The following is a 129,400-nucleotide window of genomic DNA, read 5'->3' as shown; positions in this document are numbered from 1 at the left end:
ACTACAGAAAGAGATTGTCTTGCTGTGATCTGGGCCATGTGCAAATTCGACAGTATCTCTATGAAAGGCCATTCAGTTTGATGCTTGACAGGTCTTAAGGATCCAACAGGATCTCACCAGGTGCACTACATCTTCAAGAGCATAACATTACCATAGTGTATCAAGATGCCGACTGTCTCTCAAGAAACCCTGTGCAGGACCATCAAGACTTTGATGAAGATAGTGACTGTCTCACTGCACTCCAGGATCTCTGTGCTGAGCAGAAGAAGGTCGCCAAGATATCTCAAATTATGCTTGCCTTAAATCAGTCAAAGGATGTGAAAGGACAATTTAAGGTAGTTAATGGATTACTTTGCAAGAAAAACTTTGATCCATTTGGAAAGAGGTGGCTACCAGTGATTCCTAAACACATCCACTTAGATGTTCTACTGGAATTCCATGACACACCTGAGGCCGGACATTTAGGATTTATTAAGACATGATAGGATCGACAAGAGATTTTTCTGGCCAGGTTTATTTAGGAGTGTCTGTCACTATGTGTCACACTGTCGAGAGTGCCAGAGGAGAAAGGCGGCTCCTCAGAAACCACCTGCCCGACTCATACCAATTCCACCAGATGAAATGCCTTCCCACCGTATTGGGATTGACGTCTTCGGACGATTTCCAAAGTCTGCTAGTGGCAATAGATGGATTATTGTTTGCACTGATTATCTGACAAACTATGGTGCCCCAACATCGTTAATTACAGATCGAGGGAAAGTTTTTCAATCGAATCTTGTGACAGAGATAAACCGTCAGTGCAACATTACTCATCACATGACGACTGCCTACCATTCGCAAATTTAAGGGCTTACTGAACATCTTAATGAGACCTTGGCCGGCATGCTATCAATGTTTGTCAATGTTGAGCAGAGCAACTGGGATGAGGTGTTACCTTTCGTGACGTTTGCCTACAACACCGCCAAACAAGACACCACAGGATTTACGCTATTTTTCCTGGTGCATGGGTGTGAGGTGACTACGGCGATGGAAACTTTGTTTCCGTTACATCCTGATGACGTGGACCACGACTACATTGGCCAGGTGTTAACCAGAGCTGAGGGAGCCCGGCAGTTAGCTTGACTTCCCACACTGCTGTCTCAAGAAAATGATCACCGAAGGTATGACGCGATCCGCCGCCCTGTTGTCTACCTCGTCTGGATCTTCACTCCTGTTCGAAAGGTTGGTGTCTCTGAGAAGCTCCTCAGGCACTACTTTGGACCTTATAAGGTTGTAAAACAGTTGTCTGATGTTGCTTATGAAGTTGAAGATTTCGACCCTGACACAAGACGATGAAAGATCAGTCCTGCAACCCAGGGTAAATTCGAAGCTCCAGAGACAGGCAACAAGCAGAAAGGTGATGAAGAGTGTAGTGGCAAAACAAGTTCTAAGATCAATGCCAGGACGAGAATCAGTCATCAGGAGTCAGAGTATGTAGGGCGGATGACTCGTTTTTGGACTAGGTGGACATAACACGGAGACACTGTTCCCTTAAGGAGGGAGCAATGTCGCAGAAGAAGCTGAGTAGGCGCATGGCGTACTGGTTTTGATAATAAGCTGTTGCATGGAGGATCATGAGTTCAAAACTCACCTGGACTGTACAATTTTAATTTCTATATTCGGTTGGAGTACATTCTAAAAGTATCCACAAATGTCAAGAATCATTGTACTGGAATATTCTGTAGCCATATATACAGAAGGGAAAGCAGAAAGGTGGAAGGAGTATATAGAGGGTCTATACAAGGGCAATGCACTTGAGGACAATATTATGGAAATGGGAGAGGATGTAGATGAAGATGAAATGGGAGATACAATAGTACGTGAAGAGTTTGACAGAGCACTGAAAGACCTGAGTCGAAACAAGGCCCCGGAGCAGACAACATTCTATTAGGACTTCTGGCGGCCTTGGGAGAGCTAGTCCTGACAAAACTGTACCATCTGGTGAGCAAGATTTATGAAACAGGCGAAATACCCTCAGACTTCAAGAAGAATATAATAGTTCCAGTCCCAAAGAAAGCAGGTGTTGACAGATGTGAAAATTACCGAACTATCAGTTTAATACGTCACTGCTGCAAAATACTAGCGGGAATTCTTTACAGGCGAACGGAAAAACTAGTAGAAGCCGACCTCGGGGAAGATCAGTTCAGATTCCATGGAAATGTTGGAACACGTGAGGCAGTACTGACCCTACGACTTATCTTAGATAGATTAAGGAAGGGCAAACCTACGACTCTAGCATCTGTAGACTTAGAGAAAGCTTTTGACAATGTTGACTGGAATACTCTCTTTCAAATTCTGAAAGTGGCAGGGGTAAAATACAGGCAGCAAAACGCTATTTATAATTTGTACAGAAACCTGATGGCAGTTACAAGAGTCGAGGGACATGAAATGGAAGCAGTGGTTGGGAAGGGAGTGAGACAGAGTTGTAGTCTCTCTCTGATGTTATTCAATCTGTGTATTGAGCAAGCAGTGAAGGAAACAAAAAAAAAGAATCGGAGTAGGTATTAAAATCCATGGAGAAGAAATAAGAACTTTGAGGTTCGCCAATGGCATCGTAGTTCTTTCAGAGACAGCAAAGGACTTGGAAGAGCAGTTGAACGGAATGGACAGTGTCTTGAAACGAGGATATAAGATGAACATCAACAAAAGCAAAACGAGGATAATGGAATGTAGTCGAGTTAAGTCAGGTGATGCTGAGGGAATTAGATTAGGAAATGAGACACTTAAAGTAGTAAAGGAGTTTTGCTATTTGGGGAGCTAAATAACTGATTATGGTCGAAGTAGAGATGATATAAAATGTAGACTGGCAATGACAAGGAAAGCGTTTCTGAAGAAGAGAAATTTGTTAACATCGAGTATAGATTTAAGTGTCAGGAAGTCGTTTCTGAAAGTATTTGTATGTAGTGTAGCCATGTGTGGAAGTGAAACATGGACGATAACTAGTTTGGACAAGAAGAGAATAGAAACTTTTGAAATGTGGTGCTACAGAAGAATGCTGAAGATTAGATGGGTAGATCACACAACTAATGAGGAAGTATTGAATAGGATTGGGGAGAAGAGAGGTTTGTGGCACAACTTGACTAGAAGAAGGTATCGGTTGGTAGGACATGTTCTGAGGCATCAAGAGATCACCAATTTAGTATTGGAGGGCAGTGTGGAGGGTAAAAATTGTAGAGGGAGACCAAGAGATGAATACAATAAGCAGATTCAGAAGGATGTATGTTGCGGCAGGTACTGGGAGATGAAGAAGCTTGCACAGGATAGATAAATCATATCAAAAAGCTAAAAAAAGTGACTGGTTGCAGAATTGCTACGTGCACCAAGTGTACAAAATGTGTCTCTAGCGTATGTTCACAAATATGTGTAACCGAAGATAAATCATTTTGCCTCTAGCATATGTTCACAAATATGTGTAACCGAAGATCAAATCGTTCGTAATGAACAACTGCGTTTCAGCAAACAATAAGCATAACAGTGGAAACAGACTACAAAGTAGCATGGAGAGCTGCATCAAACCAGTCTCAGGACTGAAGACCACAACAACAATACATACGGTATGTGTTCTGGCTGGAGGCAGTTCACTTTACGCTCTTGTATGTGCAGGTGCTGAATAAACCTTCATTTAGTGAAGTTAGTGTTCGTCATTCATCTAATTATACCTTCTTTTACGTGACAATATAACAACCACAGGCAGCAACAACTGTTTACACAAAGTTAACATATGCCTATTTACATCATCAGGTCATGCAGTGATGAAGGAAATATAGCTGAAATAAGCTTACATACCAAATTAAAATAACGAGATGCATTCTGTTTTCCAATTCTCTACATAATGTCCTACTATGACATAATATATGCTGCAGGTCGCCCAATAAAGTAAGTTTGAAGAAACATTGAAAAATTGTGGTCGCACTAGTGACACCAAAATGCAAGTGTTAATATTGGTAGAAGTCGAAAGATGTACTGACTACGAGAAGGCGGCTAGTAGCCTCGTCCAAAGGGAGTTGAACATACGCTTCCAACAAATGAGTCTTGCAAAAGTAGTGGCTGCGCCTGACAACTTTGCAAACAACTCGTCAGGGCGGGGCAAAGGATAGGTATCTATCACAAAATGTGTATTAATTGTGACAGTGAACTCGCCACAGAGACAAAGCTTACCCGATGGCTTCTTAATTATGAGTTGGGTTGCAGCCCATTCACTGGAACAAATAGGCGAAATAACATCAAATGCTCTAATTTGGCCTTGACAGTCATGCAGTACGACAGGAACCTGTCACACCCAAACAAAACAAAGGCAGGCAGACCCTTTCGTGGTAATATGGACCTGAAAACCGTTTAGCACATTCTAGCCCTGGGAAAACATATATGAAAACTTAGAGCAGAAGGACTCCAGTTGCTGATATGGAGCTTGATCTGACACTAAATTTACCTCACTGGCAGTGGAGAAACCAAAAGCATTAAAAACGTCTAACCCGAACAGGTTTGTGGTATGGGAATGATCCACAGCAAGGAAAGAGAGAGGGCAACAATAGAGTTGTAAGATACAGGAGTGGAGACCTGAACTAGGACTGGAATCAGCTATTTATTGTAGCTAACCAACAGCATGAAACCTGTGTGAGGGGATGGGAGCCCAAATCCAAGTACATTTGTTTATTGACTAAACTTACTGCAGCTCCTGTGTCCACTTGCATTTTAAGCAGTTTATTAAACACATTCAAGTCTATAAGCAATTTGTTTGGGGAAACATTCATTGTATAGATACAGTTTATGTCCATCAGTGCTATTGCGTCTGCCACATTTGAAGAGCAATGTGGCCTTTCTTCTGACACTTCTTGCAAATGGCCAACACTTGAGGCATGCAATATGCAAGTGTTGGACAAAATAGTACAAGGAAGACGGAAGGGCGGCTCGTGACTGCTGCTGTGACAAAGCTTGTTTCTGCTGTGGCCGTAACTGATGCTGTAACTGAAGCTGCCCCATGCGATACTGAGTTGAAGGTTGTACTGCTGCACAGACTGCCCCATCATCCTGAACACTTACAGCATGCAGAACAGGCATTGACTGAGCAACTTCTGATACCTGCCCTCATGCAGCAGCCTTATCGTCTGCCTTATGGTCTGTGGCCCGTGACAATTCACTGCAGCCCGTGACATGTCAAAGGGCTGTGCAATATTGAGCACATCCATAAGAGTTGGATTCTCACACTGACGTGCTTTTTTGTGGTCTTCCCTATCCGAGGCGAGACGAATAATAACATCACGCATCATGTGACCAGCGTAGGGTTTATGATGGGTACTAGTGACGAATTTACGACGATGGCTCAATCCTTGAAATTCTGAAGTCCAGGCTTTGTAAGATTTGTTTGGGCCTTTCCAACAATAGTAAAATTCTACACACGGTATAATGACATGCACTCTGTCACAGTAATAGGTTAGGAGAAGCTTGCACATTTCATCAAATGATAAACTGACCAGTTCTTGCAAAGGTGCAAGTTTGCACAACAATTGATACATGTGCAGCTAAAGCCAGCAAAAAAAGAATGCCCTACACATGTTTGCATCGCCAACATGAAAAACATGGAAATGTTTGCGTAACTATGTCTCGTAGAAGTCCCAATCTTCAGCCTATTCATCGTGTCAGAAAGAGCAATGGCTGCACTGACAGGAGAGTAACCTGCTGCGAACACACTGATGCCACTTTGTTGAAAGTCATGGCAGGAGCCTGTTGTTGTTCCGCAAAAGCTTGCTGCTGGGCAATTGGATGTTGTTGTATTTCTTCCATCGAGATGCTCTTTGGGTGATTTAGCACTGACACTAACACAAGGAGAAAACGTAACACTAGTCACCATGTTTGGTATAGCAAAAACAAACACAGTGTATGGAACATAATACTTTATAGAGCAACAAGTAAGGTAAGCACTGAACACATTGACTAGACAATAGTAATACATTGTAAAGAATAGGCTGAGCACTTGTTTGCAATCACTTAAGTAATGCTGCTTTTTTTGGCAGCTCACCAGAGTGCGCCAGGGAGCTGACCTAGTTGGCCTCTATAAGCAGGCCTGTGAACTGTATGGATGCGCGCCCTCTGAAATCATTAGTGAAAGCACACAACACATATTATCAGAAATTGGTAGATCAGACAGTAAAATCAATATTTTTTTTTTATTTTTAAAAGAGAGACACGGAAGTAAGACTTAAGAGATGACATTATGCCTGCTAAACAGATTTGTACCTTTATAAAAGTATTTCATGTGTAATGTGTTTTTACCAACATTATTTCTGTAAGTAAGTAAAGAAACTGTTGCAAGAAGGTTGGAAGTGATAATACCAAAACAACATTGGCAGGCACCAGGTTTTGGTCAATAAGCTTGAGATACATGAAGACTGATCAGTTTACTGGAGTCTGGAGTGAGTTGTCAGCCTTAGGGCTCTAATTGATTTTGGTTGCTGTAAGGCAAGTTTGTTATGAGAATAACAACCAATGTCAAGTTATTGAAAGTTAGAAGTCCTGAGTGAGGCATCCAGGTTAAAAGTCAGTTCAAGAGTGATGTATTTAAGCATCATACCATACAATGAAGTGAATTCTTGAAGACCGAATGCCTCTTGTTCAGGGTGACCAAGTAACTGGACCTGAAATTGATTACAAAGAGCATTTAGTCTAGAGGAGAGTTAACTTTGAAAATGAAGAAAGAAGATAGAGGGCAAAAAGCCATTAATACTGCTGTGAGTTGTGGTGTTAGCAGTGTGGTATAGTTGTTATAATCTTTAATCACAATAATTGCGTGGATATTCAACACTCTCTCTTAGAAACAATAGTTGATCACATGATTACAACTCAGTCTCTCGTATTCGACTGTTGTGCCGTGACATGCGGCCGGCGCCGTTCGTAGCTAGGTGGCCTCCCACGCTCAGCCGATTTGCGGAGCGCCTCTATCGCCATTTGAGCGTACTGTCATGGCGGCACTGTTAAATGTCGTGGCACTATCACAACACTTTTCCCCCCTTGAAAAAAAAAAAAAAACACTCACTTCCTTGGAGTCATGGACAGCGTGGAGACATCCATGGCCTCTTGTGAGGCTCCGAGGAGATCCCGCGGAGAGACACGAGAGTATGGTCGAAAATGTCCAGGACGGAAGCTCGTGTGTGGAACGTGCCTCCTGGATGAGACGATGGGTAAAAACTCTGGAGCAGCATCCATAGGTGTCATGGACCTGGGAGTGTGCTCCAGCGAGATGGGTCCCGGAGAAGGCGGCGTCGCGACTGGGGCCGATTCCGGCATACTCGGAAGCGGCAGCGACGTCGGCTGCATCAACACAGATGGTAGATTGGCAGCAGCAACAGGGCTGGCTTCTCGGGCTGGCGGAGGCGAAGGATGGGGCGGTGGCACCGGCATGGCCACCACTCGTGGGTGCATCTGGTCATAATGGCGAACAACCGTGCCGTCGCCCGTACGGATTTCACAAAGCCGGCGGCCGCGAAGAGCCTTGACCACCCCTGGAATCCATTTAGGGCAAGATCCATACCCTCGTGCCCATACGTGGGCACCCACAGATTATTTTCCTGCACTAGGGGACACAGCACAAGACCTGACAGGATGAAGCAGGTGCAGTAGAGTGCGCGGTTGGCAGCCGTGCAAGAGTTCAGCAGGGCTGCAATCACCCAGAGGCGTGAAGTGATAAGAACTCAGAAATTGCAGCAGAGCGTCATCTGTGGAAAAATCACTAAGGAATTTTTTCATCTGGCATTTGAAAGTGCGGACAAGGCGCTCGACCTCCCCATTCGATTGCGGATGGAAGGGAGGTGCTGTAACATGATGAATCCCTTGTCCAGTACAAAAATCACGGAAGGCCTGCGAAGAGAACGGAGGGCCATTGTCCGTGACGATCATGGATGGAAGACCTTCTAGCGCAAAGATTTTGGACAAAGCCAGCATCGTTGCCACAGTGGTGGGTGACGGACATCTAACAACAAATGGAAACTTCGAGAAGGCGTCAATCAACAGTAGCCAATAAGTAGCGAGGAAGGGGCCAGCAAAGTCGGCGTGCACCCGTTCCCATGGCTGAGCTGGATCAGGCCACAGAGAGGGCATTGTACGAGGTGCCGCCAGTTGTTGAGCACACTGGCCACATGCAGCAACCATATGGGCGATGTCCGAATCAATACCGGGCCAATAAACGTGCCTGCGGGCCAGGGACTTAGTCCAAGAAATACCCCAATGGCCTTCGTGCAACAGTTTAAGAACATCTTTGCGAAGAGAGGCTGGCACCACGCCCCGTGGAGATGCGCCATCCGTGGCCAGAAGAACAACACCATCACGAACAGACAGACGAAGGCGCAAGGAATGGTAGTTGCGAAGGGGATCCGATGCCCGGCCCTTGGTCCTGTCCGGCCAACCCCGTTGAACAAAACCGATCACCCGACGCAGGACCGGGTCCCGCGCAGTAGCCGACACGACCTGCGAACCTGTAAGTGGAAAGCCCTCGACCGCATGACGTTCTTCCTCATCAATGTGGAAACAGAGGAGTTCGTCACAATCGAAAACAGGATTGGGGCCCATCGGCAATCGCGACAATGTGTCAGCGTTGGCGTGCTGGGTCGTGGGGCGATAGTGAATCTCATAATGAAAACGAGACAAGTATAAGGCCCAACATTGCAGGCGGTGAGCCGCCTTATCTGGAAGAGACGCCGATGGGCTGAACAGGGAGACCAGCGGTTTGTGGTCGGTGATGAGGTGAAACTTAGAACAATACAAAAAAACGCTGAATTTTTTTAGAGCATAAATGATGGCGAGCGCCTCCTTTTCGATTTGAGAGTAACGCCGTTGCGCCTCATTGAGGCTTCTTGGAAGCATAGGCGATGGGTCGTTCCAACCCATCCTCATACCGATGGGCGAGAACAGCCCCTAGGCCATACTGTGACGCGTCAGTCGCCAGAACCAAGCGCTGACCCGGACGGAATGTGGCAAGACAAGGCGCCAACTGCAAATGAGCCTTCAGGTGGACAAAAGCCTGCTCACACCCGTCGGACCAACAGAAGGGGATGTTTTTGCGTAACAGCTGATGCAGAGGATAAGCTACCGCTGCTGCAGATGGAATGAATTTGTGATAATAAGCAATCTTGCCTAGAAACGCCTGAAGTTCTTTGACTGTAGACGGCCGGGGTAGAGTGTTAATGGTTGCAACGTGCTGACGTAGAGGACGTATACCCTCAAGGGACAAGTGGAAACCAAGATACTCAATGGAGGGTTGGAAGAACTGTGACTTGTCCAGATTGCACCTCAACCCAGCCAAATGCAAAACCCGAAACAGTGAACGCAAATTACGAAGGTGCTCCTCAGTGTAGGCCCCCGTGACAACAATGTCATCCAGATAGTTTATGCAGCCGGGAACAGAAGCCGTGAGCTGTTCCAAAAACTGCTGAAAAGTAGCCGGTGCGCTAGCGACGCCAAATGGTAACCGCTGGTACTGATACAACCCACAAGGAGTGTTGATAATGAGAAATTCCTTAGAAGTATCGTCCAACAGCAACTGATGGTACGCCTCCGATAAGTCAAGTTTGGAAAAGAACTGGCCCCCAGAGAGCTTGGTAAACAACTCCTCAGGACGGGGAACAGGATAAGTGTCAATGAGGCTCTGAGCGTTGACAGTGGCTTTAAAGTCACCACACGATCGCAGACTCCCGTTTGGTTTAGAAACCACCACGATCGGCGATGCCCATTCGCTGGAGGTAATCGGAATGAGAATCCCTGAAGCTATTAACCTGTCTAGCTCAGCCTTGACAAGTGCACGCAACACCACCAGAATAGGGCGTGCCCGGAAAAAGTTAGGGCGAGCCGTAGGTTCAAGAGTAATGTGGGCTTCAAAATCCTTGGCACAACCCAGACCAGCAGAGAACACAGACGAAAATTCAGAACATAATCTATCCAGCTGTTGATACGGAATATCCTCAGATATGAGGTGCTCATCATCATCAATGGAGAACCCGAACAACTGGAAAGCATCATAACCGAACAGGTTTTCAGTGCCCGCATGATCCACCACATAAAACGTGAGGGGCCGAACAACAGACTTGTAGGCAGTGGAAGCATCAAACTGGCCCATGATAGGAATTTTCTGTTTATTATAAGTCCTCAGATTTCGCGTAACTGGAGACAAAGGATGGGAGCTCAACGCCAAATACGTGCAAGAATTAATGAGAGTTACTGCAGAGCCAGTGTCCACTTGCATGCGGATGTCTTTATCCAGAACACGAACAGTAACAAACAACATATTTGTTTGAGAAAGCACACAGTGAACATCCATGTCCGACGCCTCGTCCTCGTCGACAGGAACTTTAGGGGACTGACACACAGAAGCAATGTGGCCTTTTTTCCTACATGAATTACACGTGGCCCAACGTTTTGGACACGCTGCCCTGTCGTGCTGTACGAAACAACGGGGGCAAGAAGGAAGTGCGGAACGAACCGGCTTCTGTGGTTGCTGGTTTCGCTGCGAGCATTGCGGCCCAACGCAACATTGTTGATGCGAGTGAACCGCCGCCACATCGTCGTTCTCCTGTGAAACAGGCAAATTGCCCGTGTCGAGAGTTGACTGTACAGCGCCTACATCACGCCACAAGTCTATTTGTGCACCAGCAGCATGAGACACTTCAAAGGATTGAGCGATGCTTAGAACTTCCGACAACAACGGGTTTGGCAGTTGTAGGGCATGTTGCTGAACTTCTTTATCAGGAGCAAGCCGTAGAATAGCATCCCTAACCATTGAATCCGCATAAGACTCGTGATGTGTGTCCGTGACAAACTGACATTTCCTACTCAGACCGTGTAGTTCCGCCGCCCAAGCCCGGTAAGATTGATGGGGCTGTTTACGACACCGGTAAAACGCCATGCGGGCGGCAACGACGTGGGTGTTTTTTCGATAATAGTCAGACAATAAGTCACACATTTCTTGGAAGGACAGGGAGGCAGGTTCCCACAGAGGGGCTAACTGAGATAGCAGCTGATAGACTCAAGGGGAAACCCAAGGAAGGAATAATGACTTACACATAGGAGCATTGACAACGCCGAAAGCCAAGAAGTGTTGCCGCAAACGCTTCTCATAATCCTCCCAGTCTTCAGTAGCCTTGTCGTAAGGAGGGAATGGAGGCGGAGAAGAGGAAGACAGACGATGAGTAAGCGACGTCGACAACGCCTGAATCGCTGCCGTCAGCTGTGTTTGTTGAGCCTGAATAGTAGCCGTCAGCTGTGTTTGTTGTTCAGTGAGCGCTTGCATAAGCTGTTCCATGTCTGCCCCGACACGGACACGCAAATCCACAACGCAGTGAAAATATCCCAACCTCGTCGCCAAAAAGTGTTATAACCTTTAATCACAATAGTTGCGTGGATATTCAACACTCTCACTTAGAAACAATAGTTGATCACATGATTACAACTCAGTCTCTCGTATTCGACTGCCATGCCGTGACATGCGGCCGGCGCCGTTCGTAGCTAGGTGACGCTCCCGCGCTCAGCCGATTTGCGGAGTGCCTCTATCGCCGTTTGCGCGTACTGTCGTGGCGGCACTGTTAAATGTCGCGGCACTATCACAACCATAGTGGTTAGCATTGCTGACTGGCATGCTATAGGTAGCCAGTTCAAACCCAGCCACCAGCAGTTATTCGTTATTTAGTATTTACTGTTTCTGGAATGTTCTCGTCATTGTCATATGTTTGAAGTGTGTGTGTATTCTGGTATACTCAATGTTTATGTGACTAGTGCCATTCTTGAATACTCAAAGTTCGTGTAAATAGCAGCACTCTCCATCCTGGAGTTCAGTTCTGTTCTGGCTGTATCTTGGTGTCTGTAATAAACATACTTTCAGTGTTAAGTGTCAAACTTCATTGACAACTCTGCTCTTGGAGTTGGACTTGATTGTCATTTTGACATGACAATGTTAAAGATAATTCAAATTTTCTTGATTAGTAAGACCACGAATAAACTGTTGAGATTAGTGACTGAAAACTGGAAAGCTATTGTGTAATTGCTCCAGCATGCTATGTAAGCCAGCAAAGAAGAAGAATTTTGAAGAATGGGAACAAATTAACATTAATAAATATGCTGAGTTTGAAATCAAATGATCACATAGACAACTACTCAGCAACAGCAAATATACTGACAAAATTAATATACTGAGCAAGTCTTAAGAAAGAAAGATGGGCTACTATTAGTTAATGAAGAATTAACACCATCAATTGAAGATTATTAATATTTATTTGGATCAAAACTATAAGAATAGGTGGTTCAGAAACAGTATAGAGTCAAAGAAGATGATGTACAACCAGAAATTACCACGAAACACTATCTTAGTAAAAGGTCTGGTGCAATTAGACAAGAGGGCAAGAAGAAATGAAGAGAGGGACAAATGCTCTCCCACTTTTATTAGTGCAATTTTGCAGTTTCCTCGTGACATCAGGCCATAACAGCTATTGCCTCTCTACCAGTGACAGAGGGGTGCAGCATTTACAATAGAGGCTGGGCAAGTGCATCAAATGAACCAATGGCAGAGCTGGACAGTTACTGGTGCCTGCACAGCTGACTGGTACAGTGAAGGTGTGCAGATCAGTGGGCACAAGCTGCTGTACGCATATAGAGATGACTGCATGATCTGTCAATCAGTATTAATTTATTTGGTTGGGGATCTGTGATAATAATGGAACTGATTTTAGTGTGATATTGTATAAACATGGCAATGTCAGGTGACAATGAACCATTTAACTGAATCTTTGCTAGGCACCGTGAGGATGGATCATTTAACTTGATTTTGGAAGCAATACCAAGATTTAAACAGTAGAGTGTTTCGATTATGATGTAAGTCAAATGAAAAATACACAATATGGACAAATGGACATGTTAGAACAATGACTTCATGAGAGCTCTACTTTTCACAGCCAACCGGACTGTACTGATTTGCAGTTTTGGGCATGTTTCTATCTTGTCTGAGGCTGCCAAAACTGACAAAACATAACAGACAAAACTGGTTCTGTGTCACCTCTGTGGTGTATTCTTGCACAAAGAACTGTTCAAACGGCACAAAGGGCTCCCTTACAAAAGAAACTGCTATCTTGGAGAAAATTATCAACTTCTGAATTAGTTGCAACTATGAACAGCAAAAATTATGGGTAATACTACTATACTGGGTCATCATTACTGCCTGTTTGGTATCTTGTTTGCCTTAGAAACACACATGAAATCATTAATCATTGTCAAAATCATTGCTAGCCTCAGAGATTTGTTAACCTCTAATTAACCTAATTCTGATTTGACCCCAGGAGTGTGTGACATCACAAGGCTATTGGACTGAAATTCAAATAGAACATGATAGTATATGTGGATATGAGGATGAGATAGCTATTGCTTCTCAGACTTGGGAAGAACATTTTGGAACAAGTATTAATCAGGTTACAAAACAAAGGGATCATGCCCAAACTTGCAAAATTCCAATTTGGTCATAAGGAAGTTAAATTCACAGGCATGTAATGAGCACTAAGGAAATTAGGCCCAATCCTAAGAAATTAGGAGCCATAAGGAAATGTTTAGTTCCTTCAAACAAAAAATAAGTGAAGGCATTCTTAAGAATAGTTGGTTTATATAGAAAGTTTATACGAGGATCAGTTCTGAACACGACATCCCTTTTACACATCATTAAAGTAAAAATCAAATGGCAATAGATGGATTGATGTAGCAAAGAGATTGAAACAGCTAAAAGTTGCTTATAGGAGGCAGCACAATTACATAATCCAGATCTCAATCTACCTTTCTCATTACCTTCTGCTGCTACAGATTAGTCTCATATGTATTTTGTAGAAACCGAGGTAGTGCTAGAAAGTAAAGGTGATGTTAAACATCATCCAATGATGACAAAACTAAGGGATTATGGCAAAAGAAACTTTACGGTTGTATGGGCATTCAAAAAATTTAAATATTTCTTAGCAGGACAAACTATTGTGGTATACGCTGACCACAAGGAATTGACATTCTCGGAAAAAAGTAAAATTAAACAATGGAAAATCCAGGATGGTATGTAACAATGTTATAAAAAGGATAGTCATACTCACAATATAGGGGAGATACTGAGTCGCACATAGGCACAACAAAAATAGAACCTTTGGCCAACTACGTCTTCGTTGAAAATAGAAGACACACAAACACACACACACACACACACACACACACACACACACACACACACACACACACACACATGACCACATCTCTGGCTACTGAAGCCAAATTGTGAGCAGCAGCACATAATGGGATAGGCGACGAGATGGTGAGGGTAAGGAGGAGTTTGGGGCAGGGAGGGGGAGGGACTCCTTGACAGCTGTCACCCATACCATACCAAGAAATCCCTTTCATACAGCCTAGTCATACATGGCCATCACATCTGTAGTGACAGGTGGTCCCTCTTGAAATACACCAAGGGTATCACTGAGGCCTTTATATACCATAAGTACCCTCTCAACCTTGTATAAAAACAGATCTCTTGTGCCTTATCTCTCCAGTCACTCACCACCTTCCAAAATCCCACTGTCCGGCCACAGAGTCCCCTTGTGGCTCAGCACCATCCAGAAAAGGTGCAACTGAATCACATTCTTCACCAAGGTTTTGAAACGTCATGTCCTGCCCTGAAATGATGAATGTCCTACCCACTATTCTCCCCCTCCCCCTCCCCTTACCGCCACTGTGGTATTCTATTGCCCCCTAAACATATGCAATATCCTTGTCCATCCCAACACAAACCCTGCTCCCGAACCTTTGCCTCATGGCTCACATCCCTGTAATAGACCTCCATGCAATACCTGTCCCACACATCTTCCGACCACCATGAACTCCAGTCCGGTCACAAGTATCACCTACCCCACCAAAGGCACAGCTACCTGTGAGACCAATCATGTGATGTACAAGCTAAGTTGCAACTACTATGCTTCATTTTATGTGGGCATGACAACCAACAAACTGTCTGTCTGCAGAAATGGCCAGCAACTAACTGTGACCAGGAAACAGCTTGACCACCTCATTGCTGAGCACACTGCTCAACACAATGTTCTTCATTTCAATGATTGCTTGACAATCTGTGCCATCTGCATCCTCCAACCAACACCAGCTTTTCTCAATTGCACCAGTGGGAACACTCCATGTAATATACCGTATGTTCCTGTAACCCTCCTGGTCTCAACTTCCATTGGTAATTGTCCTTATCCATCTAGCCCCGTCCCTGTTGCCATTTCAGAACTACACAGCCCTCTATCACACCGATGCACCCATAGTCTTTTTACTTCCCTCCTTTTCCATTACTCCTCCCCCACCTGCCTGGTCTAACCTCCCAACTGCACCTGGCTGCCCTACCCTCACTCCACCTTTTCACTCTAAATTCCCTCAAGCAGCACTTTACTGTCCCCCACATGTACCCTGCATTCTTCCCCCTCCGTAGCCCAACCTCCTCCTCCTTACCCTTACCCTTACCCTTACCCCACCACTTGGTTGCTACTCCCATCATGCACTGTTCCTCGCCGCCTCACTTCAGTAGCCAGAGACTGAGGTCATATGTGAGTCAGTTGCATTTATTTGTGTGTGTGTGTGTGTGTGTGTGTGTGTGTGTGTGTGTGTGTGCGCGTGTGTGTGTTTGTTTTGTCTGAAGAAGGCCTAGCTGGCCGAAATCTCACTTTCTTAGTCTTTTTGTTGTGCCTATCTGCACCTCAGCATCTCCGCTGTATGACGAGTAGCAACTATCCTTTTTTTAAATATTGTTGGCAAAAGTAACTTTACAGTACGGTAATTCAGTGGACAGCATTTTAGATTCCAAATGGACACTCAAAAGGTTGGAAAACAAGTATTATATGCTCTTTTGATACGATCATTAGGATTAAAGGGACATGAAAAGATTTACAAGTGAGGAAAGTCGAATATTTTATTTCTAAAGGCACTGAAGAAAAAGAGGTGAAGTAAATTTATGTAAATCTTGGGACCATAACATTGTGGGACAACTATTTCGGACATATTATTAAAAAATCTGGAGTTGATTCCAACTAAGGAGTTCAAAAGTTGAAACTTTACAAACGAGTGCTACTTAAATATGTATATTCAGGAAATGACTAATGGTTAATATGTGTACCACAAGAATTTTTTGAGACCGAGGTGTGTTTTATTCATAATGAATATTAGCATCTTTGTGCTAGAAATGTTGGATGCATAATTTTAGCATACATATTTCTTTTTAAATTTGCACCAACAGATTAAGCAAGTTATTAGGACATGAATTGTTTGTCAAAAGTTGAAAGTATCTACTTCAAAATGAGTACACATTTATACTAATTTTTCCCAGAGGGATGGTGGGATATAGTGATTGTGGATGTGTATGGTCCATTGTCTAGTGTGTGGAGAGAAATGCATATTTATTAGTTGTTGTTGAATGTTGGTCAAAACTTGTGAAGCTACAGGACATGAGAAAAGACAATTCATGAATACTGAGGTTGACTCCTCATCTGTCATCAAGTGGGAGGTTATTTCGAGGCATGCTCGGCAGTGAAAGACCTTCCTGGGGAGAGGGGTGATCAAAAGGCCTCACCACTCACCAGTATGTGTGATGGACAATTTTCTGGCACTATCTGTGTCTGATAAAGAGCCTGAGCCAGATGCAGTCACTTGCCCTTTTTGAGCGGAACACTCTCGACCTACAAGATTTGTGCAGTCACAGAGGGTGGGATTACTGGATTACTGGTAGCTCAAATGTGAGGTGCATAATTGGGCCCTACAGAACATAACTGTCAAGGAGGGGAAGAAGCCCAGTGTGTACTTTGTAAGCATACTAGCGAGTCATTCCGGATGTGAAATGGATACTTCCGGATACCATGAAGAGCACATGGTGCAGGCAACTGCATATGTTATCTCAAGAAAGTAGTAATTACATGTGTCTTTTGGATAGAACGAGATTCTCTCTGGGTTTGGGAAGCTACCTGAATTTTAAAGACTGCCATCCTCGCTTTCGAGATGAAAGCAGAGCACACCATCTGTAGAATTGTCGATAGGACCAGTCACGGTCCTTCAGTTCAGAGCCTAGTGAAGGGACTGAATCAGCAGCTCAGACAGTTCTGCGACCACATAGGTTGCAAATTTCTCAACTTGCAAGTGGGCTTTAGGGTTACACTTAATACATCAGAGGTACATTACACACAGGAAGTAGCTACACATGTAGCAGGGGCAGTGTGGAATAGACTGAGCAGTCTCTTAGGTTAGACGATTTTGGGAAATTACAGAAAGAGCTTCAGTCTGAAAGTGTGCAGGGCAACAGAGAGTGAGGTGAGTCCTAGCAACAATTGGTATTATAGTTGTAAAGTGTGTTGGGAAGGAACCAGAGCTCCATATGCTAATAGAAAACCCTAAAGCTCAAATCACTATAGGTACTGAAAACTGGCTTCATTTCGAAATAAGTGAAGCCAAAATTATTACACTGGACCTAACTATGTTCAGAAAGGATAGGTGAAATATATTAGTGGCAGAATGTATATAGCTCTTAGAAGTAGTGTATCTCATAGTGAAATTGAAGTAGATATTTCCTGTGAGCAATATAAGTGGCTTAGATAGTCTTCATGTGGTAAAGCAACTTATATCACTTAATAAAGGCAAGGCCTCTGATCCAGATTGTATATCAATTATTTTTCTTTCAGAGATTATATTTGACAACCTGAGTAAATTAATAATTGGTTCCTTTTACCAACCCTCTGACTCAGATTATACAGTTGTTGAAAGTTTCCTACAAAACCTGAGTCTCATATGAAATTGGTATCCCACTCATATAATAGTTAGTTATGACTTCAATCTACCCTCGATATGTGGGTGAAAATACATGTTTATAAGACTGGTGGCACGCATAAAATATCATCTGGAATTGTACTGAATGCTTTCTCTGAAAATTATTTTGAACAATTAGTTCAGGAGTCTACTTAAAGTGTAAATGGTCATGAAGATATACTTGACCTCTTAGAAACAAATAATCCTTAACAAATAGAGTGCATCATGAATGGATACAGAGATTAGTGACCACAAGGTTGCTGTAGCAAGACTGAATACCATAACATCCAAATCCACCAAAAATTTGCTTGACACGTTTCTAAGTTACAGACTCCATTTCTTCCAATCTATCTATGTAAGTGTAGACCCAAGATGGCTTAAATTCAAAGAAATAATGTCGATATCAGTTGAGTGATATATACCAAATAAATTAATAATAGATGGTTCTGGTCCACCATAATAAACAAGACAGATCAGAACACTGTTGCAGAACACAACAAAGAAAGCACGCCAATTTAAAAGAACAAAAAACTACGAGATTTGCAATGTTTTACTTAAGCTCAAAATTTAGTGCAGATTTCAATGCAAAATGCTTTTACTGGTCTATACAATGAAATTCTGTGTCACAATCTGGCAGAAAAACCAGAGATAATCTGGTCATATGTATTGAATTTGTATTTGTATTTCTTTATTCATCCTGTAAGTCGTCATTAAGAGTAAACTTTGTTCAAACGATGTAGGATCATGTTTGATATACTTCACACAAGTTTATGCATACTGTGATTCAGAAAACAACAGTAGATAAATGGTGAATAATGGTAACATAATTATAAATACAATAAGATGATTGAAAGAACAGTCTGGTGAAGAATAACTGTGTGATCAATTACATTATATTTTCTTGGTGCTCCAAAAACTCAGAAACAGAACAGAAGCAGTGGTCAAGCAAGTACTGTTTTAATTTCACTTTAAATTTAGGTAAATTTTGTATCTTTCAGAAAGTTATATAACATAATGCCAGTACAATACACTTCTCTCGCACAAATGTTTGTACTTACAGAATTGACATGCGGGTAATGCTTCTGTCTAGTATCACAAGTGAGGAAATCACAATTATGCTTGAAGATATTTTCTTCTCTTAATATGCTTACTTTTATTAAGATTAGTATTTCATAGATATAAAAAAAGTACACCAGTGGCAAGAAAGAACCAATTCCTTCGCTGTGTGACAGCAATGTCAATGTTACTGATGAAAATGTCACTAAAGCTGAGTTACTATACACAGTTTTTCGAAATTCCTTCCCCAAAGAAGATGAAGTAAATCTTCTGAAACTGGAGCAACATAAGTGACTTAGAAAGTCTTCATGTGGTAAAACAACTTATATCACTTAATAAAGGCAAGGCCTCTGATCCAGATTGTATATCAATTATTTTTCTTTCAGAGTATGCTGATACAATAGGTTCATACATTGCAGTCATAAACCACCACTTGGTCAACAAAAGATTCATACCTAAAAGCTGGAAAGTTGCACAGATCACACCAACACTAAAGAAAGGAAATAGGAGTCACATGCTGAATTACATATCGCCGACATCAATTTTCAGTTGGATTTTGGAACATACACTGTGTTCAGACATTATCCATTACCTTGAAGAAAACAATCTATCGACAAACAGGCAGCACAGGTTGAGAAAATATTGTTGTGAAACAACTAGCTCTTTATTCACTCTAAGTAATGAATACTATTGACAGGGGACCTCAAAATGATTCCTTTTTTTTTCCTCCAGAAAATCTCATTGTGTGGGTTCCTGTAGTCATGTCCTAGTTCATGAACCACGGGCAACGTATGAGTGCCCAAGTAAGTGGTCCCGACAGTTGGGATACCAGTTACTTTGGAATAAGGCTAGGCATCTCGGACATATTCTGAGTCGTGGTCACCTTTGTGCTCATACGGCAAAGACTGCAAAAGCCACTGGTTAGTCCATCAGCCATTAGGGGTAAAACTCAATGGGACTCGGGGCAAGTAAGGCTAGCAATCTGCTTCCCTGGTAGTTTAAACCTGATGCTAGCAACAATCAGAGCAAAATGCCTCGGACCTTTGGAGGTGACGGAGTCTCACCTCTAACTGACAAAGCAGGGACTCCTAAGATACGACTTGGCAAACAAATGGTAATGAGATGGGGAGCTATTAATATCAATGGGGCTACTCTGGGAAGAAGGTAGAGCTGGCAGAGGCCACAAGTAAGATGGGGCTGGACATTTTAGATGTTAGTGACATTCAGGTAAGGGGTGAGAAAGAAGAGAAAGTCGGAGAATACAAGGTCTACCTGACCGGAGTCAAAGCAGGAATAGCACAATGGGGTGTAGGGCTTTACATCAGGAAAGAAATGGAACCCAGCGTAGTTGCAATAAGGTATGTAAACGAACAACTGATGTGGATAGATTTGACAGTGTTTAGCAAGAAAATTAGGATTGTGTCAGTATATTCGCATTGTGAAGGGACAGATCAAGATAAGATGGATAGTTTGTATGACGCACTCAGTGATGTAGTTGTTAGAGTAAAGGACAAGGACAGTGTTCTGCTCATCACTGATTTTAATGCCAGGATTGGAAATCGAACAGAAGGGTATGAAAAGGTTATCGGTAAATTTGGAGAGGATATGGAGGCCAACAGGAACGTTAAACAACTCTTGGATTTCTGTGACAGTATGGGCTTAGTAACCACAAACTTCTTTTTTAAACATAAGAACATTCACCGGTATACTTGGGAAGGCAGGGGAACCAGATCTGTCATTGACTATATAATAACAGATCAGGAACTCAGGAAGGCTGCGAGGGACACACGTGTATTCAGAGGATTCTTTGAAGAGACTGATCATTATTTAATCTGCAGTGAAATTGGGATTCAGAGGCGGAAAGTGCAGGAGGTCAGGTCCACATGTAGGAGGATTAGAGTGGAGAAACTTCAGGATAAGGACATCAGGCACAAGTACGTAACAGCGATCTCAGAAAGGTACCAGTTAGTTGAATGTAGTCAATTACAGTCATTGGAAAAGGAATGGACAAAGTACAGGGACACAGAACTAGAAGTGGCTAAAGAATGTCTTGGAACAGTAGTGTGTAAAAGTAGGATGAAGCAAACAGCCTGGTGGAATGACACAGCCTGTAAAAGGAAAAAGAAGGCATATCAAAAATGGCTACATACTAGAACTCAGGTAGACGGAGACAGTTACATTGAAGAAAGAAACAAAGCCAAACAGATAATTGCAGCATCCAAAAAGAAATCTTGCGAAGACTTTAGAAACAGGTTGGAGACTATGGGGTCAAGCTGCTGGAAAACCATTCTAGAGTGTAATTAGCAATCTTCGAAAGTGAGGTAAGAAGGAAATGACAAGTATTTTGGACAGGTCAGTAAAACTGCTGGTGAATCCTGTGGATGCCTTGGACAGATGGAGGGAATATTTTGAAGAGTTGCTCAATGTAGGTGAAAATACTATCAGTAATGTTTCAGATTTCGAGGTAGAATGGGATAGGAATGATGATGGAAATAGGATCACATCTGAGGAAGTGGAGAAAATGGTCAACAGATTGCAGTGCAATAAAGCAGCTGGGGTGGATGAAATTAAGTCGGAACACATCAAATACAGTGGAATGCCAGGTCTTAAATGGCTACACAGGATAATTGAAATGGCCTGGGAGTTGAGACAGGTTCCATCAGACTGGACAAAAGCAGTAATCACACCAATCTTTAAACATGGAAACAGGAAAGATTGTAACAACTACAGAGGTATCTCTTTAATCAGCATTGTGGGTAAAATCTTCTCAGGTATTGTTGAAAGAAAAGTGCAAGTATTAGTTGAGGACCAATTGGATGAAAATCAGTGTGGGTTTAGGCCTCTTAGAGGTTGTCAGGACCAGATCTTTAGCTTACGGCAAATAATGGAGAAGTGTTATGAGTGGAACAGGGAATTGTATCTATGCTTTATAGATCTAGAAAATGTGTATGACCGGGTTCCTAGGAGGAAGTTATTGTCTGTTCTGCGACATTATGGAATAGGAGGCAAACTTTTGCAAGCAATTAAAGGGCTTTACATGGATAGTCAGGCAGCAGTTACAGTTGACAGTAAATTGAGTTCATGGTTCAGAGTAGTTTCAGGGGTAAGACAAGGCTGCAACCTGTCACCACTGTTGTTCATATTATTTTATGGATCATATGTTGAAAACAATAGACTGGCTGGGTTAGATTAAGATATGTGAACACAAAATAAGCAGTCTTGCATATGCGGATGACTTAGTTGTGATGGCAGATTCGATTGAAAGTTTGCAAAGTAATATTTCGGAGCTAGATCAGAAATGTAAGGACTATGGTATGAAGATTAGCATCTCCAAAACGAAAGTAATGTCAGTGGGAAATAAATATAAATGGATTGAGTGCCAAATAGGAGGAACAAAGTTAGAACAGGTGGACGGTTTCAAGTACTTAGGATGCATATTCTCACAGGATGGCAACATAGTGAAAGAACTGGAAGCGAGGTGTAGCAAAGCTAATGCAGTGGCGCTCAGCTACGATCTACTCTCTTCTGCAAGAAGGAAGTCAGTACCAAGACGAAGTTATCTGTGCACCATTCAATCTTTTGACCAACTTTGTTGTATGGGAGCGAAAGCTGGGTGGATTCAGGTTACCTTATCAACAAGGTTGAGGTTACGGATATGAAAGTAGCTAGGATGATTGCAGGTTCTAGTAGATGGGAACAATGGCAGGAGGGTGTCCACAGTGAGGAAATCAAAGCAAAACTGGGACTGAACTCTATAGATGTAGCAGTCAGGGCGAACAGGCTTAGGTGGTGGGGTCATGTTACACGCATGGGAGAAGCAAGGTTACTCAAGAGACTCATGGGTTCAGCAGTAGAGGGTAGGAGGAGTCGGGGCAGACCAAGGAGAAGGTACCTGGATTAGGTTAAGAATGATTTTGAAGTAATAGATTTAACATCAGAAGAGACACCAATGTTAGCACTGAATAGGGGATCATGGAGGAATTTTATAAGGGGGCTATGCTCCAGACTGAACGCTGAAAGGCATAATCAGTCTTAAATATGATGATGATGATGATGATGATGATTTCAGAAAGCTTTTGACATCGTTCCTTGCAAAGTGACTTCTAATCAAATTGCATGCCTATGGAGTGGTGTATCAATTGTGTGACTGAATTTGTGATTTCCTGTCAGAAAGACCACAGTTCATTGTGACTGATGGGAAGACATTGAGTAAAATGGAAGTTATATCTGCTGATCTCTGTGTCATTTCTGATCTGTGTAAACAATTTAGTAGACAATCTGGGTAGGCCTTTTAGATTGTTTACAAATGATGCTGTCATTTACAGTCTCGTAACATCATCAGAAGATCAAAACCAATTGCAAAACGATTCAGACTTGATATCTGTAAAGTGCAAAAAGTGGCAACTGATCTGTTCAATGAAAAGTATGAAAAAATGTTCAAGAGTCATGAAAGGAATCAGCTAAATTCTGGTTACATGATAAATCACATCATGAATAACTGTATCAACATTGATAATGCTGTGGCTAGAAAGTGAATCAAAGGCTGTGTTTTATTGGCAGAAAGCTTAGAACATGCAATAGATCTACTAAAAACATTGTCTACTCTACAGTTGTCCTTCCTCTTCTGGAGTATTGCCGCACTATATGAAATTCGCATCAAGTAGGATTGATGAGGGACACTGAAAAAGTTCAAAGAAGTTTAATTCGTTTTGTATTATCACGAAATAGGGGAGATCCTGTAACAGATATGATAAGTGAGTTGGGGTGGCAGTCATTAAAACGAAGGTGTTCTTTGTTGCAGCAGGATTTTTTCACAGAATTTCATCATCAACTCTCTCCTCGGAATGCAAAAATATTTTTTGCCACCTATCTACAGAGAAACGGTCATCATAATAAAATAGAAAAGTCAAAGCTCAACATTGAAATATTTAAGTGTCTGTTTTTCCTGTGCTCTGTTTGAGAATGGAATGTTAGGGAAGTAGCTTGAATGTGATTTGGTGATCCATCTGCCAGGTCCTTAATTGAGAACTGCAGGTTAGTCATGTACAGGTATCATGAGAGTGTTGGTCAGAATTTTCAGGACTTATTGTGGCAGTGGACCTTGAAGGTGGGTAGAATGTGTGTCAGAAGTGGAGATGGTTTTGAATGAATTACCACATTCAGCAAAAGTGTTTTCACCAATAGAAATAATGAGCAGTCAGATAAAGGGAGAGCTAGTATTAAAGTGGGTAAAGACTTGGAATCTAGAACAGGTAGTTTAGAAGGCCACTCATGATGAAAATATATTAGACCTAATGGAAACAAATAGCTCTGATATCTTTGATGATGTCAATAGCTAAAGTGGTATCAGTGACCCTGAAGCAGTTGTAGTTCCTTCCCTGGGGTCCCTAATAATCCTCTTGGACCATTTTCATGCAAATACTTTCCTTAATTTCAGAAGAACTTTAAATGCTAGGGAAGCATAACATGGCTGTTTTCATGGCTATATGTATAATAAATGTCCATGGTGGTTACAAATCTCAGTTGGTAACACTTACAACCTTACTTGATACAATACAAACTTACTTGAGACTAAATGCATAGCGGCCAGATCAGACTACATAACACTCACGGCACTCCGCTTCTTTTTTGTTACCCACTGCGATTCTAGCATGCCAAGCGGCCAGAAAGTTATACTGTTGACTTCAGCGAGAGCTTGTGAGAGTGGTAGTGAATCATAATTGTTTATATTGGTCTGTACAATGGTTTTTACAAATGGAGCATCTGTAGTGCAATAAATTGCAGTAACAAGAGGAAGGAGACACCACATTTGTCTTTTTTCAGGTTTACTAACAATCCTAGGAGGTGTGAATTACTACATTATAGAACAGTTTATTTAAGAATTTCTTGTAACCTACAGATATTTAGTAGAAAATGTTACATTTTGAAAGAACAAAAAAATTGCTAGTAAGCAGCAGAAGACCTGACCTTTTCTAGAAAGTCATCATGTTTCTGCTCAAAAAGTGAAGTTTTCTTCATTACACCTCCCGTCAAATCAGTGAATATGGGAAATGTGTAAGGAATGCAAAACCTGCATTATTTATCAAAGCAGATAAGGTACCACAACTGTAGCTTCAGGAAAAACCACACACACGTGATAATAAAAGAACAAAAGCAATAAAGCTGGTTCCAATTACAGAAGAAACCAGTTCCATAACTGTTGCTGCATTTGAGCCACAAATGGCAAGAATCTTCAACACATTCACTTTTGAAACAAAAGTAATTATATTTACAAAAATATTTATGTACTGGAAGTTGAGTGTGTTGAGAGATGAGACTGTGCAAAACATCAGGTTCCCTACAAAATAGTTACACATCAAGGATAGGGTCTGTCATAATAAGAACAGACAATAAAATAAATATATTCTTCTCATATGTGAAATGTATGTTTATATACTCTTGTTTTCTGTAGAATAAACTGCAATTATACACATGTTCAAAAGTATTTCTCCATGATTAAGCTGTAGCTTATGTCACTGAATCATAGTGTTTCAGTTGTTTTTACGTGTATTTCATGATCATTCATGTCTCTTGATAATTTACTAATGCTTGGAATGCAAAAATGTAATAACTATTTCCCTTAGAAAAATAATTAAAAACAAAATTGAATCTTACAGTTGCTTTCTCATTGCTTGAGCTTTCTCCTCTTCCCTCTTGTCACCTTGCAGCAACAATCACTATCCCTTCCTTCCTGCACGTCATGGACAGGGGTTATATGCTCAGACTGCAGCAGCCATAAACCATTATTGCATAGCTTATTATGAAGCATTATTGTCAGTATTACCAGTTTCTGTTCACCTGTAGACAGAGCGTGATGCATTTGTGATTCACTGATTTTCTTGCAAGACCAACTGATCTTGCAGACATACTGAAATCAGGCTTTTTGCAGATGATGCAGCTATGTATAATGAAGTACGATCTGAGAGAAACTACATACATATTCAGTAAGATCTTGATAAGATTCCAACGTGGTGCAGATATTGGCAACACGCTCCAAATATTCAGAAATATAAAAATTTGCACATCACAAAACAAAAAATGAAGTATCCTAAGACTGTTATATCAATGGTAAAGACAGCTACTCAAACTGGTGGCACTAATGTGCACTTTGTGCACCTGTTTTAGTGTCATGATCAGCCTCATCTCAATGCTGCTGTTAGGTGCGTTAACATGGGGCTGGAGAAGGCACTGACGTCGGAGGTCATGGCTCACGTTGCAATGGTGCCATTTGAGTCTATCAATACATCAGGTTTCATTAGGCATGGCCTGCACCTCAACAGGTATGGGAAGGGGAGGTGACAGTGTACTGGACGGTGGTGGGATGACTCATGGAAAAATTCCTGTAGTAGTTGGTGTTAGAGCTGAACCTGTTTTAGACTGAAGTCAGCTGACAGGTATACCTGCTTAAAGGAAATCCCTCTGAAAAACGAATCATTTTCAGAGCTCAGGTATCCAAGTTGAAAAGGAATTAGCATATTTCATCAAAATATAAGATGTATTAGAGATAAAGTTACTGAACTGCTTATAGATGTTTACTCTGACATTATTGGTATATTGGAGCACCACTAAATAATTTGACAGTTCAGAGGCTTCCTTTACCAGGCTACAGATCAGCTGGCTGTGTTTCAAGGAGTTCTCTGCAGAGTGGGGGAGTGGCCACGTACACATGATCTAATGCAGACTGTGTTCTTCCCAACCAGGGTGCAGGGGAACAGTAGCACAGCTATAGACATTTTTATTCATTCTTCATTACTAGATGGGCATTCTGTTAGTAAAAGGGTGAATGCACAAATTGTAACACTAAAAGGCTTCTGTACTCAAACAAATGTTATATATATAATTACAAACAATGTAGGGAAGCTAATCCAATGGCAATAGAAAGTTTTTTAAGCTTTGTTAAGGAACAAGAGTGGCAGGATGTTTATGGTGCCAATAACATAGACGACAAACATAATGAAACTTCCTGGCAGATTAAAACTGTGTGCCCGACTGAGACTCGAACTCGGGACCTTTGCCTTTCGCGGGCAAGTGCTCTACCAACTGAGCTACCAAAGCATGACTCTCACCCGGTACTCACAGCTTAACTTCTGCCAGTACCTCGCCACTTCTCGTGGCTCTGGCTTGCGTAGAGTAGGCTAATAACTTCATTCACTCAAAATACACACTCAAACACAGAGATACATAAGCAATAACACTATGGCCTGAAAAGCTGACAACACAATAATGTGCCACAGTCTGTCTTTCTTGCAGGCCTCAATGCGGACCAATACAAGTACTTCTGCTCACAGTGGCCCGTTCTCCAAATTTGTGACTGAAAACAAGTCACACGTCACCCTGCCAACTGACATTGTAAGTTTCAATGACTTATACAGAAAGTTGAGACAGCCTCTGACTGGCAGCATGCAGCTACAGCGCAAATATATTATTGCCTATCTTTAACTTTTAATGAAGATATTTTACAAAATAATTGCCAGTTTATTTAACGTGAAATAGGGAAACAATGTAAATGACAATATATTGCTAAGGTACATGTAAAGTTCCCTCAATCACTCAAGTCAAGGTCAAGAACAATATCATTGTGCAGTAGTTATGTCTGGGATGCATCAGTTAGTACTCTGCCTTCATAGTGACCATTCAAGGTCTGCATAAAAAATACCTGACCTTTCATTTTCCCGCTCAAAATAGAGACGATAGCATGGCGCCACTGTACACAGTAAAGGAAGAGACCGTTACGCACATGCGTAAACTTTGTCCTCGCCTTCCAGCGGGTTAGTCACTGCCTGTCGGTCACTGAGTGAGGTGCCATGCAGTGTGTTTGTCAGATTACTGATTTTCTCAAGATGACTAAACTTGTTGAGCAAAGATACTGCATCAAATTTTGTCAAAAGCTAGGTGATTCTCAAAGTGAAACAATTCGTAAGATTCAGCACGTGTTTGGAGCAAATACGATGGGTGTAACACAAATTAAGGAGTGGTTCAACTGAATCAAAACTGTCCGCACATCAGCGAAGAGTGACCAGCATTCAGGCAGGCCCCAGACTCCTCAGAATACAGCTGTTGTTGAGAGGGTGCAAAATTTGGTGATAGCAGATTGTCGTTTGACTATGCAGGAGATTGCCCAAGAGGTTGGAGGGAGTCAAGATTCTGCACACGTAATTTTGCATGATGATTTGAACATGTACTGAGTGGCTGTGAAATTTGTGCCCATGTTGTTGTCGCCAGAACAAAAAGACCTCCGTTCTGACGTTGCACAGGACCTTCCGGACACCACGAACATTGATCCTGGGTTTCTGAACATCGTGATAACTGGAGATGAGTCATGGCTGTATGGGTACAACACAGAAACAAAAAGACAGTCAATGCAATGGAAGCATTCCGAGTCTCCAAGACCGAACAAAGTGCGACAGGCACAAAGCAAAATTAAGGTGATGCTGACTGTCTTCTTTGATGTCTGTCAAATTGTGCATCATGAATACGCACCGGAAGGACAAACAGTGACAAAGGAGTACTATCAAGACGTTCTCTGGCGACTCCGTGGCGCAATTCGGCGCAAAAGACCAGACATGTGGACGGTGAAAAACTGACAACTGCATCACGACAATGCCCCCACACATTCATCGCACTTGATCCAAAAATTCTTAGCCAAACATGGAATTACAGCCATTCACCAACCTCCCTACTCTCCAGACATGGCTCCTTGCGACTTCTGGTTGTTTTCAAAATTGAAGATGCCACTAAAAGGATCCCGTTTTGAGAGCAGAGAAGAGATAATGTGGAACACGATGACGGAGCTAAACACCATTCCAAAAGAAGACTTCCAGAGGCGTTTCTGGCAGTGGAAGGATTGGTGAGCTAAGTGTGTGAAAGCACAAGGGGCCTACTTTGAAGGGGATTAGGATCCCAACCCCGGCAGGTATTCGAAATATTTTTTTCTGGCCGAAGGTCAGAGATACTTTATAGACAGACCTCGTATTAATGGTCAGTGATGTAGAATGTGCATGTATTGTTACCGTAGTCACTAAATGTTGCAAAAAGAAAAGCAAGAGAAAGTGATGATGGGATGTTGTTATGACGATCTGTAATTATATAAGAACTGTGTTAACATGAAAAACTTTATCATACTATTGATAATACACCTGAAACACACGAAATGCTTACATGTTAAGCAAGTAGGTACATAAAGACATAGTGGGAAATGGAAGCTACTCCAAACAAACAGCTGCCCCCCCCCCCCTCTCAGCCTATCCCATTCATACCAGGATGAATGGATATTTGTGCCAGATGATTCTTCCAGCTGTGGTGCATACTGGGTGCAGTGTTGTAGAAACAGAGTGAGTGTCCTGGGACTGTTCTTTCTGTGGTGGCATCACATTATCAGATGCTGCATCTGCTGAAGTACATAGGAGGGGATTGGTTCCATCTGACAACAGTGCAGGTCCGTCAGTTGCAGCATGCTGCAACGTAACTAGAACAGATATGCTGACTATGTGCTCAGTAGAAACCTTTGTGGGTTTATTGTTAGTTAAGACTGTCATTATGTGGGTACTACAGTCTAAAACTATGAACGGGCCAATATAAGATGGTTGTAAAGAGGGCTTGATGGAGATGCACACGAGTTCATGTAGCCAGGTCTTCTGGCGGTTCCATATCGATGGACACTGAGAATGGACAGAATTTGGAAATGCTGTTTCTGATATGCTGTACCAGGAAGGGAGGACCTGAAGGAAGATAGCTTCATTGCTGACTGAAAGAGTCTAATGGAAGCCTGATGGACTCGCCTTATACAAATTCTGCTACTGATTAACCAAGGTCCAATTAGAATATTGCATATAAAGCAAGGCAGGAAGAATGTTCAGCCAAGAAGAGTTGCAACTCATTATGGTAGACCTGAAGGTCTGATGGCAACCTTGTACCATGCCATTTCTAGAGGGGTGATAGCTGGTGGTATAACGATGTATAAAAACACATAAATCTGCCTATTCACGAAACAAGATTGACTCAATTTGACAGCCCTGTTCCATCGCCATGTCCATAGGACACCAAAATCGTGCTATCAATGAGGTTAGAAATATTTGTGTAACAGTTTCTGCCAAGATGCGTCTACCCATCAGGCGAATCTATGAACTGCAGTGAATACGTATTTGAAACTTTGACAGGGGGTCCTGCGTTTCATTTCTTGGTAAGCTCCTGTAGCCCAGGGTCAGTTCAGTTGTGTGAAGTTGCTGGCCATGGATACTGCACTTATTCACCAGTAATCAGGCACAACATTATCAGCACGCCACGAGTGACAAATGTCAGTAATAAACTGGATGATGAATTCTAGGCATAATTGACATGGTGAAAAAAGTCGCCAGGGTGTTGAATGCCAAAGACTGGGAAAAACTGTGAAATGGTATGCATCTATATCTGTTCTAAAATGCTTAATGGCTTCATAGATCATGAAACGTTTCCTGTCATAGGCATCCCATATTGTCTATCCCTCTATCAGTTTATGGGAGAAGAACTGTAGTGACTGCCAGAACCTTTCAGTATCTGTTATAGGGCTGCTCCACTCATGGTCTGGTTGGTGTTGATAACAACAGCTACTAAACATAACTGTGCCTAGCAATTATGGAGTGCCTGACTGTGGTTGGTTGACGAACTGTAAAAATAACACTTCACCAGCAATTATTTTTATAGCTTTTTATTTGTTGTTGTTGTGGTCCTCAGTCCTGAGACTGGTTTGATGCAGCTCTCCATGCTACTCTATCCTGTGCAAGCTTCTTCATCTCCCAGTAACTACTGCAACCTATATCCTTCTGAATCTGCTTAGTCTATTCATCTCTTGGTCTCCCTCTACGATTTTTACCCTCCACACTGCCTTCTGAAATATGCTCACTATTTTTATTTACTTAAATTTGGCATATTTCATGACAGTACCTTTTCTGTGAAATGTTTACAAGATGATATTTGTCTTGGCTTCAGTCGTCTAGTGGAAGTATGATTCCACAATGCAGTTTCGTCGGCTGCAGAAATGACCTGGTTCAATGTGTTTGCCTCATTTTTGGTGCTTCAAATACCATTTCTTCAAATGTGGTTTCTTCTTAAAGTTTATATAAAAAAGGTAGTAACATAATTCATTTTTCCTGTTCACGAGCAAATTATTGTGACGGCGACCAGAACATTGTTCTACCATCAACACACACCAAGAGTTCACTGCCGACTGACTACAGTCAAAGACGACTCCAGTGCCGAAGACATTTTACACAACACACAACCTTCCACTTGTAACCAGTCTCTCTGATATTCTTCATCACATCTACTAATAGTAATCAATATGCTGTCACTCTCAAAAATATAAGTAAGTTAACATAAATTAAGGCAAATTACAATTTAAAAAATTCTGACAAAAATATAAGAAAACATTTACAATTTGGTATCGACAATTCCAGTAGAAAATAACACATCTCCCAGATCCATTACACCTCCAATACTAAATTGGTGATCCCTTGATGCCTCAGAACATGTCCTACCAACCGATCCCTTCTTCTGGTCAAGTTGTGCCACAAATTTCTCTTCTCCCCAATCCTATTCAATACCTCCTCATTAGTTATGTGATCTATTCATCTAATATTCAGAATTCTTCTGTAGCACCACATTTCAAAAGTTTCTATTCTCTTCTTGTCCAAACTAGTTATCATCCATGTTTCACTTCCATACATGGCTACACTACATACAAACAGTTTCAGAAACGACTTCCTGACCCTTAAATCTACACTCGATGTTAACAAATTTCTCTTCTTCAGAAACGCTTTCCTTGCCATTGCCAGTCTGCGTTTTATATCCTCTCTACTTCGACCATTATCAGTTATTTTGTTCCCCAAATAGCAAAACTCATTTACTACTTTAAGTGTCTCATTTCCTAATCTAATTAGACTACATTCCATGATCCTCATTTTGCTTTTGTTTATGTTCATCTGATATCCTCCTTTCATGACACTATCCATCCCGTTCAATTGCTCTTCCAAGTCCTTTGCTGTCTCTGACAGAATTACAATGTCATCAGCGAACTGAAAATTTTTGTTTCTTCTCCATGGATTTTAATGCCTACTCCGATTATTTCTTTTCTTTCCTTTACTGCTTGCTCAATATACAGATTGAATAACATCAGGGAGAGGCTACAACCCTGTCTCACTCCCTTCCCATCCACTGCCTCCCTTTCATGTCCCTTGACTCTTATAACTGCCATCTGGTTTCTGTACAAATTGTAAATAGCCTTTCGCTCCTTGTATTTTACCCCTGCCACCTTCAGAATTTGAAAGAGTATTCCAGTCAATATTGTCAAAAGCTTTCTCTAAGTCTACAAATGCTAGAAACGTAGGTTTGCCTTACCTTAATCTAGTTTCTAAGATAAGTCATAAGGTCAGTATTGCCTTTTTAATTTTTTTATTTAGGCTACCAGTTTCGACTCCTCAATAGTGTCATCCTCAGGTCCTGTAGCATTAACAATGTAAAGCATTCAGTTGTACATGTATATAATTGGAAACCATTATATTTCGGGCATGCAGCCGCACAAATAAAATTTCCTCCAGTGATGTTTCGGCCACATATTGTCCGTCCATCCTCAGAGTGAGTTATAAGACTGATGACAAGATGCCAAGCACGGCCTTATATGCTCCACCGCGGCGGTACTGCACATGCGGGTCACAGATGCTGGTTGGAGGCAAAGAAATACGCTTACACATGTGCCGCCTGTGGCGAAAGTGTACAGACGTTCGATTAACTTATCGATGTATGATTGGCGATGGTGACACCATGCCGACTTCTCTGCAGTTTAATTACCCCAAGAGCCGGATTCCATGCCTTGTCCAAGTTAAAACCATTATCTCTACTTATTAAATTATTAGCTAATCTGATCTCTATAGCTTTCTTGAAGACAGATTCCCAAAAGGAAGAGGTGGATGTTAAAATCTTCACATCACTGTAATTCATAGAATGCTCTGTATCAATACAATGTTCGGCCACAGCTGAATTGTCTGGCTGTAATAAGTGCATGTATCTTCGATGCTCCACACATCTCTCATGAACAGTGCATGTTGTAAATCGTCCTTCACAGAGTCGAGTAAAGCTGCAATCTTCATGGGCGGGGGGGTGGGGGGGGGGTGGAAGATCACCTTAACACAGTGTTTCTCACAAATACGGCCTATCTTCGAGGAAAGAGCACCCACATAGGGCAAAAACGCACTAGATCTGAAGGAATTACTATCTTCTGCCCCATCACATACCAGCATACTTGGTTTTGCATTGAATGCTCTACGAATTTGTTGTGGAGAAAATCCATTTGATTTAAAAATGCTCTTGATGCATGTGAGCTCTTCTTGCAAATTGTCTTTACTGGATATACAGTGTGCGCTATGCCCTAAAGTCTTAAGCACACCTATGGTCTGTGAAGGGTGATGGCAGCTACTGGCATGGAGATATAGATTTATGTGTGTTGGTTTCTGATATATGGCATGTCCTAATGTGCCATCAACTTTACGGCGAACGACAACATCTAAAAAGGGGAGGTAGCCGTCTTTTTCTATTTCCATATTAAATTTGATGCTAGCATGGATGGAATTCAAATGCTCAAAAAATAAATGTAATTCATCCATCTCATGCGGCCATACTACAAATGTGTCTTCCACGTATCTCCAGAAGACCGTTGGTTTAAAACATGCTGAGTCCAGTGCCTTGTCCTCGAAGTCTTCCATGAAAAAATTAGGTACCAGAGGGGAGAGGGGGCTCCCCATAGCAACACCATCAATCTGCTCACAAAATTCATCATTAAACTGAAAATAAGCTGATAAAAGCACATGCTCAAATAAGGCCGTAATGTTCTTATCAAAATGTTGGCTGATAAGAGTCCTTTAAAGGTACCTTGGTGTATAATGATATCATGTCAAAACTAACAAGCACATCCGTACTATTTAGCCTGACATTGCTAAGTCTCTGAATAAAATCCACAGAATTACGAATGTGGTGACTACATTTTCCTAGCTATTGTTTTAATAATTGGCAGAAAAATACATTGGTGAACCAATAGTGCTCATTATAAGTCTCATAGGCAAGTCCTCTAGACGCTCATCCTTACCCATCTTGTGAACTTTAGGAAGACCATAAAATCTCGGTGGACTGCACCTTGTATTTTTAAACTTCAAACGACTTCCTTCGGTACTGATGAAGGCAGCAGTCCTTTTTGTCACCTTGTTCGTAGGATCTTTGTTAATCTTCCAGTATGTACCAGAACTAAGTAGATCACATATCTATTCCTTGTAGTCTTCCTGAGGCAAAAGGACAGTAGCACTACCTTTATCAGCATGCAGGACGACTGTGTCAGTATCCTCACGCAGCTTTCATATTGCACATCTTTCTTCCATGGAAACATTACTTCTTTGTGGGCGATGCTTCATAATTGCTCAGCAGGTTTCTCATCTGATTTATTCAGCAGAATCCTCCGATAGTGGTCAGACAGCTTCTTCAATGGCACTGATGAAAGATGATATCGCCAAAGTCTTTGGAGTAGGGGCAAAATTTAGCCCTTTACTTAAGACAGACAATGTAGCTTCCACCAGATACTTACCCATCAAATTTATGACAGGACGTCGAATAACAGAGTCCACCTGAGAAGGCTGGTCCAACTGGCTATACCAAGTACAAGAGTCTCTTACATAACTTGGCGAACAAAATGAACATAACAACAAGAAAATTACTGGTAGATGTACTTAACAGTTTCTTGAGTGAAACAGTTGGAAATATAAAGATAGACCACATGCCCAAAAAGTCAAGATGACTTAGTGGAAGTTACAAATAGAGGAACAGTTTTTTTAGGTGATTCGTCCTTGCAAATTATGATAAAATTAACAAGAATGGCGCAGTGAGCAAAATGTTGCTTTGCCATGTACTATTAATAAAAGGACTTTGTGAAAAAGCAATACGTATAAACAGAAAGGTATGGCAATACTAAGTAATTACTAGTACTTGCAAATTCCAAAGACTGAAATACCAACATAAGGGTATGGGATTTAGTGTAAGCTATGTTCTCATTTTGAAATGAGCTCTAAAACACTGTAAAATTATATATTGTAATCTGTTTGTGTAAGTAGATATAAGTAATGCAAAGAAGGGCTTATTGTCTACTTGTAATGAGTTAAGTGCAAAGTCACTTGTAAAACAGTTAAACATATTTTTACAACATTGTAGGAAAAGACAGATTGCTAATTACCATAAAGTAGACAAGTCAAGTTGCAGACAGGCACAATTAAAAGACATTTACGTAAAGCTTTCGACTTTACATTGTTGAATTCCTACATGGAGTTTCCATTGTTTGATTTGTTAAACATATTTTTAGTTGTTTACATTACCGAATTGTCATGGCAATCTTTGCTAAGTGGTGGGATATGAAAGGTAACATCCCTATGGGAAAAGTGATGTGTCATTCCCTCCATCTCTGTAACTGGCAAAGGACAGTCATGACCTCGAATAAGCATTTTTGTTACTTCACTAAGTAAGTGTTTGTTTTGGGCCGCATATTGTGCAGGAAAATTTGTTTCTTTTATGCATGTCATGAGAATGGAAGTGGACGCAATGAACCTGCATGGCACAGATGATGGGCATCTGGATTTCCTGTGCATGGAGAACCTGGTCAACAGGAAAGTTATACCACGAGACAGGCATTTCATCTCAGGGATTTGCTGTGGACCACAGAACCTCGCCATGCATGATGTCACTTGTCCAGGGAGGCTCATAAAAGACAGACAGAGCTAAATTACAGAGGCATATATGTATTAAGAGCATGTCAACATTTGCTACAGTAAAACCTAACACTGACTTAGGTAAAATACGTGTGACATAAAGAAGCGGCACATTAACTTATTTTTTAGCGGCTAATGTTTGAGGTTTGCTGTTTCAAGATAGAGCAACATGGTCCAGTCAAACAGTTAATAGAGATAAGAAAAGGCAACCACAAAAACTGATGGCCTATGTACTCCACCTCCGTACATACCTGAACAACGGTAGGCATGTTATGTTCTTTGGAATGTATAAATTTTTTTATGTGGAACCATAGACTAAGCAAAATTGTCATTAAAAGCTAATAAAATAATCAGTTAAGTTAAACATGTAAATTATTTTTTTATTTTTAAATTTCTTTGTCAACTGTGAGTTAAGTAATGACTCCTGTGACCAGGCAGCTCTAGCTCAAACAGTTCCATCAAATCAGACTAAAAGATCAAAAATTGGTTTCTGTGCTCCCATGAGAAGAATCTCAGGTTTAGAATATTAAGGATACAACCAACTTCCTTCCTCACTTCTCCTCTAATACCACCTGCATCACTGCTGCCACCTACACATTAACATCAGATGGCAACGGATGTGCTGCAATTGAGCCCTACCTCTCCTGCTGTCCAGCCAGTTTGAAGCCCACAAATTCATTCCTCGCGCACATGACCGACTATCTTTTTCCACAATTAGGTTTCTTTTGAGAGGAAGATATACTATAAAGTCGGTGGTGGCACCCACATAAGCTCATCCGTTTGTTGAATAACTGGAAGAAACCTACCCAGCAACCTTAGATCTTAAACCTCTTGCCTCCTTCAAATTCTATTTCCTCCCAATATTCAATAAACTATTAACATATGTGGGTGTATATGGCTATGCCACAGCAAAAAAGTTTTTGTCTCTTCTCGGAACAGTTCTAAAAAACAGACAGGATGACTTTAGTGTAATATTTCCTTTTCCATGTGTTATCCACACAATCCAGAAAAATGGAATGCTGCATTAAATTTGTGTCAGTCCTGTACTGGACTTTGATGCTGTCAGTGATTCACTGATGATATCTTCATTATCTGTACCTCAAGATAGTCTACCCATTTATCCACAAACTTTACAACTTTCCACTTATCCATTTCACCCAGTGCATTTCTGTTTAGCATGCCACTTTCTTGGACATTGACTTCCATCTCTCCCACGGTTCCATACAAACCTCTGTCCATTAAAAGCACACTAACCATTAATGTCAATACCTATCATCCCTTCCCCACTAAAGGCTTCTCCCATGAAACCTAGCTGCCAGTGTACAGTGCTCCTGCAGTACGGAGCAATTCCTTCACCAGCATGCTGAAGATATTACTGAGGCTTTCACAGGCTGGTGTTACTCTGCAAATCCAATCCACAAACATATCTCCATAGTCATATTCCCAGGTATCCAAGAGCCCGCCACAAACTATCTGCAGAGGTGCACCAATCATTACCCAAAATGACCCAGGACTGGACCATATTATTAACATTCTCTGTCACATTTCTATCTTTCACTGTGTCCTGAATTGAGATATATCTTTTTCACCTCTCCAAATAGGTGTCCACTCTTTAACACCAACTGACATGGTTCTTATCATCGTGGAAGATCCAAGTGCAAGAGTTGCCCATTGCACCCACTTAACACATCCTAGTACAGTCCCGTTACATTCATGTCCTATCTTTTCGGAGGCATGAGCACATCTGAATGCTGTTGTGTCATACACCAACTCCACAGTCAGTTCTGCACAGTCTTTCATATGGTCCCGAGCACCCAATGTGGGCATGTCCCACCAAATGAGTTATCACTGCTGAACTGTAAGTGTTTAAATCTCTGGGCACAGCATTCAACCTGACTTCAATTTCAATGACTGTGCCATCTGCATCACCCCCCCCCCCCTTTTCCCCAATTTCCTCACAACTGTCAGCTTCTCTGAATTGCACAGATGACATTGGTTTCATAACTCCTCATTGACCCCCTCCCTACCAGCTGTCCATTGTGCCTCTCTGCAGTCTCCCCTCCCTCTGTTCTAGCTATCTCCAATCATCAACATCCCATTTCATTGCAACTTTTCTTCAAAGCAGCCAGATGAGCTAGCAGTGCTACACCTGTAGCCAGCGAATCCCCTGCTGCATCTTCTTCCCAGCTGTCACCCTCCCTACCTTCCCTGTTCCTGAACCCATTAATAAGGACTTGTCTCAATGGTTACATTAACACAGAAACTATCACACTGAAACCTTAATTGAAATTAATAACAACTTATGAGAGTATTATTTAACACTGAGTCAACTGTGCAAATATTGATTTTATTAATCCCAGAATGAGTTTTTGTATCATCTCATTAGGAGATGCTTTATGGCGGTGTTCTTTTTTCAAGAATGTGCAGAGTTCAGCACAACAGACATTTTCTCCGAATTTTATGAGAGAACAAACAACACCTGCATGATTTTCCTATGTAACATAATGTTTAAACATTTAGGATCTGCAGTCATGGGAAAATTATTTAAAGTTTATATATTACAGAGAATACATGCAAATTTAACATTTCATGCACAATCATACAATGCTGGCTTTCACAGTCAATATTTATACCCTGGGTGACATTGAGTATATGGGCATTAGGTTGCGGTCTAAGGCTAGCATTTTGTCCTCTAATACGTTAGACATTCTCAGAGACTGTAAAAATGTAAAAACTTCCTGGCGGATTAAAACTGTGTGCTGGACTGAGACTCAAACTCAGGACCTTTGCCTTTCGCGGGCAAGGGTCACAGTTTTAATCTACCAGGAAGTTTCATATCAGGGCGCACCCCGCTGCAGAGTGAAAATCTCATTCTGTAAAAATGTAGTTTATTCATTTTCAATTATAAACTTGTTTAAACAGACAAAATTGCCAAATTGTTTATTAGTAACCATGCAATAGTTGATCTGAAATGTCATCCGATTACTGTCAATGATCCCAAGCATCTCACTTCATATGTTAGGGCATCTGTACAGCAGAAGAGTTGGTGGTCTTTGCTTTAGTCTGAGATGACAGAAGTCACGGGATATCGATATACACATATACAGATGGCAGAAGTATCACGTACACAAGGTATAAAATGGCAGTGCATTGGCAAAGCTGTCATTTGTACTCAGATGATTCTTGTGAAAGGTAATGGCTGCATGATGGGAATTAACAGACTTTGAATACGGAATAGCAGTTGGAGCTAGCTGCACAAGACATTTCATTTCGGCAATCATTAGGGAATTCAATATTCTGAGATCCATAGTGTCAAGAGCATGCCAAGAATATTAAATTTCAGGCATTACCTCTCACCACGGACAACACAGGACTGATGGCCTTCACTTAATGACATAGCAGTGACATGTGCAGACAGTTGTCAGTGCTAACAGACAACCAACACTGCATGAATAACTGCAGGAATCAATATGGGACATACGACATATGTAATGTAGACAGTTTGTCAAAATTTGGTGTTTAATGGGCTACGGCAGCATACAACCGATGAGTGCCTTTGCTAACAGCATGACATTGCCTGCAGCACACGTATATCGGTTTGACCCTAGACAACTGGAAAATCATGGCTTGGTCAGATGAATCCCAATTTCGATCGATAAGAGCTGATGGCAGGGTTCGAGTGTGGCCCAGAGCCCACGAAGTGTGGACTCGAGTTGTCAAGAAACCACTGTGCAAACTGGTGATGGCCCCATAATGATGTTAATGGTGTGTTTAAGTAAAATGGACTGAGTCCTGCTTATGTTTGGCTACTTGGAGAGCATTTACAGCCATCCATGGACTTTACATTCCCATGATGGAATCCTTACGGTTGACACTGTACCATGTCACTGGACCACAACTTTTCACGATTGGTTTGAAGAATATTCTGAAACATTTGAGCAAATGATTTGGTCACCCAGATTGCCCAACACGAATCCTATGAACATTGACGGTACAGAATCGAGAGGTCAGTTCGCGCACAAAATCCTGCACCGGCAACACCTTTGCAGTTATGAATGACTATAGAGGCAGCATGCCTCAAAATTTATGTAGGTGACTTTCAACGACTTGTTGACTTCGTGCGACATCAAGTTGCTGCACTACATTAGGCAAAAGGAGATATTAGGAAGTATTGCATGACTTTTGTCACCTGAGTGTATATTGCACTAAGGCTAAAAACTTGTCTTGTTTCAGTCTTCCTTCTTTTGTTAAAGGTGTTTTTGAATTTCTATGGCCTCTCTGTACAAGCTATGATAGTCACGATTGTACCTCCACAAAACTGTAATATCAGACTAGTATTTGATGGTTACCTGGCTCTGACGGATGATCTGCTACTGGCATTGTACCTGTGTTGCCCAGGACACAACTGCTTGTTTCTTTAATGCAGGTGTTGATGCCTGTTGGATTGTTCCTACGTAGAGTTGACCATGTGTGCAAAAGATTTGTATATTCCTGCCAGAGCCAGCAATGGGTGTAAGACATTTGCATTATTCAAATAGTCACACATCTTTTGTGTCAGTTTAGATGCTGCATCTTCTTAGCACTTGATTGACGTGATCTATGATAAGAACTTCTTAAGAAATGTGGAAACTTTCCCCTTAGCTAATCCTTCTTTCTAGTGACCACAGCACGGGGATGTAGTGCCCTACTTATCTCTTTCTTCTGAACATATTTCTTACATGATCCAGTTCACCCTTCAAATACTGTAGCTCACAGATTCTTGTAACATAGTACACTTCTCTCTCTCCTTTCGACTGGGATTTTTGCGACACTATTTATCCACGTGAGCGTGGTTTCTGCGTACTTTGTCCCTTACGTTCAATTACTTTTTCTGAGTGCCTTACGTCAAAAACTAGAAGTAGTTCTTCATTCTCCTTTTCCATTATGAACTTTGCATTAGCAGTAATATCACTCAGAACCTTAAAAAAATTCTGAGAGGCCATTTTCTCTGGGAGGTCATAACTAAAGTGACATCGGCTTACTGAAACCGACAGGAGGGTTTTATTATCGGTTGTACAAAGAACTACTATTTTTGAAGTTTTCCATGCGGAAATTCACCATCAGTTTATATTTGGCACAGATTTTGCAAAACTACATTCAGAGAAATCATTGAAATCATTGATACAGCATCAAAACTGACCATAATGTGACAACTCAACTGTTGTTTGGTTACCAGCAGTTCAGCAGTTTTGGCTGATGAAACAAGTTTACATTTGAAAATTAACTAATGATGTCTTTATATGCTTTGAGGATGTCTACTACATTAAGGGATCAAATATCAGGCACAGACACATTTCTCACACCAAACACTAATGTCAAACAGTATATTTCATGCTTAATATTACAAGCTAATCACGACCAAGTTACTACTCACTTCTTCTGCTATTATCTGTGCAACTGTTATTGTGCGAGTACATTTTTCAATTCTCTGTATGTTTTAAAAATCAGACGCTTTTGTGGTTGTTGTTGGTAGTGGTGGGTGGGGGGGGGGGGGGGGTGGTGGTGGTGGTGGTGGTGGTGGTGGTGGTGGTGGTGGTGGTCAAACTTCAGCATTCCTGCTGCAATGTTTTTATTATTACATACTGATGATGTATCTGAACATATAAAAATATTTATTTCACCAAAAGGACACATGTCAAAGTATAACAACATACAGTCATCTGAAATAATAGAATTGCAAGTTTGTAATCTGGTATGCTGTAGCACAGCGAAGACTGCAGAAAATATTCAAGTACATCAAAAACTGGTCACACACCAGAATATATTTTTATATTCTCAACATTTCAGTCAGTTTTTGAAGCTGATGTTGCAGGTGGTGGATCCTTATAGTGTCTGTACTCTGGCTTCAGCTCCCACATATTCTTGTGTGGATTTTTCATATTGTAATTACACACTTCTTTCAATATATCCTTGAGGTACACCTAAAAAATTGTTTACATTAGTGAGACATATGTTCTCCTTTTACTTTTTTAACATATTCTGAAACAGTGTGGTAAGAGCACAGATTGTAGAAAACAAATAACTTTCAAGCACTAACAAAATATGATATATTCACACCATCACAATATGTTTGAAACATCAATTAGGTTTCTAATATAATAGTGGCCTGCTTATGAGCTGCAAACCATATGTTTATTTTCATAAATAATATTCAAATCACTCAATACTATCACAATACACATCACAGTTAATGTATATTAAGAGGACATTGTATGTGAATTCGTTGAAATTTGACATTTTCTGCTTTTTACTCCATAATGTATTTTGTACTTTATTGAACATTTTGGTATATAATTCATTAAAATCAGGCAATTGTGAGACCTTCAAATAATATCTTGTATGTTGACGTGTGACTGTCAAATTTCGAGGCTACGCATATACTGCTACAGTTAAGCAGTCATATCTTGGAAACTACACAGTCTAGAAGGCTGTGAATTGTTTTGTTTTGTGCCTACTGCTACATCTCAGAAGTTGGCATCATGAATAAACAAATCAGTCATTTGTTTCTGATACTAGTTTTTGTTGAAAGTAGTGTGATTTTTTAGTAAGCTAACTTCTATTGCTTTTTATATACAAAATTTTTTTTAGGTTATTTATGTTTAAATATATCTAAAAACAAAGATGATGTGACTTACCAAACAAAAGCGCTGGCAGGTCGACAGACACATAAACAAACACAAACATACACACAAAAATCAAGCTTTCACAACAAACCGTTGCTTCATTAGGAAAGAGGGAAGGAGAGGCAAAGACGAAAGGATGTGGGTTTTAAGGAAGAGGGTAAGGAGTCATTCCAGTCCCGGGAGCAGAAAGACATACCTTAGGGGGGAAAAAAGGACAGGTATACACTCGCACGCACGCGCACGCGCACGCGCACGCGCACGCGCACGCGCACGCGCACGCGCACGCGCACGCGCACGCGCACGCGCACGCGCACGCGCACGCACGCGCACGCGCACGCGCACGCGCACGCGCACGCGCACGCGCACGCGCACGCGCACGCGCACGCGCACGCGCACGCGCACACACACACACCCATCCGCACATACACAGACACAAGCAGACATTTGTAAAGGCAAAGAGTTTGGGCAGAGATGTCAGTCGAGGTGGAAGTACAGAGGCAAAGATGACGTAGAAAGACAGATGAGGTATGAGCGGCGCCAACTTGAAATTAGTGGAGGTTGAGGCCTGGCGGATAACAAGAAGAGAGGATATACTGAAGGGCAACTTCCCATCTCCAGAGTTCTGACAGGCTGGTGTTGGTGGGAAGTATCCAGATGACCCGGACGGTGTAACACTGTGCCAAGATGTGCTGGCAGTGCACCAAGGCATGTTTAGCCACAGGCTGATCCTCATTACCAACAAACACTGTCTGCCTGTGTCCATTCATGCGAATGGACAGTAGATTTTCCGAAATTTTCCTGAATTTCTCCACTCTTTAACGTGTTTTGGCGGCAAGACAAGCACCTAACCTTTATGCACATCGTTGTCTACCAACCCAAGTTCACCACAGGATCAACATAGCCCAGCTTTAACTAACACTTTTTCACATTTTTCACACCAGATCTCCAGTTGCTTTCTAATTTACCTTCATCTCTCCCCATATAATTTTATTTTCATTTTCATTTCAGCCTCATGTTACACTTTCCACCTTCTAATACCATGTCACTCTCACAACACCCCCACAACAACCCCATTAAGTTTTATTTACATTCCCTCCACAAACATGCCTTCGCCCTAGCCAAATTATGCTCCCATATTTTATTTTCTCAGGCTTGTTTGACATTTGGCATTACCCACAAAGGCCTCACACTTGAAGTTCCCATCTCTGGCTGCAACCCTTCTTTCCATCAGTCCCTATACCAGTTCCAAACTGAACAATCCATTGCTCTCACCCACCTAATCCTTCACCTACACATCAACTCAGCCAATGAACACACCTGTCAACTCCTATCCTTAATAAAAGTCCTCAATCTTTCCTCTCCCACATCCACACCGACTGTTCAGAGCATCCTCCTACAGGCCAACCGCAAATTAGAACAGCATGCCACTCTCCACCTCAAAAAACTATAAATTCTCCTAGTTTCCCACCTCCGGAAAGGCAACTCACTCACCCTTCAGAACCTAACCTCCTCTCATTGCACACAAACCCAGTCTCTCCCATCTACTCAATCTCCCACTTCCAGCTCCACTCCCTCCAAAACCTCAAAATTCCAATCAACACAATCTGGAACCACAACACCCTAATTCAGTAGTTAACCTTTCCTCCAAACCTCTCTCCCAATCCGAAACCTCTGTCCTATCCAAAGGCCTCACCTTCAGCCCCACTCCCAGATTCAACCAAACAGCCCTCGTCAAAGATTTACTGTCCTACACTCGTACTCTCTACTGGAAATATCACTTTTCCGTGAAGAAAAATGATCCTAATCCTACTCCTAATGATCCAACTCCCCATGACACTATCCAAATTGAACCTAGCCTGGAACAGTTCCGTCCTCCGTCACAGCAGCACCCACCTCCTCTTCCTCACAATCACCCTCTCCAAACCTTCCAGGAATTTCTGACTTCCAGCCTTGCCTCTCAATCCTTCTTAAAAAACCTTAATCCTACTTCCAACATCACCACTGCTGAAGCCCAAACTATCCGTGATCTGAAGGCTGTCATTCTTCCGGCAGACAAGGGTTCCACGACCGTGGTACTTGATCGTCGGGAGTATGTGGCTGAGGGACTGCGCCACATACAAAGTTTGCCAAGGTAATCCCATTCCTAATGTCCAAGGGGAGCTTCAAGGAATCCTCAGAACCTTAGGCCCCCTACAAAACCTTTCACCTGGCTCCATCAACCTCCTGACCCCACCGACACCCTGCACTCCTACCTTCTACCTTCTTCCTAAAATTCACAAACCCAATCATCCCGGCCACCCCATTGTAGCTGGTTACCAAGCCCCCACAGAATGTATCTCTGCCTACATAGATCAACACCTTCAACCCATTACATGCAGTCCCCCATTCTTCACCAAAGACACCAACCACTTTCTCGAACGCCTGGAATCCTTACCCAATCTGTTACCCCCAGAAACCATCCTTGTAACCATTGATGCCACTTCCTTATACACAAATATTCCGCATGTCCAGGGCCTCGCTGGGATAGAGCACTTACTTTCATGCTGATCACCTGCCACCCTACCTAAAACCTCTTTCCTCATTACCTTAGCCAGCTTCATCCTGACCCACAACTACTTCACTTTTGAAGGCCAGACATACCAACAATTAAAGGGAACAGCTATGGGTACCAGGATGGCCCCCTCGTACGCCAACCTATTCATGGGTTGCTTAGAGGAAGCCTTCTTGGTTACCCAGGCCTGCCAACCCAAAGTTTGGTACAGATTTATTCATGAGATCTTCATGATCTGGACTCACAGTGAAGAAGAACTCCAGAATTTCCACTCCAACCTCAACTCCTTTGGTTCCATCAGATTCACCTGGTCCTACTCCAAATCCCATGCCACTTTCCTTGGCGTTGACCTCCATCTGTCCAATGGCCAGCTTCACACGTCCGTCCACATCAAACCAACCAACAAGCAACAGTACCTGCATTATGACAGCTGCCACCCATTCCACATCACACGGTCCCTTCCCTACAGCCTAGGTCTTCGTGGCAAACGAATCTGCTCCAGTCCGGAACAGTCCGGAATCCCTGAACCACTACACCAACAACCTGAAAACAGCTTTCGCATCCAAATAACCAGAGCCACTTCCTCATCCCCTCAAACCCAGAACCTCCCACAGAAGAACCACAAAAGTGCCCCACTTGTGACAGGATACTTTCCGGGTCTGGATCAGACACTGAATGTGGCTCTTCAGCAGGGATACAACATCCTCAAATCCTGCCCTGAAATGAGATCCATCCTTCATGAAATCCTCCCCACTCCACCAAGAGTGCTTTTCCGCCGTCCACCTGACCTTCGTAACCTCTTAGTTCATCCCTATGAAATCTCCAAACCACCTTCCCTACTCTCTGGCTCCTACCTTTTAACCGCCCCTGGTGTAACCCCTGTCCCATGCACCCTCCCACCACCACCTACTCCAGTCCTGTAACCCTGAAGGTGTACACGATCAAAGGCAGAGCCACATGTGAAAGCACTCACGTGATTTACCAACTAACCTGCCTACACTGTGAAACTTTCTATGTGGGTATGACCAGCAACAAACTGTCCACTCGCATGAATGGACACAGGCAGACAGTGTTTGTTGTTAATGAGGATCACCCTATGGCTAAACATGCCCCGGTGCACGGCCAGCACATCTTGGCACAGTGTTACACCGTCCGGGTCATCTGGATACTTCCCAATAACACCAACCTGTCAGAAATCCGGAGATGGGAACTTGCCCTTCAGTATATCCTCTCTTCTTGTTATCCGCCAGGCCTCAACCTCCACTAATTTCAAGTTGGCGCCGCTCATACCTCACCTGTCTTTCAACATTATCTTTGCCTCTGTACTTCCGCCTCGACTGACATCTCTGCCCAAACTATTTGCCTTTGCAAATGTCTGCTTGTGTCTGTGTATGTGCGGATGGATATTTGTGTGTGTGTGTGTGTGTGTGTGTGTGTGTGTGTGTGTGTGTGTGTGTGTGTGCGCGCACGCGCGAGTGTATACCTATCCTTTTTTCCCCCTAAGGTATGTCTTTCCGCTCCCAAGATTGGAATGACTCCTTACCCTCTCCCTTAAAATCCACATCCTTTTGTCTTTCCCTCTCCTTCTCTCTTTCCTGATGAAGCAACGGTTTATTGTGAAAGCTTGATTTTTTGTGTGTATGTTTGTGTGTCTATCGACCTGCCAGCGCTTTTGTTTGGTAAGTCACATCATCTTTGTTTTTATATATATTTTTCCCACGTGGAATGTTTCCCTCTATTATATTTATATATAAATAAAAGCTTAAAAGTAACTTCAAGAAACACAAATTTGTGGGTAACAGATATGTGAGGCCTGCATTTTCTTCTAAAGTATTTGAAAACAGCGATGAAAAGCCATGTCATGCTTTGTGTCCACCTCAACCAAACACTTGGTGTAAATATAGGCAAGCTGAATTTTTTGGCACTGTGCATGAATTTACACACAAACATTCTCTTCCTTTGGCAGTAATGGAGGCACTCAAACCTATTTACATGGGAAGACCCAGAATGTGAATGAGTCCTGCAATAATGTTGTATGGTGCCATGTGACTAAAAATGTATTTGTTGGCCTTATGATTCTAATGTTAGCAGTGTCTGATGCTGTAGTAACTATTAATAGTGAAAGACTTAAGGTTCTGGAGAAGTTAGGAGTATGATTTGGACAGAACACAGCTAAAGGACTACGGGAAGTGGATCAGCTTCATGTACGTGAAGCAGAGTTGGATGCTCAGCAAATGACAAAAGAAGCAAGAAAGAAAAGGTGGAGGGTAAGGAGTTTTGACACTGAAGAAGACACAGACTATGGGCCAGGGCAATTCTAGTGAATTAAAGATGCAGAAATGTAAGTCTGTATAAGAATTTGTAACAAAGTTTTAAACCGCAATATCTCTGAACAACATTTCTTGCAATAAAAGACCTGTTTTCTAAAAAAGTACTGATGGTAGAGAAATGGAATTTCCACAGCATGCCCAGTGTGAGATTCAACACATATTGAACTAGAATAATTAAAATATCCTGAGTTGTTTTGTTTTTATGTTCATTTATCTACAAAATTCTGTCAAAAAATTCAATGTTTGAGAAAAGAAAAAAGATAACATGCACTCCTGACAGGTGGATGTCCCGTCATTTCAACCAGCTCAGGCTGTACACAGCAGGGTCTGTTCCAGAAGGCCCACCACCTCCCCTTCCCCTGCCGCCGCTTACGCCCATTCCCGTGTCACAGACGGTCCGGTTGGCACCAAAGTGGGGGTCAATGGCTGTTAGATCCCTGTCTAGGGTTTCTTGTCTCCTCAACTACTTCATCTGTCGCCGCAGCCACCGCCGCCTCCGTTGCTGGGTCCAACACCCCCACCCCTGGCACCTCCGGCTCCAACCAGTGACTTCACCAAAGAAGTCATTATTGAGACCCCGTCCCCAGTATTGTCCCACAGCCACTCACAAGATGGGGGACAGTGCACCAACCCACTCCTTCATTACTTCCGCCTCTACTCGCAGGTGACTACCCGCCACCTGCTGCAGCAGCCATTGTCGCTGGGCGATGGAATGGATATCAGCACTGTCATTGGTGTTTTCCACGACTCATAATCTAGGTGTCTTGTGAGATCATTGCTTTTTTTTTTCTCTCATGGTGCCAATGCTTTTTCAGTACCAGTGTTTTTCTTCTGTACCACACTTTTTTCTGTACCATGCACTTTCTCTGTATCACCTATTTTTCTGTGCCTAATGTCTTTATGTATGTATGTGGTTTTCCCACCCCCTAGAAGGGAGGAGCAATGTACGTCCACTCATGAAGTGCTTGATTTCAGACATTGAGAGTGCATATAGTTCACAGCACTGCCTTATAAAGGTGCACTCTTGCGAGCTGCCAAAGGAGCAGCATTATTTAAGTGATTGCAAAAGAGTGCTTGGCCTATTCTGTAACCTGTATTACTGTTGTACTGTCAATATGTTAAATGCTACACACAACATGGGCATCGTACGTGTTGCTCTATAAAGTACTATGTTTCATAAAGTGTGTTTGTTCTTGATATAAAAGTTATGGTCTCAGTCATTCTACATACTCTGTTCATCAAAGTAGGGCCCCAGCCAGCAAAACTGAACTGCAAACGTGTTTCCTTCACCACAACACACAGTGTCAAAGTAGCAACTGTGAGCCACACACTGCCAACGTGCGACCTTTGTACAGCTTATCGGGTATGTGCTAGGGCAGCCATCATGACACATCAGTCTATGTGGCAAGTAATAGAGGGGACAGTATGTGCAGATGGTACCTAGAACTGTTTCAGGTCTTCCTCTCCCACTGCAACATCAGACACCACACTTCCAAGTTCCTCATTAATGTGTGGCAAGAAACACCTGTATTAGAGCACCTGAGACCACAGCTGAGGCCTTCTTTAATAATTTACTCAAATTAAATATACCTTCTCTACTCAGCATTCAAAAATTTGTACACTAGATCCTCGGTAGCTTTCCATACCACAAAAATATTGCCAGAATTGGAAACCTGCTAACAGATTACAACTGTTGGCAAGATCAGGGCTCAAACCCAAAGTCGTACATTTTGCAATACGCAGGGAAACTTCTGTGAAGTTTGGAGAGCAGGTAGGAGGTGTTTGTGGAACAGAGGCTGCAAGGATGGGTCACGAGTCGTGCTCGGATGACCAAGTCCCAGTCTGGCACATAGTTTTAATCTGGTAGCAAGTTTAAAATCAGCACACACTCCACTGCAATGTGAAAGATTCTATTATGACACACAATTTATAATTAATACTTACAATAGGCTGCCTCGTTATTTTCACTAGGTCCTTTATATTATAATACTGGTGTTTTTCAAAAGCTGCAAAAAGCATTTCAAGAACTGCATCTTTATCATCTCGAGCCTTCTTCCCTTCAGATTTCTTCTTTTCTTCATATTCAATCTATAAAATGAACAAATTGCAAGAAAAATGATTAGAATACAAAAATGCATTGCTGAAATTTATCTATCACTGTGTGACAAAGTCAAGCAGAAAGTTCTTAATAAATTTACTTATATTCTTGTAGTAAAATGCAAGAAATTTGCTGTCCCACACACTAGTTACTATATAAATTAGTACAGCACATTTTTAAACCAGCTGCTATAATGAGCTGCCTTTTTCTTGACTTCTTCCCAAGAGCATCAAATTAGAATTCTTCACATTCAATAAAATATGACAAATTAAGGCTTAATATACTCAATAACACCAACAATCACACAATTTCTGGAACAGGTGATTTTTATGGTACTACTTGCAAACCCTGGTCCACATTCGTCCTCAAGAGTCTGTGGGAAGCAGTGTACTCTGTATGTTAGGTCACAGGTGAAGCTTTCAAAATATTATCTATGTCAAGGTACGTCCTTATATCTTTCGCGAAAGGACAAAACATCTGTTCTAGCAGTTGACCGCATTACAGTATACCAAATTTCTGGAGGTTGTCTTACTATATATGACACACTATATCTGAAATCCACTTGTCTCCAATACATAAATGTACGGTTTTTGTTTGTAATCCTGTAACTGAGGATGTGCTGATAGCTTTTCTTTCATTTCTTTTTCTGCTAACATGTTTCTTCATTTGCTTTTTTTCTGAACTCTCTTCAGACAACTTGAATAATTATTTTTACGTCAGTACCTACCCCTTCTGATACTCATTCATGATTGCTTTACCTGGTTATTCTAAGCAGTGTTTTGCACACACCTCTTTATTATTTCAGATCCCCCAGCTCCTAACCACCCACCACTTGTTCCTCATAGCCAAATGGCATTTCCTGCTCCACCATGGGTTTATGGGACTGGCTGTCTGCTAGGTTTAACAGGTAGTTTTGGGATAGGCACATCAGCAGCTCTGTGAACGATGGTAGTTACGAGTTCTACCAAGTATCTGATGCTGGACTGATGTTATACTACAACCATTTTGCTGGAAAAGATAACACAGTGGATCCTCTTCAAAAAAGAAGAATCAAAAACATTGTTTATTTGCAGTCAGTGGACAAAATGCTGGATTTTGAAGCACCAGATCTCAGACCACAGTCATTGCACAGCATATCACAGAATGATACAAAATGGTAAACTGAGGTGACAAAACTAAAGATACAAACTTCAGATTATGTTTACTGAGCAATTCCCTCACCGTCATCACCAGCCAATAACAAAACCAATAAAATATAACAACTTTGTGCACTTTCTGCATAATGGCCAACTAATCTACAATCCATTTCACATAAATTTGCCTCATGAAGAGGAGGGCCAAAGCAGAAGTGCAATACAACAGTGCCAGCAAGCAGAATTTGATGGAGAGCTGCCTACAGTTTATGAAACAAGCTCAGACACACACTTGCATTAGAATGACTGATGCTTCAGAGATGTAAAGTTTTGTATGAGGGTTGGAACTTAAATAGTGGCAGCTATTTATTCACAACCAATACAAAAGAGTTACATATTTGCACCTGTTACTGTCCTTCAAAGTAGTCAGCAGCATTGTGTAGAACCCATTGCCAGTGACGTGGAAGCCATACTATACCATTAGCAGAGCCTGTTCTGTTGATGATGCGAATGGAGCGGTCTAAAGTTATGGTGATTCTTGTGTACAACTGTGATGGTGTTAGCCTAACGAATTATGTTCCTCCACAGCAGACCATCAATGCACAGTATTACTGTTCGTTTTTGGAGCATCACCTGCGACCAGCTTTGCAAAAGAAGCGGTTACACTTTCTGCTCAACCCACCAATCATTCTGCACGACAATGTGTGGGCACATACAGTACAAGCTGTGGCTGCTGTGTTCGGTTGATGGGACTGGGAAGTACTGTACCATCCACCATACTCCCCGGATTTAACTCCTTGTGTCTTTGATTTGATTCCATAGATGAAGGAATGAACCACTTCATGGCATTCAATTCAGAACAGTTCCAGAGATTCAACAGACAGTAGACCACTCCATTCGCAGCATCAACAGAACAGGCTTTGCTAACGGTATACTATGCCTTCCACATCGCTGGCAACGGGTTCTACACAATCCTGGTGACTACTTTGAAGGACAGTAACAGGTGCAAACATGTAACTCTTTTGTATTGGTTGTGAATAAATAATTGCCACTATTTAATTATTCTGTATAAGCCTATCATGATTTAGAAGACAAATGGCATAACTGCAAAATCCTTTAACAGAGTCTCTTAATGTGAACTAAGTAGTACATTATCAAAGAATTTCAGTCTACAGAATAAGTAACTGATTAGTGAGGTTAAAACGGATCGAACTGCGAGGTTAGTGGTCACTTCTTCTTTAAATAATCAACATCTAAATGATTACATGAGGGGAGTAAAGGGTGGTCAACCCATCTGAACTTTCCCAGTTTCACATGAGATGTAGACCCTGGCAAGAGCAAAAGTAAAGAAGCAAAGATACAACTATGAAAAAAGAAGTCATAAAATACATTCCAGTGGGGGAGGCTCATGGGCTAGTATTGCAGCTGGAGCTATCGTCTGCAACCAGGTCACTGTAGAAGAATGATAGAATTTGTGTCACAAAATGGTAAACAGAAGTGATAAAACCAAAGCAACAAACTTCAAATGAGGGTATATAATCATATTCTCAAATAAAACAAAAATAGATCTGCCGCTAAACAGTGGTATAAATTAGTCCATATGTTTCAATGCACACCATGAGATCAGTAAGAAATATCTAAAACAGAGATTAAACAGAATATTTAGTGCCTTCAATTAAAGTCCCAGAAGCCTCATAAATAAAAAGGATGAACTTTAATATCCAACCAGGAAAATGGAAAGGCAGATGAAATTTCAGCAGACTTGTGCATATGAGTAGCTCATATGGAAATCACTGGGACATGACAGATTCATCTCGGTGGATACTAGCTAATGTCACACTACTGTAGAACCAATCAGGGAAAAGGAGGAGTAACTTTATATGCAAAAAAATACAGAGTTGATTAATCATCTCAGTTTTGTCACAGTCATATTCAAGTCCCACTTTAACATATATTCTGATTTCAGTACTGTTTGGTCGCTGTTTCTCTCTTTTACTTTTTTGCTTCACTTCTGATGTGATTTGCCCCTTTATTCACCTCCACTAAGCTATTTTAGGATTCTAAGGTTCTGAAATGTATCATCTTTAAACACAAATGAAATAATTATATGGAGATTGGTGTGGTGTACTTATGTCATGCTTCACTATGATACGGGTCTTCAACACGTTTCTCAATTTGCAATAATTCACAGTTACTTACTTACAGAGCACATCTCATAATCCTACACTGCAGCTTAAACTTACATGTGAGATTGCATGTCACTCTATTAGATCAATTATGTGAAAAATCACAGCCAGAAAATAAATAAATCAATCAAGTTTGGCAAAGTTTACTAACATTGTGTTTATGATCTGACACTGGTTTGAAGTTATGAACGATTCTCTCCAACTGCTGTACTTGTCTTGTGGGAAGAGCCGCTTTACGTATTGATTCCAACTTCATTTTCATATAGCAATTGTCCGCTGAAAGAATAAAAGATATTCTTAGTCTCCTTTGATTATCATCCCACTAACAGTTCAGCACACTTTTGAAGGTTGTTAATAAAACTGTTACCATAGGGTCGGCATTCCAGTTTTTGAACTACACGGCCCTCTAAACTCAATTTTTCAGTCTCTGGGACTACAGAATCAGAATTTGATGCTGAAACACAAGAGAAAGAATGTATCAGTTACATTGAAAAGATATTCTTTCTTAAAAATAGCAATAGGAAGAATAGTTACAAGAAATAAACAGTAAAATAAAGAAAATACAGGGGAAATAAGGAAAGCAAATATGGTAAATTTGCTACTATATGAAAATGTTAGAATACACTGAGATTTTATAATACTGCCCCCACCCCCCTTCTTTGCTCAGTGATGGGCTAACAACCAAGGAAATGGCACGAGCATATCGCACACAAACAGCACATGTAATAAGCATTTTTGGACATTCATCTCTTCGTAACATTTAGGCCTGCAAAAAACCATTGGAAAAATTTCTGTCTTAAGTAAGAAACAAATCACTGGTTTTTCTTTTAATGGTATGTATTTCACCACATCATGTGCTATCTTCAGTAAAGTTTTGGTGGCAGAACAATTGGTGGAGGATCCTACAAATACAACTTAAATCTACTTCTACACGAACAGAAGATATAATCTGACACAAACTCATGTTAGCATACACACAATGATAAAGACTGTGACAAACATTACATTGTTGACCAGTGAAATATACTGTATCTGTTATTAACACTGCATCAAAAACTGAGTTTACAACTCTATGAGAGGAATTCATAAAGCTTTAATCACCACTTCACAAAAATAAAGTTAGGTGATTATTTTTTGCTTAATAATAAATAGTTGATATTCTTGATAGATATGGAGTCTCACCTTTATCTTCAATAATAATGTAGCTTGAAGCAAAGAATTAAAAAGCTACAAATTTTAATTCACTGTTTGAGCCTACATTACTATTGTAGATAAACTTTTTGTCTGTTTGCAGTTACATGATGATGGATTTGGAGTTCCCAATAGCACAGTCATCAGCACACTTACTGGATGTCAGCAGGCAAATATTTTGGGAGGGGCAATTTATGTCCCCACAGGCTACGTTTCGCGTAAAGCATTAAAATCCAACTATCAACTGCAAAAATTAACTTTATGATACATTAAACAACGAGACTTAAAATTGATGAATAAAAATGCTAAACTGCTCAATCAAGCTATTCACTCGAGGGGCTGTTGACCTCCTCTCGCCAAAAGTTGAGAGATAGCACTTGACATTTCTCAAAATTTTGAAATGTGTTACACTGGTGTCAGCATTGGCAAGGATGGTGGACACAGCTGCAGCCAAAATGAGTGTTTCCCTTATGTCACATGTAAAACACATCTAGTTAAAATATATTGTACCAAAAATGGTACACTACAAACTTAGGGTAGCGGAAGACCTTCCCACTGGAGGGGGAAACAGTGTGTTACCACACATGAGAGATTGATTTGACTGATCAACTTGTTGTTCAGCACCTTCAACCATGTATTTTCATACTGATGCATGACTCTTCTGTCAATGAGATTATGACGTGCAGGATGGCACACCAAACTGGAACATCTTTGTCACTTTGTCAGATGTATCATTTCTTCGCATTCTTATGTATCCTGGTATGCAACAGAAGGCCACCTCTTTGTCTCAGTTTTTGATCCACCGTAAGGCACTGTCAATGGTCTGAATCATTTCTGCTACTGGATATACTTGTTGTGCCAGCTGTAGGGCACTGAGTGAGTCATAGTAGATGAGAAACTTTTTGTTACCATGATTTCGTACCTGCTCCAGTGCCTGCATGACTCCATATACCTCTGCATCATTATTTGTTAATTGCTCTGGAAGGCATACCCCAAAAACCGTATTGTGAAAAACTGCCGAACAACCAAATGCACTCCCTTGCTTAGATCCATCAATTTATATAAAACTATAAACCTTGGTGTGTTCTTAAAACTAAAGAAAACAAATTTTTAAAGCAGTAATCTGGAGTACATGATTTCTTGTGCTCTGTCAAGGTTAAAATCACTCTGAGCATCTGAAGACATGATGGCAGCAGTTCGTTCCATCCCTGGCTGCTAATTCTCAGGTCTGATACATCCAGATTACTGAGACAGTCTTCAGTGTGTATCCCAAATGCCTTGGTCACATATGGCCAAGTCCTCAAAATCTGCTGAAAGTTTAGTCGGTCCACCACACAAAATTACTGAGGTAATACTAACATTTTCAGGGCCCTTACAGCTATAAGGAGGTGCTGCCATGTTCAGAGGTGGTCCACCAGCTTCTGCACACAGACTCTGAACTGGGCTGGTCCAACACCTCCTGATGTGGTCTAATACCCTTATAGTAGACAGAGTCTAACATCTTGACCTACATATATTTAGAGCCATAAACCATGGCACCTAATTTAGTCACAAGAGAGGACTCACAGAATATTGTGAATATGTTTCCTGATCCTGCTTCACTTTGCTAGCTATAGCATGCGAGAGTCATGAAATAAAATCTGGGGCTACAGACAGGGATTTGGGTGATATTCTGAATGTCTTGTCCAAAAATTACTTTGACCAGATATTTGAAAAATTAACTTGCGAGAGTGATGTCTAAGACCTCCTAGCAACAAACAGATCTGAACTTCTCAAATAAAACAGAGAGGAGGGCAAAGTGATCAAAAGGCTGTGATAGCATCAATGACTATCGATGCTGTAAGAAATCTTAAGGAAAGTAGGAAAATATTTTTACTGTGTTAGACTGACAGGACACAAACTGCAGAGTATCTGAGTAGTCAATATCAAATATTCAGTTCTGAGAATGAATTGATGAAATTCAAAAGTGTCATTCAATATGACATAGAGAAGTACATTCCCAGCTAGGTTTTGAGGGGTGGAAAAGACCCACTGTGGTTTAATGGCCATATTACAAAGTTGCTATGGAAGCAAAGAGAGATTCATCATGGATTTAAGGTGAGCTTCATCACAGATTTTACTCTTTGAAGGGTGGGCTTAACTGCAACCTACCACGTACACACAGGGTTCATTTTAATTGAAGACAGTGGAATATCTCAAAAACCACACATTGGATCAAAAAAGTTATAATTCCAATTTGTTTATGCCAGAGAGGGACATCCAATGTGGAGGGGGTGGGAGGGGGGGAGGGGAGGGAAGGGAAGTGGAGGGGTGAGGGAACTTTGAAATCTTCAAATGAACCTTTTTTTTTAATTGCAGATTATGACTGTATGGCACATTTACATACGTTTTGTCTGATGCACTTTCTTCATTTCACTGCACATGGCGCTGTAATTGGAGGAACAGAAATGGGTACACAGTCGTAATTTACCACATGATACGCAGCAGCCCTTGAATAACCACTGATACATGGGACCCCATCTTTATGTTGCAAGGGTAGGACAGGCCAGAATTTCATAACTTCTTATTGAAAACACCATTTGCAACTTTTTATCCCTCCAACATATTGAACAGTGGACTACTTGATGGGCCACCATGGCTGTGCAGTGAACTATAACGTATCATACCAGACAGTACACAGTGACCAGAGCTCACATATCGTGCAGATGTACAACAGATAGTGGTTCAAAACATTACAATACTTGTGCAGTGTTTATTGCCTGCATTATTGCCTGCACATCTACCTATCATTTGGAGAAAAGACATGCAAGTGGACAATCAATGCTGCAACCACAGAAGAAAAAATTCAAATGATCATAATCCACGGAGAATATAGGAGAAATGTTGAGGCTGCTGTTGACTTGTATGCTGAGTGTTTCCCAGAGAAAGCTCACTCTTGTTTGTCATTTTACAAGGTTGTGAACGCCTTTATGTTTGTTGGCAGCATACAGCCTGACGAAAGGAAACAAAGCAAACGTGTTACAGGAGATCTACTAGCAACATACCACAACCACAGATAAGCACTCAGCAATTACATTGTGATTCCAGTATGCCTTTAGGTAGTATTGTCACAACACCGCATAATTATAAGTATCATCTATATTAAGTGTGACTGCATTAAGAACTTTGTTGTGCCGGTTTCCATAACTGGATAGCGTTTTGTGAATGGGCATGTCAACAAATGTAAACAAACCCCACATTCTTTGGCAACATACTATTTTCCAATGAGTCAAAATTCACAAAAAATGGCAGCATTAACCAGCAAAAGCATGCATTATTGGAGTATAGACCATCCTTGCTAGTTATGGCAAGCCAACCATTAGTGTCCTTGGTTGGTTAATGTATGGTGTGGCATCATGGGGAACAAACTCAATGGTCCATGTTTTATTTATCATTGAAAAGATGAACAGTTTTGGAACAGAATCTACTGGTACTACTGCAGGCTGTTGCCCTGGATGTTCAACAATGTATGTGGTTTCAGCATGACGGTTGCCCAATGCGTTATGCAGTTGACGCATGGGAGATATTAGGCCATTTTTACACTGGTCAGTGAATTGGCAGAGATGGCCCTATTAATTGGCCTGTTTGGTCAGCAGATTTCTTTCTGCGGGGATATTTAAAAAATAAGGTGTTTCAGTAAGTGCCAACAAGCAATAAAGATGTGGTCAATCACATCAGAAATGCCTTTGCTCACATTCCTGCAGATATTCTTCTGTCCTGTGTATGGTCATTTGAAAAGCGGACCACTAATGTATTAAAGTTGGCGGCACTGTGTTTGAACACTTACTCTAATAGGAAAAGAGAGTAGCATCCGCCTCGAGACATAACCACAGTGTTTGTCAAGTAGTCCCAAGATTGATACGGAAGAGGAATACAATGTTGCAGATGGGGTTTCCAGTTAGAAGTTATGAAATAATGACACGTCCTACCCTCTCAGCATGAAGGTGGAGCCCCACATGCCATTGCATATTCAACAACCATTGAGTAGCACATTGTAAATTATGAATGTTTAGCCATTTCTATTCCTCTGATTACAGCACCATCTGTGGCAAATTAAAGAAAATGCTACAGACAAAACATATGTAGATTTTGCCATAAAATTTTAATCTGCAATAAAAAATGGGGGTTACCATTGAAGATTTCAAAGTTACCCTCCTCCTAATGTCACCAAAGCATGGGGTGGAGTGGGGGATTGAGTGAGGTATCACTAGATATCCCCCTCTGAGACAAACAAATTGGAATTATAACTTTTTTTGATCTGATGTGCAGTTTTTGATTTATTTCAATGTCTTCAGTTGAAACAAGCAGGCTACATTAATGCTTTGAAAGGGGAGTGGTGGCTGTGGCTAACCACATATTTTTCTCAGCTAACAATCTAATTGCTGATTTAAGTTCCATTAGACAGAAGAAGAATCACAGTTCAGTAATTTTATTGCATATTTATGACACAAACTGATATTTCATACATTGTTGATGTTGTTCATGGAAATGTTGTGCACTTCTCTCTATAGCTCTCCTTTATACAGCTATCTGCGGTACATAATTGTTTATATTTATGTGCTGACCTTCCACAAATCTACAAGTAATAGTACATTTTATTTGAATAGACTTTTCTACATTTCGTAACGGATGTCTGTGTGATTAGTGGCACTAACCACCGTCCTTCTCCATCCAGTATATTTTCTTCTCCATCCAGTATGTCTCACCCGAGATGAACAACAGAGGAAGAATGTTACCAAATATTATTTGATGAAATTCCTTCTGGTGACAACAGTGTTGACAGTGATTTAAGTAATGTTAATAATCCGGCATTCACTACAAATAGTGCAACTTCTAGTCTTGTTTACAGTTGTATGTTGAACAGTATGATTCTAAGGATAAAATGATGAGACAAATGAAAATGACATGGTACCTCTCCCTGTTCCATCAAAAGTCAAGATAAACTGGATTCAAGAAACAAGTGTCAACCACGTGCCATTATTTACTGGACAAGGTGGTGCAGTTGCAGAAATAAAGAACAAACCAAACCTAAAGCCAGATGACTTATTGTGCAAGTTTTTCGATGAAATGCTTATAAAGCATATAGTGTTTCAAACCAATTTGTACGCAACACAGACATTCAAATGTTTTGTCGCCACCAACGAACACAAAATAAAAATTTTTATAGGAATACATCTATCTACAGAGATTACTGGAACACTGATCCAGACCTTGACGAAACTTATACATAAAGCTAAAGCCAATAAAAAGATTTAGTTGGTTACTGACAAGGGAAACTCCCCCCCCCCTCGCCCCCCCCCCCCCCAGATTTATTGGTAAGATAGTCCAGTGGATAGCTCGTCAAAAACTGAACACAGATCAAGCATGAAAACAGGAAGAGAGTATACTGAACTGTGAAAAAAAAAGAAAGAAAGAAAAACCAGCAAAATAGAAAGAGTAAGTGGTCTAAGCTAAGAACTGCAGTAAGTGATGGCAAGCAGCCCCAACGTCATGGTGAAGTGGTCACAGTGTTGGATTGTCAGCTGGGCGAGCTGGGTTCAAAACTCCCTCATGCCATTTATTTATTTATTTATTTATGCATTTATTTTACCTGGCAAGATTAGGGCCTTCAGGCCCCCTCTTACACCTAACCAGGCATACTCAGATTGAACGAGTTACAGTTTCTACATAACATTAAGGACATATAGCCTATTATGCAGTATTGATGTTAAAGAAAAAAATAGATATAACAGTAGTACAATGATAATTACAACAATAAAAAATAATTATAACAATCAATAATAATAATAATAATAACAATAATGACTATGTATATGAAAGTAAACATACTTTTCTTTTATGAATGTCAGTCCCATTGTTAGTTGGGAATTTTCTCGTTATGTTCTTGCAGCTTGTGAGTTATTCTCATCGAGCAGAGACATAAGACGATAGAATGGGGTGAAAGAGATATATAAGAGGTAGATAGGTTAGAGGAAGAGAAATAGAACGGTAAAATTCGAAGCTGTGATGGAGAGGAGAAAGAAAAAGATGGGAGGGGCACAAGAATGGTGGCTATACCATCCCTAATATGTAAGTTTTGAGTTCCCTCTTGAATGTTGAGTAGTTCTGGATAAGACGCACATCACAGGGGAGCGCGTTCCATAGTCGTATGGCTGAGATGGAGAATGTCACGCAGAAGATTTCGTGTTATGTAAAGGTACAGCCAAGATGATAGACGTATCCGATCTGGTATTGCGATTGTGAAGTGATGATAGATGTTTAATGTGAGAAGATAAGTATTGGGGGCACCAGTGGCTAAGAAATCGATGAAGTAAGCACATTGTGTGGAGATCGCATGCCATATGTGGGCGTATCCAACCTAGCTGGGAGTATGAAGGACTGATATGATCATACAACCGAATATTGCACACGTATCTAACGCAAGCATTCATCACTAGCTCGAGGCATCTAGAATTTTCACTATTTGTGCCGTGTTGAACTACATCGCAGTAGTAAAGATTAGGAAAGACTAGTGTTTGGACTAATTTTTGTTTAACATGGGTTGGAAATATTTTTCTAAATTTTTGAATTGCATGTAGGGAGGAGAGCGATTTCCGGCAAGCTGTGACTGTTTGTTCTTCCCAGTTTAGGTGCTCATCCAAGATTATTCCAAGGTCTTTTACTGTTTTTTGGTATGGTAGTTGGGTACCATTGAGGAGTATTTTAGGGACTGTTTCGCGAGAGTACCGGCTGATTAACTTTGGATGAGATATAAGTATGACCTGGGATTTCTTGGGGTTTAGTTTCAGACCTAGGTTCTGTGCCCATCGAGAAACAGAGCAAAGATCTGCGTTCATACTCGCAACTGCGCCAGCAATGTTTTTGGGGCTTGCACTTATGTACAGTTGGATGTCGTCGGCATAAAGATGGTAGTTGCAGGAGTGAATCACTGAAGAAATATCATTAATGTACAGTGACAAGAGTAGTGGACCAAGGACGGAGCCTTGGGGAACTCCAGAGCGCACGCTTCTCCATGATGACTTTTCCGACCCACAAATGACTTGTTGACTTCTGTTTTTGAGGTAGCTGTCGAACCAGTGTATTGCGCTGTTTGAGAAATTCAGCTGTTTCATTTTAATTAGTAATATATCGAAGTCAACAGTGTCAAAAGCCTTGCTAAGGTCAAGCAGTGTTAGGATAGTAGCTTCACGTCTGTCCATAGCATGTTTAGTGTCATCAGTTACTTTGATTAATGCGGTTGCTGTACTATGGTGCTTTCGAAAGCCTGACTGATATTCGTCATGGATGTTATGAGTTTTGAGGTAATCCATCAGTTGTTCATGGACGATGTACTCTAGGGCTTTAGAAATTGCAGGTAGTATGCTGATCGGCCTGTAGTCACCTGGCGACTTAGGGTTGTCAGTCTTGGGTATAGGCTTAATTAAACTTTGCTTCCACTCAGTAGGATATGTACTACTGACAAGAGACAGGTTGAAGATGTCTGTGACAACTGGAATAATAGTGTCTACGACGTTCTTAATCATGCCAATGCTCACTCCATCATTTCCTACTGCCTCGGAAGAGATTCTCATAATTGCCTTGTGTACTGTGCTGGTAGTGACATGTTTTAGGAAAAACTTGTCTCTCGAGAGATTGATATCTTGGGGCTGGTAATTTGTCGCTGCGTGGCAGTTTGCAGCTGTTGAGAAGAAATCGTTTAATTCTTCTGCAGACGCTTGATAAACAGCGTCAGATCTTCGCTTCCCTATACCGAAACTGCACAGCTTTTTCCACAGTGCAGCAGGTTTTGATATGATGCATACGACAGAGCGGGCATGTCTGATTTTGGCATTCCTCACACTTTGCTTGGTTCTGTTTTGGAGTTTCCTATAAGCTTCGTACGCCTCAGGAGTTGGGTTACGCTTGAAGGCCCTATGTGCAGCATCACGTTTATTCATTAACTGGCGTAATGCAGTGGTGAGCCACGGAGCGGGAGCTCTCTTTACCTTAACAGTGCGTTGAGGAGCTTGTTTACATACAGTGCAATAATTTTGCGACATAATTGCCAAATTTTTTCGTCTAAAGTCGGTTCATTGCTTATATCATGCCAAGGGATGCCTGAGCAATCCTTTTGAAGAGCGTCATGGTTAACATTTTTTAAGTTTCTGTAGGTTACCAGGTGAGATTTTTCTTTGGTAGTATGCATTGAGTAATTTAAGAATATCACGTCATGAGCAGAGAGTCCCGGAGCGGATGTCTGATTGGCGCGGATTATTTTATCTGGTTGCTTTGTTGCTATTATATCTATGATTGTGTGGCTGTGTGGCGTGTGATGAGTTGGGTCCAGCGGTGTTAAACTCATATCATTGGAGTGGAACAGTCGCTTTAGTTTTTCGGCAGAGGGAAATTTTAACTGTAAGTCGATGTTTGTGTCGCCCATAATGATTATGTGTTCATACTGTGTCACGAGTGAGGACAGGACAGACTGAAAGGAGGACATGGCACCGACGTTTGGAGGTTTATAGATTACTCCAATTAGCAGTTTCTGATTTGATGTATTTATTTCGAAAAACAAGAACTCTGCTTCTCCTTCACCCTTTGCATCCGATGTACATAGCACAGTAGGTGTCAGATCAGAGTGAACATAGGCACCCACACCACCCCAGCGTCGTGTTTCACGATCTGCCCTTAGGAGAGAGTAACCAACGATTCGGATAGCGTCGGAAGAAATGTTTGGTTTCAACCAAGTTTCAGAGACGAGAATAATGTGGAACAGCGATTGGCAGAACAGGTCACAGAACTCGTCGAAGTGAGCCATTAGCGACTGCGCGTTCGCGTGGGCCACAAAGATCCCGCCGCCAGAACCGGTCCGTCCCATTGTGGCCACGTGTAGGACCGAGCGCGCTCCGTTTACCTGCTGGCCGGAAGAGGGACAAAAGCTGGATTTCGCGGGGCAAGACATATTTACAGGTGTGTCCAAGGTCGTGACTGACTCAAGCGTCTGTGGACTAAAGGTGAGAAACACGCTGGAAGTATCGAAGAAGGGAGTGAAAAGAAAGATGGAAAGTGGCAGTAGTAGTTACGAAAAAGATAGTAGTAGTAGTAGTAGTAGTAGTAGTAGTAGTAGTGGTAGTGGCGAAGATGAAAATAACATATATAGAAAGGTGGTTGTAAGGAGATTCCTGTTAATGGAGAATGTTAATTCCCATTTGACTGACAATATGAATATACATGAGCACTTATCATAGACAAATAAAGAAACAATATTTTTGTGAAACAATTGACTGATTTTAAATAGAGTACTTATGGTACTTATAGAAATAACGGAGCAGTATTTAAGCTAAAAAAATGAAAAGAAAGAATAAAAATTAACTTATATTAGACAGATTACAATATGAGACTTTGTGTCTCGCGAGATTTCGCTCAGTCTTTCAGTTCGAACATGTTTGTCACCGTTTTCCTCCCTCCTTCCATCTTGATTACGATCCTGCCATCCTGGGTCCATACATTTTGAAGGCCAAACTGTGTGATCGCAGCGTTCAAAACTTTTAGTCTTTCGGGCGTCAGATCTTCCCTCAGGGTAACCCCACTCTTGGCGAGTTTTATTTTCTGAGCAAACACTTCAGCTCTTTTCCGGTAAGACACAAATATAATTATTATGGGCCTGGGTTTCATGGCACCTGGTATCCTGCGCCCAACACGGTGGCTTCTGTCAATATCGCCCACGTCGATCTGCACGCCAAGTTTCTCACGCACGAGGCTAATGGCCAGGTCGTCGGTGTTTTCGCGATCGTTTTCAGCTACCCCGAACAAGCGCAAGCTGTTCCTTCGCTGATACTGCTCAATTTCATCGGTGGCAGCAGACAGTTTAGCCTCTAGGTCGGCGGCTTTTTTCTCTTGTGCGGCCAGGGACTTTCTAAGAGACTGGATTTCGGTGCTGTCGCGCCCGACAGACTCTTGCAGTTTGTCCATGACCGCGGCCGTCACAGAGTCCGTGATGGATTGGACGATTACGTCTAGAGTGTCTTTGCTGTGCAGCGCCGCACTCACCTGGGACCGGATGAGCTCCCCGATGTCGGGAAGCGGGGCCTCACCTGCCGAACATTATGAACTGTCTATCATGTCGGTGAAATGTTTCTTCTCTTTCTGTAGTCTTGGCAGTTGTCATACTATACACTGGTCATATAATATGAGTCATGTTGTAAGAATACGTTACCATCGCACGTAAACGTAATGAATAGTGAGAGCAGGCAAGATACCACATACATGTCTCACAAAAATGAAAGCAACAAATAAATGGGTGTGGACTATGTTACAACAAAGGAACTCAAGAGTCGAAACTTCCAAAATGGAATGCAACTTAAAAAAAGTTATGTACATAGGTTTTGGCAGAGCACAGAAAAACTCTTTTGACTTTGAAACTGTTGCATTCATTTGTTACAGCTTATGTATTATGTTTTTGTCATTTCCCTGGGACTGATCACATTCACATTCATTCAAACACCTAAATCGGGCAAGGAGGCATATCTAACTCACTCACCAGGCATACAAATTAAGTGCATCAGTAAGAAATTCCTAACACGACACACATACTGCCATTAATGCAGTGTATGACACACCAGATGTGTTTTCCAGAAGAGGATTCAAATGACTTGTCACCTTGTCATCAAATGTTTGCAGTTCGTATATGAAATCCAATCTCTTTTGGCTGCTAATAGAATTAACTGACATTATAGGTGCCCTTCCTTACACACCGCTGTTGTAAGTGGACGTTACACCACAACACAGACACAAATTTGAATACAGTGAGGAAAAATATGGGCACAAGTAAGAGTTGATCACGGCTTGCCTGTGTGGCAGTCCAACACCATGACCACTCAACCATTAAGCTGCTGCTATTTCGAGCTGCGCTATACTGCACTTCTTGCCCTTTGACCATTGACTGTTTCCAGTTTTCTCTTCTTTTTCCGTAGTGCAATACACCTCCTCCTTCCTGTTTTCAAGCTTGATCTGTGTTCAATTTTTCATGGGCAGTCCACTGGGCCCTCTTACCACTAAATCTGAGGGGATGGTGCAAAGTTTCCCTTGTGAGTACCTTGCACCTCAATGATAATTCTGTGGCTCCTGACAGAATCTTTTTTTTTTTTTTTTTTTTTTTGGTCCATCCTCGTGATAGGTGGTCTGGGGGACTTTGGCCGTTCACTTATGTAAGAAAATGAAAAACCTACAGCAACCCTTATGATGCCATTTATTATATGGTTACTCATTTTGGTGCTTCTGTGCACCATCTTCAGGCACTGGCTGTTGCTGAGGAGGTTAACGCCATGTTGTCTCTCCAACCATTAACATCATGTTGATGGTTGGAGAGACAGCATTGCAGTTACAGGTAGTCTGCAAAACCAGTTATAGATGTTAGCCACTGATTCAACATGTATACGGATTGTGTTAACACCCTCAGCATCAACTATGGCCTGAAGATGACAAGCAACATGCTGCCAACGCTCTCTTGAAAGCACGTATTTATGCAACCGCCACTGACCAGTGAGCCTCACAAACTCGACTCAGTACTCCAGGTTGGTGTCTGTCATTCATTTGCGTAGCGGCATATTTCAGCACAGGCTACACCAGTACATAGTGCCCAGATTGTGACTATAGCAAGACTACTGATATTGTCTGCAAGAGGACTATTACTGATGAGGCTATACCACGAACACAGACTCTATTTAAGTTAAGTAGCAGCTTCATGTAAATAAATAATCGTATTGATCCATGTATGCAATTACCAACCACCCATAACATCATCATCTCCCTTGCTTCCTATGATACAAGACTCTACAGTAGCGATGAGGATAGTTCAGTGGTGGTTGAAGATAATCAACTTGGCCAAAGATTTTGCTTCTTTCTCTTGTGTTTTAGCTTGCAGGGATGATCATGTGAAAGTGTTTGTAACTGATAATTTGTTGTTGTGTTCTTGTATGTATTCCAGGAAAGGAGCTGCAGAACTAATCAAATTTCTATTTTCAGAGCCTTTGCTTGCTTTTTGCTATAACGTATTTGTGTAAACCATGAATTCTCCGCTCTCTCCACCTACCGCCCCCATACTGACGACAGTACAACAACTACTGGCTGCACAACCTATGTCGGGTGCACAACCAACCAACCAAGCCAACAACTGCCACTGACCAGTATACCTACCTCCCGGCAATTTAATGACACACAAGACGAATGGCTCGGACACCTGACTCCGTTCCTAGCACATTGTCAAGTTCATCATGTTCAAGGTACTGTAAACTTACAATACTTCCTTTCTATTGCGGAGTCCCCAGTGTTCAGGTTAATACAGAAACTATTCCCAATCGCGTCTCCTAATAAACTCTGTTATGACCAGGTAATCGCTGCATTACCTAAACACTATGACCAGCAAGTCCAAGTAACTGGAGGTAGATATGAGTTCTTTCATTTGCAGAAGGAGCTGGAATGAACATCCTGCCTATGGTACATAGAATTAATGGGTGTGACCAAGAGGTGTAAATTTAAGTGTAGTTGTGGCAACTTTTACATTGATTTAACAATTCACAATGCAATAACATTCAATGTCCCATACAGTAGAATACAGGAACAGATATTAAAGTTCTCTGATTCATCACTTCCCCAAGTATTGCAAATCTCAGAGCAATATGATTCGGGTGTAACTGTGGCCAATAAGTTTGACCAGGCCCTGATTTGTCAGGTCAAGTCGCCACTTGCTCACAACCGCCTCAAGCAGCTACAACAACAAGCACATATACAGCCGCACGGACAAGCTAGTAGACAGGTAAACAGACCTGTGAATTTTGTGAAGTCTTGCTCTAGATGTTTTGCTCACCTTAAAAGACAGGATTGTCCACCATGTAACACAACAGGTTACACATGTGGAAAAAAGGCCATGTCCAAGCAGTTTGTTTGCAATGGCACAAAACTGCCAATTTTGCCAACTACAGAAAAAATTGTCTCATGCACATGCATTGAATGCTGTGTTTTCAAAACCTACAACAGGTTCTGACAAAAGTAAGAGTAAGGCTGTACCTCCTTCATGTCCTAGTGCTGTGCAACAACATTCTAACGAACTGTTTGTCTCATCATGAACTTCTGGCCATCATGTGGACTTTCAGTTAGACACAGGCGCCTTAGTATCTTTGCTTAACCATGCCACATACAAACAGTTAGGCTCACCATGCCTTTCTAAATCTAGCAAGCACCTCACTGCTTACAACGGACATGAAATTCCAGTGCTTGGACAATGTAGATTGCCTGCTACTTAGAAATCTCACACTAGGACAGTGAATTTTACTGTGTCAAAATCAAGAGACAGTGAGAACATACTCAGCTTAGATGTCTTTGATTTGTTTGGACTTAGCATTGTAGCTAGCTTGCTTAAAGAATTTCCTGGACTATTTTCAGAAGAAATGGGAAAAACTTATAACTTTGTAGTGCATGTTACATTGAAAGACAATACACAGCCTAAGTCCTTCCAGGCCCACCTCATTCTAATTGCTTTACGAGACAAAGTAGCCAGTGAATTTCAAGAATTGCAAGATGATGGTGTAATTGCTCCCATTCAAGCTAGTCAATTGGCAAGTCCTCTCATTTTGTTGCCTAAGCCTTCTGGTCGCATTCGCATTTGTGTTAACTTCAAGCTACAGTCAACCCACAGACACTAGTTGACACTTACCCGTTACCTCGCCCTGAGGAACTCCTAGACAGGCTTGGTGCAGGACTTTCTAAGACAGATTTGTATGATGCCTACCTGCAAATTCCATTGGATGAAGAATCACAGAAAATGTTTGTTGTAAATACACAATTAGGACTGTTCAAGTATTTGCATTTGCCTTTTGGCAGTGCTTCCCCACCCACTATTTTTCAATGTCACTCGGAACAGCTGGCTACAAAAGAGCCATTTTGTTCAAACTACCTCGACGATATTATTGTATTGTGTCATACAGCAGAGAAACACATTGCCAATTTGCATACTCTTTTGAGTGTTGTCAGAAACAGGACTCAAGTGTTGTCTCAGAAAGTGTGACTTTTCACACTGAACCACAGTACTTAGGTCATGTGATAAACAGTCATTAGGGCATGTGATAAACAGTCAGGGTGTGCACCCCCTCTAATCTCATTTGGTTACAATCTGTGACCTGCTTGTTACTTGCAATGTGTCTGAACTGCAGTCAGTACTAGGAGAGATGACATACTCCATTGGCTTTATACTGAATGCTGCTAAGATCACGGATCCATTGCATCACTTGCATCGAAAAATGTGCCTTTGTGTGGAGTAAAGAAAGTCATGACACATTTCAGAAACTCAAAAATTTTTTGCTTAGTGACAGATGTTTAGAGCATTTTGACCCTGCCAAGCCGGTAGTTTTGCAAGTCAACGCTTCTTTGCTTTTGCCTCAAAGTTGTTAACTCACAGCAATTATTCACAAATTGAAAAAGAAGCTCTCACTACGGTATATGGTGTGACCAAATTTCATCACTATTTGTATGGTCGTAAGTTCTTTTTAGTGACAGATCACAAGCCTTAGCAGTCCTTGTTTCATTTGTCGAAGCCTGTTCCTACACGCACCACTCAAAAGTTGCAATGTTGGGTTTTGCTGCTTTCGCAGTATCAGTACGAAATTGTGTACAGACCTATAGCAAAGTATGGCAGTGCAGATGCCCCATCTCGCCTTCTGATTAGGCCACACTCTGAGTTTGGTGCATCTGCCGCATCTGTTGCCAAATTGATGTGCAGAACTCCGAATTGCTGGAATCTTTTCTCTTGCACTACAGAAAAATTGCACAAGCCATGGAAGCAGACCCAAGTTTTTGTTGCATTAAATTCACACTTCTTGGCCGCAGTCATATCCAGAACGCAGTTGTACGCTGATATTTTGTATGTTGGCATAACCTTCTAGTTCAACAGGGTGAGATTCTAGTTCAAAATAACAGTGGACAACCACATTTGTTTATTCCCAAAGTGTTGCCAAAGGATGTGTTGTTATTGCTCCACCAAGGACAACACTGAGGAAAGGAAATTGTCCGCACTAAACAGTTAATGTGACGGCACTGTATTTGGCAGGGCATGGATGCCCATATTAAATGGATGACATCACAGTGTTGCACATGTGCAGAAAACCAATCAGCTCCACCACAGACAGCAGCTTGGCCTAAGGCTCAATCACCGTGGCAACAAGTGCACACTGACTTTGCAGCCCATTCTGGAACACTCATTGGCTCACAGTGGTAGACTCTTTTAGCAAGTTCCCATTTGCGGTGGCTATGGCTTCTACCACATCATGTAGCACCTTCGAGCATTGTCCTCCATATTTTGCATCAAAAGGTTGCCAAAAGTACTCGTGTCGGACAACAAATCACAGTTCACTTCACGTGACCTTTAACAGTTTTGTGAACGAAATGGCATTCATTGTCTAACAAGTGCTTCATTTCACCCCCAGTCCAACAGAGAAGCAGAACGCTTCGCATGCACTTTTAAGCAACAGATGGCCAAGCTTCACACCACCCACAAACAGGAAAAGGCACAGCAATTCATTCTCACCTCCTATCTCTTCCAACCATGAGACGGACCATCACTAGCGGCACTTCTGCATGGCCACCACCATCGGATGCTGCTCCACTTGCTACACCCACCGGCACATAACGCTTTGCGCTGTGCGATCTAGTTCTTTTCAGAGTTTATGGCAACCATGGGCATTGGGAAAGAGGCATGATCAAGGAAGGCATTGGGTCTTTTATGTACTTGATTAGAGGTCCTGATGGTTTGCAGTGCTGCCACCAGTACCAAATTCATGTGTGTTATTTGCCCCGTGATTCTGCTGCTTTTCTTCCTCAAGATTCACAGGCTCACAGGACTGCGTGGCCTCCTCAGCCACACACTGGTGCCATTAGGGCACCCCAGTAGAAGCCCTGCCATCCCTGTTCGCCAACCTGATGGACGTGGACCCGTTGTGGTCGTCATTGTCATCGCTGCCATCATCACCACAGAACGTGCCCTCAGGACTGGACGTGTGCCCTAGCAACAGTTTTCCAGAGGATGTTTCTGTTGTCTCACAAGCCAGATGGTGGGGTACTGTTGCGAGTATGCCATCCTCCACAGTCACAGCTCCTGCCTCATCTGTACATGCAGCATCCTGCCTCCCACACCAAAGTCGTTCGCTTCCTCCCTACATGACAATCGACAATGGCTCTACAGTTAACCAGTGAAAGAAACATATTATTTTTAAGGGCATTTATTAAATCTTATGTGATTTGTTCAAGAACCTTAAGTCCAATGGTCTGTATGCTTGTAGAACAATATATCCCAGAAGGAAAAACATGCCAAAACTCAAGGAGGAGAGAGGGGAGTTAGATTACAGAATAAGCACTGATGGAGTAATAAACTACAAATGGAAGAATAACAGGGCAGTCAAAGCAATTTCTACATGTCATGCACCATCAGATGCATCCACAGTAAGTCGCAGACTGAAAGACGGAACAGCAACGACCAATATTACTTACCCTCTTGTGCTGAAAAATTTCAGTTCCAGTACAAACTATGTGAATAATTTTGATTGACTGTAGTTGGACAACGCTATAGACAGAAAAAGGAAGAAATGGTGAATGAGACTGTTCTTTCACATTGTAAACCACTGTGCCACAAAATGGCTCTGAGCACTATGGGACTTAACATCTGTGGTCATCAGTCCCCTAGAACTTAGAACTACTTAAACCTAACTAACCTAAGGACAGCACACACATCCATTCCCGAGGCAGGATTCGAACCTGCGACCATAGCAGTCACGCTGTTCCGGACTGAGCGCCTTAACCACGAGACCCCTCTGTGTCACAAATGCATTCATTATGCACTAGGAGACTGAAATGGAGCAATTCTTCGATAGAGACTTACATTGAGATGTGCACAAAAGTTTGTTGGTTCCAAAAATAGTTTCAGTGGATACTGCTTCATGCTGTATACATAAAAATATTTTATATCATCTCAGATCAAAGCACACAAGCACACACAGATGAAAGTATTCACCACATAAGCAGTCAACATCACTCATCATTCACTCATCATCTAAACGTACAGTTTGCAATTCAAGAAAAACACTTTTCTGAATTGTGTGGTTGTATTTAGTATGCAAAGTACAAGGGCCGAAAATAGAATTTTATTTTTTATTTAAATTCATTTATTAAAAACTCAAGACAATTATAACTTATTTTTCCACATTGTTTCCAGCTTTGGAAATGCATTTGTCCCAGCTTATGGGCAGCTTTCTGATGCCCCCATCATAAAAAGAATTGGGTCATGTCACCAGCCAATTGTGCATGAAATTTTCCACACTATCATCATCTTCAAATAGTCACCCTCCTAGAGCTTCTTTAAGCAGTCCGAATAAATGGAAAATGCAGGGTGATCAGTCCGGGCTGTAAGGAGGATGATCAAGTGTAGTCCAGTGCATTTCCTGTAGCTTGGAGACAGACAGAGCTGCAGTATGGGGTTGCGCATTGTCGTGGAGGAGGATGATCAGTTAAATCGATTGGTCTCATCTTTTGCGGCAATACGCAACTCTCGTCTTGTTCAACAGTTCGCAGTAGTAAGCAGCACTTTTTGTGCTTCACTCATGCAAAAAATCAATCGGCAAAATGCCTCCCTAAAAAAAAAAAATGTTGAAAGAACCTTGCCAGCTGACATTCGAGTCTCGGATTTCACTGGTGCTGCCTCCCCTTTCCTCCACTACTCCTTACTGCCTTGTTTGGATTCTGAAGTGTGGTGGTGAACCTGTTTCGTCACAGGTGACAATCCAACTCAAAAATGCATCACCTTCTTCTGCAATCCTTACTGTAAGCCTCTGATAGACCTCCAAATGTCTCAACTTCAGATTCTCGGTCAAAAGTTTAGGGACCAATCTGGAACACACTTTACAGGACTGTAGGTCATTTGTGATGATTGCTTGACAGTTCCCATAACTGATTCCAACTTTCTGTGCAATTTCTGAAACTCTCACCCGTCGATCGTCGTCAATAATGTCTTTAACCGCGCAAATGGTTTTTGTCTGTAATGCTGGTCTGAGGACAACTATTGTGTAGCTGATTTTCCACACGTCCTTGTCCCTCCTTGGTCTTTTTATGCCAGGCAAACACATGTGTCCTTGATAATGTTTTATCACTGAACTGTGCAGTCAATCTCTGGCAAACTTCCATTGCTGTAACTCCTTTATGAGCAAGAAATTTGATAATGGAGGGGTGCACCTGTTGCTCAGACATCACGAGCATTACTGACATAATGGCAGGAATTATCTAACAGCACATTCTCCTCACTTGTAACGGTCCCGCCTAAGCATAGCAGAAGTGCGGGGCCAGTACTACCAAATGTTCAAGTTCAGGAACAAAAATCCCGTTTATACAGGGTGTTACAAAAAGGTACGGCCAAACTTTCAGGAAACATTCCTCACACACAAATAAAGAAAAGATGTTATGTGGACATGTGTCCGGAAACACTTAATTTCCATGCTAGAGCTCATTTTAGTTTCGTCAGTATGTACTGTACTTCTTCGATTCACCGCCACGATTTCATAGGGGTTACTCTACCTGTGCTGCTAGAACATGTGCCTTTACAAGTACGACACAACACGTGGTTCATGCACGATGGAGCTCCTGCACATTTCAGTCTAAGTGTTTGTACGCTTCTCAACAACAGATTCGGTGACCGATGGAATGGTAGAGGCGGACTAATTCCATGGCCTCCACGCTTCCCTGACCTCCTTGACTTTCATTTAGGTGGGGGGCTTTTGAAAACTCTTGTCTACACAGCCCCGGTACCAAATGTAGAGACTCTTCGTGCTCGTATTGTGGACGGCTGTGATACATTACGCCATTCTCCAGGGCTACATCAGCGCATCAGGGATTCCATGCGACAGAGAGTGGATGCATGTATCCTCGCTAACAGAGGACATTTTGAACATTTCCTGTAACAAAGTGTTTGAAGTCACGCTGGTACGTTCTGTTGCTATGTGTCTCCATTCCATGATTACTGTGATTTGAAGAGAAGTAATAAAATGAGCTCTAACATGGAAAGTAAGCGTTTCTGGACACATGTCCACATAACATATTTTCTTTCTTTGTGTGTGAGGAATGTTTCCTAAAAGTTTACCATACCTTTTTGTAACACCCTGTATTTGACCCCCTCATACCGTTGTGTCTAACAAATGGCCAAAAACTGTTTCAAGATATACCACGAAAATTAAGAAAGTTATGCCAAAGTTGAACCACCAACTATCGAGCTTGTATACCATAATGGCATGATGGTTAGCTGCGATGACCACAATTAGCTAATATTTTGTTGTTAACATAAATTTTTACAAATCTACCGCAGAAAGCATAACACAGTAATACAACTAACGTCTTATAAGTGTATGAGATTTCAAAGATTTAAATTATTGCTCATACCCGTATAGGGCAAAATTTTATGGTGTTTACCTGCCCCTCGAAGAGTTAAGCCAAACAAAATTTGAACAAAGCGAAAATGGAGGGTAAGGAGAGTAACAAGATAAACATTCAATGAATTGGAAGTACCATTCTGCCATGTGATCTTTCTAATAACTCTGAGAAGTTTTGAGTTTTTGTCATATATAATATGAGGAAGCTGGTCATTAATCTATTCGCTCACTAAGTGACTATACTGACACCGAATTTGGTCTCCTGAAGCTGTCTCACTGAGGAAGACCATAATATGATCCCTCCTTTCAATCATCATACAAATAACAAAGTAGCGTATATTGAGATAAATGATTGCAGAATAGAAAAGCAACTACAATTGCTTAGTAGTGGGAACACTTCTGGGCCAGTTGAGACACCTATAAGATTCTACAGAGATTTTACGAAAAACAGCCAACCAACTTGTTCCCCTTCTAGCAACAGTTTAGAAAGAAGTACAGTCATTCCCAATTTCAAGAAGGGTTGTAGGACAGACGCATAGGCGTACTTTGTAGATATGCATCTGTTGTAAAATTATGGGACATGGATTACGTTCATGAATAATGACATTTTTGGAGGGTGAAGATCTCCTCCATGCAAATGAACATCGGTTCCACAAATAGAGGTATTGTGAAACTTAGCTCACTTCATCAGCTCACCTCTGCACTCAGGTTGAAGCTATGTCCCTCAAATTCACAAAGGCATGTGATACAGTTGCACACTGTCATTCAGTGAGCAAAATACATGTTTAATGAGCTTTGGACCAGATTTGTGACTGGATTTGAGACTTATTTGTAGACAGAAATTCACACATCACTCTTAACGGAACAAAACTGACAGATGTCAAGGTAATTTCCAGAGTACCCGAAGAAAGACTTCTTAATTTTCTATCTTTCTATAATTTCTTCAGCACTAGTCTGAATTTCATAACCAATAAATGTGTGGTCAGAGTGGAAATGCTTTGCAGTTTAAACTCCTGTATGAAAATCTGTCTTTCCATATTATCTGCATGAAATCTTCCAGGGTTCTTATATAACTTCTTTCATGATTCTTAAATCAATGAAGAAACTGCAAAATTCAACTAGGCATCTTTCTCTTTTATTCCTTTTCCCCAGTTCATGTTCTCTTATTAGTTCCCTTTCTCATTCTTTTCCTATTATAAAATTCCGTTAGCCAACCACAATTAAAATGTTTGTCTCCCTTAATAAATAAATTCTTTTATCTCATCATACATTTTTTTCAATCTCTTCATCATCCATGGATCCATTGGTCATACATCCTTGTACAACTATGGCTGACTGCAACTTTATGTCTACCTCAGTTCAGCACAATTCATGCACACTTGTATTCTATTTATGGTAATTCTGGTATTTCTTATACTACTTCTGCAGCTACATGAAGCACCTACACATCAATTATGCAATTATGCAATTCAGCAGTAGCACATTGAAAAAATTGCTTTATAATTAAATAATAACCTTACGTGTTACATGTGAGAAGACACCTAAAGTCTGTCTTGTTACGGTTGAAACATCAAGCCGATGCTCTCGTGGAATATTCTCTTCTCCGGGTTGCTTCAAACACAGAACAGACTCTGAGAGTGTGAGAGAAACATGTGTCTTTTGCCCCAAAGCTCTAGGAGAGACAAAAAGAATTGCCATTACAAACACAAAAAATATTTTACATTAGGCTACTCATCATTATGTGTATCTATACTAAACAAAATTGTGAGTGACTAACGTAATAAACTGACATTTCTCACTTCAGTAAAATTCTGAAAATTCAGGTATGTCTCCAAAGCCAACTGATTACACAAAGATAGCAGAGATGCTGAGTCACACATTGGCACAACGAAAAGACTATCACAATTAAAGCTTTCAGACACAAACACACAACTGAAACCACAATGTTACATTCTATCCTAGATTTTCCATCGTTTGATTACACAATGAGGTATAGCCAGAAAAACAGTGGAACAGAATAATACAACAAATCTTCAATGAGTTTCACATAGGAGGCCAAGTGTCTCAAAGTGTCTAACATCCTTATAACTGCCCAAATATGACTGGATGAACCTTGAGGAACTTTTGTTTTCAAGGCCAACCAACAAGTTTAGCAATAATAGTGTTATTTATGACACACAATATTAGAAGGGTTAGCATAATGAAAAACAGGTGAAACTTGTGCACACCATAATGGTGCAGCACTTGGCATTTCAAGAAGTCAATATAGGGCAACAACCTGTTGGAACTACATTCATGTATAGTACATAAATAAAACAGCACACTTTGTGATACGTTTAGAAAGATGAACACAAGTCACTCACTGGACTTGCATACATCTGCACCAGCTTACAGTATTAGTTTCAGTTGTGATCAGTGAACAAGTATAGATAATGAATGTGAATAAACACGCCAGAACAAGAAATTGAATCATATCATTTTACATCTGGACGTGAGTATTAACAACTATAACTTACAAAATTGTTAAGGCTTTTGTGGCCACTTGTTGACAAACTGCCTATTGGCTTCTGTCTCGGGTTCTTCGGCCGACATTCATCTAATTATTTTTCTGGCGTTTCGCCAGCACGAGTGACTGGCATTGTCAAAGCTTCACCCTCCATTGCCGGTGGTGAACTGGAGCCGAGCTTGCAGCCGCAGACTATATGTACCTGGCACGCCAACGTCCGAGGGCTTCTCCGCGGTTATTTCCGGTGCGGTTCTCCTCTTGCTACCTGCGACGGTCGTTCGCTGCAGTACGGGAAGCCAGGATCCGTTTACCTTAAGGCTTTCCTCTTTCTTGTTCAAACTGTTGGTGTGTTTTTGTATTGCTACAGCTTCTCTGAAGAAGCGCGTGTGGTAGTGCTTCTCTACAGCCAGAACTTCCATGTCGGAGAATTTTATTACGTGGTCGGTCTCATTCAGTGCGTGCTCTGCCACGGCCGATTTCTCCAGGTGGAGATGGTGGAGAAATCGGCTGTGGCAGAGCACGCACTGAATGAGACCGACCACGTAATAAAATTCTCCGACATGGAAGTTCTGGCTGTAGAGAAGCACTACCACACGTGCTTCTTCAGAGAAGCTGTAGAAATACAAAAACACACCAACAGTTTGAACAAGAAAGAGGAAAGCCTTAGGTTAACGGATCCTGGCTTCCCGTACTGCAGCGAACGACCGTCGCAGGTAGCAAGAGGAGAACCGCACCGGAAATAACCGCGGAGAAGCCCTCGGACGTTGGCGCGCCAGGTACATATAGTCTGCGGCTGCAAGCTCTGCTCCAGTTCACCACCGGCAATGGAGGGTGAAGCTTTGACAATGCCAGCCACTCGTGCTGGCGAAACGTCAGAAAAATCATTAGATGAACATCGGCCGAAGAAGCCGAGACAGAAGCCAATAGGCAGTTTGTCAACTATAACTTATCTTGAGAAGAGCTTCCTCCAAATAATGTAGAGAATATCTTTGCAAAGAGGTTAGTGTTACTTCCTGTTAGTGACAATATGATAGTGCAGAGCCTTTGTTTTTCTGGTTACGATGCAAAGTTCTGTCCTTTGGACATGCAAGCATGTCCAAAGGAACTCTGCATCATAATCAGACTAGCACAGGCACTGCAATATCATATTTCTCTGCCAATACCAGGCAATCGGCTTTCAAGTACAACGTCTGACCTGTACAGGAATATACATAATGGAGTACAGGTCATAGACGAATGGTTGACGACAAATGGAGGTTTAGGTCTGGCCGTGAGTCATACACAGATAGCTAAACGGTATGGCGACTGCCCGCCCATGATAAGCAGGAAATCTGGGTTTGAGTCCTGGTCCAGCATAAATTCTCATTATTGTCATTCCATTCTACAGCTGATGGTTGTCCTTATCCACAATGCCAGAGACAAGGTCATAAGAGATTGAGCATAAGCTTAGATTGGACAATAATGGTGAATAAAATCAGCAGAGTCAATTTCAAAGGACCCATCTGGGTATCACCTTAAATAATTCAGAGAAACCACAGAAAACCTACAAGACATTATTCAATCCTATTTCTGTCAAACTAATACCACTAGAGCCTTCAACACAGCACTGAGTCACTTGGATTGGCGAGAGTGGTGATACAAAACTTTGAGTGCTCACTACTCTCACGTTACTTCCATGACTGTCAAACTGAGAACAATTTGACTGCTAATTTCAATACAAATCCACTGTCTAAGGCAGTACTTAACAACGCTTTTTTATTTTGTTGGTGTTGCCATCTTCAAACTGAAGAGTGATTCGATATAGCTTTCTATGCTGACCTATCCTGTGCAAGCCTCTTCATCTCTGCATGGTTACTGCGACATACATTAGTCAGTTTGCCATAAAGTTCTTTTCTTCCAATTCAGTCAGTTACCCAACCTGCTCATCCTAACCTTTATCAGTATTCCATAGCACCTACATAGAGCTCCTACACATATTTTGTCTGTACTGTTATCATTCATAGCTCTCTTACATTAGAGCCTACAGTAAAGACAAATATCTCCAGAAAAGAGTTTGTAATGCAAATTTACGCTCGATGTTAATACATTTCTCTTTTACAGAAATTCTTTTCTTGCTGACTGCAACACAACAAATCGTCTACTTTTAGTGTTTCATGTATTAATCTAATTCCTCAGTGATGACTGATTTAATTTAAATAAAATGGAGTGCTGAAAAGTAACATCTCCGAATTTTTTATTTTCTTCTCAGTATTGGTTAAGGTATGTCATGCAAATTACTTAGTCAATTTTCCCATTTCGTTGACGCAAGTTGCAACCCTCTGCTGCTAGTGGGCTCCAAATTTGTGGAGTGTAATATAGCAGTCTGTAAAAGTAACAATTTCAATGAATGAGAAAGAGTGTTCGAGGCTCTCAGAAAAGAAAGCATGAATTCAAAGAGTTTGTCCACACATGGAGCACCCTTTCCTTCAGCATGACAATGCCAGACCACACACGAGCACTGTGACGCCTGCAGCAACCCAACACCTGGGGCCCTCTGTCATCAATAAACCTCCACACAGTCCCAACTTGACTTCATCCGATATTCAACTGTTTCCAGAACTTAAAGAATATCTCTGAGGACTTCTCTTAGATAGCTAAGAAGCAGTTCAAGCAGAGATGAGATTGTGGTTCCATCAACGAAGTCAACCATCTATAATGACAGTATCAACAAACTGTTCTCTCTTTGGGACAAAAGTGTTTATTACTACGTTGAGAAATAAATATGTAGACACAAAGAAAAAAGATGTAGAATGTTAATAAAGTTTGTTTTATTTTTAAAAAACCTTAAATGTTTTCACATAAAAAATTCAGAGGCACTGATCTTCAACATGTCGTCATGTATTTAATCACCTCTTCCCTCTTTTTTTTGCTGTTATAAGCTCTCTTCATGATACTACCTATTCTATTCAACTGCTCTTCCAATTTCTTCATTATCTCTGTGGTTTGCCGATGAGACTGTAATTCCGTCAAAGCTTTTATTTCTTCTTCCTGAACTTTAGTTCTATGAATTAATTTTCTCTTTGGATTCCTTCACTGTTTGCTCAATGTATAGATTGAATAAAATCAGGGGCAGGCTACAAATTCGCACCACTTTTTTCTAAACTACTGCTTCTCATTCATGCCCATCTCTTATAAATGTAATATGATCTTTAACTAGTTACATTCAGAATTTCAAAGTGTGTATTTCTGTCAACTTTGTGAAAAGGGTTATCTAAATTTACAAATGCTATAAACATAGATTTGCCTTTCCTTAACTGATCTCCTACTATAAGTCCTAGGGTGTGTTCTTACATTTCTTTGGAATCCAAAGTGGTTGGTCTCTATCATTTTTTTCTGTTCTTCTGTGAACAGTATGTGCCAGTATTATGCAGTCATGACTTATTAAACTGAGAGTTCTATAATATCCAAACCTGTCACCTATCTTCCTTGTAATTAGGATTACTACATTCTTGTTTAGGTCTACCAACTGAGCTACCCAAGCACGACTCACGCCCCGTCCTCACAGCTTTACTTCTGCCAGTATCTCATCTCCTACCTTCCAAACTTTACAGAAGCTCTCCTGCGAACCTTGCAGAACTAGCACTCCTGAAAGAAAGTGAAAATTTCATTCTAGAAACATCCCCCAGGCTGTAGCTAAGCCATGTACCAGCAATATGCTTTCTTTCAGGAGTGCTAGTTCTGCAAGGTTCGCAGGAGAGCTTTGGAAGGTAGGAGACGAGGTACTGGCAGAAATAAAGCTGTGAGAATGGGGGGTGAGTCGTGCTTGGGTTGCTCAGTCAGTAGAGCACTTGCCCGCGAAAGGCAAAGTTCCCAAATTTGAGTCTCGATCCGGCACACAGTTTTAATCTGCCGGGAAGTTTCAAGTATTAATCTGTTGAGGAAGATGTGACAATTTTTTATTATGAATGACAAGAAAAGAAATAGAGCAGAGTCCCAGTAAAAAGAACCCTGTATCCGAACATGAAAAATGTTAGTCTAAGTATGGAAAACTGTGCAGTAAACTGCTGTACACACACACTACTTTAATTTACACAGCACTGTAAACATGTATTAGAAATATTGGCAAGAAAACATTAGGTTTAAACAATGCATAACAATGAAAGAAAAGTTGGCAACCTTACTAAAATACAGTGGACATTTTAACCCTACTGTTTAAATGACAAAAACTCAGTCATTGTTTTTAGGTGTAATGAAGACAGTCTGTTATATGACACATAACTGTGCCATCATCTCATAAATACCAAATCAGCAGGTGTCATAGTGGGCTGTTGCTCCAAATAATGTAGCGGGATGTCAAGAGCTTCTGCTGTGTCACTGTATGGCACCAGCTATCCTTTGTCGTTTTTAGGCTCATTGTCACTTCTGCCACAGCAGTCCTCTTCTTCCTGGTCTTGAGTCAGAGCAGCAACTAAATCAGTGTCAGTAAGGTTCTCCACACATGCCCCATCTGATGCAATTCACTCATTTACGTCTCCTTCATTATCTTCTTCACATCCAGGGATTGCTGTATCATTTGTAGTAGATTTTCTTCTTCATTTTCAACTAGATTGTCCTGAAATTCAAGAGATGTCCACAGTTTTCTCCACAATTTTCTCTGAGTATTTTCTGAAATATTCTGCCAAGCCTCAGCAGCCCAATAAACAACATCCCTCAGATTGGTCTTTTTATTTTTGTCCACTAAAGGAATGTTATCATATTGGATCAGCATTCTTAAAAAGTGTTTTCTGTACATCAGTTTTAATGTTTGCAGTACACCATGGTCCACTGACTGTAGAAGTGGTGTAACATTCGGCGACAAAAACTTCGCCATAATTTCTCCATTACATAATTCCTCAGTGTTGAGATAAGATGGTGCGTTATCAATCAATAGGTTTGCATGAGGAGACAAATGATTTTCCATAGAAAACCGTCGAACAGAGGGAACAAAATGGCCATGAATGCATTCTTTTAACAGCTTCCCAACCATCCATGCTTTTCTCTGGTTGCGATAGTATACAGGGAAGGACTTCGTGTTGCAGTTTTTAAAAGCAGATTTTCCGATCAGCATTAAAGGCAGCTTGTGGTTACCAGCTGCGTTGCTGCACGCTAACAAAGTCACACGTTCTCTGCACATTTTAAAACCAGGAGCATGGTCTTCTGCTTTTGATGCCAGTCTTTTTGTTGGTAATGTCCTAAAATTAAGGCTAGTCTTGTCAGTGTCAAATTTGTTGGGGAGAATGCTTTCCCTCTCTTATCGTTTTTTCAAACTCACCCAAATATTCCTTCGCTACATCACGCTCAGGAGAAAACTTCTCTCCAGTGATTGTTAGCTGAACGATTGCATGATGTTTCTTGAATCTGTCCAACAACTCTTACTCACACTAAAAGACTCATCACCATTCATTTACTTGTTCAGGTAAACAGCCTTCTCCTGAACCAGTGCTCCACTCAAAGGAGCTCCCCTTTCTCTTTCCTGCATACACCAAAGGAAAAGAGCTTCATCCACTCTATCATACTAGGAATTTCGAGTGTTTTTCCCGAAGACGTTGCACAGGACTGTTCAAGCTCCACTAAACTAGTACTACCAATCTTACAGGTGGGAACAGGGAACTAGCCACAAGCTATCGAGGGGGGGGGGAGGGGGGGCGGGGTAAACTGCTTTCTCTTTGAAGGAATGAGTTATCAATTTATGGTATTTTCAACCTTAATGTGTTAATTTTGGTTTTTGCTTTTTATTAGAGCTTACATCAACTGCTAATGAATTATTTGATAAGGTCTTGATATACACAGACGATAATAGTCAAGAGAATCAATGAAATATGAATATAAATGCTAAGACAGACCTTTTTGTTTTAGGTCTGTGTTCTAAAGGATGTATAGAAATACAAGTGGCTGACAGCCTGATCAATAAAGACGATGGCTTCACTCTCAGTAAAGTGTAGAAGCCAGTGCACAGCCAACTGAAGTCAAAATTCCACATGCAACAGGGAAAGCAGAAGCACTGAGGGACAGGAGTTCACTAGCAGCATATGACAATCACATTCCCCCATCAATCCACCTCACGCAGTATGCGGCCAGGTAATGAGGGAAGTGATGTGGAGCAATAAGAGTACAAAGGAGGCACAACATAGTGAAGATTCTCCTTCTACAGGTATCACCTAAAGGTCATGTCAAGGAACACCGACAAAATATCGTGTTACATAAATGACTGCACTTGGCCGGACTCCCCAAGAGCTATGCAAATAGATCCTTAGTTGTAGATGAGAAAAATCACTGCAGTGAGGAAAGAGTATCAAATTAAGCTAATCGCAAATTTGTGTGTTGACAGGAAATATTATCGATAGGTGCGGTATGACACCTGACCCATAAAGCTATTACTTATCAAACAACAGAAACCAGGATGGAATGTAACAATACCAGAGAAGGAAAGTTGCTACTCACCATATAGCACAGATGCTGAGTCGCGATAGGCACAAAAAAAAAAAAAAAAAAAAAAAAAAAAAAAAAAAAAAAAAAAAAAAAAAAAAAATTCACACAATTATAGCTTTCGGCCATTAAAGCCTTTGTCTGCAGTACACACACACACACACACACACACACGCACACGCACACGCACACGCACACGCACGCAACTTTCACACGTCTCAAGTTGTGCAAGTTGTGTTTGCGTGAGTGTGTATGTGTGTCTACTGCTGACAAAGGCCTTAATGGCCAAAAGCTATAATTGTGTGAATATGTGGTCTATCACGACTCAGCATCTCCACTATATGGAGAGTAGCAACTTTCCTTCTCTGGATCATTACTTATATAAGCCATGGTCAACCATCCTGAAGTAAGTGCTTGGGAAAATCCTAGTAGTGGCAGAGAAAGTGATTATATAGTTGTCCAGATTTAAAGAAGTTTATAGATTGATGTTCAAAACCATTGGATAATAAGAAAATAAACAAAAAGATTTTGGTATTTTGTATTAGGTTAGCTTTCTCTCTTACTACTTTTCGGTTACCGTGAAAGAAAGAGTAGGTTTATGGGAGTATTTTATAATGTCTGAGTGTTTTAATCATAATTATTAGACATTCATATTTTGTTGATGTGTGGGGGGATAGATTCTCTATACAAGGATGACGTTATTGAAGCAGAGGTATGATTTTTGTGTTGGGGTGGATGCGTCAGTTGCAACAGAGGAAATAACAGCCAATTTTGTGGACCTGTGGGGTTGAAGCTGTCAGTGTCTGTTCTGTAGAACTGATGAGCACCTGTAACCTATAGCCCACAGGTGAAAAACACCACAGAGAAGGATCCTGAAGTGGGGAGAAAGAAGGGTACCTGTCTTCTGTTGTTCTTCAGTCCTGGTTGCTCTGTCCTGTTCATGTTCTGTTTTTACTTTCACATTGGGAAGGCCTGTTTGGACGTTCTCTCTCTCTCTCTCTCTCTCTCTCTCTCTCTCTCTCTCTCTCTCTCTCTCTCCCCCTCTCTCTCTTTTCAATGGGGCTCTATTCCGTCCTATCCACTATCACACATTCTACCACAGAACCCTTCCCATTTAACATACAACTCAATTCATGAGATCCCTCAGTTGATGGATAGTCACATGGTTAGTAGTTGGCTAAGTACGCAAGGGTAAAAAAAAAAAAAAAAAGATTATATGTAGATGCTGTGACTTACCAAACGAGAAAGTGCTGGTAGAAAGAGACAATAAAAAACACACAAACACACACACAACTTTTTGCCTTTACATTTGTCTGCTTGTGTCTGTATGTGTGCAGATGGATATGTGTGTGTGAGTGTGCGAGTGTATACCTGTCCCTTTTTCCCCCTAAGGTAAGTCTTTCCGTTCCCGGGATTGGAATGACTCCTTACCCTCTCCCTTAAAACCCACATCCTTTCGTCTTTCCCTCTCCTTCCCCCTTTCCTGATGAAGCAACCGTGGGTTGCGAAAGCTTGAAATTATATATATTAGAGAGAGAGAGAGAGAGAGAGAGAGAGAGAGAGAGAGAGAGAGAGAGAGAGAGATATTAACTTAAATGATATCAATTAATTAATAAAAGAGTACTACAGCTCCTAGACTGGATTCTGTCAAGTTAAGAGCATCAAAATACCCTGAAGTGAAAATAGTCATGAGAAATGTTATGCACATATACAGATGGCAGTAGTACTATGTACCCAAGGTATAAAAGGGCAGTGCGTTGGCACAGCTGTCATTTGTACTCAGGTGATTCGAGCGAAAAGATTTCCGACGTGATAATGGCTACACAACAGGAATTAACAGACTTTGAACATGGAATAGTAGTTGGAACTAGACACATGAGAATTGCATTTTGAAACTACTTAGGGAAGTCAGTATTCTAAAACGCAAAATGCCAAGAGTGTGTCGAGAATATTAAATTTCGGGATTATGTCAAGAATATTAAATTTCAGGATTACCTCTCATCACGGACAACACGGAAGTTTGCTTCATAGCTGAATATCAGCATGGAAGCAAAATATCCTCTTCCAGTGCTTCCTGTATTGTGATGCAAAATTGAAAGTGCCAGCCACCCATAATCTTCCTGTTTTAACTGTTGCACAAGCTGCACATGGTATGGTTTGAAATGCATCCGCCATTGCAAAATCTTCCCAAAAGTTTGCTGTGGTATTCCAAGTTCATGCGAGGACCACGAACAAAACCATCACTCACCCTCTGCACCATTGCATCTGGCAGATTTGGTCAACTGGCACTTTTCTGTTTACAGACAACCTGGGTCTCTAAATTGTCGATACCAATGCAGAATGCCCTGTTTACATAGCAGTTCTTTATCATAATTCCTTCTGAATGCACACCGCACTGTGGTAACAGATAAACATCTCACATATTCCAACATACAAATTTTTTCCTTGTTCTGTCACTATTTGGTCAAGGTGCTGCACTTGTAAAACCAACTGGTGGCCGTAATGCAAACTTTGCAACACTCATTTTGAATGATATCAGTAAACTAAAAAACAATATTGTGATTTTCTAGTTATCACAGTTCTGAGTAAACTGCTCAGGTGCTTGAGTCAATGAGGTGATTGTTCCGTACTCCACACTACTTCCCATCCCACATGAAAATGGAGTTTACTTTACAAATAGCCCTTATATTCTGATAAAACTTTGAATGCCTTGTATAACTGAAGATATGGCGAGAAGATAAATCTGTTGCTTTGAAAATAAAGTTATGTTTCTTCCAGCTCCCCTATCAGGCAAATACAAAGGCCAGAAATGTTGTATTAGGCTACAAACCACAAAAAGATTATTTAAAAATTATAATTTTTCTACTCACTTGGTAATTTTTAGTTTTCCTACTTCTATGTTACCAGGTGCTTTGTCCCATTTGTTAGCTACATATTTTGGAACCTGAAATTAAATGCGTTATTAATATCTACATGAATATGCAAATACTGCAAATGAACTGAATAATACATCATCTAAAATGCTATTTATGTACAAACTGCACAGTTGTCTTAACTCAGCTCTGGGTTATGGAATAAATGTCTGACACACAAAACAAACCTCTTAGTACTTTCAGTTCTACAAAATGTTAAGAGTTATTATTTACTTAAAACAGTAAAAATTTCCAGAATCCCATAGTGTACATTTTTGCACTTAACAAAAAAAAAAAAAAAAAAAAAAAAAAAAAAAAAATTATAGCTAACAGACCTACATAGCAGGGTAAGTCGAAGCACAAACACTAAGTGGAGCTACTAATGTGAACCTCCTCTCTTTATATTGGACTGTAGGTTTTTTGAAGGTGGTGAAGTAATGGCATACTAATTCATTCGTTCATCATGTTCCATAGATCCACTCAGGCAGAGAAATAACTTGTGTGTGTGTGTGTGTGTGTGTGTGTGTGTGTGTGTGTGTGTGTGTGGGAGGCAGTTGGGACCGGGCAGGGGGGCAGCCTAGATTTGTGTGGCAGGGGCTTTCAATGGGAAGTTCTTTTTGTAGTTTTATTTGTTTTTTATTGTAATATATATGGTATGGGTGTATGTATTTCTATCAATCAATGGAAAATCCAGGATGGAATGTGACAATACTATGAAAGTCATTACCATATAGCGAAGATGCTGAGTCACAGATAGACATAACAAAAAGACTGTCACAAACAAAACTTTCAACCGAAAGCTTTATCTGTGACAGTCTTTTTGTTGTGCCTATCTGCGACTCAGCATTTCTGCTATATGGTGAGTAGCGACTTTCACAATATTGTATATATGTTTCTAGTTGTTTACGTATATCGAAACATGATGATGTAAGTTGTCATGAATTTTGGGGGTTGGACAAAAATATGGATACACTATAATAAAAGCATGTCTCAACATAAATGCATCTGCAAGCCAAACATGCAGATTGCGCTGTTGTATTTGATCACAAACGGCACCTGTGCAATGTACTCAATATGTGGCAGACATGTCAATCATGATCAGAACAGTGGTCTGTATAGTTGTGAGTACATTGTCAAAGCTAAGTGAATTCAAATGTGGGCAAATTGTTAGTGCTTATATGGTGGGTGCTTTTCTAATTGAGGCAGTCGACACGTTTTGTGTTTCAAAAGGCACCATACTGCAGATTTACACTGCAATCAGGGAAGTTGGAAAAAACATCATCCACCAAGTCACAACATGCATGAAAGTATGCGTTGAGTCATCATGTCAAATGATCACTGAAGAGGACTGTGGTGAAAAATTAGACAATGACAGCTGCAAAAGTATCTGCAGTACTGAATGTCACACTCATTGACCCTATCGGCATCAAAACAAGATGGGAATCACAGGGTGAGCTGAAAGAACTGGAATTCCAAAACCGTGGTGTGTGTGGTGGTGGTTAGTGTTTAACGTCTCGTTGACAACGAGGTCTCTAGAGACGGAGCGCAAGCTCGGGGAGGGAAGGATTGGGAAAGAAGTCGGCCGTGCCCTTTCAAAGGAACCATCCCGGCATTTGCCTGAAACGATTTAGGGAAATCACGGAAAACCTAAATCAGGATGGCTGGAGACGGGATTGAACCGTCGTCCTACCGAATGCGAGTCCAGTGTGCTAACCACTGCGCCACCTCGCTCGGTGAAATTCCAAAACCATTCATCAATAATGCAAATGCTTGTAACAGGACAATTAGGTATCTGAAGCCATAAAACATGGACTACGGAGCAATGATTGGTTGGTTGGTTGAAAAGAGGGGCAAAGGGAACAAACTACGAGGTCATTGGTCCCTTGTTCCTAATAAAATAATGCCACAAGTGTGAGAATAAAACAGACGAGACATATAACACAAAACGGAAAGAAAGGAAAGACCACATGAACGAAGGAAAGGCAGTGAACACTAAAAGGAACAAAAATTTGGACAAGAAAACAACAGAGAGATGCAAGAAAGAGTTAGAAGAGAGTGAAACAAGAAAGCAGATTATAGTGGCTGGCCAAACACGAAAATAAAAAGGGAAAGCCAGCCACCCTGTAACACATTAAAATCTCCACCCTGAAAGCACTAGTGTGGAGGACACACAGGGACAAAAGGACAAGTGCTAAAACTCAGATCAAATCATAAAACCCACCCTCATGGATGAAACGTACAACCAAACAGCCGATGAGGCAATGTCTGCTAAAATCAATGATAACTAGTCTGGCAACTGAAGATGAAGGTGCAGGGCAGTCAAAGGAGGACAGAGCAGAAGAATACGTGCCACTGTCAACCAGGCGCTGCACCGACACTGAGGTGGGTCACACGGCGCAGGAGGCAGCTGTGGGTCACCCAGGCATGGCCAATGCAGAGCCCGCAGAGAATCATGGAATCCCCTCATCAAAGACTTCTACACATTCATGGTCCCCTTAATGGCTTGCAGTTCGTTGTGTGTACGGACATTTTACCATTCCGTCTCCCAAAGCTGAAAAACCTTGCGGCGTAATAACATACGCAGGTCAGTTGCAGGGATGCCCATCTCCAGAAGTGGTTTCCGTGTAGCTTGATTGACCAGCCTGTCAACAAGTTCATTTCCTGGGATTCCGACGTGACCAGGTGTCCAGACGAACACCGGTGAATGACTGGACCATTCCAGGGCATAGATGGATGCTACCAAAGGATGACGAGAGTAGCACTGGTCGATAGTTTTCTGGCTGCTCAAGGAATCAGTACATAAAAAAAGAGACTTCCCAGGGCATGAACGAAGACACTAAAGTGCATGAGAAATGGCCACCAGCATTGCAGTAAACACACTGCAGCCATCGGATAAGGAATGCTGTTCAATATGGCCGCTGTGAACAAAAACAAAGCCAACGCGACCATCAACCATCGAGCCATCGGTGTAAACACTTCAGAGCCCCGGAACACGTCAAGAATCGAGTGGAAGTGACAGCGGAGACCGGTGGGGTTAACGGAGTCCTTAGGGCCAAATGAGATGTCCAGACGAAGCTGCAGCTTAGGCATACACCATGGAGGCATATGTGAATGCACTGCAAGTAGAGGTGGTAAAGGGAAGGACTCCCGTTTGGAGAGAAGGGACTGCACGTGAACCGTAATTGTTAGCCCCAACCTGGGCCACCAATGCGGGAGATTGACCACCATGGGTGGGAAAAGGAGATGTTAATTCGGATGCTAAGGAGAACTATGAATGTGTGCTGTGTAACTGACGAGCAGTTGTGCACGTCTGATCTGCAATGGAGGGACCCCAGCCACCAATAGTACGCTGGTTACTAGATTCATCGTAAAAGCTCCTGTCGCTAGTCGAACCCTGCAGTGGTGCAAAGGTTCAAGTAAACGCAATGCCGATGGCACTGCCAAACCATTAACCACACTTCCATATCCAGTTCGAGAATGGACAAGAGCTCTGTAGAGCTGCAGCAGTGTAGAGCGAACTGCACTCCAACTGGTGTTGCTCAGGCAGCGGAGGGCATTGAGGTGCTACCAGCACTTCTGCTTAAGCTGACAAAGATGAGGAAGCTAAGTCAACCAAGCATCGACAACCAGTCCTAAGAATTGATATATCTCCACTACACAGAGTGGATCGTCATGATGGTAAAGTTCTGGGTCCAATGAACAGTACGATGCCCAGTGAAGTGCATGAACACAACTTTGCAGCTGAAAACTGGAAGCCATGAGCTAGAGCCCACGACTGCACTTTGTGGATGGCTCCCAGTAGGCGTTGCTCAGCAACACCAGTGCTGGTGGAGCAGTGTAAAATGCAGAAGTTGTCTGCATACAGAGAAGGTGAGACAGAGGGCCCGACATCTGCTGCTAGACAGTTAATGGCCACTAAAATTAGAGAGACGCTCAATACAGAGCACCAATTTGGACATGGAAAGTACGAAGCGACAGGAAATTTTGGATACAAATTGGGAGCGGGCCCTGGAGACCCTACTCGTACAATGTGGCAAGGATATGGTGTCTCAAGGTCATGTCATATGCTTTACGTAAGTCAAAAAAGGTGGCAACCAGGTGTTGACATCTGGGAAAGGCTGTTCGGGTGGCAGACTCAAGGGACACAAGATTATCAGTGGTAGAGCGACCCTGGCAGAAGCCACCGTGGCACGGAACCAGTAGGCCACGTGACTCCAGGACCCAGCCCAACAGCTGACATACCATACATTCTTACACAGAACGTTGGTGAGGCTGGTGGGCCAATAGCTATCCACGTCAAGCGGGTTTTTACTGGGTTTGAGCACTGTAATAATGGTGCTCTCCCGCCATTGTGATGGAAAGATGCCATCACACCAGATCCAATTGAAGATGATGAGAAAATATCGCTTTTAGTCAGATGAGAGATGTTGAATCATCTGACTGTGGATCCGATCTGGCCCAGGAGCTGTGTCAGGGCAATGTGCAAGGGCACTGAGGGGCTCCCACTCTGTAAATGGGGCATTATAGGATTCACTGTTGCATGTGGTGAATGAGAGGACGTTCCCTTCCAGCCGCCATTTGAGAGTGAGAAAGGCTTGGGGGTAATTCTCCAACAGAGAGGCTCGAGCAAAGTGCTCGGCAACCACGTTTGCAGCGGTAGACAACACACCATTTATGGTAATACTGGGAACGCCGTGTCTGGTACCCAAAAAGACGTCTGCTCTTTGCCCAGACTTGGGAAGGTGATGTATGGCACCCAATGCTCGAGACGTACCTCTCCCAAAACTCCTGTTCCTGTCATATGATAAGTTGACGAATGCGGGCACAGATCCATTTAAAAGCTATGAGATGCTCCAGGGGAGGGTGCCACTTGTGCTGCTGCAGAGCTCACCAACATTCCTTAATTGCTACAGCGACTTCCAGTGCCTCGGGCACCTGCAAGAGCGAGGAATCACGTTTTCTATCACAGAAACAATTATTGTAGTCACCTGCTCAATGATCACACCTATGTTACTGTATGGGGGAGATTCAACAGTGACAGCAGAGGTGAAAGTTTTCCAGTCCGTGGCCCTGATATGGGGACAGTGACAGGAAGATGGGAAGTGGTCACTACGATACAGGCCATCATGTGCTCTCCAGTGGATAGATGGGATAAGTCCTAGGCTGCAAATTGATAAAACAATGGCTGAATAACTACTATGAGCCACACTGAAATGTGAGGTGGCCCCAGTATTTAAGAGGCAAAGCTCGAACTGAGACAATAAAGTTTCAACATCTCTGCCTCGGCCATTAAGCACTGTGCCGCCCCACAAGGGGTAATGGGCATTAAAATCTCCCAAAAGTAGGAAAGGTTTAGGCAGTTGATCAATCAGTGCAGCTAATACATTCAGGGGTACTGCACCATCTGGAGGAAGATATACGTTGCAGACAGTTATTTCCTGAGTTGTCGTCATTCTGACAGCCGCAGCTTCAAGAGGGGTTTGAAGGGGAACAGGTACACTACAGACTGAATCTAGGGCATAAATGGAAACTCCACCTGACACTCAATTATAGTCGCTATGGTTCCTGTAGTATCCCTTATAGCCCCAGAGGGCAGGGATCTGCAGTGCCAGGAACCAAGTTTCCTGGAGGGCAATGCAGATAGCAGGTGTAAAGCTTAACAGTTGCTGTAGCTCAGCGAGGCGGTGGAAAAAACCACCGCAATTCCACTGGAGGACGACGTGATCATGAGACTGGGAAGGCGTCGAACATTCAATGAGGTAGTTTACGCCTCAGAGTCACGTGCTGCCACAGACTTCTTGCTTGAGCAGGCTATATCCATTGTATCTGATGGTCTGGCAAGAACTAGGTCTTTAGCGGATGCCAAAATGTCCACCCCATCTTCAGACGCAGAGCTCGCAGGTAGCGGTGGTGTGGGTGCCACTGCAACTTCCTTGGTCTTAGGGGTTTTCTTCTTGGATTTCTCTTGCTGCTCCTTGGGTTTCCCTGGCTGCAAGGACTTCACTGGGTCAGTCTCCAGGACTGAGGATGAGTGTGAAGCCCTTTGACCAGCTGCTTTTGGGCTCTTCAGCCACTGACGGGTGTCATCTTTACCATTAGTAGAAACCTGGGAAGGGAGTAATCCAGAAGCCGGCGAAGACTTCCACTTTTCTGGCTCAGAAGTTGGGATGGATGTCCCAAATAGTTGAGAGGGGGGGGGGGGGGGGGGTGTTGCTCCAGAAATAGGTGGTGCAGGAGCAACAGGGGGGGAAATGCCCCCCCCCCCCACCATCAAGGGGGCAGGTGTAATCTTCTAGCTCTGAGAGGTGACTGGGGTTGGCGGAGCTGATGGTGCCAGAACTGTTGTAGCGGCAGCGTAAGATGATGTCATTCACACAGCATACAGGCATTCAAATTTTCTCTTAGCCTCAGTATAGGTCAGTTGGTCCAGGGTCTTGTACTCCACGATTTTCCTTTCTTTCTGGAGAATCCTGCAGTCTGGCAATCAAGATGAATGGTGCTCTCCGCAGTTGACACAGATGGGAGGCGGGGCACATGGAGCATTGGGATGCGATGGGCATCCGCAATCTCGACATGTGATGCTGGTAGTGCAGCAGGAAGACATATGGGCGAACTTCCAGCATTTAAATAACCGCACTGGGGGAGGGATATAGGGCTTTACATCACAGCGGTAAATCATCACCTTGACCTTCTCAGGCAATGTATCACCCTAGAAGGCCAGATGAAGACACCGGCGGCAACTTGATTATCCCTCAGACCCCGGTTGACAAGCTGAACAAAATGTACACCTCGCCACTCTAAATTGGCGCACAGCACATCATCAGACTGCAAAAGAAGTTCCCTGTGAAATAAGATACCCTGGTTGATATTTACGCTCTTATGGGGCATTATGGTTACAAAAACATCCTCCAGCTTGTCACAAGCGAGTAACTCCCATGACTTGGCAGAAGATGCTGTTTAGATCAAGGCTGACCCAGATCTCATTTTGGACAAGCCCTCCATCTCCCCAAACTTGTCCTCTAAATGCTCAACAAGAAACAGTGGCTTCACCATCACGAAAGATTCCCCATCAGCTCTCGAACATACAAGGTAATGCGGTGAATAAGATCTTCTGCCATCCTCAGCCTGACATTCCTCCCTTGTCCAGGGAGGGGAACGATTTGGGGTCATGCTTCTGTGCGTTGAACTGAGCTCGTCAACACTTAGAGACTGCTGATGTTTCACCACCAGTAAGATATGATGGACTATGCTTAATCAAGTGTCATCCACCCTGATGCCACCCACTCTGATCATGGCTCTCCCCATGGGCACCACCCAGCCACAGCAAAGGCCACCTGGCAGGATGGCCATTGCCGGGAGTCCCAATGCCCCAGGGGATGGGCATCTACTCCATGGCATACATGGGAGTTAACAGTGCAGGCATCAGCAGAGCAATCCCTGTGTGGCAGGGGGCTACAACCAACAGGGTACATGGCCGCCCCACCACAAAGGACTAACGTGCTGGATATCAGGTGCAAAGAAGTCCATGTTCATCGTCAACGCAATAACTGACATTACATAGTGTATGGTGGAAAATGCTCCCAGGACGGTGTCCTCGCCCAGGAGGTGGAGAATGGGCGAGACTGCAATGCGACGATGAGAAAGTGAGCTAAAGATCTCAATGCACAATGGACAAAATGCACCATGTAAGGCCCCATTCCCCAGTTGGCTCACTCTTCGGGAAAATTTTGAAGAATGGAGGTTAACCCCTACAGGGGACCATCATATAAGGGCCAAAACGTGTGAAACTCCTTTTAATTGCCTCTTACGACAGGCAGGAGTACCTCAGGCCAATTCTTACTCCCGGACTCAGGGGGAGACAGAGCAATGGAAGGAAGTCATTTGGTCTGATAAGTCTTGTTTCAAACTGTTCCCAACTTCCGGTCAAGTTCATTTTCAAGAGTGAAACATGGCAAGAGTCCCAATATGATTAAGGCCATAATAGCACATTATTCCAAGGGCCCCATGGTTACTCTGCAAGGTCACATTACTGTCAATAACTATGTGACCATTTTGGCTTATTATGTCCATCCCATGGCACAATGTTTGTTCATCATTGGTGATGCTGTGTTCCAATACAACAGGGCTCCTGTTCACACAGCTCGCATTGTCCACGATTGGTTCGTCAACACAAGGATGACCATCACTCACCAGACCACAATATTACTGAGACTTTGTAGTCTGCTTTGGAGAAAAGAATGCGCGATTTCTATCCTCATCTATCATTATTACCTAAACTTGCCATTATTTTGCAGGAATAATGGTATAAGATTTCACTGAAAACCATACAGGATTCCAACATGACTGGAAGCTTTTTTGAATGTCCATGGGTTTTCTGCATCTTTTGAAACATAGTAATGTGTTGTGTTTTTTTGTTTGTCCACATTTCTGTCCACCATCTGTATAATACACCGGTGGGGGGAGGGGAGAGGGGAGGTGGAATTGTAACGACCTCAAGGGGTGTGTGCAGTAGCACCAGGGCATAACATGTACACACTCTGGAGTTGTAGTGCTAGTGATTTATTTGTCATGGTCATTAGCAACCAGATGGCACTCAAGAGGCCTGTCTGCGCACTGAATCTACTCTGCAGGCAATAACTGTGCTGAAGTTTGACATGAACATTGTTCACAACTTCATTCTAGGATACAATCACGCCCAACCGATGAGCGCATACTCCTGTTGACAATTTCAGTCATTTGATCTGGGTCACAATGTGGGCCTGTGGGAAGCAGGATGAACGTATTGACCGACTGCTGTGCATATTGGACATTATGTATCGATGGTGCGTTGCTGCTTTCAGCAGTGGTCTGTGGGACATTCCCACACCCATAGGAAGGCCCTGGACGTCTGCACAATACAGACGTGCATCATGATCGACATGTTGTGTAAGCAGCAGTGGCCAAACAAAAGTCATGCAGGGAAGAAATCTGGAGACACGCTGCACCTGATTTGTGGCCAAGGAGCAGTGGGGCTATGTGCTTGCAGTAAGTCAATATGACATATGTCACTGGCCAGGATACTACTGCCACCACGTCATCAAGCATGCTACTCTAGTATTGTGAGAGTTGAGTGGAGAGTGATGAGTACAGATTCTGCGTGTATGTGAGTGAGTGACATACACATGCATGACATAGACCTGGCGAGTGGCCTTTTCTGGGGTGCATTTGGCCACAACACACTGGTTGCACCCCAGGCTTCAAGGTGTAGGAAGCACACATGCACACACGCACCTCACTTCGTTACTGTCAGTTGCGCATGCCAATGTCACTAGCCCAACGCCATGGCTGGACACAAGGGAAAGCAGCTCACAGCCGCACTTCAGCTTCTCATCAATGCGATGGGGAGCAACAGCGGCCGCCGCTGACAGCCAATGTGCACTCACCGGCAATGCAGAGACGTGCAGTGCTACAGGTGCCAGCAACTGTGGCACACTGCGAGTCATTGCAAGAACGCCGTTGCATGCTTGAAGTGCGCGGCGGCACATGACACCTGCAGTTGCATCAAGCCACATGGGGTGGCCAGTAGCTGTGCAGACTGCAGAGGTCCGTATGCCGCCAACTCGCGTAGCTGCGACAACCTCAAGAAGTTTCGCTGTCAGCCCGCTGCACCAAGCCCAGTGGCGGTATCAGATACCACGAAAGCTGCCCCATCCTCCCCCACTCTGGCGTCGGGTGTGAGACACGCCGACCTGAAGCCGCCACTGACAACACCATGACTGGCTTCCAAGCTGCCTTTGCGGCCGAACAGGCCACGCTTAAGGAAGAACTCATCGAGAGGACCACGAGAGGACACACCATAAAGCCAGGCCACATCGTCATCCCATCGTAAGGAATAGGAGGAAAGGCTGTAATAAGCCAAAACTCCTACACCCCGGGCCAAGGCCCGTTTGTAGAGTGTCAGCGTCAAGGTGTATGTAGCTACCAGTTACAACTCTCAGTCACATTTAGTGTTTTTGCAGGGTTCGGTACCTAGTGCCAACTGCATTGCTCAAATTATCCCTGTACTACTGCCATGTCTTCGACAAGAAGGCAATGTAATTTTTCAGCAGGACAATGCACATCCTCATATGGCACACACTGATGCAACATGCTTTTCACGATGTACAACAGCTGCCCTGGCCAGCAAGATCACTAGATCTCTCACCAATTGAACATGAATAGGACAGGATGAAGTGTAAATTTACTGGTTTCCAGAGTTTGCCAAAATCATTGTCAAATTAAGACAGAGGATACATGATGCTGATATAACTCCCACTTTGTTCTACATGATATCCTCATCCCACTAGTCAGCCACCCGAGCTGCCTATTTCTGCTAGTACCCCATTTAGAACGTTCTAATGGAAAGCAACACTCAAAGAGCATGAGAAATGTGTTAAGGAAAGCATTATATTTATAATCTATGTTACTGGCACTATAAACATCCTGCCACTCTTGTTCATTGACAAGGTTTAAAATAACTCTCTATTGCTGTTGGATTAACTTTCCTACATAGTTTGTAATTAAATGTGACTTTTTTTAGTACATAAGCCTGTTAGTGTTAAAATTTGTGCATCACGGTCTGAAAGCTCATTCACCCTTTTAATAGCAGAATGTCCATCCAGTAATGAAGAATGAATAAAAATGCTTACTTTGTTATTGTCATTCAAGGGTGGCAAATTTCTGTGAAAGAACAGAACATTTCTATTGCTCCTTCATGGATGGTAAGCTTGTTTATTCCAAAGATCGTATAATTAATTTCAACAATGCACACCATACAGTGCATTGAAACCTCCTGGCAGATTAAAACTGTGCCGGACTGAGACCCGAACTCGGGACCATTGCCTTTTGCGAACAAGAGCTCTACCATCTGAGCTACCCAAGCACGACTCGTGACCTGGCCTCACAGCCTTACCTCCAACAGCACCTTGCCTCCGACCTTTTAACTTCACAGAAGCTCTCCTGAACTGGTCAATGTGGCAGCTGTGATTGAAAATGAAGAAAACTGTTTCATACTGTAATTAAATGTTTTCATTTGAAGGGTTGGACTACTGTATAAATCAAAACAGAATCAGCTGACATTCATGCACACTCTGCACAATCATTAAAGGCCATTTACTTTTGTATTAATGAATTTAAACGTGATCAGACAAGTAGTGATGATAAAGCGTGCTCCAGCCATCCACTGAGGTCACCACAAATGAAACCACTGACAAAATTCATGATATGGTAATGAAGACCATCGAATAAAAATTTGTGATACTGCTGAACCTGTAGTATCTCAACTGAGTGAGTGCATAGTATCTTGCATGGAGAATTGGCTATGAAGAAGTTGTGTGAAGCAGGTGCCACGACTACTCACAGTCGACCAGAAGAGCATCCAGCACAACATTTCAACACAATTTGCAAGATTTTTTGTGCTGATTTGTTACTACTGATGAAACCTGGAGCCATCATTAAAAACCAGAGTGAAAGCATTAGTCAAAACAATGAACGAAGGTTGGTGAAAATGCACCAGAGGAGCAAAGGCCATTGTGCCAGCTGGTAAGGTGATGGCCACTATCTTTTTGGGACTGCCAAGGAATAATCCTCATAAATTACTTGGAAAAGCCAGAACCATAACTCAACCCCATTATGTTTCATTTTTGGATAATCTGAAACTTGTGTTCACTGAAAAAAGATCAAGGCTAGGACACAAGAAAGTATTCTTTCACTGGGATAATGCAACATCCCACACATCAGCGATAACAGTGGTGAAAATGCATGAATTAAGCTTCGAACTGGCTCCTCATCCACTCTATTCACCTACTTAGCCCAAGCAGTTTTCTCCAGTTCCTGAAGTTGAAACTTTGGCTTGCTGCTAAAAAAACATCATATGAGGGAGTGCCACGTAGTTGCTATCAATGAGTATTTTGCAGAGTTTGACAGAATCTATTTTTCCGGTGGGATGAAAAAGCTGAAGGATCACTGGATAAAGTGTACATCATCAAAGCAGACTATGTTGAGAAGTAAGGTAAGCTGTTTATGAAAGAAACATTTTTTCTTACTTTTTTGCACATTATCAAACCAGCTTCGTATGTTTTTAAAAATTTGCTACTTACAGCAGTAACAATGGAAATCTTTTTACAAAACATTACTACATGGAGATTTACAATTATAAACACTACTACTTGTCATGTAGCTAACAGATACTTTCAATCCTTGAATCAAGGTAATAAGACAGACAATTAGACGTCATTTGGATGCCAATTTTTCCAATGACTTTAGAAATTATGATTGAATGTTATCTACCCCTTCTGCCTTCTTTGATCTCAAGCCTTCCAAAGTTCTTTTAAACTCTGACCAATACTGGACCCCGTATCACTTTCATATCAACATCTGTTTCTTCTTCTATCATATCGACAGATAATTCTCCCCCTCAGAGAGGCTTTCAATGTACTCTTTCCATCCATTAGCACTGTTCTCTGTGTTTAAACTGTTAAATTCCCATTGTGCTCTTGATGTTTCTGCCCTTGCTTTTAATTTCACTGAAGGTTGGACTGACTCAGTCAGTCCTGACAATTTCTTCACATTTTCCCTGCAGCCACTTCACCATGGCTTTCTAGCACTCCATATTTATTTCATTCCTAACTGATTTATACTGATGTGATCTTCTATTACCAAAGGATTTCTTTGTGGTTTCCTCCGCAGTACCTCTGTTTGTTTTTCCAAATCTATGATTGCTCCTCTTCAACTAAACTCCCTATTGTGATATTCCTTATTGCAGTACCCACATCTTTAGTGAACATGTCTCGTAATTCCTCAGTACTTCATTATCCCACTTCTACCCACACTGATTCTTCAGTACAATTCTCCTAAACTTCAGGCTATTCTTCTCCATTACAAAATTGTGATTTGAGTCTAAATCTGCTCTTGGATACACCTTAAAATCCAATATCTGATTTATGAATCTCTGTTTTACCAAGAAATCCAGTTGGAATCTTCCCTTGTCTCTGAGCTGTTTCCAATTATACCACCACCTCTCATGATTCTTGAGCAGATTATTCACTACTATTATCTGAAATTTACTGCAACTCCATTAGTCTTCCTCCTCTCTCATTGCTACTATCAAGACCATTTTCGCCCAAAATCCTTTCTTCTGCTTTTTATCCATTTCCACATTCCAATCCCCATCACAATAAAATTTCTTCTCCCTTTATATACTGAATTATTCATCTAATATCTTCATATTCTCTGTCTCTCTCCCTCTCTCTCTCACTCTCATCTTCTGCTTGTGACATCAGCATGTATACGTGAACTACTGTTGTCAGCATTGGTTTGCTGTCAATTCTGACAAGAACAACCCCATCTCTGAACTGTTCACAGTATCTCTCTCTCTCTCTCTTTCTTTCTTTCACTACCCTACCTTCCTACTCATTAAATTCTTACTCCTGTCATGCCATTTTCTATTGCTATTGATATTACCCCATATTCACCTTATCAGACATCCTTGTCTTCTTTCCAGTTCACTTCAATGAACCCCCCCCCCCCCCCCCCCAATATCTAGATTGAGCCTCAATATTTTCCTTTTCATATTTTCTAGCTCTGCTACCATGTTTGAATTAATAATATTCCACATCACAACTCACACAATGTCACTCTTTGGTTGGTTATTCCAGATTTTTCTCTTGGTCTCCTCCCCCTTGGCAGTCCCCTCCCAGAGATTCAATCCAGAATCTCTTACCAATGGATAGATTATCATGACACTTTTTTAAATTTCAATTACAGTACATGTCCTGTGGATACACCTTATTTATCTTTAATACAGCAGTTTTTTGCCCATCCTCATGCTATTGATCATTGCTGATTCATCTACTTTCAAGGGCAGTTTCCCACCCCAAGAGCAAGAGAGTGATCTGAGCCCTCCTCTGCCCTCTTTGACAAGGTCTTTGGCAGAATGAGGGTGACTTTTTATACTGGAAGCCTTAGCCCACCACTGCTGATGATTTTTACTCAAAATTTAAGGTATGGCTAGTTTTGATCCTGGAACCCAGGGTATTTTGATTATGTGTCAAAAGATGTTATCCCTAGACTACAATTCTGCTAGTGATTTGTGAAGTGTCAATACAAATCACTCTATTTTGGCACAAAATTCAAAAGTTCTGTACAACATTCATCAATGTTTCTCCACTGTCTCTATAGACAGACATTCTCCATAATCTTACTGGTTCTACAGTAGTGTGCCATTACTTTGGATTTGTCACTCTATCTCTTCAATTTCATTGATGTCCTGGTATGCACAACTAATGTGGCAGCGATTCTACCCAGTCTTTCATTTTCCTGTGTGGGTATGAAAAGTTCAAAAGCTTCTAATGTTTTGATGTCAAGTCAATGAATTGTTTCTAATTTCCTTAGTCTTGTCTGAGATGCAGTCTTTTGCTTTGCTAGTAACTGTTTTAACAGTAACTATATTTATGATATTCTTCATGTGTTTGCAGCCGGATCATGTCATCGTCCTGACACAATATTTCAGCAGACCAGCTGGCCGCCATCTTCAGGTGAGTTAGTGCTAGTGCACTGCCTCGCCGGAACTAAATTCCAGCCACAACAACGGAAACCTTTATACACCATGAAGAGAGCACCGCGCGTGAGCGAGATTATGGGCAGCGCCTCCAGGCGGCAACTAGACATGCAGCGCACCGGTGGGAAAAGACGCAGAAATGATAAGTCGCAACAGCACTAGTTGGAAGAATCCAATGATCGAAAAGAAGACCGTTGTTGTTTAATGTCGGACAAAATCAGATTCCATATCTTATTTAGAGGAAAACTATATTTACTTTATACCTCTGCCTTTCACTTGAATTGACCTTAAAACTGCACTAGTAACACAATGGAAATCACAGATAGGATGGATACTGCTTTGATTTGATACATCTGATAATTAGTCATGAAAGTAATTTCTCATCAGAGGTATTCAGATGCAATCTAGAGCTTATCACAATGTTCAACAAAAGACATCAATTTTGCACTATTGTGCAGAGTACTCTTAGCATTGTTCCTGAAGTCATCCTCAACTCAACATAGTTGTTGCTGTCAAAATTTTACCTGCTGCCTCTGCAACTATTATATGATATTTTCCAAGATCCTTCCCCACAGAACCGAAACTATAGGTTACATAGCTGCATCTTGCACTTGGTTAGAAATACTAATTACTTGGCAAGCATTTCCCAAAGAGTTCTGCATCTGTTATGACATTCCCTTCTATGAGTACCATCAAGCAGCAAGACATTCTTAGTCGTCTTGGCCAAATTCTTTCTGACACTATACCATGTACTATTAAGCTGCTTCTAAACACATTTGAGATAGCTAGACTAAAGTTACCAGATTTATAGCACATCCTACACCTTTGTGTGAGGAACATAGAACAGTGAGCCTGATATCGCATGCAGCCAGTCTTGTTGAGGACGCTCAACAGAAGGCTATATGGAAAGTTGAATTGCATAATAGGATATGAACAATTTGGTTTCAGGCGAGGAATGGGAACTAGAGATACCACTGGGCTACTGAGAGCGATAGGGGAGAGGTACATGGAGAAGAAAATGAAGGTGTATGTTGTGTTCATTGATCTTGAAAAGGCTTTTGTCTGTGTCATATGGGGCACACTGATGGAAATCATATGGAAACATAGAGTTGACTGGAGGGATAGACGGTTAATCAGAAATTTATACTTGAACCAGAGAGCAAGAGTAACAATGGGAGGTGTGATGAGTGAAGAAATAGAACTGGGAAGAGGTGACACTGTTCAATATATATCTGGAGGAAATTATTAGTGAAAGCTTTGATGGAAGGAAAGTAGCTTATATAGGGATCACAGACTGGAGTGTGTAAGATTTGCAGATGACATGGTTGTGATAGCAGAGAGTGCAAGAGAGATGGAACAAATGTTAGATGATCTAAACACAAAATTAGAAGAATATGGAATGAAGATTAACAAGAAGAAGCAAACGAAAAGCACGGTAATTGGAGGAAAGGGGATAAAATGCTGTAAGAAAATAGAGAGAGAGGAAATAGAGCAAGTGAATAACTTCAGTTACTTGGGAAGTGTAATAGTGGATGATATGTATTGCTCAACAGAAATTAGGAAAAGAATTGCTATGGAAAAAGAAAGATTCAAGAGGAAACAGAAATTACTTTGTGGGCCACTAAACAAAGATCTGAGAAAAAGACTTACCAAATGTTACATCTGGAGTGCTGCACTATATGGTGCGGAGACCTGGACATTGAGGAAGAAGATGAAAGAAGATTGGAGGCTCTTAGAGATGTGTATATGGAGAAGAATGGAAATGTGGAATGGGAAGACCGAGTAAGGGATGAAGAAATATTAAGAAGAGTTGGAGAAGAAATAAACATGCTGAAAATTATCAGAAAGAGAAAACGGAACTGTACTGGACATTGTTTGAGGAGGGACTGTTTACTGAAGGAAGGAATAGAAGAAATGGTGGAGGGTAAAAGGGGAAGAGGACAAAGAAGATATCAAAAGCTGGACAATATAAAAGGAGACAAATATTCAGAAATGAAAAGACTGGCCATGGACAGACAAAAGTGGAAGAGACTTAACCCAAGACAAGACCTGCCATATGGCAGAATACCATACTACTACTACTACTACTACTACTACTACTACTACTACTTTTCACCAATTTGGAAGACTGGCTAATTCTGATGTAGCCCTAAGATTACTACTCCAATTGCAGCTTGCAATTGTGGTAATTGTTTTGTGATATTGCCAAATCAGCTTGAAGTTTCAATATTGGCTGTTCTTTTTCCAGTACTGCATACAAATAGTGATAATCACTTCAACTCCAGAAATGACTAGTATCCTTTCTAATGAAGGCAGTATTACAACATCCCACATGAAAACAATGCTGATGCTCCTCATACCGAAGAAAAGTAGATTGAGGAAAAGACTAGTAGGTGCACTGGTGGGATAGAGTGCCTGCTTAAATATTTGGACAGTCTTTTTCGCTGTGCCTGTCTGTAAATTAACACTCCCTCTATGTGTTGAATAGCAATCTATCCCTGGCAAATTACTGTTATTCCACCCTGGACTTTCCATTTTTCGAGATAAATAGTAAACAATTTACCTGACAATTTACTAAAAGGAATTATTTCACACTGCTGAAGTGACTCCAAGGTAGTAATTATACTGCTCCTTTTTGTATCATGTTGTGGTGTTGTGTCACGATGTGTGTTGATTACTGTCATTTCTCCCACACCTATCTCCACCAAATATGCAGAACTTCTCAATAGACACACAAACAAACAAACACAAACATACACACAAAATTCAAGCTTTTGCAGCCAACGGTTGCTTCATCAGGAAAGAGGGAAGGAGAGGCAAAGACGAAAGGATGTGGGTTTTAAGGAAGAGGGTAAGGAGTCATTCCAATCCCGGGAGCAGAAAGACATACCTTAGGGGGAAAAAAAGGACAGGTATACACACGCACACACGCACACAGACATAAGCAGACATTTGTAAAGGCAAAACTGCGTAGTGCTGGAGTACAAGCAGGTGAAGGTGTTTTGCCTTTACAAATGTCTGCTTGTGTCTGTGTATGTGCGGATGGATATGTGTGTGTGTGCGCGCGAGTGTATACCTGTCCTTTTTTCCCCCCTAAGGTAAGTCTTTCCGCTCCCAGGATTGGAATGACTCCTTACCCTCTCCCTTAAAACCAACATCCTTTCATCTTTCCCTCTCCTTCCCTCTTTCCTGGTGAAGCAACCGTTGGTTGCGAAAGCTTGAATTTTGTGTGTATGTTTGTGTGTCTATCAACCTGCCAGTGCTTTTGTTTGGTAAGTCACATCATCTTTGTTTTTATCTGCTATATGGTGAGTAGCAACTTTCCTTCTCTTGTATTGTATAGCTGTCTAGTAATAAAGATCATCATCTGTCTTACTATTCTTATGTAAATATGCACATGGATAAAATACCATTCCTTTTTCTGTCTATCTTAGACATTTACACAATCTTTTTTTGAGGCAGTGTAACGCGCCACATGTACTAACTGCGGTGAATAACTGAAAAATGGTCAATGCCACATAGACTCTGACGGACATTCAACAGAAAACAATACAACATCTTGAGTGTCACTTAATACTCAAAATGTTTCATTTTGTTCTAACATCCAGAGTTTATTGGGAAGTATACACAATGGAAAATCCAAGATGAAATAACAACAATATTCTGGAAAGAGACGATTGTGGCACACGATATAGAGGAGACGTTTGATTGCATACAGGCACAATAAATAAGAGCTCTTGGCCAAAAGGAGTCTGGTCTCAGTAGTCAGTGGCAGTGGTCGTGTGTGGCTGAAAGTTCACACTTATAGCAGTCTTTTTGTTGTGCCTGTCTGTGACTCAATGTCTCCTCTTTGTAGTGAGTAGCAATGTATTATTTTCATAATATTATTGTGAAGCACAATTTTTTCCCTCTACATCAACAGGATGAACAGCACTGTTTATGTGCACCAACACTTCTCCTTCCAGAATGACAAGTAATTCATCACTTAGCACATTACACATCACTTGCTACCACCTGAGCAATTATTGTCAATTATTGTACGGTTAGCTCTCTATGATTTCACAGACAGACAAGCGTGAGTGCTACAAATAACCTTCCTTAGCAAAACAGTGCAGCTACTCAACATCAATACTCATGCTAAGCCACCCTGTTGCGTGATACTAAACATGTGAGAGCATTACATAATGATAATGTCTGAATATTTAGTCTCAGCCACACTTATTCAACCATAAACATGAAGGATTAATATAAATTGCACAGTAATGCTACTTAAATGATGTGGGCAAACTGGCAAGAAATACTAGTGTGACGTTCTGTACGACCAATGTGCATACATTCCATGACCACTCATCTCTTCAGACACACTGTGTTAATGTTGTTGTCTTCAGTCTGAATGTGCAGCTCTCCCCGTCAGCTGACTAATTGGTTGACTTAAATTTATCAAATGAGAATCATAAACAAAATTTCGAATAACACCTCAGGAAGTACAAATATTAACATTCTTCACTTATGAAATGTACATTTATAATGGAAGGAGGGTATGAAAACACTCAATTTTTGGTTGGTTGGTTTAAAGGAGGGGGAAAAGGCCCAAACTGTTAGGTCATCAGTCCTGTGTTCCGAATAAAACACTGCCACAAGGGTGAGAATAAAACAAGCTAAACTGACAACACAAAATGGAGAGAAAGGAAAAACCACAAGCACGACGGAAGGGCAACAATCATTTAAATGGGCAAAAGGGGAGAAGGAAACCACACAAATGCAGCAACAAACAGGTAGAAGAAATTAAAACGATGAAACAGATTACCACGGCTGGCTGACCATGAGAATAAAAAGGAGAAGCCAGCCACTCTGCAACACGTTCAAACCTCCACCCTAAGAGCACTAGGGTGGAGGATACATCGGGACAAAAGACATGTGCTAAAACTTAGATAAAACGATAAAACCAACCCTCACAAATAAAACTTAAAACTAAATCAGCTGATGAGGTGTTGTCAGATGAAATTAACAGCAACGAGTCCGGTAACTGAATATTTCTTTACAGGGCAGTCAAAGTGGGACAGAATATGGTCCACTGTCAACTAGGCACTGCATCAACACTGAGGAGGGACTTCACAGCATAGGAGGTAGTCATGTGTCGCCCAAGTGTGGTTAATGCGGAGCCAGCAGAGAACCAGAGTCCCTGCGAGAGACTTGGATGGACTGCCACACATTCGTAGTCTCCTTAATGGCACGCCGTGTGTTGTGTGTACTGAGACTATGCCATTCTGTCTCCCAAAGCTGAAAAACATGGCGGCGTAAAAACGAACACAGGTCAGCATGTCAGCAAAGTTCGTTGCCTGGGATTCCAATGTTTCCTGGGGTCCACACAAACACCACTGAACAAATGGACCGTTCCAGGCACAGACGGACTCCTGGACGGTCGCTACCAAAGGATGATGAGGGTAGCACTGGTCGATAGCTAGTAGGCTGCTCAAGGAGTCAGTACACAAAAGAAACGACTCCCCAGGGCAAGAACAGATGTGCTCAAGAGCACGAGATACAGCCACCAGTTCTACAGTGAAAACACTGCAGCTGCTGGGCAAGCAATACCGTTCAATATGTCCTCCATGGAAATAAGCGAAGCCGACATGATCATCAGCCATTGGTGTAAAGCACATAACTGACGAGCAGTAGTGCATGCCTGACCTGCAATGGAGACACTCCAGCCTCTGCCAGAATGCTGGTCACCGGACTCGTCCTAAAAGCTGCTGTCGCTAGTCGAACGCTGCAGTGATGCACTGGGTTGAGTAAACACAAAACTGAGGGCACCGCCTAACCATAAACCAGACTCCCGTAGTCAAGGTAGGATTGAACAAGGGCTCTGTAGAGCTGCAGCAGTGTAGAGTGATCTGCACCTCACTGCCAGCACTTCCACTTAAGCTGACAAAGGTGACGAAGCCAAGTCAATTGGGTGTCGAAAACCAGTACTAAAAATAAATATGTCTCCACTGCAGTGAGGGGATCATCACACGGTAAAGTTTTGGTTCTGGATGAATGGTACGATGGCGACTGAAGTGTATGACATACGATTTTGTGGTCAAAAACGGGAAGTCGTGGGCTGGAGCCCATGACTGCGTCTTGCGGATGGCTCCCTGTAGACGCCACTCAGCAACACCAGTACCGGTGGAGCAGTACGAAATGCAGAAGTCATCTGCATACAGAGAGTGTGAGACGGATGGCCCTACAGCTGCTGCTAGATTGTTAATAGCCACTAAAAATAGAGATACACTCAAAACAGGGCCCTGCGGGACCCCATTCTCCTGGATATGGGGGGACCTACGGGAGGCACCAACTTGAACACGAAAAGTACAAAGCGACAGGAAATTCTGGATAAAAATTGGGAGTGGGCCTCAGAGACCCCACTTATGTAATGTGGCAAGGATATGATGTCGCCTGGTGGTGTCATACGGTTTTCGTAAATAAAAAAAGACAGCAACAAGGTGTTGACATCTGGAAAAGGCTGTTCAGATGGCAGACACAAGATTACCGTATTTACTTGAATCTAAGCCGCACTTTTTTCCGGTTTTTAAAATCCAAAAAACTGCCTGCGGCTTACAATCGAGTGCAATGTAAGCGGAAGTTCTGAAAAATGTTGGTAGGTGCCGCCACAACACACTCCTGGAAATGGAAAAAAGAACACATTGACACCGGTGTGTCAGACCCACCATACTTGCTCCGGACACTGCGAGAGGGCTGTACAAGCAATGATCACACGCACGGCACAGCGGACACACCAGGAACCGCGGTGTTGGCCGTCGAATGGCGCTAGCTGCGCAGCATTTGTGCACCGCCGCCGTCAGTGTCAGCCAGTTTGCCGTGGCATACGGAGCTCCATCGCAGTCTTTAACACTGGTAGCATGCCGCGACAGCGTGGACGTGAACCGTATGTGCAGTTGACGGACTTTGAGCGAGGGCGTATAGTGGGCATGCGGGAGGCCAGGTGGACGTACCGCCGAATTGCTCAACACGTGGGGCGTGAGGTCTCCACAGTACATCGATGTTGTCGCCAGTGGTCGGCGGAAGGTGCACGTGCCCGTCGACCTGGGACCGGACCGCAGCGATGCACAGATGCACGCCAAGACCGTAGGATCCTACGCAGTGCCGTAGGGGACCGCACCGCCACTTCCCAGCAAATTAGGGACACTGTTGCTCCTGGGGTATCGGCGATGACCATTCGCAACCATCTCCATGAAGCTGGGCTACGGTCCCGCACACCGTTAGGCCGTCTTCTGCTCACGCCCCAACATCGTGCAGCCCGCCTCCAGTGGTGTCGCGACAGGCGTGAATGGAGGGACGAATGGAGACGTGTCGTCTTCAGCGATGAGAGTCGCTTCTGCCTTGGTGCCAATGATGGTTGTATGCGTGTTTGGCGCCGTGCAGGTGAGCGCCACAATCAGGACTGCATATGACCGAGGCACACAGGGCCAACACCCGGCATCATGGTGTGGGGAGCGATCTCCTACACTGGCCGTACACCTCTGGTGATCGTCGAGGGGACACTGAATAGTGCACGGTACATCCAAACTGTCATCGAACGAATCGTTCTACCATTCCTAGACCGGCAAGGGAACTTGCTGTTCCAACAGGACAATGCACGTCCGCATGTATCCCGTGCCACCCAACGTGCTCTAGAAGGTGTAAGTCAACTACCCTGGCCAGCAAGATCCCCGGATCTGTCCCCCATTGAGCATGTTTGGGACTGGATGAAGCGTCGTCTCACGCGGTCTGCACATCCAGCACGAACGCTGGTCCAACTGAGGCGCCAGGTGGAAATGGCATGGCAAGCCGTTCCACAGGACTACATCCAGCATCTCTACGATCGTCTCCATGGGAGAATAGCAGCCTGCATTGCTGCGAAAGGTGGATATACACTGTACTAGTGCCGACATTGTGCATGCTCTGTTGCCTGTGTCTATGTGCCTGTGGTTCTGTCAGTGTGATCATGTGATGTATCTGACCCCAGGGATGTGTCAATAAAGTTTCCCCTTCCTGGGACAATGAATTCACGGTGTTCTTATTTCAATTTCCAGGAGTGTATGTAGCATTACACAGGCATGCTTTGCAGGCACATAGATAAATACTGGTGCCAAAACCTCTGCATCAGTAAATAAATTCTTTTAAAAAAAGGTGGAGGACGAGCTTTTTTCTCTGCCCCGAGTTTCGACCACTGCATTTTCATACATTATCCAACCAAGTAAATACAAATTCCATATTGTTCATCTTCGAATGTAGCAGCCTACGTACTACGAAAATCTGACTGGCAAGACTGTTTGGGATGTTTGTCAATATGTCCAACTCTATGTTCTGAACTTTTTCCTACCTGTGACACGAGATGGTTCCTAATAGGAACTTTTATGAATTGTGAATCACATGCAGTATTCTCTTCACCATAAGAATAATACGAATGTAAACATTTTGCCATGTATTCCTAAGTGTTTCCTGCTATCTCATTTAAATCCTGTCTTCCTAATAAACTACAAAACTAGAGTGAGACAACAGCAAACGCGGAAGAATATACATATCATGTCATGTTTATATTCGTATTATTCCTATGCTGAATAGTGATACAGTCAGAAATGGAGCACGGCAACTCACTAGATTTTTAAACCTAAGATGACTAATTTCTGTGCAGAATGTGATGTACCAAAGACGCGTCTGCACAAATTTTCAAACAGAGAAAAATTTTTGCTAAACTTTTGTTCAGAACATCTATCATATGCAGTCTATTATTTGGTTCTTGTTGATCATTATCAAAGAAAGAGGCAGTGTAAGTAACAACAAATAGCAGTCTCTTGCCATTGTTTTGCTAATGAGACGATTCCTCTCTCTTTTTTTTAATTGTGAGTGGCGGCAGCGTGCACAAAAGCAAGCCACGCCGCAAGCGGCGTCAGGCCGTAAACACGCGTTATCAGAATGCGACAAACAATGCATGGCACAGTGCAATAATGCATTTTGAGCTTAGAGTGACGGAAACACCTATAACAAAAAGAACGGCACTTATCAGATCAAAGAAAAATAAGCAATCAATTTAAACCAGACGAGGAACGTGAAAAAGGCTCTCTAGTATAAATACGGACGGAGCACCTGACGCATAGCAATGACTACGTGCTAAAGCTTAACTGCTAAGTTTGCCACATGCACCAAACTACTGTAGCTGTATCGTCATTCATTCGACCTAAATTGTCTCATATTACAATGGACCAACTATGTTTCAGTTTGGAGGTGCGGTCTAAAACGTTTCTCCCCCTTGAATTTCGAGTCTCAAATTTCAAGTGCGGCTTAGATTTGGGAAAATTTTTTTTTCCCTTGATTTCGAGTTTCATTCTTCAGGTGCGGCTTAGATTCGAGAAATTTTTTTTTTTCCTTAATTTTGAGTCTCATTTTTCAGGTGCTGCTTAGATTCGAGTGCGGCTTGGATTCGGGTAAATATGGTATTAGTGGCAGAACAAACTAGGCGAAAACCGCCATGGCACGGAGCCAGTAGGCCAAGTGACTCCACGACTCAGCCCAAGCACCGACACATCATATGTTCAAGCAGCTGACAAATAATGTTGGTGAGGCAGATGAGCCAATAGCTATCCACATCAAGCGGGTTTTTGCTGGTTTTGAGCACTGGTATTACGGTGCTCTACCCGCCAGTGCAATGGAAAGATGCCATTGCATCAGTGCGATGGAAAGGCGCCATTGCACCAGACCTGGTTGACGATCACAAGGAGATGTCATTTGTAGTCAGACGAGATATGTTTAATCACCTGATTGTGGAACCGATCTGGTCCAGGAGCTGTGTCGGGGCGACATGCCAGTGGCACTGAGGAGCTCCCACTCTGTAATTGGGGCGTTATAGGGTTCACTGAGGAGTGTAATCAACGAGAGGACTTCCCTTTCCCTCCCACCATTTGAGAGTGCAAAAGGCTGGGGGGCAATTCTCCGATGCAGAGGCACGAGCATAGTGCTCAGCAATCGCATTTGCGTCAGTAGATAACCCGCCATTTATGTTAACACTGGGAACACCTGTTGGGGTCTGATACCCAAAAACTCATTTGATCTTTGACTTGGGAAGGTGATGTATGGCACCCAATGGTAGAGACATATTTCTCCCAACACTCCTGTTACGGTCTTTTGATGAGCAGGCGAATGTGGGCACGGACCCCTTTAAAGGCTATAAGGTGCTCCAGGGAAGGGTGCTGCTTATGCTGCTATAGAACTCGCCAACACTCCTTAATTGCCTCAGTAACTTCCAGCAGTCACCAAGGGACTGTCTTTCACTGGGGGCACCCTAAAGAACAAGGGATTATGTTTTCCGCCACAGAAATGATCGTTGTAGTTACCTGCTCAACCATCACATTGATGTTACCATGTGGGGGATATACAATGGTGACAGCAGAGGTGAAAGCATCTCGGTCTGTGTTGTTTAAAGCCCATCTGGGCATGCATCCATGGGCCTGATGCCGGAGCAGTGACAGGAAAATGGGGAAATGGTCATTACCACACAGGTTGTCAGGCGCGCTGCAGCAGATAGATGGGAGAAGGCCAGGACTGCAAAGCAAGAGATCAATGGCCGAATATGTGCCATGTGCCACTCTGAAATGTGTGGTGGTACCTGTACTTCAGAGGCAGAGATCGAGTTGTGACAATAAATTTTCAATATCTCTGCCTCAGCCGGTAAGCGCGGTGCCACCCCACAAGGGGTTCTGAGCGTTAAAGCAGGAAAGGTTTAGGGAGTTGATCAATCAGTGCAGCCAATGCATTCGGGGTACTGCACCATTTGGAAGAAGATATACATTTCAGACAGTTATTTCCTGTGTCATTCTTATCCTGACAGCCACTGCTTCAAGAGGCGTTTGAAGGGGGCACAGGTTCACTACATACCGAGTTCAGGACATAAACGCAAACTCCACATGACACTATTATATTCATTATGGCTCTTGCGATATCCCCTGTAGCCATGAAGGTACTGCCGCAATTCCTGCTGCTTTAGGCCATTTCAGCCACTGGCAGGTGTCATCATTCCCACTAGCAGAAACCGGGGAAGGGAGTGACCCAAGTGACCCCTTCCTAGTGAGAAGGTCCCCGATGATTAGGGAGGGGAGGACAGTGCTCCCGAGGTAGGTGGTGTGGGAGCAACTGGAAGGGAAGTGTCCCCACCATCAAGGGGGCAGGCGTAGACTTCCGGCTCTGAGAGCCGACTGGAACTTGTGGAACTGATGGGGCTGCATCTGTTCTTGTAGCAGCGACACAAGAATAGGTCATAGCCATAGGGTGTAGGTGCTCAAATTTCCTCTTGGCCTCAGTGGAGGTCAGTTGGTCCAGGGTCTTGTATTCCATGATATTCCTTTCTCGCAGTAAAATCCTGCAGTCTGGTGTGCAAGGGGGACAATGCTCTCCGCAGTGGACACAGATGGGAGGCAGGGCACATGGTGTATTGGGATGGGTTGGACGCCCACAATCTTGACATGTGATGCTAGAAGTACAGTGGGAAGACATATGCCCAATCTTCCAAAACTTAAATCACCACATTGGGGGAGGGATATATGGCTTGACATCACAGCAGTAGACTATCACCTTGACCTTCTTGGGTAATGTGTTACCCTCGAAGGCCAAGATGAAGGCACCGGTGGCAACCTGATTATACCTTGGACCCCGATGGATGCGCCGGATAAAATGAACTCCTCATCACTCTAAGCTGGTGCACAATTCGTTGTCAGACTACAAAAAAAGGTCTCTGTGGAAAATAATACCCTGTACAATATTTAAGTTCTTATGAGGCATGATTGTAATGGAAACATCCCCCAACTTGTCACAAGCAAGTTGTGCCCAAGACTAGGCAGAGGGTGCTGTTTTTATCAATACTGACCCTGACAGCATTTTGGACAAGCCCTCCCTCTCCCCAAATTTGTTCTCTAAATGCCCTCCAAAAACTAAGGCTTCATAAAGACAAAGTATTCCCCATCAACTCTCATACATACAAGGTACCAGGGCAAATAAGGTTTCTGCCATCCTTAGCCTGGTGTTCCTCCCATGGTGTGGCCAGGGAGGTGAACGATTTAGGATCACACTTCCTTGCATTGTACTGAGACTTGGAATGCTTAGAGACTGCTGGCATTTGATCACCAGCTGTGTGATGACATGGTACGCTTCATCATGCGTCATGCCTCACACTACGACCAGGGGCGTTCCCTACATCTACATATACATCTACATCCATACTCCGCAAGCCACCTGACAGCATGTGGCGGAGGGTACCCTGAGTACCTCTATCGGTTCTCTCTTCTATTCCAGTCTCGTATTGTACGTGGAAAGAAGGATTGTCGGTATGCTTCTGTGTGGGCTCTAATCTCTCTGATTTTATCCTCATGGTCTCTTTGCGAGATATACGTAGGAGGGAGCAATATACTGCTTGACTCTTTGGTGAAGGTATGTTCTCGAAACTTTAACAAAAGCCCGTACCGAGCTACTGAGCGTCTCTCCTGCAGAGTCTTCCCCTGGAGCTTATCGATCATCTCCGTAACGCTTTCGCGATTACTAAATGATCCTGTAACGAAGCTCGCTGCTCTCCGTTGGATCTTCTCTATCTCTTCTATCAACCCTATCTGGTGCGAATCCCACACTGCTGAGCAGTATTCAAGCAGTGGGCGAACAAGCGTACTGTAACCTACTTCCTTTGTTGTCGGATTGCATTTCCTTAGGATTCTTCCAATGAATCTCAGTTTGGCATCTGCTTTACCGACGATCAACTTTATGTGATCATTCCATTTTAAATCACTCCTAATGCATACTCCCAGATAATTTATGGAATTAACTGCTTCCAGTTGCTGACCTGCTATTTTGTAGCTAAATGATAAGGGACCTATCTTTCGATGTATTCGCATCACATTACACTATGGGCACAACCCAGCCGCAGCAAAGGCCACCTGGCAGGATGGCCACTGCCAGGAGTCCCGATGCCCCAGGGCGACGGGCATCTACTCCTTGGCATACATGGGAAGTTAATGGCGCAGGCATCAGAAGAGCAATCCCTGTATAGTCAGGGGACTACAACCAACAGGGTACATGGTGGCCCCACCTCAACAGTCTGGCTACTGTGCTGGATATGAGGTGCAAAGAGTTCCATGGTCGCGCCAGTGCAGAAAACGACACTGCATAGAGGGTGAAGGAAATTGAACCCAGGAAGGTGTCCTCGCTCAAGTGATGGAGGATGAGCGGGACTGCAATGCCACGACGAGAAAGTAGGCTAAAGATCTCAATACATGATGGACACGATGCACCATGTAAGGCCCCCTTCCCCAGTTGGGCTCTTTGGGAAAATTTTGGAAAACGGAAGTCAAATCCTGCAGCGGGTCATCACAAAGGCCAAAAGGTGTGAGACTCCTTTTAGTCACCTCTTACAACAGGCAGGAATACCTTGGGCTAATTCTAACCCCCAGGCCAACAGGGGGCTCAACTTTTGGGCTCTGGATAGTCAACAGGCACATAAACAACATCGAAATAATTGCAAACCTTTCATATGATGTCCTCTTTCAAAGCTACTAAATACACAGTTACATTGTCTCAGCTGACTACACTGTCCCAGCACACTGCTGCGCCATTATTGGGCCTTGATGAAGGAAACTATCCATCAGTAGTGAGGCCATTGAGTATCTGACACGTCAAATGTACAGAGAGAGATTAGCTACACTCACTTCAGTGGTTGTAGTGCATCCATGACTGAAATCAACAACTATGATATATTTGAATAAATTCAATGTACATGATACAGTAGACACTTTATTTACAATACCCTGCTCCTACAGACCATTGAAATTAAGTCCTCAAAGAGTATTCTACCTCATGTTCACATTCTGATCTTTTACCTCTAACATTCATTCAATTGGACTGCAATGTTTCAGTGGATGCCGATTTGCATTTTTTACGACACTGTAAACTGCACACAATGCCAGCAATTCATTTCTTGTGCATTTGTGATTTAGTTCATTTTATACTATCTCTGCAGTTTTTGTACTACAAATTTCAGCTTAGTGTCACTGTAATTCACTCATTCCTAACATTAAGAAGAAAAACAACTGATATTTTTTATATAGGTAATTTGTCAAATTTTGGCACTTGTTTCTACAAATTATTTTAAAGAAATAGTGTGTGTGTGTGTGTGTGTGTGTGTGTGTGTGTGTGTGTGTGTAGGGGGGGTACATAGCTCGGACTTAAATGTAACTGGCACTTTCGACTCTTAGTTTAATGATGCAAAATACTGCAGACAAGACGCAAATAGCTGCGGTTTTTTTCCTACTTTTGTGAGCCATCTCCACTACCTGCCTTGCCACTTGCATCCCAGCCCTATGCACTGTCGTCACATTCTGGAATTTCTACCCACACTTGTACTTCCGCAGCATTTCATCCCCTTTTCCTACAACATTTTATCCCCTTTTCCTGTTAGAAGGTGACAAGTGCACTACGTTTTGTCAAACTAGCTCCAGAAATTCCAGAAGTGCCAACTCCCCAGCATTACTCTTAGGCATATAGTAGTGTTCTTACATCCAGTTACTTTTCCTGTGTACTAAATCATAGGAGTACCAAGTTTGGAGAAAACAGCTCCAGGCATTATTTAAGTGTAACTGTAAAATGATACTACAAACTAGAAAGGTATTAAATGTGAAAGACAAAAGAACTAAGCTCTTTAGAGGAGATATTTCCACAATATCACTGACAAAATTTCCTGGGTGTACATATTATTTAATTTCAGTATTTCCCCATTTCAATCATTGGTGCTAGGATTAAAACCCAGCCCTAACAAACATTTCTACAGACATACACACCTTGACTAGCCATACAGCTCTATTTGCATTTGACAGGTCCAGATCCTTATCAGAGTGGGATGAGACTGTGCTCATGCTGACTTGTACTGCAAACACAAGGGACATTAAATTAGTATGTACATGTGCACACAAATCTCTGCTATTGATTTCTTGTGTAATGAAACACACACACACACACACACACACACACACACACACACACACACACACACACACACACACACACACAAATTAACAGAAATCACTGACTAACTACAAGCAATGATTCTATATATACAAATCCACGTAAAATACTATGCGCAATAAACACACGGTCATTAGCCACCTTACCCTAGTACTAAAGTTGCCTACTGCCCTTTCTTGTTCTGTGATATTTATATTTACCATGGCCCTAAGAAGTTGAGTTTCAGGCATCAGCCATACCCCTTAGAGTTAAGGAGGGCCAATGAAAACATTTAATTGTTCATTGGAAGATTAAGCTGTTAAACCCTCTGCTAAGTTTGCACTTAGTTACTTCCAGGATTAAGATAGTGATTGTGGTCTTAGTTTCAGGGAACCTGCCACAGCATGTTGTACGTTTGGCCTGGGTTCAAGTCTCACCACCTGAACTTGCACGGTAATTTCTAGAGAGGTCGGCCACGATCCAGACCTCCATCAGGACCAAGAGGGATTTTGCTTCCTGTTATCATATAGCTGACAATGGGCGTTGATCATTCAGCAGAGCTTAATTTTTTAATTGTTGAAACCCATTTACAGAAATTAAAAAGATTGATTGCATTCTAACCTCGACATTTAATAATCCAGCCCTCCAGTCCTACAATATCAGGACAAAAACTGTTAGTACAGAGTGTGGTTTAGTTGTAGGAGCCGTGGCTGGACTACTGTTGATTTGTTAATTATTTTGCAATTGTTTCAGACTGAGCAGATGAGCTGTACAATTATTTTGCAATTGTTTCAGACTGAGCAGATGAGCTGTACAAGGCCCACACCTGTCAAGGCACAAAGGACTAAAATATGAAGTACATATTCGAGGAAGCGAGGGTGAAGGTATGGTGCAGGAGTCGCTTGGCACAGTCAAGAGTTTGGGGGAAGCCCCTGTTTCTGTTTCATTCTGTGGAAGTGAAATGGTAAGTGACACACTACTATCTATGAAAGAAGCAGTCACCAATTTGCAAGCAGTTAGAGATCTTTTCCATATGAGTAAACTATCACTGGCCAGCAGTGGAGATTGAGGACAAAGATAGAACATTACCAAAACAGGTGGAAAATTCTTGGAAAATTAGGAGAGCAGAGAACATGCTGAGGCAGTTGGAGCAATTGCAAGATGACCTGAGTGAATTTTTGCAGTAGGTGGAGTTGGGTAATGGTGATGGTGTGGAAGATGGAGAAGTGCACGATCAATGGAATTCAGGGTTAGTGATTGGTGGGAATAAGGGGGCAACAGTACTTGGTAAACTGCCCCATCCTTTGCAAAATTTTATGAGTGCTATTGGTATGATGTGTGATAGTTACATTGATAATGTAGTTAAGTTTTTGTATATGACAGTTGATTTGCAAGAGAAAGCTGGATTGTCTGGTATTGCAGATACTGAATTAATAGTTTCAATCACATCACATGTGGAGTGTGGTTTCATATCTTATGTGCAAAGGGCTGTAGATCGTGGGGAGGGATTTAGCTAACTTCATAGTCAAACTGTAGTGGAGATGATATCCGAACTTGCCCTCCAAGGGTTGGTGTATGTACATTACAGTAGAGAGCAGACACCCTAAGAAATGATAGGTGACTATATATGGAGAGTAAAATGAAGTGTTCAGGCACTGGGATTGAGCTATGCTGAAAAACAAGTGGTACGCCATGGACTAAGACTGGATGGTAGGTTGCGAGTGATACTGTGTCAAGCACCACACAACTGTCAACAGTTGAGGGAACTATCATGTCAGGTTCAGGGAATAAAGTATAAGGCCAAAAGAAGGCGGGTTAATCTTCAGGTCTGGTGCAACTAGGAGGTTGAAAGAAGGCAAAATAATCGTGATGGAAGCCAGATTAAATATTTTAGATGCAGAAAGAGGGTTCGCATATAGAGGTTTTGTGATCAGAATAGAGATCTGACAATTAAGGAAGTGGCAGCAGAAGAGAGTTAACAGCAAATACCATATAGCTGGAATATTGGAACCAAGGGTGGGGATCTTGCCATTTGTGTGTTGGTATGTATACAAGGCACCCATCTGTGGATTACTAGATTCTGGAAGTGCCATTACAGCCACTGATAGTTGGTGGATGGAAAAGAACCAATCACATTTTAAATTTCCAACAATAAATCTGCTGGAGGATGGTATACTGTGGCTAACAAACCACAGGTTGAAGTTATAGGATCGGTCTCGGTAAAATTGGGGACTGATAACTTCACGTGGAAAGTACTGGTTAGGATTGTGGATAATCTTACAACAAGCCTGGTACTAGGATCTGATTTCATTGTCAAGGTCAGCCTCATGCCCAAGTTGTCCAATTAGTATTTCCAGTTTAGTTTGAAAAAAAAAAAAAGTTTTGTCAACATCAGGGTGCGAAACACCAAGGGTAGGTACAGGGAAGGAAACAGTACTTGTTGCCAGGGGTATAGTTGTTTAAAATGATAGAACAGTTTCATGGGAGATTGGCACTTACTCATTTGATGAAACATAAAACTGAGGTAAGTGATGACGTACCTGCACGGAGATCGCCTTATAGATTGTCTCCTCCTCACATGAAACAGCTAAAGCTCACAGTAGAGAAGATGTTCCTACAGGAGGTTATCCAACCATCCTCTGTGCATTATTCTTCCCTTATATCCATGGTTACGAAGCCGCAAGGAGGAATTCAGCCTGTTGTTGACTACCATGAACTTAATAAGAAGATAATTTTACATTTGGTACCATTATCCCATCTCCACTCCTGTTTTGCATGGTTTAAGGGAGCTAAGATTTTCAGCACTCTAGATTTAGATCGGGCATACTACCAAATATACCTTCAAGAGACGTCTAAAGCATTAACTGCATTTAGTACAGATTGGAACTTACATTAATTTAACCGTGTTTCGTTTGGCCTTTCAACAGCTGCAGTATTATCACAACTTCCTGGATCAAGTCTTTGAGGGGATTAAATTTGAGATCTTGTATCATCACTTAGATTATGCGGTACTTTATAGTGTATCTATGGAAGATAATTTCTGAGACTTTGAGATAGTGTTCGATCAATCCTGACAAGGGGAAGTTTGGTTGCCCCTTGATACAGTTCCTTGGACACATGGTATCTGCAGAGGGTCTCACTATAGATAGTGAAAGAGTCAGATGATTTCCTACACCCTGTAATGTGAAGCACGTGGCAAAATTTATAGGTATGCCCAGATTTTTTAGCAAGTTCATTCCTGGATTTTCCCAAAGGGCAGCCCCCTTGAATGCTTTGGGGAAGAAAGCAGTGAGATTTCAGTGGGGTGAGTGTCAAGATGCTGCTTTCCTCAATATCAGTGATGGCACTGGATTTTGATAAGACTTTTATTGTTAAGACTGATGCACCACAGACAGGTATAGGGGCCACCGTCCTACAAGAAGATGGTGAAGGGCATTGTCCAGTTGCCTTTGTTTCAAATTCACTTAATCACTTTGAGCAGCAGTATTCTGTTTACGAGCTTGAAGCATTAGCAGTCTTATTTGCTCTGGAAAAATTTAAGCTGTATTTGGCGCACCAGACGTTCGAACTTGTGATTGACAACTAGGCCCTTAGTTGGGTGCTGGGGAACCCTAGAAGAACTGGACGGATTGCTTGAAGGGAAACATGAGTATCAACTTTTCAGTTCAGGATAACACACTTCGAGGGCATTGACAACATGGGCACACACGCCTTAAATAAAATGTTTGAGTATCAGGACCAGGATGAACAAGATCTGGAGGGAGATGGTCAGTTGGCTTAGGAGGTCAATGTGATACTGGCTGAGTATCCTCATTTGATTTCACGGAACTGAGAATTATCAGAATGAGGATTCACAGTTAAAGCTCGTGATGGATAAGATCAACAAGGGTGAGGAGAACTACCCTTGCCTATTGAAGAAAAGGGTTTTGTATTGTCAGAAGTGGGCTGAAGCTCTTTCTGTGCTTTCTTGACTTCACTGACCACAGTTTCTTAACAGGACTTACACCTACTTCTATAGCTGACTGATTGAGAGAATGTAATTCTTGATGCACCATGAAAGATTTCATCTTGTTCATTTCCTGTCATTGTTGATATTCTGTCAAAGCATTTAGAACACAGAAAGTCATCACTGGTAACATCCTGACATTGAAACAGATTCCTGAAATGAGCAAACATCACTCATTCGCAATCTGAAGAAAGTCTGTGACAAGAACATAAACACAGACACCGCCAGACACCATGTCATATTCAACACTGCTCTAGAGACACATTAAGGTTGTCTTTAGCACATAAAGGAGTGAACAATATTGCAACAAAAACTTTTGGTCACATGCCCAGGACATAAAGTGTCTGACAGCCACCAAAGAAAAATTTGAAAACAAACTGATAAAGTTTCTCTTTGACAACTCCTTCTATTCCACAGAAGAATTACCATTATTGTAATGTGCAAAAGGTGGTGGGTAAGAACTACTAATTCAGATCAGTATATCCTTTTTATTAAAAAAAAAAACCCATAGCAGTTTCAGCATGTAACCATATGTACAAAGTAATTGATAGTGTGATTGTAAACTGACTCATTCCACATCATTAAGATTTATTGAGCAAAATTATATGTGGAATGTGAAACTAACCATTGCAGATGGCTGTTCATGAATTATCGTAAGCTGATTCCACATACCATTTGCTGTAGCACTCAGCACAACATTGTTGCAGCTGGCCAAATTTTGTATCAAACAAAATAAAAAAACATTAGTTTAGCAAAAAATCCTACTAAAAGTTCTATGCATGTTTATGTTTTACTGGCCTCACTTACTTCTGTTAAAAATATAATTTATTTTTATTTATGTAACAATTCCTCAGTATTACAGATAATTTCCATAACTAAAATTTTTCATTTTGGTATTGTAATTATGTATATCATTGTTCGTTTTCAACTGTAGTTGTTTATTTACCATACACGTCATGAGAGAATAAATGTACTGTGAAGCAGTGGTCAGAATGCCTAACTCCTTAAACAGATGTGTACAAGATGATCATGGCCGAGCACCACATACACTCCTGGAAATTGAAATAAGAACACCGTGAATTCATTGTCCCAGGAAGGGGAAACTTTATTGACACATTCCTGGGGTCAGATACATCACATGATCACACTGACAGAACCACGGGCACATAGACACAGGCAACAGAGCATGCACAATGTCGGCACTAGTACAGTGTATATCCACCTTTCGCAGCAATCGACCATCATTGGCACCAAGGCAGAAGCGTCTCCCATGGAGACGATCGTAGAGATGCTGGATGTAGTCCTGCGGAACGGCTTGCCATGCCATTTCCACCTGGCGCCTCAGTTAGACCAGCGTTCGTGCTGGACGTGCAGACCGCGTGAGACGACGCTTCACCCAGTCTCAAACATGCTCAATGGGGGACAGATCCGGAGATCTTGCTGGCCAGGGTAGTTGACTTACACCTTCTAGAGCACGTTGGGTGGCACGGGATACATGCAGACGTGCATTGTCCTGTTGGAACAGCAAGTTCCCTTGCCGGTCTATGAATGGTAGAACGATGGGTTCGATGACGGTTTGGATGTACCGTGCACTATTCAGTGTCCCCTCGACGATCACCAGAGGTGTACGGCCAGTGTAGGAGATCGCTCCCCACACCATGATGCCAGGTGTTGGCCCTGTGTGCCTCGGTCGTATGCAGTCCTGATTGTGGCGCTCACCTGCACGGCGCCAAACACGCATACGACCATCATTGGCACCAAGGCAGAAGCGACTCTCATCGCTGAAGACGACACGTCTCCATTCGTCCCTCCATTCACGCCTGTCGCGACACCACTGGAGGCAGGTTGCACGATGTTGGGGCGTGAGCGGAAGACGGCCTAACGGTGTGCGGGACCGTAGCCCAGCTTCATGGAGATGGTTGCGAATGGTCCTCGCCGATACCCCAGGAGCAACAGTGTCCCTAATTTGCTGGGAAGTAGCGGTGCGGTCCCCTACGGCACTGCGTAGGACCCTACGGTCTTGGCGTGCATCCGTGCGTCGCTGTGGTCCGGTCCCAGGTCGACGGGCACGTGCACCTTCCGCCGACCACTGGCGACAACATCGATGTACTGTGGAGACCTCACGCCCCACGTGTTGAGCAATTTGGCGGTACGTCCACCCAGCCTCCTGCATGCCCACTATACGCCCTCGCTCAAAGTCCGTCAACTGCACATACGGTTCACGTCCACGCTGTCGCGGCATGCTACCAGTGTTAAAGACTGCGATGGAGCTCCGTATGCCACGGCAAACTGGCTGACACTGACGGCGGCGGTGCACAAATGCTGCGCAGCTAGCGCCATTCGACGGCCAACACCGCGGTTCCTGGTGTGTCCGCTGTGCCGTGCGTGTGATCATTGCTTGTACAGCCCTCTCGCAGTGTCCGGAGCAAGTATGGTGGGTCTGACACACCGGTGTCAATGTGTTCTTTTTTCCATTTCCAGGAGTGTATTATTCTTACAGCATGTTTTTGAGCAATGAAGACTTTCTTCCTTAAAGATGAGTTGGTTGGTTGGTTTTGGGCTTTGATGGGGCTAAACATTGAGGTCATCAGTCCCAAGTTCCCAACAGACATACTTGTAAAAGACCTATACAGTAAAAGTGTAACCTCTGCACCCAGAGGGAGGGAACACCAAGGGGAACAGTGCTAAAATGGACACTGCAGTAACACAAAATAAAGAACACTTAAAAGGAGCAGAGCAAATAGTTGACTAGAGTAAAACAGTCTACAGCGGTTGATGGATTAGGTAAAAGGTCAACCACTCAACGACAAACAAAGAACCTCCAGCTGGAAAGCGTTGATAGAGGTACTAACACAACTTGTTACCATAAATGACACTATTTTGGTATCCACGTCACAATTAAAAGTCGCTGGAGTGGGTGTAGCCTGAGAAATCATGCGAGAGTGTCCACACTAGAGCGAGTGATAAAACCCAGCTGGACGCATAAAACTTAAACTGAATCAACTATAGAGGCATCGTCACCGACAATTAAAGGAAGTGCAGCTGGTAAATTAAAGGACTGCCGCAAGAGGGCTAAAAGGGGGCAGTCCATCAGAAGATGGACCACTGTCAGCCCAGCATCACAACAACACAACGAAGAAGATAGCTGTGGGTCAACCGCATATGTCCAATTCGGAGACAGCAGAGAACAACCGAGTCCCTATGCGTGCCCTTCAAGGATGAGTTCCATACGGCCGTGAACGACTTGACCATGCAGAGTTTATTTGGCGTGTTCCAGACAGGCCATTCAGAGCTCCAGACATCGTGGACCTTGCGATGTAAGGCTGACCGGAGGTCTCTTTCCACGAGACCAAGCTCCAGGGGTGGCAAAGAGGTGGCCTGCTTGGCCAACCGATCGACATGTTCATTTCCTGGAATGCCGATGTGGCCCGGGGTCCACACAAATGTCGCTGAACGACCACACTCAGAGAGAGCAGAAACAGCATCCTGAATACCACGCACCAAAGGGTCCCGAGAAAAACACCGGTCGAATGCTTGCAATCCACTCAGGGAGTCACTGCATATGACAAATGACTCCCCAGGGCAGGAGGAAAGGTGAGCGAGTGTACGATAAAGAGCAAGCAGCTCCGCAGTGAAAACACTGCTCCCACAAGGCAGGGAATGCTCCTCAACACAGTCGCCGTGGATGAAAGCAAACCCAGTGCGTCCATCGACCACAGAACCATCAGTGTAGACTACATCTGCATCGCGAAACGAGGCAAGAAGAGCCAGGAATTGTTGACGAAGACTGGCAGGTGGAACGGAGGACTTGGAGTCGCAGGATGAATCCAAGCAAAGCCGCAAGCGAAGGAGGGACCAAGGAGGGGTAAAAGAAGAGGGCCCGAAGGATGGAGGAAGGGGAAAGGATGAGAGAAGGGAATGAATGCGGATGGCAATCGGGAGACCCGACCTAGGCCGCCATCGTGGGGAGGGGAGTGCAGAAGATGGACTCTGCAGTTTGGGTGGTCGGGCAAGGCATGGACGCGGGCGATGTATGATGCAAGCAACTGTTGTCAGCGGAATTGTAGGGGAGGGATTCCGGCTTCTACAAGAAGGCTAGTCAACGGACTAGTGCAGAAGGCACCTGTCGCCAGTCTGACACCACAATGGAGAATCGGGTCAAGGATCTGCAACGTTGAAGGTGCTGCTGAGTCGTACACCACGCTCCCGTAGTCGAGATGGGACTGAGATGGGCCTTATAGAGCTATAGGAAGGTTGTACATGCAGCCCGCGAAACGGCGCGGCTGAGGCAGCGAAGGATGTTGAGGTGCCACCAGCACCATTGTTTAAGCTCACAAAGATGAGGTGTCCAAGTGAGCTGAGCGTCAAACAGCTTGCCAAGGAAGAGATGCATCTCCTCAATACGAAGGAGTTCATTGGCAAGGTGAGCTCTGGGTGGAGGTGGACTGTTCGACAATGACAGAAATGCATCACTCGGGTCTTAGAGGCTGAGAACTGAAAACCATGGCTGGATGCCCAAAAATGTGCCTTACGGAAAGCTCTCTGCAGCCGCCGTTCAGCGACACTGATGCTTGGGGAACTGTAATAAAGACAAAAGTCATCGGCATATAGAGGGGAACAGACCGGTGAGCCCACCACAGCCGCAAGACCATTAATCACCACCAAAAAGATGGGAACACAGAGAACCAAGCCCTGCGACACACCATTCTCCTGAATATGAGCAGAGCCACAATATGTGCCAACTGTAACCCGAAAGGAGCGATTGGAGAGAAAATTTCGTAGAAAAATCAGAAGTGGACCCCGTAAGCCCCATTCGTGCAGCGTAGCAAGGATATGATGGCGCCAGGTGGTATTGTACGCCTTCCGAAGATCAAAGAAAACAGCAACTAGTTGCTCTTGCCGAGTAAAAGCTGTACGAATAGCCGAATCGAGCGAGACTAAATTGTCGATCACTGACAGCCCTGAAAGAAACCCCCCTGTTGCTGGGATAGGAGTCCCCAAGCTTCGAGGGTCTACACGAGCCACTGACTCGCCATCCGTTCCAGGAGTTTGCATAATGTTAGTAAGACTGATAGGGCGATAGCTATCAACCACCAGCGAATCTGCACCAGGCTTCAGCACCGGGATGGTAATGTTATCCTGCCAACGAGTTAGGAAAACGCCCTCCGCCAGGATGCGGTTAAATAGGGCGAGTAATTCACCCTGACAGTGCGCCGAGAGATGGCGAAGAAACTGGTTGTGAATTTGGTCTGGACCTGGAGAGGTATTGGGGCAGGCTGTAAGGGCACTTTGGAACTCCCATTCACTAAATGGGGCGTTTTATCATTCCCAACACTGTGTGCGAAACGACAACTGCGTACACTCAGCCTGCTCTTTAATGGTGCGGAATTCTGTGCTGTAGCCTGCTGTCGCAGAAACACGAGCGAAGTACTCTGCAGGTGTTCGGCGATGGCAATTGGGTCAGTACAAAGTGTACCCCAAAGAGAAAGGCAAGGGACAGACGCACGAGGGTGAAAGCCAAAATTGCACTGAACCTGCAACCACACCTGAGATGGGGAGGTGCGAGAACCTATGTTGGCAACATATCGTTCCCAGCAGTCCTGTTTGCTCCGCCAGATTAACTGCCGAGCCCGGGCCCACAGCCGTTTAAAGGCAACCAGATTCTCTAGGGAAGGATGACGCCGGTGTTGCTGCAGGGCTCGCCATCAGTCCTGGATAGCTTCTGCAATCTTTGGTGTCCACCAAGGGACTGACTTACACCTTAGGGTACTTGAAGAGCAGGGGACAGTTGCCTCGGCAGCAGAAACAATGTCCATAGTGACCTTGTGCACTGACAAATCAATGCCACTAGGAAGTGGAGCAATGGCCATAGTAGCTGAGGTGTAGGCTGCTCAGTCAGCTCCACGAAGAGACCATCGTGGCAGCTTATCAGGGGGTTGGGATTGAAGAAGAGAAACCAGGATAGGAAAGTGGTCGTCGTGGACCATCCACCTGTGGTATGGAAGAAGACCTGGGCTACAAAGGGAGAGGTCAATGGCCGATTATGTGTCATGAGTCAAGCTAAAATATGTGGGAGCACCAGTGTTGAGGAGGTAAACGTCCTGCTGTGCCAAGAGAGCCTCAACATTCCTACCTTGGCCCGAGATCTGGGCCCCACCCCATAAAGTATGACAACTGTCGAGACTACAGAAAGAGAACAAACATTTCAGTGACTGGACGGGCAGTTCATAATGTTGTGATGCACTTCTTGTTCTTGGACCATTCACTGTTTCTATTTTGGCTTGTTACGAATAAATATGGGGGGGGGGGGGGGGGGGGTATGATGGGGAGTTTCCCTTGTAACTGCAAATGTGGATTAACTGACTTGTTTCAGGTGTTCCAAACTGTTTTTTTCCAATTTAAACTCTCACCAATATGGGCAGCTACAAATTTTGAAGTTTCCACCCTATTTATTATTTCCCCACTCATCACAGGTTTAGTACCCCTAGATGTACAGAACTGAATATGTTATGTATTTTTAAAATTGAGGGTCAGACCATTTGCAGAAAACCAATCAATGATACTTTTAATAACTTTGTTTGCCATTTCTTCTTTTTGTGTATGTATGCTTGGATTAGTTACAATACTAGTGCCATCTGCAAAAAGTAAATTCTGCTTGTTTGACACTAGACAAATGATCATTTATTTGTATGAGGAACAACTGTGCACCTAAGATTTAGCCTGCTGGGTGTGATACTGAGATCTTAACCTACATCACCATGTATTTGAGGTCTGCAGCAGAGTACTAAAGATTTGACACAATCAAAACCAGCTTTTACTTTTGAGAAAATGTATAGTTCCCTTAATTTCAGTACGTGACAAAAACGTTACATTGAAACAAGTTCTTTAGTGATAAAATGTTGCTGTAATACTAGTGCACAATATATTAGTACAACTGAAACATTAGCACAGACTCTTCATGATGTTTGTGAACCAGTGGAAGTTACAGACAAGACTGCCGCTGAACCTCTGGAGAATTTGTTCATACTGATGTATGTGGGCAGGTGAAACTCTCATCATTACATGAAGCCAGCTATTAGCTATTTTATTGTTTCTAAGCATGCTTCTTCTTCATACAGATCTGTACATTCTGTATGGAACAAAATTTGCTTTTGTGTTCTTATAAGGAGAGGTCCTCAGTGGTGGGATAGGCTTTTTGAAACCAAATACATGGTGATGTAGGTTAAGATCTCAGTATCACACCCAGCAGTCAGTCACTCTGGTGGGTCCACGTTTGCACGTAATTGATGAAAAAAATTTCATAATTTTGTGTGATGCTCAATAATGTTACAATAGTCGAATTGGATAGTCTGGTTGTGTGGTAAAATAGATAGATAATAGCTTCACATGCAAGAGGTTGTGGGTTTGAATCTCAGTAGGTGCAGTAAACTTTATATTTTTAAATCTTTATAAAAATGACCTTGCTCATAATTTTTATTCAGTTAACTGGCTTAAATGTTACTTTTTATTTATGTTCTTTTGTCACATTATTTTAATCATCACATGAACTTTTTTCATTTGTTTCATTATTTGTTTATAACATTCCTTTTTCTGTCAGAATTTTTTGTGATAATGAATTTAATTATATTTATCTATTACAACTTTTATTTTAAAATTTCCATCCACCAGTTAAGAAACAACAGAACAAATCTACTTATATTGTCTGTGCAGTGGTGTGAAAAATGGGGTTAAAGGAAACTTCCGATTCCACCCGTCTGCTTTAGGGCAAATGGAAAAGCTGATATTATGAACAAAATGACAAAGGAATGGAAATAAAAAAATACATTTAAATCAGTTATGGTAACTGAACAAAAATAATGATCCAAATCATTTCAATGAAGACTTAAAAGTAAAAAATTACTGCACCTGACTAAATTCGAATCCACAACTCATGCATATAAAGCTATTATCCTATCCTTTACGCCATGCACCCCAACTATTTGGTGCAACTTTTTTAATGCTATAGAGTGACGCATAGAAAGTCTGAATTCTTTCTCGTCAATTACTCGCAAACGAGGGCCCACCGCGTTGAATGGCTGTAGTATGTGATACATGTATACACGGTTTCAAGAAGTCGAACCCACTGCTGGGGACCTCTCCTTGTTAGAATTTCAACAGTTTGTGGTGAGGCAGATGGAGAATAGGTCTTAAGTTATTAGAATTGAGAATAGAGGTAGACATTCTTAAGAACCAACGTAATGATTATTTCAAGCAAACTACTATTAGCCATGAAACCAGTTCACCACAAACAACTGTAGAGGGGTAAATTTGAAAGTGAAATTAAGTCTAAAGTGGTAAATGCCCCCACAAATGTTTCTTGGCTCTGGCCAACCACACACACTTGGGCAGTCATGTCAACATAGCAGACTATACATTAAATCACTGTCCTTGTAAGCCTAATTGTAAAAGATACCTTAGGAGAAATAGCTCGGGAACGAAACATCATTCAATCATATGTGGTGGTTTTGAGCCAAATGCTTCATGCGTATGCCAAAACAGTTTGAATCCAAAGTAAAGCAAACAAGCTGGTAATGGTTGCTTACAGTAATAAATACAGGTTTTACAATCCTACAAGAAAGAAAAGTGGCATTTTATGAGGCAGGAACTTCAATGAAAATGCCACATGATATCCTACAGAACACTGGAACAAAAACATGAGATCTATGTGTGAACGCAACTTCTCAAAAAGTAAAAAGGAGGTGAAATCCAATAACCTGTTACAGAGGTTAACTAGTGCCAAATCAAGATCCCTGTGATTTTGAGTAGCTTAGGCCTACTCAGCTACTAATGAATCTTAGAAATAGATATGAAATTTGCCCTCCAGTTCACTTCCAAAGTTGTGTGGCTTCAGCAGCAGTTATTGATGTGCCACAATCTTTACAGGTGATGGTATCCAAAGACTCTGAGAAAAGGTATGAAGCAATTAGATGAAATACCCTCTTTGGCCCTAAATATATAACTTGGATTTCGTAGATCTAACTCAACATCACAAAGATGTTGATTGTGAGTGAGTTTCGAAATTTAAGTGGAAGTCAGATGGTAGCATTAAGAGGTATAAAACTAGATTAACTGCAAAAAAATATTTCCAGTAACTGGGACTAACTTACTGAGAAACTTTCAGCTGTTATTAGGTATGAATCAATTTGTATGATTCTTTTTGCTTTGGCCACAGTGTATAACACAAACAGGAAGCAATTTTATGTGAAAAATGACTTTCTCAATTGGGATCTGCAAGAAGATATCTTTAAACTGTCGGAACATTTAGACTGTGATAGTGTCCATTTCGTCTGGAAACTAAATAAAACCCTTTATAGAGTGATGGAGTCGCCTTGACGTTGAAATAAAAAATTTGTTCTGTTTCTAAACATTCTTAATATTTCAAACAGTTTCATTTGGATAATTGTGTATTTTGTGCTCAATCTGATGGCAAATAAGTGTTGATGGCCTAGCTCAGAATAAATCACTCACACGTATTACTAAATAATTTAAGAATTCTGAATTATGTCTGAAATTGTGGCTCATGACTCATGCTACTTTGTATGAATGGGAATCAGTTTCCAATCGATTAATGATCCAAGATATAACAGTCTCCCCCATTCAACTACACAGACCACTATTTACGAAAATGTTAATATGTAATAGTTAAACAGCACTAGAACCGTCACAGAGAAGTAGCTTACTCTTTTCCCCATTAGGTCTTACGATCAACAACTTATTTTTTATATCATTCTACATCTCTGACGTCTTATTCTGTGTTCGTCCTAATTAATACCATTTTACAAACTGGAGTACGCAACTTTAATTTCATTCCAGCAAACTTTAGCTTTGCTTTATCATTAATTAAACTAGCAATTCTGTCATGTCAATTTTGTTTACGACAGCTATTAACACAATAAATGCTGTTAATTTAATGACAGAATGTTTCATACTGACTGAAGTATTACCTCGATCTGGTGGAAGAAAGAAACCAGTTGAGTATAATTTTACTTTGTTACTTTTGCGCGTCTCTATGTCAACATACACAATACACAACCTATATCCTCATCATTATCCACAAACTTGCAACTAACACAACAAACTCGTGTAGTGTGGGAATTCCAAAGATACGGAACGCTACTATCATAGATATCCAACGTCAGCGTAAGCGACGCGCCGGGGAAGTTGCCATGTATATGATGCACACTAAATAGAGTTAGGCCAAGTCGTTCTGCCTGCACACGTATATTATATAATGTCAGTTTATCAAACCTTCACTATATTAAACCAGCATTACACCATCAATAGTACTGACAAACTCGTTAGTTATCAATGTGGTTTAACGAATTTAAAATGTGGAATAGCAATAAGAAAGTGTGTCCTGCAGTTATATTTGCTATACCTTACAAGGAACAGAAAACAGCGAAAAAGAGGTTATGGGTCAGTGAATGGTTGCAAAAAGGAGCGACTGGTCACATGTTAATTTACTGACATGAAAGATTTCATAAATTATTTCCCGATGTGTCCTGCACGGTATGACAAGTTATTAATGCTGATGGGAGACAAAACAGA

The 129,400-nt window shown here is 42.3% G+C and overlaps 1 protein-coding gene across 1 annotated transcript; it reads right to left on the bottom strand.

Moving 5' to 3' along the window:
• Positions 1-41,362: 41,362 nt before the first annotated feature.
• Positions 41,363-128,974, bottom strand: LOC126336297 (general transcription factor IIF subunit 2). The gene is made up of 8 exons (XM_049999834.1): positions 128,797-128,974; positions 114,645-114,730; positions 85,179-85,252; positions 74,879-75,030; positions 53,060-53,146; positions 52,844-52,968; positions 49,220-49,363; positions 41,363-41,692 (listed from the first exon to the last, which is right to left on the bottom strand). Exons 2-8 carry the CDS (start codon positions 114,717-114,719, stop codon positions 41,555-41,557), a joined length of 795 nt encoding a protein of 264 aa, XP_049855791.1. The 5' UTR covers positions 114,720-114,730; positions 128,797-128,974; the 3' UTR covers positions 41,363-41,554.
• Positions 128,975-129,400: the final 426 nt, after the last annotated feature.

The sequence above is a fragment of the Schistocerca gregaria genome, chromosome 2 (assembly GCF_023897955.1).
Source record: "Schistocerca gregaria isolate iqSchGreg1 chromosome 2, iqSchGreg1.2, whole genome shotgun sequence".
Taxonomy (NCBI): domain Eukaryota; kingdom Metazoa; phylum Arthropoda; class Insecta; order Orthoptera; family Acrididae; genus Schistocerca; species Schistocerca gregaria.
The sequence above is the reverse complement of the archived record's forward strand: the minus strand, read 5'-3'. Positions and strand labels throughout refer to the sequence as shown.

Coding starts and splice junctions, on each gene's coding strand:
- LOC126336297 (XM_049999834.1), bottom strand. CDS start 114,719: ATGAGCACAGTCTCATCCCACTCTGATAAGGATCTGGACCTGTCAAAT. Junction 75,031..85,178: donor GGAAAACTAAAAATTACCAA/GTGAGTAGAAAA, acceptor TGTCTCTCCTAG/AGCTTTGGGGCAAAAGACAC. Junction 49,364..52,843: donor TGTCAGATCATAAACACAAT/GTTAGTAAACTT, acceptor TTCATTTTATAG/ATTGAATATGAAGAAAAGAA.